The sequence below is a fragment of the Pongo abelii genome, chromosome 18, assembly GCF_028885655.2.
Source record: "Pongo abelii isolate AG06213 chromosome 18, NHGRI_mPonAbe1-v2.0_pri, whole genome shotgun sequence".
NCBI classification, from domain to species: domain Eukaryota; kingdom Metazoa; phylum Chordata; class Mammalia; order Primates; family Hominidae; genus Pongo; species Pongo abelii.
In genome coordinates this window covers 16,637,815-16,781,226 of record NC_072003.2, presented here as the reverse complement: position 1 = coordinate 16,781,226, position 143,412 = coordinate 16,637,815, and the positions used below count along the sequence as shown (strand labels likewise).

The window sequence follows — 143,412 nt, the reverse complement described above, 5'->3', positions numbered from 1 at the left end:
AGGCGGGCGGATCACAAGGTCGGGAGATCGAGACCATCCTGGCTAACACAGTGAAACCCCATCTCTACTAAAAATACAAAAAAAAAAAAAAAAAAAATTAGCCGAGTGTGGTGGTGGGCGCCTGTAGTCCCAGCTAATCGGGAGGCTGAGGCAGGAGAATGGTGTGAACCCGGGAGGTGGAGCTTTTCAGTGAGCCAAGATCGCGCCACTGCACTCCAGTCTGGGCAACAGAGCGAGACTCCACTAGGGGCTGGGCGTGGTGACTCATGCCTGTAACTCCAGCACTTTGGGAGGCTGAGGCAGGAGGATTGCTTGAGCCCAGGAGTTTGAGACCAGCTTAGACAACATAATGAGACACTGGAGGGGTAGGTGGTGATGTGAAATTTCAGTTCTGTGTGCTCATAGTTCTAAATCAACCAAACCCATTCATGCCTGCTCTAAAATGTGGAATATGCTTGGTGGATTTTAACTTGGAACTACATTCACTGAAGGGAAAGAAATTCCTGAGAGCTGACCTCTCATGAGCCCCTGTGAAGCAAGTATTTCATATATCATTAGTTCATTTAATCCTCATTACGACCCAACTAATTGCATAGTTTTGTATCATAAATATATTGTTTAGATAGCAAAGGAAATTTATTTGCTCATATAGTTGGAAAGTCCATGGTGAGGACTTCAGGCATGGCTGGATCCAGGAGCACAAATGCCATCATCAAGAATCTCTCTCTCGGCCAGGTGTGATGGCTCACGCTTGTAATCCCAGCACTTTGGGAGGCCAAGGCAGGAGGATTGCTTGAGCCCAGGAGTTCGAGACCAGCCTGGGCAACACAGCAAGACTCTGTCTCTCTTTAAAAAAAAAGAATCTACTAGGTGGTGGCCACAGTTGTGTCACCTGGATGGTTCCCTATTATAAAATGTCACTGCAATAGATATTGCTGGGCATATGGCTTTTCTTTTCTTTTCTTTTTTTTTTTTTTTAGGGTTATTTCCTTTGGGCAAATTCCCAGAAGTGTGATTACTGACAAGAAAAGTATAGACATTTCCAGGCCCCTGAAACACTGCGTCAAACTGCTTCCTGGAGAGGCTGGGACCCACCCATGCCTGTTCAAGGAACCGCCTGCTCAGTGTGATGAAGCCACTGCCACCTCGGTCATCTTTGGATGTGAAACATCTGTTCTCCTGTGTCGGGAAGTTGGAGCAATGCAGGAAAGAACGGAACTTCCTTGCCTACTCCAGGAATCGGCCAGGACCACCGCTGGACGTGGGACACTTGAATGGGTCCCTCACCCGTGTGCAGGCCCTCAGGGCTCCCAGGAACAGGAATGTGTCCTTTCCTCTCTCTCTCTCTCTCCACTGTGCAAACAGGGAGCCCAAGCTCCCAGCATCCCCCCAGCTAGCTCTCAGCATCCCCCCAGACAGCTCTCAGCATCCCCCCAGCCAGCTCTGAATGGAGGATGGGCTAAATTACGCACTGTGGACTTCACCAGTAGGGCTGTGACAGGTGGCTGTGTCCCCGTGGGGAATGTGGCCCCTAGTATTCAATAGGGGGACGCCACGCAGGTCTGGCTATGTCTTCAGAAGCCCCCACGAGGCCCAGGATTCCTCCCAGGCGGGATCCTATGCACCTCCTGGAGGACTGGGAAGAGGGAAAGGAATGCAGCTAGCACTGCCCTGGGCTCCCTTCATAGCGTGGGGGACCCCTTTCCAGCCCTGTGTCTCTCTTTACAGCCCAGAACCACACAGGAGGGAGACTCCTAGGCAGGGGCTGCAAGGAAGGAACAGAAGAAAAGGAGAAAGAAGGGAGGGAAACAGAGAAAGGAAAAGAAAAAGAACTGAGATGGGACAAGGAGAGAGAAGAGGGGAGGAAGTGAGAAAAAGAAAGCAGCAGCCAGCTAGGCATGGAGGCCAAGGCAGGAGGACTGCTGGAGGCCAGGAGTCCAAAGATGCAGTGAGCTATGATTGCACCACTGCACTCCAGCCTGGGCAACAGAGTGAGACCCTATCTCTAAGAGAAAGAGAAGCAAGAGAGTTATCGTGAGAGCCCCGAGAGCTTCCCACGCTACACATGTCACTCTCACAACCGCACCCGGAGGTAGGTTCCACTGTTCCCACAGAAACTCATCAATAGCTGCCTCTTTAGGATCAAGACCAACCCCTCCCATGGCCTGCACACAGCCTGGTCTTCTGGAAGCCCCGGCTCCGCAGTCCCCATTCTTCATTCAAAGTGTCGCACACACAGGATATGTGATTATTGATTTAGTTGAGGGATCCTTTTTCGTTAAACTTATTGTGGGCTATTGCTATCATACACAGAGTAGGCATGATAGTCTGGTGGTGCTGAACTCTACACCCTACTCACCATCTGGTCTATCTGATGCTATCTGTCCCACATGGTTCCCTCTGCCCCTGGATTTTTTTTAATTTTTATTTTTTAATTTTTTGAGATAAGGTCTGGCTGTATCGCCCAGGCTAGAGTGCAGTGGCATGATCTTGGCTCACTTCAACCTCCACCTCCCAGATTCAAGCCATCTGCCCACCTCAGCCTCCCGAGTAGCTGGGACTACAGGCACGCACCACCATGCCCAGCTAATTTTTGTATTTTTTGTAGAGACAAGGTTTTGCCATGTTGCCCAGGCTGGTCTTGAACTCCTGATCGCAAGTGATCCACCTGCCTCGGCCTCCCAAAGTGCTGGGATTACAGGTGTGAGCCACCTCGACTGGCCAGAAAAGTTCCTGAAGGAAACTAAAAGTACACACGTGAATGATAAGAAAGTGAAACAGGCTTACTGCTGATATTAATTTTATATGCACTGGAAAACCAAACAATTTCTGCAACTTGCTTTCTTGCAATTTTTGCTTTATTGTGGTGGTCTGGAACCAAAACCATAGTATCTCTGAGGTATACCTGCAGCCACAAAACTACAACATGCCCAGGCTGGAGAGCAGTGGGGCGATCTCGGCTCACTGCAACCTCCGCCTCCCGGGTTCAATCGAATCTCCTGCCTCAGCCTCCCGAGTAGCTGGGAATACAGGCACCCACCACCACGCCCAGCTAATTGTTTTGTGTATTTTTCGTAGAGATGGGGTTTTGCCGTGTTGACCAGACTGGTTTCAAACTCCTGACCTCAGGTGATCCACCTGCCTTAGCCTCCCAGAGTGCTGGGATTACAAGCGTGAGCCACTGCGCCCAGCCTACTTCACTGTATTCTTCCAACAACCTTATGAGCGAAGTACTATTCCTGTCCTATATTATGGATGAGGAAACTGAGTTCAGAGAGGTTTCAGGGATGGCCCAAGGTCACATCACCATTGGGGAGTAAATCCACATCCTCACCCCAGCCAGTTTGGCTCCAGAGCCCCGGCTTCCATTGCTATTCTGAACTGCCTGCAGTGTGGACCATGTTTTCTGTTCCGAAGTTGGGGAAGTAAAACCCCCACACTCAGGGCAGGTGCCTGATGTACAGCCGCCTTGCCAAGCTGGCCTCAGCCTTGCATCACAGGCCTGCATCAGAGGATGCAATGTGATACTCACTATCATGTTCCATGCAGAGCTGTGTTGAAAACAGTGCTGTCTCCTCCAGCACATTGCCTTGGCCCCTGTATAAGGGCCTGTAGGAGAAAAGCCCTTCACACCCAAGAAGGCTGGACTTCCCTTAAGCTCTTAATTTATTTTCAACTTTGGGTCAGTGAGAATCTTGAAATTAATTTGTTCTCTTTTTGCTCTGGCCACTAGGAAGCTCAGAGCCAAATGTATGTCCCACTTCTGAAAGTAGTGTGCTTTAATATGGGTATCATTTGGGAAAAAAAAAAGTTCTTTCCTTCTTATTGTTTTCTACCTCAACGTCCTCATTAAAAAAATCCTGTTGTTTTGTTGGTATCTCTGTAAGTTACCTCGAATCCATCTTGGAAAAAGTCAAGGGTTGTGAATGCAAAAAAAAATTTAATAAATACAGGCACACATGAAAAATGAATGAATAACCATAACGTCACTAGACCAGGGTTCATCAACCTCGGCACTATTAATATTTGGGGCCAGGTCATTCATTGTTATGGGAGCTTTCCTGTGCATCACGGAAGGTTTGGCAACATCCCTGACCTCTTTCTAGAAACCAGTAGCACTCCTCCCTGCATCATGACATCCAAAGATGTCTCCAGATGACATCTCCAGATTTGTCCCCTAGGACCAAATTCCCTCCCAGTTAAGAACCCCTGTCCCAGCTCCCTGAAGGCGGATCATTATGGTTTTACAAAAGTAAACCCCCTCAGGCATGAAGCTGGCACTTAGCAGAAACAGCTGGCTGAAGAAATAAATTAATGCCTGCCCCAATACATCATCCCTTTCCAGGCTTCCAGGACACAGAGCTCTTGCCACCTCCATCCTCCTAGCACCCCCATGGGATCAGAATTAGATCCTTGCATCACAGATAAACCCCACTGGGGTTCAGAGAGGCTGAGCAAGTGGCCCAAGATCACACAGCAAGCACAGCCCAGGATAAAGGATCAAGTGCAGAAAGACTTCCTGCCCCTCGTTATGGTGAGAAGAACGGGGAGCAGTGATGAAAGGGACGTAGCTGGATCATGGGGGACAAGTTGGATTCTACCGGGTGTGGGGAAAGGGGAGGGGAGTTCCCAGGTAGGGAAATCCCAGCATGAGCAAAAGCCCGTAGGCAGGAATTTAAGCAGCTTGCTTAAGAGTTGGGAACTCCCACAAGAATTCAAAACCTAAAAATCCATAGGAAACTGTACACAAATGGTGGAAACACCCCAAATGTCCGTCGACAGACAAGCGGATGAACAAAATCCAGTCTATCCATACGACCGAGCATTATTCAGCCATAGAAAAGAATAAAGCACTGATACAGGCTGCATCGTGGATGAACCTTGGAAACAGTACACCGAATGAGAGAAGTCAGATGCAAAATGCCACAAGGGGCCAGGCGCGGTGGCTCGCGCCTATAATCCCAGCACTTTGGGAGGCCGAGGCAGGTGGATCATCTGAGATCAGAAGTTCGAGACTAGCCTGGCCAACATGGTGAAACCCTGTCTCTACTAAAAATACAAAAATTAGCTGGGCATGGTGCCTCATGCCTCTAGTCTCAGCTACTCAGGAGGCTGAGGCACGAGAATCTCTTGAACTCAGGAGGCAGAGGTTGCAGTGAGCTGCGCTCCAGCCTGGGTGACAGAGTAAGACTCTGTCTCACAAAAAAAAAAAAAAAAACCCAAATAGTATACAGTTCCATTGATGTGAAATGTCGAGAACAGGCAAATTCACAGAGACAGAAAGCGGATTCATGGTTGCAGGGCTGGGGGAACAAGGAAATTAGACAGCAATGGCTAAAGGGGATGAGGTTTCTTTTGAAGCTGTAGAAAATGTTCTGAAACTGACAGTGGTGACAGTTGCACAATTCTATAAACTAAAAGCCTTTGAATAGTATACTTTTTTTTTTTTTAAGACAGAGTCTCACTCACTCTGTCGCCCAGGCTGGAGTGCAGTGGCGAGATCTCAGCTGACTGCAACCTCCACCTCCTGGGTTCAAGCGATTCTCCCGCCTCAGCCTCCTGAGTAGCTGGGGGTTACAGGCGCCTGCCACCACACTCAGCTAATTTTTTTGTATTTTTAGTAGAGATGAGGTTTCACCATGTTGGCCAGGCTGGTCTTGAACTCCTGACCTCAAGTGATCCACCCGCCTTGGCCTCCCAAAGCACTGGAATTACAGGCGTGAGCCACCGTGCCCGGCCTGAATGGTATGCTTTAAATGGGTGAATTGTCCGGTATGTGAATTACGTATCCAAAACATTCTTGGAAAAAAGAAAAAGGGATAAAGGGAGCAAAGGATTCAGGCTGCAGGACTGGCTGTGCCACTTTCCGGCTGCATGACCGTGAGCAAGTTACTTCACCTCCCAGAGCCTCAGAGGCCCCCATCTGCCACGGTTGAGAGATGCCTGCCGTTCAAGGGACCGTAAACATTTGTCCCTGGCATGCCTCCTTCCCTCCCACTTCTGCCTCACACTCCAGAAGCCTCCAGAATGTCTGCTGCAGGAATGGGGTAATTCCTTGAAATCCGAACGGAAAAGACCAGGCTTTCCTGGCCAGTGATGGAAACAAATTTTCACTGTCGTCCAAGCGCTGTATGCTGGAATAACACCCCACCTTCTCTCTCCAGGCCCAGAGGTCCCTGCCTGTCATTTACAGTTTCAAGGCACCAAATGACCCCAGTGATTTACAAAGGATTCCTTATGGCCACCAGTCTCTGCAGCCTTCAATCCTCCCCACCCTAGTCCCCACTGCTCCTGATGGCTATGGGGGGCCTCACGGAAGCACAGAGAAGCTGGGACTCACCCTGCAAAATAATCCAGCCCAGGAGGACTGGGTGGTGGGGGGACCCCATAAAGAAGCAAGTGTGTGAGCAGCTCCTCCGCACACAATGCCCCCTCAGAAACCTGTCCCAGGGGAAAACAGAGGATCTCTATTGGCAAGGCCTAAGAAAGAAATGTCTGTCTTTTTTCAGGACCTGCCCCCGCAGGCTCCAGGCCAAGAATGTCCGGCAAGGGGTCTATTAAGTTTCTAAAATTATGCCTAGGTTGGAGGGTTGGTGGGGGTGAGGATCAGGAATGACGTGGCGGGCGGGCAGGCAGGAAATCTTTATTCTGGTCCTTCAAGCCCTAGCCTGCACGCTGGGCAGTGGGAAGGGAGTGGAGTGTCCCTCCAGCAGATATCAGGTTGGCCCGAGAATCAAAAGCTCTGTGCACATGCCTTGGCAGCTCAATTGTCTTCAGACGTTGCTACAGTGCCTTCCCAGAGTGCTCAGGTTTTCCCCCAAGCAAGGGAACAATGGGATGGAGCCGAACTTGAGTAGTAAATAAGAGGAAAAAAAACCATCGTCCAGTGGTCATAATCTAGAAGGGGAAACAGGGTTGCTGTGTTGGTTTGTGCAGGTTGCGCACTGCATAAATGCAGGAGGCACTCTTCTCAAGTATGGAGTCATGCTGTGTACAACTCAGACAACCATTCAAGGCAACCTGTAATGTACCAGAAGGGGGACCATCTGGCTCATGGGAGCAAGCCTTCACTCTTGGGTGGGGCTGGGGAAATGTGAATCAGTGGCCAGTTCGTACATGGAAGATGGAACAAGACCTCACTACAGTGTCAGTCCTAATTGAAATACTTAGGACCCCTCTCCCCCAGCTACCAAAATCTAAGGGGTAGGAGGAGGGAGGAAAAGTCAAGGAGAAGGTGCCTAAAAATCTGTGGGTCGTCCTACCTCCCAGATACGGTTTCCAGAAAAAAATACAGTACATGGCTAGGCATGGTGGTTCATGTCTCAGCACTTTGGGAGGCTGAAGCAGGAGGATCACTTGAGGCCAGGAGTTCAAGACCAGCCTGGGCAACATAGTGAGACAAAAAAAAATTTTTTTTAATTAGCCAGGCGTGGTGGCACAAGCCTGTAGTCCCAGTAACTCGGGAGGCTGAGCTGGGAGGATGGATTGAGCCCAGGAGTTCGAGGCTGCAATGAGTCATGATCACCCCCCTACACTCCAGCCTGGGCAACAGAACGAGACCCTGTCTGCAAAACATATATATAGGACGCCCAGTTAAACTCAAATGTCAGAGAAACAGTGATACTTTTTTAGCATGTCCTAAATACAGCATGGGATATACTTATACTAAAAAATCATTTGTTGTTTCTCTGACATTTGAATTTAACCAGGCATCCTGCATTTTCATTTGCTAAATCTAGCAAGCTTTCCCCTAGAGGACAACCCTATGACAACACTTTTTACCACCCACTATTGCCTGGAAATGGCTACTAAATTGCAGCCAATTGGGAGCAAATTTCCTCCAAGAATTTTTCTTTCTTTTTTTTTTTTTCTTTCTTTTCTTTTTCTTTTTTCTTTTCTTTTTTTTTTAAGACAGAGTCTCCCTCTGTCACCCAGGCTGGAGTGCAGTGGTGCGCACGATCCCGCCTCATTGCAATCTCTGCCTCTTGGGTTCAAGTGATTCTCCTGCCTCAGCCTCCTGAGTAGCTGGGATTACAGGTGTGCGCCACCATGCCTGGATAGTTTTTTTGTATTTTTAGTAGAAACGGGGTTTCACCATGTTGTCCAGGCTGGTCTCAAACTCCTGACCTCAGGTGATTCACCCGCCTCGGCCTCCCAAAGTGCTGGGATGACAGGTGTGAGCCGCCGTGCCCGGCCCTCCCATTTCAACTGCTATGTGGTCCCACAGGGTATGGAGTGTGACAACAATCCCCATCCAACGCAGCTTAATGGCTTCCTTCTTCCTTCTTCCCCTCGGGGCTCTGAAATCACCACTCGCCTGGCAAAGAGGGTTATGTGGGTGCCCACACAGCCATGTCACGGAAAGGGTGGAAACAGGGTCTCAAAGTCCAAAGATCTCCTGGCACTGCCCACATCGCCAAAGCTCAGGAGAGCCAACCATGTGCCAGGCTTGCTCAGCCCAGATCTAAAACGGGGGTCTCTCCAGTGAGTCAGACCAGGTCGTTTCCCAGCCCAGGGACTCTGTGACTCCTGGGAGCCGCGGCAGCCTTTCGCTGCACTGTCCTCATCACTCCTGTGAAAAGGGGCCACCTGGGGGGCAGCCTGGAGGGTTGGTGAAGAGGTGTCTCCCTCCCTGGCTTGGCCTGGGCTCTCTGGAAGGCAGGTGAAGAATGAGGAAGGAAGGGCCTTATTGGGCAACTCCCAGTAGGTTTCTGTGGGAACGGCTGTTTGACCTCGTGTGGGTCACCTGCGGTTAGAGCAAACTGCACTGCATGCGGCCAGCGGGTGGTCAGGACCAGCCCAGCTCAGGACATCCACATGCACAGAGAACCTGGATGGAAAGTTTATCAAGGCCCGGGCAGGAGCCCTGGCAGAGGCAGCAGACCTTCCCACCCCACTCCCAGCCCAGAACTGGCCACCCACGCCCCCACCCCATTCTCCCCTGACAGCTCTGTTTGTCCATGTCCTTGAGAAGGGCGGAGGGACGGGGACAGACTGAAAAGAGATGTTTGGAGGATGAGTCCGCCCTCTTGGGGAATGATTTCATTGTGGAACCAAGCTTGGTTACACCAGAAGCTCTTGGGCACCATCTCAGGGCCTCCCATGGCTCCTGGAGACTGTGGGACCCTGTGACCCCTAGAATCTTGACCTCCCAACCCTGCAAAAGCTGTCCTCGTGGGGCACAGCCGATGGTCTGGGTGCCTCTTGATGGGCGAGGCTAGCCATTCAGGTGCTTCACTCTAGGTATTTCTTTGGAGTTTTTTTTGTTTGTTTTTTGGGGTTTGTTTTAGATGGAGTTGCGCTCTGTTGCCCAGGCTGGAGTGCAGTGGTACAATGTCGACTCACTGTAACCTCCACCTCCTGCTTCAAGCGATTCTCCTGCCTCAGCCTCCTGAGTAGCTGGGACTACAGGCACCTACCACCACACCCTGCTAGTTTTTGTATTTTTAGTAGAGATGGGGTTTCACCATGTTGACCAGGCTGGTCTCAAACGCCTGACCTCAAGATCACTCTAGTTTTTGTTTCCACTTCTGGATCTCCATGGGATGGAGACGGAGAGACGGGACACTCGCATTGACAGAGAGACCAGAGCTCCTGGGTCACCTGGGGGAATAAGCAATGCAGCCAGCTGCTAGGTCCCAAGGCTGCCTTCTCCTGACCATCTGGGTAATTCAGACACAACCGGGTCTGAGGTGCCAGAGTGTGTTGTTCCGCCTGTTTAGACCTGCCCCACCTCGAAGACATCGGTGATTCACAGTCTTCCCTAGAACGGACAACTCCCGGAGGGTGGGGCCCCTGCTGATTCAAGCTGGGCTCCTACGAGAGCTCCCAGAGGGTGAGGGCAGTCAGGGAAGGCTTCCAGGAGGAAGTGGCTCCTGTTGAAGGCTAAGCCAGAGTTAGGTGGGAGAGGAGCAGGAAGGGTGTCCTTGCAGGGGGCACAGCGAGACAGAGGGTGTGGCATGTGCCGGCTCAGCAGTTCACACTGGTGGAACCGAGGGCACAGAGGTGGCTGGGGAAAAGCCCAGACAGAAAGGACATCTCAGAAACGAGGATCTGTACTCCGAGAGCCGGCCTCACCCTGCCACATGTTGTCAGATGACCAGGCAGGCCACTTCTCTTGCTGAATGTTTATTTCCTTATCTCTAAAATGGAACCGACAGTTGAGATCAACGCCTGTGCTCTGTGGGGTCCCTCTGCTCCCTGGCAGGCCCTGAGATTTGGACATTTGCACATGACTCATCTCATTCATTCCCAGCAACACCAGTCAACAGTGGAGCCGTTATGCCCATTGTACAGACGGGGCAGCTGAGGCTTGTGCAGGCTCAGAAGGACGTCCCGGCCTCTCTCACTCTCTTTTCTCCCTCCTACGGATGCTGTGACAAATGTCCACAAACTAGGTGGCTTAAAACAACAGAAACTGATTGTCACAGTTCTGGAGCCTGGAAGTCTGAAATCAAGGTGTCAGCAGGCTGGTCCTTCTGGAGGCCTTCTCCTTCTCCTTCTTCTTTCTTCTTCTTTCTTGTTCTTTTTTTTTTTTTTGAGACAGCGTCTCACTCTGTCACCCAGGCCGGAGTGCAGTAGCACAATCTTGGCTCACTGCAACCTCCACCTCCCAGGTTCAAGCAATTTTCCTGCCTCAGACTCCCAAGTACTGGGATTACAGGCGCCCGCCACCATGCCCGGCTAATTTTTGTATTTTTAATAGAGACGGGGTTTCTCCATGTTGGCCAGGCTGGTCTTGAGCTCCTGACCTCAAGTGACCTGCCCACCTCGGCCTCCCAAAGTGCTGGGATTACACTGTGAGCCACTGTGCCCAGGCATTCTTTTTTTTTTTTTTTTTAAGACGGGGTCTTACTCTGTCGCCCAGGCTGGAATGCAATGGCACAACTTCAGCTCACTGCAACCTCCACCTCCAGGGCTCAAGAGATCCTCCCATCTTGGCCTCCCAGAGTGCTGGAATCACAAGTATGAATCAGTGTGCCCGGACTGTTTTCACCTTTCAGCTGTTACAAATATCTTCTTACTTCCTGTGATATGCCTACTAGAAAATTTAAACTTGCCTAGTGGCATGCATTACCCTGCAGCTGGACCAGCTCTGTTCTAGACGGCAGGCAGTTCTAACAGCAGGGAGTCAGTTCATTGATTGTCATGGCAGCAAATGCATGGCTTCCAGGACCCTGTGGCCCACTGTCAGATGGGGCTGGGCATGAACCCAACAGGCCGGGTCTGAGTGCCTCACTCACAGCTGCTTCTCCAGCACCCAGCTCAGCAGCTGGCACAGGGTGGATGCCCAGTCGGTACACACTGGGAGAATGAATGAATGAACAAAGGAAGGAGGGAGAGATCAAGCTGGGGCTCTGGGAGAAAACGAGGCAGGAAAGTCCCAGGGGACAGTGGCTGAGGAAAGAACGGAGATCCCAGGAAGAAAAGCGACACCCAGAGCCCCATCTACCCTGGGGTGTAAACAGCATAGGCAACGACTCAGTGAAAAAGTAAAGACCTTGGGTGCGGTGGCTCACGCCTGTAATCCCAGCACTTTGGGAGGCTGAGGCAGGTGGATCACCTGAGGTCAGGAGTTCAAGACCAGCCTGGCCAACATGGTGAAACCCCGTCTCTACTAAAAATACAAAAATTAGCTGGGCATGGTGGTGCATGCCTGTAATCCCACCTACTCAAGAGGCTGAGGCAGGAGAATCGCTTGAACCTGGGAGGTGGAGGTTGCGGCGAGCCGAGATCGCACCATTGCACTCCAGCCTGGGCAACAAGAGTGAAACTCCATCTCAATAAATAAATAAATAGCCAGGTGTAGTGGCGCATGCCTGTAATCCCAACTACTCAGGAGGTGGAGGTTGCAGTGAACAGAGATTGCACCACTGCACTCCAGCCTGGGAGACAGAGTGAGACTATGTCTTTAAAAATAAATAAATAAATAAAATAAAATAATAAAAAAAGAAAAGTGAAGACCTATGTGGTATAATAAAAAAATATCTATTTGATCTTTGTTCCCTGTCACTGGTTCCTGGCACAGAGCTGCTAAAGCCCTTGGACCCTCCTCAGAGATTAGAGTATCTTTCATATGCTAATGGAATGACTCAAGATGACTCAGTGTGGGGGTACCTAGATAGCTTTGGAATGCTTAGAGGGTTAGAAGATTCAGTTCACCCCCTCCTCACATCTGGGGAGGAAGAGGGACTAGGAGTTGGGTCCAATCACCAATGGCCATGATTTAATCAATTATGCCTATGTCACGAAACCTTGATAAGAACCACTAGATAGGTTTCTGGGAGCGTTCAGGTTGGCAAATACATCCACTACCTGGGAGGTGGGGCACCCCAACTCCACGGGGCCAGTGGCCCTACATTTGGGGCCCTTCCAGACCCCACCCTATGCTCCTGTGCATCTGGTTGTTTGTATCTTTTATAATAAACTGTAATAGTGCTGGACACCATGGCTCCCACCTGGAATCCCAGTGCTTTGGGAGGCTGAGGCAGGCAGATTCCTTGAGGCCAGGGATTTGAGACCAGCCTGGGCAACATGGCAGACCCCATCTCTAAAAAAAATTTTTTTTAAATTAGCCAGGCGTGGTAGCACTTGACTGTGGTCCCAGCTACTCGGAAGGCTGAGGCGGGAGGATTGCTTGAGGCTAGGAGGTTGAGGCTGCAGTGAGCTATGATTGTGCCACTGCACTCCAGCCATGGGTGACAGAGTGAGACCCTGTCTCAACAAAACAAAACAAGAAAAAAAAAAAAAGAAAGGGGCTTATTATGAATAACAAAACATGTACCTCTCATCTTTGCCACTCAGGAAATTATGAGGACCTTAGAAGCTCTGTCAGGTATATGAGGCAAAGACAAATACATATTTTCTACTGTATCACAATATCACAGGCTACCCTCTGGCCTTTGAACACAGATCCCTTACAGTCAGATGATCACAAACATCAAAAGATGCCCAGAGTGGGCAACGTAGGAAGACTCCATCTCTACAAAAATTCTTAAAAATTTACCGGGCATGGTGGTGCACATGTGTGGTCCCAACTACTCAGGAGGCTGAGGCAGGAGGATCACCTGGGCCCAAGAGGTTGAGGCTGCAGTGAGCTGTGACTGAGCCACTGCACTCCAACCTGGGCAACAGAGCAAGACTCTATCTCAAAAAAAAAAAAAAAAAAAAAAGATGCCAGCAGGGCGCAATGGCTCACGCCTGTAATCCCAACACTTTGGGAGGCCGAGGCAGGCAGATCACCTGAGGTCAGGAGTTCGAGACCAGCCTGGTCAACATGGTGAAACCCCACCTCTACTAAAAATACAAAAATTTGCCAGGCATGGTGGCGCAAGCCTGTGGTCCCAGCTACTTGAGAGGCTGAGGCAGGAGGATCGCTTGAACCCAGGAGGCAGTGGTTGCAGTGAGCCGAGCTCACACCAATACACTTCAACCTGGGCGACAGAGCGAGACTCCAACTGGAAAAAAAAAAAAAAAAGAAATAAAAAAGATGCCAGCACATTGCTAAAATCCATCAGTCCTTAATAATGATATAGTCCACCATCCCATGAAATGTATGAAAATGTCCCCCAGGGTAAGGCTGCCCAGGCTTGCAGGCTTCCATTCTGTCTTATCAAGTTCCAAAAGCAGGGCGGTCCCAGCAATATATGGCTTCACTCTTTTTTTTTTTTTTTTTTGAGACGGAGCCTTGCTCTGTCGCCCAGGCTGGAGTGCAGTGGCACGACTCACTGCAACCTCTGCTTCCCAGGTTCAAGGGATTCTCTTGCCTCAGCCTCCCAAGTAGCTGGGACTACAGGCTCATGCCACCACGCCCAGCTAATTTTTGTATTTTTAGTACAGACACGGTTTCACCATATTGGCCAGGCTGGTCTCGAACTCCTGACCTTGTCATCCGCCCCCCTCGGCCTCCCAAAATGCTGGGATTACAGGGGTGAGCCACCATGCCTGGCCTATATGGTTTCAATCTTTCAGGCATCTGGTATAACTGAGCCAAGGGATAACGCCATCTCTTGATCTAAGCCTCTTTGAAGGTGTTAATGTAATATTAAATTTCCTTCCTTCCCTAACCTATTTATTTATTCATTCATTCATTCATTCATTCATTCATTTTATTTATTTGAGACAGGGTCTTGCTCTGTCATGCAGGCTGGGGTGCAGCAGCTTGATTATAGCTCACTGCAGCCTCAACCCCCTGAGATCAAACGATCCTCCCACCTCAGCCTCCCAAGCAGCTGGGACTACAGGTGCATGCCACCACAACCAGCTTTAAAAAAAAAATTTTTTTTTTTTGCAGAGATGGGGTCTCACTATGTTGCCCAAGCTGGTCTCAAACTCCTGGGCTCAAGTGATCCTCCCTGCTCAGCTACTGGGATTACAGGCATGAGCCACTGCACCTGGCCATAACCCATTTATTTATTCACTCTTTTACCTCCAGCTATTTTTGTTTCTTCTCTCCATTTATGCCCAAACTTTTCCCCCTTTGGAAGGGACATTCCGTTCTGCCACTGTGCTGGTCTAGATGGCAGGCAGAAATACCAGTCTAGCAGGTGCCTCCCCTGGCAAGGCGGGAGGAGAGCCCTGAATTTGTAATCAGCCAGGCAGAAGTAGGGGTAGCCTGGGGACGCCATTTGCACTGGTGTCTGAAGAGGGGGCGGTCCTGTGGGACGGAGCCCTTTGACCGTGCAGTCTGCACTGACTGTGGGCAGCTTCTGTCGGAACTGAATTGAATTGCTGGCCGGGCAGCTGGTGTCAGAGAATCTGGAGAGTGTGCTTGATGGGCTCCCTGGGCTTTCGCTGTGTGCGATGGGCTAATAGCAAGATAGTTTCTCTTTCTCTGGCCATGGAGCCAGTGGCCATTGTCCCCGCATCCCAGTGGGTGGAGCATTTCTGGGGGTCGGGAGGGGGCGCTTCATAGAGCTGCAAATTAAAAAACCCCGCACTGGCCGGGCGCAGGGGCTCACACCTGTAATCCCAGCACTTTGGGAGACCGAGGCAGGCGGATCACGAGGTCAGGAGTTCCAGTTCAGCCTGGCTAACATGGTGAAACCCTGTCTCTACTAAAAATACGAAAGTTAGCCAGGCGTGGTGGTGGGTAATCCCAGCTACTCAGGAGGCTGAGGCAGGAGAATCGCGTGAACCTGGGAGGTGGAGGTTGCAGTGAGCCGAGATTACGCCACTGCACTCCAGCCTGGGCAACAGAGCTAGACTCGGTCTTAAAAACAAACAAACAAACAAAAAAACAAAACCCAGCACTGGCCGGGCACGGTGGCTTACGCCTGTAATCCCAGCACTTTGGGAGGCCAAGGCAGGCCGATGGCTTGAAGTTAGGAGTTCGAGACCAGCCTGGCCAACATGGCAAAACCCCCTCTCTACTAAAAATACAAAATTTAGCTTGGCGTGGTGGCACTTGCCTGTAATCCCAGCTACTTGGGATGCTGAGGCAGGAGAATCGTTTGAACCTGGGAGGCAGAGGTTGCAGTGAGCCGAGATCACACCACTGCACACCAGCCTGGGTGACAGAGCAAGACTTCGTCTCAAAAACAAAACACACACAAAAAAAACCCAGCACTGCTGGGCTCAGAGGACGCATCTCCACATGGCATGATGAGGCAAAGACCGGTGCCCCAAAGGCCCTAAATGTCACGTGACCCATGTGCGCTTCACCCTGCGGCAAGAAGCTGCCAACTCAGCCGTCTTCTGGGGTCAGGCAACAGACAGAAACAGAAGAAGCAAGATGAGTATAATTATTATAACCACAGGGCATTCTTGGCTTATATTCCACTTTCCTACTTTGTTTTTTGTTTTTTTTGGTTTTTTTTTTTGGAGACAGTCTCAGTCTGTTGCCCAGGCTGGAGTGCAGTGGCATGATCATAGCTCACTGCAGCGTTGACTTCCTGGGCTCAAACCACCATCCTGCCTCAGCTTCCTGAGTAGCTGGAACCACAGGTGCATGCTACCACATCTGGTTAATTTTTTAAAATTTTTCTTTTGTAGAGGCGGCGTCCTGCTATGTTGCCCAGGCTGGTCTTAAACTCCTGGCCTCAAGCGATCCTCCCACCTTGGCGTCTGATAAAGTTTGGATATTTGTCGCAGACCACATCTCATGTTGAAATGTAATCTGTGGACGGGTGCAGTGGCTCATGCCTGTAATCCCAGCACTTTGGGAGGCCGAGAGCAGTGGATCACCTGAGGTCAGGAGTTGGAGACCAGCCTGGCCAACATGGTGAAACCCTGTCTCTACTAAAAATACAAAAATTACCCAAGTGTGGTGGCAGGTGCCTGTAATCCCAGCTACTTGGGAGGCTGAGGCAGGGAGATTGCTGGAACCTGGGAGGCAGAGGCTGCAGTGAGCCGAGATCGCACCACTGCACTCCAGCCTAGAGGACACAGTGAGCATCCGTCTCAAAAAAAAAAAAAAGAAAAGAAAAGGAAATGTAATCCTCCACAATGTTGGAGGTGGGGCCTGGTGGGGAGGTGTTTGGATCGTGGAAGCAGATCCCCCATGATTGGCTTGGGCCATCCCCTTGGTGATGAGTGAGCTCTCGCTCTGAGTTCACAGGAGATCTGATTGTTTAAAAGACTGTGGCCCTCCTCCCAACACTATCTCTTGCTCCTGTTTTCGCCATGGGACATGCCTGCTCCCCCTTCACCTTCCACCATGACTGTAAGCTTCCTGAGGCCTCCCCAGAAGCTGAACAGATGCCAGCACCATACTTCCTGTACGGCCTGCAGAACCGTGAGCCCAGTAAACCTCATTTCTTTATAAATTACCCAGTCACAGGTATGTTTTTACAGCAATGCAAGAATGCCTAAAACAGCCGCCTAAAGCACTGGGATTACAGACGTGAGCCACTGTGGCCGGCCCACTTTCCCACTTTTGAAGGTGATATGGAAAAAATAGGTCATTTCTATTCTGTGAAAGAATCGGCAGCACAAGTATGATGATATTAGGAACTTATTCTCAGCCTCTGGTCAGGGAGACAGACAATAGGGAGTGGTGGGGACTGTGACAAACTAAAGGGCAAGGCCCCATGTAACAGGTGCAGCGGGCACTGTCATCGCCCTGCCCACATCTCCCTCAGCAGCTGCTGCTCCAGGACGTGTCAACACTGCACGCTGGGCTCGCCATTTGTGACTTTCTATTTTGAGATGGTCTCGCTCTGTTGCCCAGGCTGGAGTGCAGTGGTGCCATCATGGCTTACTGCAGCCTCAACTTCCTGGGCTCAGGTGATCCTGCCACCTCAGCCTCCTGAGTAGCTGGGACTACAGGTGCACTCCACCACACCCAGTTAATTTTTTTTTGAGATGGAGTTTCGCTCTTGTTGCCCAGACTGGAGTGCAATGGCACGATCTCGGCTCACCGCAAACTCTGCCTCCCGGGTTCAAGTGATTCTCCTGCCTTAGCCTCCAGAGTAGCTGGGATTATAGGCATGTGCCACCATGCCCAACTAATTTTGTATTTTTAGTAGGGACGGGATTTCTCCATGTTGGTCAGGCTAGTCTCGAACTCCCGACCTCGGGTGATATCTGCCCGCCTTGGCCTCCCAAAGTGCTGGGATTACAGGCATGAGCCACTGCACCCAGCCCCAGCCAATTTTTATGTTTTGCAGAGATGGGGTCTTGCTATGTAGCCCAGGCTGGTCTTTAACTCCTGGGCTCTAGCCATCCTCCTGCCTCAGCCTCCCAAAGTGCTGGGATTACAGGCATGAGCCACCGCTCCTGGCCCACCCATGACTTTCTACTTCAAGTTTTCTTCTTGGCCTACATGCAAAACAGACTGGTATTAACTCCCCCAAGAAGCAGCCCACCACCAAGGATAGACAGGAGTCGGAAGGGAACATCCCAGCCCCCTTGCCCCTCAGGAAGCACAACCCACGTTCTACACAGCCCCCCTGAATTCCCCAGCAGGATGCAGTCCCAGCTGCCCACAAGAGTGGCCGGCTCCCTGACACACTGTAGTGTGTGTTGATTCCTTCCCTGCCCCGACTCTCTTCCCAACTGCTTGTGAGTGCTTCCTGAGATCCCCTCCCTAGTAAACCACTGGCACCCAGATCCTAAGATCCTGCTCTCAGAGCTCCTGGGCAATGCAAACTAAGATAAGAAACCAGCTCCTACGTTGCTGCAGCCCATTTCTGCTGGGTGGGAAGGCAAGACCTTCCCATTTTTTTCAAAAGAAATCAAGATCCAAAGTTTCCCGTGAAACCTTCTGAGGGTTCATTGCCAGCTCAAATTAAACAATGCAAAACAAAATGAAACAAAACACGTCTGCAGGCCCGCTCCGGCCCTTGGCCTTGACAGTTCAGAGCTGTCGGTGGCCGATGAGGGTGGAGGCAGTGGGGATGTGGTCAGAGAGTGTGTTTGGGAGACCCGCCCTGGCAGCCTGGTGGGGACAGCTCAGAGGAGGTGCCACCATAAGCCAGGCAGCATGGCTTGCTCATGGGACCCCAGCTGGAAGCATCTGGACCGCCTGGCACGGCCGCCCTCGGGCTGTCAAGAGACCCAGAGTAAACAGCCTGAACACTTTCCCAAACACGCAGACCTCAAGCCGCCTGCGGCCTCCCCCTGCTCCCTGGGTGGGGAGATATCCCAAGACCCCTCTGCCTGCCTGACATCTGAGCTCAGGCCCAGGAAAAACAAACCCCGGACGGCTGGAGTGCCCCCGGGAAGAGGCAGAGGTCACAGGAGAGCCACTTCCAGACCGCACACTTGTGAACTTCGTTTTAATTCTGTGCAGATGGAGGAGGCTGTCTGTGCAGATTTCCACCTCCCTACACAACCCCCTTCTTTCCTCTCGCAGAGAAAACAAAAACGGTGTCTCTCGAGATTGCTTTTGCACCGTTTCACAGGGTTATTTAAAGCCATTGCTTTTCTGCTGTCTTTTCAGAATGTAAATTAAGAATACAAGGTGTCATGAAGGATACTGGAGGGGTAGGTGGTGATGTGAAATTTCAGTTCTGTGTGTTTATTGTTCTGAACCACCCAAACCCACCCATGCCTGCTCTAAACTGTGGAATATGCTTAGTAGATGTTAAGTTGGAGCTACACTCACTGAAGGGAAAGAAATTTCTGAGAACAGACCTTTCATGGGCCTCTGTGAAACAGGTATTTCGTATATCATTAGTTCATTTAATCGTCATCAGACCCAATTAGTTGTATAGTTTCGTAGAATGAATATATATATATATATATTTTTTTGAAACGGAGTCTCGCTCTGTCGCCCAGGCTGGTGCAGTGGCGCGATCTCGGCTCACTGCAAGCTCCGCCTCCTGGGTTCATGCCATTCTTTTGCCTCAGTCAACTGAGTAGCTGGGACTACAGGCGCCCGCCACCACACCCAGCTAATTTTTGTATTTTTAGTAGAGACAGGTTTCACTGTGTTAGCCAGGATGGTCTTGATCTCCTGACCTTGTGATCCACCCGCCTCGGCCTCCCAAAGTGCTGGGATTACAGGCATGAGCCACCGCGTCCGGCTGAATATATTTTTTAGATAGCAAAGGGAATTTATTTGCTCATATAGTTGGAAAGTCTGCGGTAAGGACTTCAGGCATGGCTGAATCCAGGAGCACAAATGCCATCATCAAGAATCTCTCAGGCTGGGCGTGGTGGCTCACACCTGTAATCCCAGCACTTTGGGAGGCCGAGGCGGGCGGATCATGAGGTCAGGAGTTTGAAACCAGCCCGGCCAGCATGGTGAAACCCCTTCTCTACTAAAAACACAAAAATTAGCCAGGCAAGGTGGCACACGCCTGTAGTCTCAGCTACTCAGGAGGCTGAGGCAGGAGAATCGCTTGAACCCAGGAGGCAGAGGTTGTGGTGAGCTAAGATTGCCCCCTTGCACTCTAGCCTGGGCGACAGAGCGAAACTTTGTCTCAAAAAAAAAGGATCTCTCTCTTGGCCGAGTATGGTGGCTCACCCCTGTAATCCCAGCACTTTGGGAGGTTGAGGTGGGCAGATTACCTGAGGTCAGGAGTTCGAGACCAGCCTGGCCAACATGGTGAAACCCTGTCTCTACTAAAAATACAAAAATTAGCTGGGCGTGGTGGCAGGCGCCTGTAATCCCAACTACTTGGGAGGCTGAGGCAGGAGAATCTCTTGAGCCTGGGAGGCAGAGGTTGCAATGAGCCAAGATCGTGCCATTGCACTCCAGTCTGGGTGACAAGAGCAAAACTCCATCTCAAAAAAAATTGTTTTAAATTTTTTTAAAAGAAGAATCACTCTCTTGGCCAGATGTGATGGCTCACACTTGTAATCCCAGTACTTTGGGAGGCCAAGGCAGGAGGATCACTTAAGCTCAGGAGATCAAGACCAGCCTGGGCAACATAGTAAGACCCCATCTCTACCAAAAATAAATAAATAAATAAATAATTTCTCTCTCTCCGTCTCTTGCCTCTGCTCTCCTCTGTGATTGTATCATTCATTATCAGGTAGGCCTTTCCCTCAGAGGGCCAAAGAGGGCCCCCAGCAGTTCCAGCCTTATTCCCAACCAACTAAACATTTTTGGTGGAAAGAGAATATTTTCCAATAGTTCCAGCCAAAATCCCACAGTTGAATCTCACCGGTCCGGTGTGGGTCACCCATCCTCTGGTCAATCTCTATGGTTACAGCAATAGAATTCATGATAGCAAGCCCCTCCCTGGAGTCTGAGACTGTCAGCCTCACTAGAATAGAAATGGAGATAGGTAGTTACTGTCCTCAGAAGGAGCCCTAGGTGCTGACATTCAAAAATAAGAGATGCCTACCACACTGAGGCATGTGAGAAGAATAGGTGAGTTCCATGACATCTTGCACAGCAAGGCTGCCGTGACAGTTGCACAGGTTGTGCACTGCACATCGCTAGAGGGGCTCCACTTATGTTCACTGTCACCCTATGTTTATAGATTTCTCATGATAAATTTCCAACAGACTGCAGTTAAACATCTTCAGGAAGGGAAGTGTGATCGACTGAAAATGAAAAACATGGTCACAGCATTTTGCAACTCTTCCTGTCAAGAGGTAGAGTCTATTTCCTCACCCCTCAAATCTGGGTGGCCTCGAGACTTGCTTTGACCAACAGAATATGGTGGAAGTGACTCTACAAATTTTGAGGCTAAGCCTTAAGAGGCTTGGTTTCCACTCTGACCCTCCTGGCGTGTTGCCTGAGACTGCCCCATAAGACTACCCCATAAGAAGGCAAACAGCCCCCAGGAGGGTGAGAGGTCACATGAAGGAGACCCAAGGTGCCCCAACCAACAAGCTCTGGACTGGAGGACCCAGAAAGGTGAGACAAACTGCTGGGTGAACTGTGCTGTGCCAACTCATTGAAGCTGAGAACTCAATTTCCCAGAATTTCCTCCCCATCTGGTTCTGGTTAGAGATGACCAAAAGAGGAACATGAGTGAAATCTGAAGGTCAGTGTGGTCTGGTGTGATGGTGGTGTCTCCTGAGATCACCTCCCAATAACCTTTTTTTTTTTTTTTTTTGAGACAGGGTCTCGCTCTGTCACCCAGGCTGGAATGCAGTAGTGCAATCTTGGCTCACTGCAGCCTCTGCCTCCTAGGCTCAAGCAATCCTCCCACATCAGCCTCCTGAGTAGCTGGGACTACAAGCACATACCACCATGCCCGGCTCATTTATGCATTTTTAGTGGAGACAGGGTTTCGCCTTGTTGCCTAGGCTGGTCTCCAACTCCTGGGCTCAAGCAATCTGCCCACCTCCGCCTCCCAAAGTGCTGAGATTACAGGTGTGAGCCACTGTGCCTGGCTCCAGATAAATTACTTGCACCCAAATTTCTGTCTCAGCATCAGCCTCTGGGGGAACCAAGTCTAAGACAGGCTTCTTAGGAAACCCTGAGTTCCCCTAGGTTGTGTGCTGAAGGAATGCAGTGACAGAAATCAGAGCAGAAAGAGATCAACCTTCCCTTTTAATCTTTCACTTATTCATTCATTTTACAGTCAATGAGTCCCTGCTGTGTGCCCGCGCTGGAGACAAAAAGAGCCCAGAACTTGGAGTCAGCTGGGCTACTTCTAACTCCAGCCCTGAGACACAGACAAGTCCCCTAAGTTCTTGGAGCCTCATCTGATCCTCACAATGGTCCTACGAGACAGAAAACCTCATGACCCCAATGCCCATGAGGAAATGGAAGCACAGAGAGGTTGGGTGACCTGCCTAAGGTCACACAGCTAAACAGTGGCAGAGCCAGGATTTGAACCTGGGAGTCAATTCCAGATCCCATGCACTTAGTAACTTTCTCAGGAGTTCCAGAGACTGGGCTGATTGATGAAAGTTCCAGAATTTAGGACTTGTTCCAATAAATGGTATGAATTAGTTCCCCTATGTTTGTGAGAAAGATCCCACTACTTTACTTTAAAAAAAACAAAACAAAACAAAAAAAAACTTCTTTTTATACAGTGAGTCAGAGTCTTGCTGGAGTGCAGTGGTACAATCTCAGCTCACTGCAACCTCTGCCTCCCAGGTTCAGGCAATTCTCCTGCCTCAGCCTCCCAAGTAGCTGGGACTACAGGCTCATACCACCACGCTCTGCTAATTTTTGTAATTTTTTTTTTTAAGACAGTCTCACTCTGTTGCCCAGGCTGGAGTGCAGTGCTGCAATCTCAGCTCACTGCAACCTCTGCCTCCCAGGTTCAAGGGATTCTTCTGCCTCAGCCTCCCGAGTAGCTGGGACTATAGGCACGCATCGCCATGCGTGGTTAATTTTTGTATTTGTAGAGACGGGTTTCACCATATTGGCCATGCTGATCTCCAACTCCCGACCTCGTGATCTGCTGGCCTTGGCCTCCCAAAGCGCTGGGATTACAGGCATGAGCCACCATGCCCAGCCTGTAATTTTTTTTTAATAGAGACGGGGTTTTACCATGTTGGCCAGGCTGGTCTCGAACTCCCAACCTCAGGTGATCCGCCCACCTCAGCCTCTCAAAGTGCTAGGATTACAGGCGTGAGCCACCTTTCCCGGCCTTTTAAAACATTTCAAGCTCTACTAGGTCCACTATATTTTTATTTAATGTGCTACTGGTGAAAATTTATTTCTTCTTTTTTTTTTGAGACGGAGTCTCGCTCTGTCGCTCAGGCTGGAGTGCAGGGGCGCGATCTCGGCTCACTGCAAGCTCCACTTACTAGGTTCACGCCATTCTCCCACCCAGCCTCCCAAGTAGCTGGGACTACAGGCACCCACCACCATGCCTGGCTAATTTTGTTTTTGTATTTTTAGTAGAGACGGGGTTTTAACGTGTTAGCCAGGATGATCTCGATCTCCTTGTGATCCACCAGCCTCGGCCTCCACAGTGCTGGGATTACAGGTGTGAGCCACTGAGCCCGGCCCTTTTTTTTTTTTTTTTTTTTTTTTGAGACAGAGTCTCACGCTCTGTCTCACTCTGTCCAGGTGGGCTGGAGTTGCTCACCTCAACCTTGACCCCCTGGGCTCCAGTGATCCCCCTGCCTCAGCATCCTGTGTAGATGGAACTACAGGCGCACACTACCACACCCGGCTAATTGTTCTGTATTTTTTGTAGAGATGGAGTTTTGCCATGTTGCCCAGGCTGGTCTTGAACTCCTGGGCTCAAGGGATCCATTGACCTTGGCCTCCCAAAGTGCTGGGATCTGCAGGCGTGAGCCACTGCACCTGGCCAAAACAATTTTTTTTTTTTTTTTGAGTTGCAGTTTTGCTCTTTTCACCCAGACTGGAGTTCAGTGGTGCGATCTCAGCTCACTGCAGCCTTCATCTTCTGGGTTCAAGTGATTCTCCTGTCTCAGTCTCCTGAGTAGCTGGGATTACAGGCACCTGCCACCACACCTGGCTTTTTTTTTTTTTGGCACTTTTAGTAGGGACGGGTTTTATCATGTTGACCAGGCTGGTCTCAAACTCCTGACCTCAAGTGATCTGCCCCCATCAGCCTCCCAAAGTGCTGGGATTACAGGCTTGAGCCACCACGCCCGGCTGACAATTTATTTTTAAAATCCAAAATGTTTCTGTTTCCTACTTTAATGCAGAAAAGTGTTACCCTGAACACTGACCTAATGCATCACTCACAACATGGTTCTAAGTCAACTACAAAGGGCCTCTCCACTTCGATTTTTTCATGCATCTTACATTTCAGTAGCTTTACTCTTCCATGGAAACTTCACTTCTTTAAGCCGGATGAAATTGGGATCTGAGCCCCCCTTGCTACAGGGGGAACGCCCTTGCCTCTCAGATGCCTATCTTCCCAGACAACCCCTGCCAAGCTTCTTTTAGTTTTTGAGACAGGGTTTGCTCTGTCACCTAAGCTGGAGTGCAGTGGCACAATCTTGGCTCACTGCAGCCTCTACCTCCCAGGCTCAGGTGATCCTCCCACCTCAGCCTCCCAAGTGGCTGAGACTACAGGCACGCACCACCACGCCTGGCTAAACAAGCTTCTTCCAGTCTGATCCCATCCCCCTAGGAACCCGGGTGTGGACGGCCTCTCTTACCTTTGCTGCAGATGCGTCCCTCCTTCCTATCCCCAGGGGCTGTGTCATGTACATGACCAAGGCTGGCCAGTGGCTACCCAGCATCTCCTGAGCCTCAGTGATTGCTCCAGTAACGGGCATGTGACCCAAGCCAAGCCAATGACAATCAACCCCAAGACCCTTGCTGGAGCTCCTTGAATAAGACGAATTCTTTACAAGGCTGGTGAGATGAAAACCCGGAGCTGCCCAGCACCATCTTTGCCAGCGGGAAGAGCAAGCCCACTGGAGAATGAAGCCAACACGGAGAACAGCTGGGCTTGGAGATGGAGACAGATCCCTGACAGCATGGTCTGAGCTTCTGGATCCAGCCAGGCCTGAAGCTCTTGCCCTCCGCACTTCCCAGTGACACAATACATTCTGCAATGGCATAAACCAATTCCAGTGGGATTCTGGTTTTTGCAGCATTCTGCTATTCATCCTGACTAATGTACTAGACTTAAAAAAAATACAAGGCCTGGGTGCGGTGGCTCACGCCTGTAATCCCAGCATTTTGGAAGGCCAAGGTGGGCAGATCACCTGAGGTCAGCAGTTCGAGACCAGCCTGGCCAGCATGGCAAAACCCCATCTCTACTAAAAATACAAAAATTAGCCAGGTGTGGTGGTGCATGCCTGTAGCCCCAGCTACTCTGGAGGCTGACGCAGGAGAACGGCTTGAACCCGGGAGGCAGAGGTTGCAGTGAGCCGAGATTGTGCCACTGTGATCCAGCCTGGGTAACAGAGCAAGACTCAATCTCAAAAAATAAATAAAAATACAAAAATTAGCTGGGCGTGGTAGCACACACCTGTAGTTCCAGCTACTCGGGAGGCTGAGGCAGGAAAATCATTTGAACCCAGGAGGCGGAGGTTACAGTGAGATTGTGTCACTGCACTCCAGCCTGAGCGACAGAGTGAGACTCTGTCAAAAAAAACAAACAAACAAACAAACAAAAAAACCAAGGCCTGTGATTCTCCATTGGCCCAAGACAAGCACAGTCCTGCAGAACACAAAGACACAGTTGCCCCTTGAAAGAGTCACAGGAAGGTAAAAATATTTCCCATTCTGTTGTAATGAATCAATACCCAAATAAGACCTGGTTCGTTTCTCAAGCAGGTAATCCTGCCCAACAGCCATGACTCATCCCAGCCCCAACCAGCCCTGAGGTTGGTGGGGCCCCAGATAACTCGCTAAACTTGGGGCCGCCCCAGATTTTCCATGTTTGCGTGTCTCCTCTCCTTTCTCTTCCAGCTAAGAGTCCTGGGAACTCTTTCTAGAGTTCCAAGTAAACGCTTTGCAGAACGCCCAACCCAGATCAACACCTAGTAGATGCTCTCAGCGCACAAGGAGACATCCGGAGATCTTGCTTTTACCGAAAGTATCCAATGAAAGGGAAAAGACAAAGTTGGTCTTGACCCTTTCTATTTTTTTATTTTTTTGTTTCTTTTAGTCAAGATCTTGCTCTGTTGCCCAGGCTGGAGTGCAGTGGCACGATCATAGCTCACTGCAGCCTCAAACTCCTATGGTCAAGGGATCTTCCCGCCTCAGCCTCCAAGTAGCTGGGATTACAGGTGTGTGCCACCACGGCTGGCTAATATTTTTTCTTTTCTTTTCTTTTCTTTTTTTTTTTTTTTGAGACTGAGTCTCGCTCTGTCATCCAGGCTGGAGTACAGTGGCGTGTTCTCAGCTCACTGCAACCTCCATCTCCCGGGTTCCAGTGATTCTCCTGCCTCAGCATCCCTAGTAGCTGGGATTTCAGGCACACACCACCATGCCCAGCTAATTTTTGTATTTTAGTAGAGACAGGGTTTCGCCATGTTGGCCAGGCTGGTCTCCAACTCCTGACCTCAAGTGATCTGCCCGCCTTGGCCTCCCAAAGTGCTGGGATTATAGGCGTGAGCCACCGCTCCCAGCCTATTTTAGTTTTTTTAGAGACTGGCATCTCACTATGTTGCCCAGGCTGGCCTTGAACTCCTGGCCTCAAGTAATCCTCCCGCCTCGCCCTTCCAAAGTGCTGGGATTACAGGCATGAGCCACAGCACTCAGGCTTGCCCCCTCTTACCAAGTGCTGGGCTGGCACCCAGAACCTCAGCAGCAAAGGGAGCTTAACAGGCATCAGATGAAGAAGGCTCAGAAGGCTGAGCACAGGGAAGGAGGCTCTGTCCACAGGACACTGAGGACTTTGGGGAAGGCACTCATCCGGGAAGTCAGACATGACCTCATCCTAGTTGAGGTTCCCTAGAAGCAGAGCCTGCGATGGAGATGTGGGTGCATGTGGTTTTCTGGAAGTGAGGGTTCTCGGAAGAGGGGAGTAAGGAGACAAGGTGCAGGAGGAAGAACAGCAGACAGGTCCCAGCGGGAGGCCTGATCCCAAGGCAGGCCTGAAGCATGAGTTTTCTGAGTCAGTCCCGCCAGGAGGCAAGGGGGCCCTGCTGAGGACCTGTCCTCGGCCAGTTGGTCCCTCTGGGGTCCCTCTGGGCTGCCAAGAAGGGTGGGTGAGGGGTGGGAAACACAGCTGTGAGCAGTCAGCGGCCACACTCGAAGCAGCCGGCTCCTTCCTTCCTCTTCTTGGCTGCACACCTGCTTTTGGGGAAGGAATTCATGGACTGGTTGCAGCTGCGGTGGGAAGAATTAAAGAGACACTGCTGAGCTCAGTGCTTGAGGGCCCAGGGCTTCGGAGGCAGAGGCAGCCGGTTTCGAATCTTGATTCTGGGTTGACTCAAGTCTCCCGCGTGGAGCTCCAGGGGTGCACAGCTCATGGAGTGCGGTACGGATTAACATGGCCATGTGGTAGGCGCTCTTCCCCCCACAGCCTGGCGCATGGCAAGTGCTCAACAAATCATGGCTTTGCAAACATCTCCAACTGTCACAGGCCTGGCCGCTATGGTGGGAGATTTAACATCAGTCACCAGGTGTTGGGGAGGGAAGAGAAGGAGTTCGGGTGCCTTCCTGGACTCATTCCAGCACCCACAGGCGCTCAGTGCACTTCTATCTGGGTCAGGTTTTGCTCCTTCTCATCAAGTGCGAGGCGGGCACACAGGACCCCGGAAGAACGGAGGTCATGAGAGTCCAGATAGGAACCAGACCCCTGGTGTTGGGGAGGCTCCAAACCTCTGTGTTTGGGAGTCCTGGCTTCCCCAACTTCCCCTCCTAGCCTCAGCCCCTATGGATGGAAAAGTACCTCCAACTGGCATGACTGATCGATTGGTTTGGGGCATAAAGCTGGGTCCTCTCTGAGGAGCAACTTGGCAGGAGGTACCCGCAGTCTGGGCTTGGCCTTGGCCACAGTGCTACTTTGAAACTGCTTTAAACTCGCCAATGATGTCCTAAAGCCCTGATGACAAATCCCAGCCTCCCGCAGGCCCTCCTCTGGCCAGGACACCTCTTGGGCCTCATTGCAAACCACACAACCCTCCTCCTGTGCCCCGCCTGCTCCAGGCACACGGGAGTCCCTGTTGTTCCACAGCTTCAGGTCTCTCTGGCGGCAGTGCCTTCCCCTACCTGCCCCCTGGCCAACTTGTTTTTTTTATTTTTTATTTTTTTTGGTGGTGAGACAGGGTCTCATTCTGTCACCTGGGCTGGAGTGCAGTGGTGAGATCAAAGCTCACTGCAGCCTCAAACTCCTGGGCTCAAACAGTCCTCCCACCTCAGCTTCCTAGATAGCTGGGACTGCAGGCACCCACCACCACGTCCAGATAATGTTTTTGTTTTTATTTTTTTTCTAGAGACAGGGGTCGGGGTGGTCTCACTATGTTGGCCAGGCTGGTCTTGAACTCCTGGCCTCAAGTGATCCTCCCGCCTCAACCTCCCAAAGTGCTAAGATCACAGGCATGGGCCACGGTGCCCAGCCTGCCATTACCTTTGATGCATGGACAAGAGGTAGCCTCCCGTGCATAGCAGTAGCCACGATAATAGCAATCATTTCTGTTTGCACCCAACTCATCTAAGCACTATCTGCTTATTTTTGATATTATTGTCCCTGTTTACATTTGCAGAAACCAAGGCTTAACAAGGTTAAAGTCGCCTGCCCATAGCATGTGGTGGACTTGGGATTTGGACTTAGGGCTGCAGAAAATAAATAACCAGGTTGCCATGGGGTAAGTGCACTGCAGGAGAAGCTGCTTACAAGTGAGCTATGGGTGTCCTGTGGCTGCAATTATCACATTACCACAAACTGAGGCGCTTAAAACAACAGTAATGTATTCTTTGTTCTAGAGTCTAAAAGCTTGAAATCCAAATGTCATCAGGACCACCTCCCCCTGGAGGATCTAGGGAGGGTCCTCTCTTGCTTCTTTCAGCTTCTGGTGGCTCCAGGCATCCTGGGGCTGGGGGCTGCATCACTCTGCACATGGCCTTTTGTTGTTGTTGTTGTTGAGACAGGGTCTCACTCTGTTGCCCAGGCTGGAGTGCAGTGGCTTGAACATAGCTCACTACAGCCACAACCTCCCAAGCTTAGGTGATCCTCAGCCTTCTAAGTAGCCAGGACTACAGGCACACGCCACATAGCTGGCTAATTTTTTCATATTTTTGATAGAGACGGGGTTTCACTACGTTGACCAGTCTGGTCGCAAATTCCTGGGCTCAAAGGATTCACCCTCCTCAATCTCCCAAAGTGCTGGGATTACAGGCGTGAGCCATGGTGCCCAGTCACCACATGGCCGCCTTCTGTCCCCTGTGTCTATAGCTTAAAGCTCCGTGTTTTTCTTACGCAGACACCTGTCATTGGGTTTAGAACCCACCCTAAATCCAGGATGATCTTATCTCGAGATTCTTAACTTGATGACATCTGCAAAGACCCTATTTTCTTTTCTTTTCTTTTTTTTTTTTTTTTTTGAGATGGAGTCTTGCTCTGTCTACAGGCTGGAGTGCAATGGCACAATCTCAGCTCACTGCAACCTCCTCCTTCCTGCTTCAAGCTATTCTCCTGCCTCAGCCTCCTGGGTAGCTGGGATTACAGGTGCACACCACAACACCTGGCTAATTTTTTTGTATTTTTAGTAGAGACGGGGTTTCACCGTGTTAACCAGGATGGTCTTGATCTCCTGACCTCGTGATCCACCTGCCTCGGTCTCCCAAAATGCTGGGATTACAGGCGTGAGCCACTGCGCCCGGCCTCGCAAAGACCCTATGTTCAAATCAGGTCACTTTCACAACTGCTGGGCGTTAGGACGTGGACGTGTCTTTCAGGGAGGGGTCATTATCAAGTCACTACAGCTGCGGTGGGGAACAGGATTAGGCAATCCGCTGGCCCCTCCCCACATGGACTGAGAAAGGTGAGGACGATTGGCTCAACCCTGGAGAGAAGGTGAAGGAGGCACTGAGGTGATAGAGACAGAGAGGGTTACTATGCTCCACTCTCTGCTGGAAACCCTGTTGACAAAGGAGGAAGCAGCCCAGGGAAGCTCCCACAGGTCCCTGCTCAGAACAAACAGCTACTCCTGACTCTGTGGGCCCAGAGCAGATCACTGCCAGCTGGCCCCTGCGGGTTCTCTGGCCTGGGCTCCCTGGCATGTGGGATCCCTTGGCCCCGTCTGGAGGAAGCCCCACTGAGCCAGAGCCAGGGGAAGAGCTGCTGGCTGGACCCCAGGCCCAAGGCAGACGCCACCCAGGTCCTTCTTTCGGTTCTGCAAACGGCACTGGCTCTGCTGGCTCTGAGACCAAAGAGTCCAACCCCCATACACATGACTATGCGGTGCCCTCAGCCCCCGCACGGGTCAGAGTTTTCCGTGTGCCGCCTCCTCGTCCTCCTTCTTCTGCCGAATGCCTGGAATTCCACAGGAATTTCCACAGAGGCCCACTCCACTCTGAGCCTCCTAGTGAAGGAAACAAAGGCCAGCTCTGAGGCCCAGGGCTGGGAGGGCTGGGCTGGCAGCCACTCCAGAGATTTGCTGTCTTAGATAGGAAAGGACGGCCTGGGATCCTGCACCCATGATACCCTCTTGGAGGCCCTACTTTGGGGCCTGGGAAAGGAGGTCTCTCTAGCCCCGTCACCCCTGCATACACGTAAGTGCATCCCCCAACACACGTGCACACAGGAACCAGAGATATGCCTGGCCGCACAGGCATACCTCACGCTGGAGGCAAGATGGGTAGACATGTTCCCAGGGGTGCACCCATCCACATGGACCTGGGGCAGCCCACAGCCACCTGAACAGGGAAGTGGCCCGGCCTGAGTATTGCCTTGGAGCAAGCCAGCCAGGGCTCCAATCTCAGCTCTGCAACCTCAGGCAAGTTACTCAACCTCTCTGTGCCTCCCTCACCTCATTTGTAAATAGTAGTGTCAGAGGGGTTTGAACCAGAGCAACTCCATCTTGAATAGGGGCTGGGTAAAATGAGGCTGAAACCTACTGGGCTGCATTTGCAGACTGTTAGGCATTCTAAGTCATGGGATGAGATAAAAGGTCAACACAAGATACAGATCTAAGTACTTTGCTGATGAAACAGGTTGCAGTAAAGAAGCCAGCCAAAACTCACCAAAGCCAAGATGGCGACGAGGGGAACCTCTGGTCTTCCTCACTGCTACACTCCTACCAGCACCATGACAGTTTACAAATGCCATGGCAACGTCAGGAAGTTTCCCTGTACGGTCCAAAAAGGGGAGGCATGAATAATCCACCCCTCGTTCAGCATATAGTCAAGAAATAACCTTAAAAATGGGCAACCAGCAGCCCTCGCATGGGGCTGCTCTGTCTGTGGAGTGGCCATTCTTTATTCCTTTTCTTTCCTAATAAACTTGCTTTCACTTTACGGACTTGCTCTGAATTCTTTCTTGCACGAGACCCAAGAACCCTCTTTTGGAGTCTGGATCAGGACCCCTTTCTGGTAACAGTAGTACCTACCTGAAAGGGTTGCTGTGAGGATTAACTGAGTTGATGCATGGGTAGCACCCAAACCCTGGAACACAGGAAGTGCCACATAGGTGTTTGCTGTGATTAGTGGCATCACACACGCAGACATGTGTAAGGCCACTTAGCAATACACAGACACATGCAGAGGGACATACAGAACCTCAACAACTCACATGCAAATGGACACACAGACATGAATACACATGTGCAGAAACACATACGGGCACTTATACACACATGCACACAGGTGACACCATCTTTGCAAAAATTATAACAGTGAGAAAATTGTGACAGTGAAGGAGATGTGATCTCACCGACCCCCATCTTGTCTTTCACCTCCAAACTGCTCTTCATCATTCCTGGGCTTGGGCCAAACTAACTCTGGGGAACATTTAGTTTATAGTTTAAGTGATACTTTTGTTTTTAGTGTATAGTTTAATGATAATGATTCCCTTCCCCAAAACTCAACCGCCTTTGTGAAGCTAACAAAAGGCCACCAGGTTACGAAGCTAAGGAAAGAGAGAAAGCTAAATTCTGCTAAGGTGTAGACATACATGATTACCAGCCATTATTCCAGGGGCCACAAGATTTGCAACTTCCCCTATTGCCCCTGCAGATAACATCACTATTGTAGAATCTAAGATCAGCCTTTTGAAACGTCTTCTCAGGTTTTTGCATTTCTGACCATCCACTGAGGACTCAGTGCACATGAGGACCATTTTCCATAACCCTGTGATTGCATCCCCAACCAGTCAGCAGCACCCATTCCCTGGCCAGACAAACTATCCTTGAAAAACCCAAGCCTCTGAATTTTCAGGGAGACTGACTTGAGTCATAAAACTCTGGTCTCTGCCAGGCATGGTGGCTCACGTCTGTAATCCCAGCACTTTGGGAGGCCAAGGCAGTGGATCACTTGAGGTCAGGAGTTCAGGACCAGCCTGGCCAACATGGTGAAACCCCGTCTCTACTAAAAATGCAAAAATTAGCTGGGCTTGATGGTGGGCACCTATAATCCCAGCTATTTGGAAGGCTGAGGCAGGAGAATCGCTTGAACCTGGGAAGCGGAGGTTGCAGAGAGCTGAGATCACGCCATTGCACTCCAGCCTGGGCATCACAGTGAGACTCCATCTCAAAAATAAAATAAAATAAAATAAAATAAAATAAAATAAAATAAAATAATAAAATAAAACTCCAGTCTCCTATTCAGCCAGCTCTGTGTGAATTAAACTCTTTCTCCCTTGCAAATTCCCCTGTCATGATAAATCGGCTCTATCTGGGCAGTGGGCAAAACAAATCTATTAGGTGGTTACACAGATACACAAATGCACATTCAGAGCATAAAGACAGACGCACCCACAGTGATTGCGCAAACGCTTGCATAGACACACATGCATGCACACATGCAGATACCAATCAACGTTGGGGCGATGTCTGCAACCAGCCCTCCAGCCAGAGCCAACTGGTTCATGATGGTTCCAGTGCTTCCTGTCCCTCTCCCCTCCCTTATGCCCTCCACTCTGGCTCACCTTTGTCCAGGACACACCTGGGAGTGGCCATGGGGACAAGAAGCCTTCCACGTCCTTCAACAGGCTCCTTTGTCACCTCTCGGGTTATAACACACCGGCTCACACACAGGCCAGTTTCTGTCCGCCTGACTGCAGATATCCCCAAAGTGCCCACTTCAAGGAGGAAATGAGACCCTGGGCCGCAGTAGCCTCTGACCCCATATCTGTCTCTCTGACCAAGGGGAAGAAAAACGCCCAAACTGCAACAGCTCCCACCTGTCTCCCCTCCTCTGGGCCAGCGTCCCCACAGGGACCCTTTTTGTCATCGGTGCCTCAGAGCAGACCATGTGGATTAAAAGCTTTCCTCTGCGGGACATACGGAGCATTTCTGAGCCACATTCCCAGTACCTTTTTGACTCCTCCAAGACCTGTGTCGCAGGCGGCAGGGTTCCACACCCACACGGGCACATGGGGCCAGACTCGGGCTCTGGGTAGCACAAAGACACGCGGCATTTACAGGAGAGGTGGCTGGAGGGTCTGGAAGAACAAAACACTAGGGCCATCACAGGCTGGATTATTTTTCCTCCCCAAGGCTGTCTGCTCATCTGTAAAAGGGGGTGAAAAGAACCGCCATCTGCACTGGGCATGACCATTGTGTGGGGCTACCCAGGCTCTGAGCTCCATCCCAAGCATGGAGGAATTTCCTTCCTTAGAAGGCTTGCAATTCTCCAGCCTCCTTGGAGCCAGGCTAGGGCAATCAGGTGTGCCTGCTCCAGATGGAATGGGTGCTAGTGAAGCAGCTTCGTTGTCTGGGGTAAATATCCGAGATTTGTTGTCTGACAGCCATGCAAAACTAGGATGTGGACACACCAGAGTGAAGTTAAGAGCAGAAGTTTAATAGGCGAAAGAAAGAGAAGAACTCTCTGCGAAGGCAGGGGTCCCAGAGAAAATGGGTTGCTGCTTCCGCAGTGGAATGCAGAAGGTTTTATAGATGAGCTTGAGAAGGCGGAGTCTGATTTACATAGGGCACAAAGATTGGTCGGACCAGGTGTGCTATTTGCATAGCACGTGAAGAACTGGTTAGGAGTAGGTGTACCGTTTGCATAGTGCGTGAAGAAGCTGGCTGCCCCACCCTAATCTTTTATTATGCAGATGAGCTCTCTACCTGGCCAACGCCAATGTTGCCTGTTCCTTTACCGTACACACGATGACAAAGAAAAGGGAAGACAGAGGCCGGGTGTTGAACATACCTGGCCTTCAGGTAGCCCTTTCCTATTGGCACAGCTGCCGGCATTCACCTGTGCAAGCTTCCAGCTTCCTCATCTATGTCTGCAGCTCGATTTTCCAGGCTGCTCTTTTTTAGAAAAGAAATGATTTGGAGGTTACTTTTTATTAAAAGGGAAATTCCACCAAGGACTTTGTTGCCCTTACTATCTGCCTAAATAATTTTTTTTTTTTTGAGATGGAGTCTAGCTCTGTTGCCCAGACTGGAGTGCACTGGCACAATCTCAGCTCACTGCAGCCTCTGCCTCCCGGGTTCCAGTGATTCTCCTGCCTCAGCCTCCTGGGTAGCTGGGATTACAGGCACGCACCACCAGTGTGCTCATCTGTAGAAGTGAGGACAGACAATTTTTGTGTTTTTAGTAGAGATGGGGTTTCACCATGTTGGCCAGGTTGGTCTCAAACTCCTGATCTCAGGTGATTCGCCCACCTCGGCCTCCCAAAGTGCTATGATTATAGGCGTGGGCCACCGCACCTGGTCTGCCTAAATAATTTCTTTCTATCTCCTGTATCACTAGCACCAGAGAAGTGGAGAAGGGGCCTCACAGTAGGTGGCAGGAACACCCATCTCTTTGGGCCAGTGTGGCTGCCGTGGGTCCAGGACTGCAGCCTGGGAATGGAGCCCCAGTACAGTGGTCCAGTTCCGGGCATTCATTGGTGGCTCACTCTCTATCCCATCTTCAGTGCTGGGGCAGAACTACTCAGTCCTCTTTCTGTAAATTCTTCTTCTGCTTACATCAGCCAGGTCTGTTTCTGCTGCTGGCAGCTGGGGACCTGGGCTCACCTATGGCCTGGTAAAACTGCCGTGAGGAGCAAATGAAACTATACACCAAGGACTCAGCACAGTGCCTGCCCATGAGAGGCACACAGCACGTGGACAAGCCTGCTATTCACAGCACAGGCCGCACGCAGCAGCTCACGCCTATAATCCCAGTGCTTTGCAAGGCTGAAGTGGGAGGATCACTTGAGCCCAGGAGTTCAAGACCAGCCTGGCCAACATAAGGAGCTCCTGTCTCTACAAAAAAATTTAAAAATTAGCCAGGCATGCTGGTGGTGCCTGTAGTCCCAGCTACTCCAGATGCTGAGGTGGGAGCATCACTTGACCCTAGGAGTTTGAGGCTTCAATGAGCCATGGCTGTGCCACTGCATTCTAGTCTGGGTGACAGAGTGAGACCCTTCCTCAAAAAAAAAAAAAAAAATGTATATATATATATATATATACACACATATATATATATATATACACACATATATATATATATATGATTAGCCCCACTCTGTCACCTGCCAGCCAGGAACCTGAGTACATCACATCACCTCTTGGCCTCAGTTTTCTCAACTGTAAGATGGGAACAGTAATAGTCCACTTCCCCATAGGTTTGGGGTCATGATTAAATGAGATAATGCACATAACAAGTGCTCAGTATTTCCTACTGATGATAGTGCTTGCCTTCACATGGTAACAGCATGATTTCTTTGAGTTTTACGAAATAAGAACTGAGTAGGTGTCCTCAAATTCAGAGGGAAAAAATACACTGGGGCTGGGCATGGTGGCTCACGCCTATAATCCCAGCACTTTGGGAGGCCAAGGCAGGCGGATCACGAGGTCAGGAGTTCAAGACCAGCCTGACCAACATGATGAAACCCATCATCTACTAAAAATACAAAAATTAGCTGGGCATGGTGGTGCGTGTCTGTAATTCCAGCTACTCAGGAGGCTGAGGTAGGAGAATCATTTGAATCCAGCAGGTGGCGGTTGCAGTGAGCTGAGATTACGCCACTGCACTCCAGCCTGGGCCGACAGAGCAAGACTCTGTCTCAAAAAAAAAAAAAAAAAAAAAAAAAAAACCTGTAAATTTAGCATCTAACTTTAATTCCTAATGGAGCAATTCTCATGTTAGCATTAGCAGGATTCCAACAGGATCACAGGTTTTTTAATACCACAATCCACAATCTCATTTTAGATATACATAGCTGGCTACCTTTGTAACCTGTGTACTTTTTTTTTTTTGCATTGAAAAAATATTCTGGATAGTAAAATTTAGTTATTTAAATGCATAACAAAGTGTTCAAGGAAATGGGTACTGACATCAACAACTTATTGTGAAATGCATCCAAAAAGTAAGATGTGTAGAGTGATGGATGGATGGGTGAATGGTTAGGTAGAGACAGGGATAGAGGGACAGATGGATGGATGGATGGATGGATGGATGAATAAACAAATGGGTAGAGGTTAGAGGGATGGTTAGAGGGAGACAGGAATGGATGCATGGATCGTCAGAGGTAGGGATGGATGGATGAATAAACGGATGGGTAGATGTATGGATGGGTAGACAGATGAATGGTTAGAGGGAGGGATGGATGGATAGATGATTAGAGGGAGGGATGGATGGATGGATAAATTGATGGATGGGTGGTTAGAGGGAGGGAGGGATAGATGGGGCGCGGATAGATGGGTAGATGGATGAATGATTAGAGGGAGGGACGGATAAATGGGTGAGTGGTGGATGCATGGGTGGATAGATGGATGGATGCATGGTTAGAAGGAGGGAGGGATGGATGGGTGGGTGGGATGCTTGCATGGATGGATGGATGGATGGATGGATGGATGGATGGATGGACAAATACGACAAAATGTTATCTGGGTGATGTATACATAGGTATTCACTGTATAGTTCTTTCAACTTTTCTTTATATTTGGACATTTTCACAATAAAACTTTGGAAGAAAGATTTTTTTAAAAAAATAAAAAAGAATTAAACAGAGAGAAAAGGACATTCAAAGTCTGGGCAAAGAAAAAAGATTCATCTTTAAAATAATCTTTATAGGCCAGGTGTGGTGGCTCATGCCTGTAATCCCAGCACTTTGGGAGGCCGAGGAGGGCAGGAGGTCAAGGTCAACACCAGCCTGGTCAACATGGTGAAACCCCGTCACTACTAAAAACACAAAAATTAACCAGGGTTTCTGCTTCCTGGGCTCAAGAGAGCCTACCCTCTCAGCCCCCCAAGTAGCTGGGAGTACAGGCGAGAGCCACCATGCCTGGCTAATTTTTTTATTTTTCGCAGAGATGTGGTTTCACCATGTTGCCCAGGCTGGTCTTGAACTCCTGGCTCAAGCGATCCACCTGCCTTAGCCTCCCAAAGTGCTGAGATTACAGGTGTGAGCCACTGCACCTGGCCAACAATGTGTCTATGTAGATAACCTTGTTTGTTGACTGTCCTCTCAGTAGAAAGGGAGGTCCACTCTGCCAGGGCTGGGTCCTTATTAGGCATTCATGGCTGGATCCGCAGGGCTGGGCACAGCATCCAGCACATAGTAGCTGCTCAACACATGTTTGTGGCGTGATTGAGTGTGTAAGTCAGTGAATGAACAAACGAATGAAGGGGTTCTCGCCCTGATACTTGTTCTGCAGCCTGGGAAACTGAAGTTCAGAGATGAAGTGACTTCACCGAGGTCACGTGGACAGTAGGCGGCAGAGCTGGAACTACCTACGCAACTGGGATTACGAAATATTTCACAAGTGCCAAGAAGTGCATGTGACGCAGGGCTCTAGAAGGCTTCCTCTTCAATTTGTCACAGTCCCTGCAGCAGAGAGGCAGCCCAAGGCTCTGCAAATCACTGCCCCTTCATCACGGCTGCAGCCACCCTTCTGCAGGCCCCGGCTCGAGGTGTTCTCACTGGATGCTGGTATGGGGGTGATGATCATCCATCTGGCAGGTCACAAGGACAACCCTCGGGATGGGAAATTTGATCCTAATTGCTGAGTCACAGCTAAACGGCAGATGACGTCATCTGTAACCTATGGCATGCATTCCAAACTCAGCCCCAGCTTGGCTTCTCCTCAAGTTTGAGTGAGACCCTGTCAGTCTACACCACCCCTCCTCATGTTCGGCTGTTTTCAAGCCCGCACACTGGCAAAGACGCTGCCAGGAAGGAAGGAAGCCAAGCCCAGGGACAGGAGAGAGCTGGTTTGCTGTGGGTGGCCAGGAACAAGGTCCCGTGTGTGGAGGAGACAGAACACAGTCATGATACCAGGCCTGGAGTAGTGGCTGACTCCCATAATCTCAGAATTTGGGGAGGCTGAGGTGGGAGGATCGCTTGAGCCCAGGAGTTCAAGACCAGCCTGGGAAACATAAGGAAACCCATCTCTATTTAAAAAAAAAAATCAGCCAAGCATGGCGGTGCATACCTGTAGTACCTGCCACACGGGAGGCTGGGGCAGGAGGGTCGCTTGAGCCCAGGAGGTTGAGGCTGCTGTGAGCCGTGATTATGCCATTACACTCCAGCCTGGGCGGCAGAGGGAGACCCTGTCTCAAAGAAAGAAAGAAAAAGAGAGGGGAGGGGAGGAGGAGAAGGGTAAAGGCCACATACTGGCATGTACAGCCTCCTGCCTGACCCCCATTCCCAGGAGCCCCTTTCAGAGAGTAAAGAGAGCTGGAACAAGGGAGCAATGCTGACGGAAGGACAGACGGACAGATGGACAGACTGCGTTGGGGGCAGAAGGGCCCGCAGGCTCCAGACGAGCACGATCAGCAGGAGAAAGCAGGCCATGCACAGGTGATGTAGGTGCCAGAAGCAAGCTAGCAGTTAGAGGAATTCCGATAACCACACAGCACTCAAGTAAGATAAAAACACCGTGACTTCTCAGCAAGCCAGCATGGCCCCCTAGAGGCCAAGGGCAGAATTTTATTTTTATCTATCTGTCTCTCTATCTATCTATCTGTCTATTTTCGAGACAGAATCTCGCTTTGTCACCCAGGATGGAGTGCAGTGATGTGATCTTGGCTGACTGCAACCTCCGCCTCCAGGCTGCAAGTGATTCCCCTGCCTCAGCCTCCCAGGTAGCTGGAATTATAGGTGCGAGCCATCACAGCCAGTTAATTTTTGTATTTTTAGTAGAGACGGGGTTTCACCATGTTGGCCAGGCTGGTCTCTAACTCCTGGACTCAAGTGATTCACCCGCCTTGGCCTCCCAAAGTGCTGGGATTACAGGCATGAGCCACCCTGCTGAGCCTGTTGAGGCAAAGCATAACCCCAGATCTTCCTAGCCAATGTACCCCTTGCTTCTGCAACAGTTCTGGTGGTCAAGTTCTGGGCATGTCCTGGACTTCTTGGTTTTGTGGGGAGGAATCACTAGTTCTGGGTGCTGATGGACATCAAAGCTTTTCCAGCTGTGCTTGTCCGGGATACCTGACTTGCTGTGTTGGCTCAGTTACATCTGCCAGGTAACTTGACCTTCTGTTATCAACAGAGTAGGTCCAGTTTGGGCTGGTCTTGCAGTTGTTTTCTCGAGGAACAGTTTGGGCTCACCCTGTCTTTCCAATCAGCTGAAACTGGAGCATCCCTCAGCCTCAGTTTCCCCAATATCCTGAACTCTGCTCCCTTCATCGTGCACAAAGGCCAGATTCCTTGTGAAACCGTGTGGTGCAGAGTTAGAAAGAGACAGCCCTGGCCGAGCACGGTGGCTCATACCTGTAATCCCAGCACTTTGGGAGGCTGAGGCAGGCAGATCACCGGAGGTCAGGAGTTCGAGACCAGCCTGGCCAACATAGCGAAAGCCCATCTCTACTAAAAATACCAAAAAAATTAGCCAGGCATGGTGGCCCATGCCTGTAATCCCAGGAGGCTGAGGCAGGAGAATCTCTTGAACCCAGGAGGTAGAGGCTGCAGTGAGCCAAGCACTGCACTCCAGCCTGGCCGACAGAGGGAGACTCTGTCTCAAAAAAAAAAAAAAGAGAAAAAAAGACAAAGAAAAAGAAAGAGACAGCCCTTCTGTGCCCCCTGCCTGGGCAAATGACACCTCCACCCACATAGGCTCAAAGCTGGGGAGTAAGATATCCTCCTTACCACTGCCCTCTCCCACCCCCCACCTTTCCCAAACGCTCACAGGGCACAGCACAGACTACTCTGCACCCCAATATCCACTCTCCCTTTCTTACAAAGCAGTAGGACTTCCAATACGTAGCTGGGCACAGCTACCCAGAAATAAGACCACATTTCACAGCCTCCCTTGTATATAGGTGTGGCCAAGGGGTTAAATTCTGGCCAATAGGATATGCGCAAAAGTGACCTGCACAACTCCCTGGATGTGTCATTAAGGGAAAGGGCAGGTCTACCTCCATCATTAGCTTCCCTTCTCCTTTCCCCTTCCTGGTAGTTGGAGTGCAGGAGAGGGTGACCATCTGATTTGGACAATAAGAGCAAAGACAATGGTTTAGGGATAATGGAGCAACAAGGTAGGAGGAGCCTGGGTCCCTGATGCCTTGGAATAGCCAAACCAGAGCTGGGACACTTACTTACACCAGGACTGACTCTATGTTAAAGGGAAACAGAGGCTGGGTATGGTGGCTCACACCTGTAATCTCAGCACTTCGGGAGGCCGAGGGAGGCAGATCACTTGAGGCCAGGAGTTCGAGATCAGCCTGGCCAACATGGCGAAACCCCGTCTCTCCAAAAAATACAAAAATTAGCCAGGCGTGGTGGTGGGCATCTGTAGTCTCAGCTACTTGGGAGGCTGAGGCAGGAGAATCATTTGAGCCCAGAAGACTGAGGCTGCAGTGAGCTGTGATAGCGCCACTGCACTCCAGCCTGGGCAACAGAGGAAGAACTATCTCAAAAAAAAAAAAAAAAAAAGGAAACAATCCTTTCTTGTTTAAAGCAGTTATTTTAAGTCTTCAAAATGGCAGCTGAACCAATATCCCAACTAATAAACTCACCAAGTTCTGTGCATTTTGCCTCGTGCTGTTCACCTCAATTCATCTACTTCTTTTCTTCTTTTTTTTTTTTTTTTTTTGAGATGGAGTTTCGCTCTTGTTGCCCAGGCTGGAGTGCAATGGCATGATCAGCTCACTGCAAACTCCGCCTCCCGGGTTCAAGCAATTCTCCTGCCTCAGGCTCCCGAGTAGCTGGGATTACAGGCATGTGCCACCACACCTCGCTAATTTTGTACTTTTAGTAGAGACGGGGTTTCTCCATGTTGGTCAGGCTGGTCTCGAACTCCTGACCTCAGGTGATCCACCTGCCTCGGCCTCCCAAAGTGCTGGGATTACGGGTGTGAGCCACCGCGCCTGGCCATCTACCTCTTTCATCTCCACTGACCCCAACCCAGTGAAGCAAAGACATGGTGCCCTCCATCCCTTCCCTCACTTTCTGAGCTGCAGCCTCACCAGCTTTCTATCAGTTACTCGAATGTATCAGGCTCACTCTGGCAGCAGAGCCTTAACACATGCTGCTGCCTGCTTCTTCCTCTCTTCATCTAATCACCTCCTATTTTTCCTTCAGATCTCAGCATGACCAGCAGCTCCTCTTCAAGAAAAGCCATCAGTGACTACTCTGATAGGGCAGAGCCCCTGTTATGAAATCACAGAGCACCACGAACCTCTCCTGCGTAATAGGTATCATAAGTTAGGATTTAAAATCCCCTGAGGGGAACCAGGAATCCATTCCCCAGATCACAGACACACAGGGTTTTTTATTGAGGCACTGCTAGTGATAGCAAAACACGAGAAACTCAAACATCCACCAAGAAGGAACTGGTTGAATAATCTACGGCACAGCCACACAGAAGAGTACTATACAGCAATATAAAGAAATGAGGCCGGGCACAGTGGCTCACGCCTGTAATCTCAGCACTTTTGGAGGCCGAGACGGGCGGATCATGAGGTCAGGAGATCCAGACCATCCTGGCTAACACAGTGAAACCCCTCTCTACTAAAAATACAAAAAAATTAGCCGGGCGTGGTGGCACACGCCTGTAGTCACAGCTACTCAGGAGGCTGAGGCAGGAGAATCCTTTGAACGCGGGAGGCAGAGGTTGCAGTGGGCCGAGATCATGCCATTGCACTCCTGCCTGGGTGACACAGCGAGACTCCTCTCACAAAAAAAAAAAAGAAAGAAAGAAAGAAAGAAGGAAGGAAGGAAGGAAGGAAGGAAGGAAGGAAGGAAGGAAAGAAGGAAGGAAGGAAGGAAGGAAGGAAGGAAAGAAAGAAAGAAAGAGAAAGAAAGAAAGAAAGAAAGAAAGAAAGAAAGAAAGAAAGAAAGAAAGAAAGAAAGAAAGAAAGAAAGAAAGAAAGAAAGAAAAGAAAAGAAAAGAAAAGAAAAGAAAAGAAAAGAAATGAGAAGGCCGGGCACAGTGGCTCACGCCTGTAATCCTAACACCTTGGGAGGCCGAGGCAAGCAGATCATCTGAGGTCAGAGTTCCAGACCAGCCTGGCCATCATGGCAAAACCCCATCTCTACTAAATATACAAAAATTAGCCAGGCGTGGATGCCTGTAATCCCAGTTGCTCAAGAGGCTGAGGCAGGAGAATTGCTTAAACCCAGGAGGCGGAGGTTGCAATGAGCGGAGATTGCGCCATTGCACTACAGGCTGGGCAACAGAGCAAGACTCCTTCTCAAAAAAAAAAAAAAAAAGTTTTCCTTATCCTACAATGCAGTGGTCTCTAGGATATATGGTTAAGCAAAAAATAAATAACTGGTCAGGTGTGGTGACTCAAGTTTGTAATCCCAGAACTTTGGGAGGCCGAGGCAGGTAGATCACCTGAGGTCAGGAGTTCAAGACCAGCCTGGCCAACATGACAAAACCTCATCTCTACTAAAAATACAAAAATTAGCTGGGCATGGTGGCGGGCACCTGTAATTCCAGCTACACAGGAGGCTGAGGCAGAAGAATTGCTTGAACCCTGGAGGCAGAGGTTGCAGTGAGCCGAGGTTGCACCACTGCACTCCAGCCTGGGTGACAGAGTGAGACTCTGTCTCAAAAAAAATTTTAAATAAATAAATAAATAACAGTATCCAAGGATCAGAACTACGAATGCAAAGCATGCCACCTACCTTCTCAATATACCTGTGGTCTGTATATGCTTGTTCATATTTTCAAGGAAAAACGATGAAATGATAAAGCCAACATGGGTATTTACGGGGTAAGAGGAGGGAGACTGGTGATGGAGGGGTGGAAGCTCAACTTCTCTGAGTGTGTCTTGTTTCAGAGTTTCTATTTGGTAAATGTAAATATTTTACAAAATTACAAAGTAAAATCAAAAACAAAAAGACCAATCCCTTAAAATAAAAAAATTAAAAGTAAAAAACCCTGAGTATATGCCAACTTGGCATAACCACACTAAAAAGGATTATTGGAAGTGATTTTTTTCCTTTTTTTTTTTTTTTTTCAGACAGAGTCTCACTCTGTCACCCAGGCTGGAGTGCAGTGGCACAATCCCAGCTCATTGAAATCTCTGCCTCCTGGGTTCAAGCAATTCTCGTGCCTCAGCCTCCTGACATAGCTGGGATCACTGGCATGCATTGCCATGCCTGGCACATTTTTTTGTAATTTTAGTAGGGATGGGGTTTCACCATGTCAGCCAGGCTGGTCTCAAACTCCTGACCTCAGGTGATCTGCCCGCCTTGGCCTCCCAAGGTGCTGGGATTGCAGGTGTGAGCCACTGCACCCAGCCTCTTCTCTTTTTTTTTAAACTTTCATTTGAAGTTCAGGGGTACAAGTGCAGGTTTGTTACATAGGTGAACCTGTGTCATGGGGGTTTGTTGTACAGATTATTTCATCACCTAAGCATTAAGCCTAGTACCCATTAGTTACTTTTCCTGATCCTCTCCCTCCTCCCACCCCCCACCCTCCAAAAGGCCCCAGTGTGTGTTCTTCCCCTCTATGTGTCCATGTGTTCTGCCATTGAGCTCCCAGGAAGTGACTTTAAAATAGCATTTTGAGGCCGGGTGCGGTGGCTCATGCCTGTAATCCCAGCACTCTGGGAAGCCGAAGCGGGCAGATCATCAGGTTAGGTGTTTGAGACCAGCCTGGCCAATATGGTGAAACCCTGTCTCTACTAAAAATACAAAAATTAGCAAAGTGTGGTGGCCCGTGCCTGTAATCCCAGCTACTTGGGAGGCTGAGGCAGAAGAATCGCTTGAACCCGGGAGATGGAGGTTGCAGTGAGCCGAGATCGCGCCACTGCACTCCAGCCTGGGCGACAGAGCGAGACTCTGTCTCAAAAAACAAAAATAGCATGTTGAGCCGGGCACAATGGCTCATGCCTGTAATCCCAGCACTTTGGGAGGCCAGGAGTTCGAGACCACCTGGCCAACTGTAATCCTAGCTACCCGGGAGGCTGATGCATGAGAATTACTTGAACCTAGGAGGCAGAGGTTGCAGTGAGCCAAGATCGTGCCACTGCACCCCAGCCTGGGCAACAGAGCGAGACTCTGTCTCAAAAAAAAAAAAAAAAAAAAAAAGCATTTTGAGCCGGGCATAGTGGCTCATACCTATAATCCCAGCACTTTGGGAGGCCACGAGTTCGAGAGCAGCCTGGCCAACGTGGTGAAACCCCGTCTCTATCTACTACTAATAAAAAATGAGACGGGAGTGGTGGCACACATATGTAATCCTAGCTACCCAGGAGGCTGACGCGGGAGAATTGCTTGAACCCAGGAGGCAGATGTTGCAGTGAGCCGAGATTGTGCCACTGTACTCCAGCCTGGATAACAGAGCAAAACTCTGTCTCAAAAAAAAAAAAAAAAAAAAATAGCACTTTGATTGTATTATATGAGATATTATATATCTCTAGTGGGTTTTACCCTAAGGACAAAAGAACCACCATGAAGCAGAACCACCATGCAATCCTCACCTGTACTCAGTTATCTTATAGGTAGTGATTATATTAGCATCGTGACAGTGAAGCTGGCAGGTTTTTGCCATCTCTTGCTTCCTCTCTCGCCACGTGATCTCTGCACATGCCTGCTCCCTCTTTGCTATCCACCATGAGTGGACACAGCCCAAGGCCCTCACCAAATCCAGCTGCCCGATCTTGAACTATATTTTTTTCTTTTGTAGAGATGGAGTCTTGCTCTGTCGCCCAGGCTGGAGTGCAGTGGCACGATCTTGGCTCGCTGCAACCTCTGCCTCCTGGGTTCAAGCAATTCTCCTGCCTCAGCCTCCCAGATAGCTGGGATTACAGGCGCCTGCCACCACACTCAGCTAATTTTTTGTATTTTTAGTAGAGATGGGGTTTCACCATGTTGGCCAGGCTGGTTTTGAACTCCTGACCTCAAATGATCCGTCTGCCTCGGCATCCCAGAGTGCTAGGATTACAGGCACGAGCCACCGTGCCTGGTCCCAATCTTGAACTTTTAAACCTCTTTTCTTTGTAAATTATTAAAAAGAAATGATTATCTTTGTAATATAGGATAAAGAAAATAAGAAATTGGCCGAGTACAGTGGCTCACACCTGTAATCTCAGAACTTTGGGAGGCCAAGGCGGGTGGATTGTTTGAGCTCACGAGTTTGAGATCTTGTCAAACTGGCGAAACCTTGTCTCTACAAAAAAATACAAAAACTAGCCAGGCTTGGTGGTGCATGCCTGTAGTCCCAGCTACTTAGGAGGCTGAGGTGGAAGGATGGCTTGAGCCCAGGAGGTAGAGGTTGCAGTGAGCCAAGATTATGCCACTGCACTCCAGCATGGGTGATACAACCAGACCTTGACTCAAAAAGAAAGAAAGAGAGAGAAAGAAAGAAAGAAAGAAAGAGAGATAGAGAGAGGAGGGGAGGGGAGGGGAAGGGAGGAAGGAAGCAAGGAAGGAAGGAAGGAAGGAAGGAAGGAAGGAAGGAAGGAAAAGAAATTGTGTTAATGCTGTTAGAAACCCAGATTTTCTGTTAGAAAAAAGGAGATACATGCCGGGCATGGTGGCTCACACCTGTAATCCCAGCACTTTGGGAGGCCAAGGTAGGTGGGTCACCTGAGTTTAGGAGTCTGAGACCAGCCTTGACAATTTGGTGAAAACTCATCTCTATTAAAAAGTACAAAAATTAGCTGAGCGTGGTGGTGTGCACCTGTAGTCCCAGCTACTCGGGAGGCTGAGACAAGAGAATCGCTTGAACATGGGAGACAGAGGTTGCAGTGAGTTGAAATCACGCCACTGCACTCCAGCCTGGGCGACAGAGCAAGACTCTGTCTCAAAAAAAAAAAAAAAAGGCCGGGCACAGTGGCTCACGCCTGTAATCCCAGCACTTTGGGAGGCCAAGGCAGACGGATCACAAGGTCAGGAGTTCAAGACCAGCCTGACCAACATGGTGAAACCCCGTCTCTACTGAAAATACCAAAATTAGCCAGGCATGGTGGTGCACGCCTGTAATCCCAGATACTCGGGAGGCTGAGGCAGGACAATCACTTGAACCCAAGAGGCGGAAAGCCGAGATCTTGCCACTGCACTCCAGCCTGGTCAACCGAGCGAGACTCAGTCTCAAAAAAAAAAAAAAAAAAAAAGAAAAGAAAAGAAAAAATAAAATAAAATAAAATAAAACAAATAAACTCTCAGAGACTAATGAGGTCCCATCAAAGGTGAAGGACATCATGCAAAGACGTTCCTGTACTGACTATGATTCTGAGTGCTTTACAAGTTTTTTTTTTTTTTTTAAGATGGAGTCTCACTCTGTTTCCTAGGCTGGAGTGCAGTGGCATGATCTTGGCTCACTGCAACCTCTGCCCCCCAGGTTCAAGTAATTCTCCTACCTCAACCTCTGAGCAGCTGGGATTACAGATGCGCCACCACACCCAGCTAATTTTTGTATTTTTAGTAGAGATAGAGTTTCATCATGTTGCCCAGGCTGGTCTTGAACTCCTGGCCTCAAGTGATCCATCCACCTCAGCCTCCCAAAGTCCTGGGATTACAGGCATGAGTCATTGCACCCGGCCCTTTACAAGTATTAACTCACCCCTAGGAACATTATGCTTAACCTCATTTAATCCTCATAACATGCCTATTAGGAGGGCGCATGATTATGCTTCTTTTATACATGATTATGCTTCTTTTAAACTGAGTCACAGGGAGATGACTAAGAAAACTGCCCAGGATCATGAAGCTGGTGGGTGGCTGAGCCAATATTTGCATTTGGGAAGTCTGACCCTAGAGTCCAAGGCCTTAACCATCTTCTGAGCTTCCTCTTCACTAACGTAGGTGATTTCACATAGAAGTAGAAAAGGAAAACAAAGGAGGCCAACTGTCGTAGCTCATGCCGGCCATCCTAGTGTTTTGGGAGGCCGAGGTGGGAGGATTACTTGAGGACAGGAGCTTGTAACCAGCCTGGGCAACATAGCAAGATCCTGTCTCTATGAAAAAAAAAATTTAATTTAGCCAGGTGTAGTGGTGCACACCTGTAGTCCCAGCTATTTGGGAGGCTGATGCGGGGAGGATTGCTTGAGCCCACAAAGCTGAGGCTGCAGTGACCTGTGATCTCACTACTGCACTCTAGCCTGGGCAACAGAATAAGACCCTGTCTCAAAAAGAAATTTACAAATAAAAATTTAAAAGAAAAGGAAAATAAGCCGGGCATGGTGGCTCATGCCTATAATCCCGGCACTTTGGGAGGCTAAGTTGGGCGGATTGCATGAGCTCAGGAGTTCGAGACCAGCCTGGGCAACATGGCGAAACCCCATCTCTACTAAAAATACAAAAATTAGCCAGGTGTGGTGTGTGGTGGTGCATGCTTGTAGTCCTAGCAACTCGAGGGGCTGAGGTACTAGAATTGCTTGAACCTGGGAAGCGGAGGCTTTAGTGAGCCAAGATGGCCCCACTTTACTCCAGCTTGGGCAACAGAGCGAGACTCTGTCTCCAAAAAAAAAAAAAAAAAAGAAAAAGAAAAAGAAAGAAAGAAAGAAAAAGAAAAAGAAAAGAAAGGAAAGGAAAGGTCCAGAGGCTTGACAGAAACTGGGGAATGGTGGAGATAAAGGGGTGGGGTTCAGAACCATGGACAGCACACACACAACCCCCCCCCCACCACACACACACACACCCCCCACCCACCACCAATCTTACCCCCTTGTTAGTACACAGTGGCTATAATCAGGGCTTTCAGAGGCTGACACCAGTGGGATCAGAGGCCAGCTGGGATGTGCTTGGCCCCATATCTTTTTTTTTTTTTTTTCTGAGACGGAATCTTTCTCTGTCGCCCAGGCTGGAAGGCAGTGGCGCGATCTCAGCTCACTGCAACCTCCACCGGGTTCAAAGGATTCTCCTGCCTCAGCCTCCCAAGTAGTTGGGATTACAGGCACCCGCCACCATGCCTGGCTAGTTTTTGTATTTTTAGTAGAGACTGGGTTTCACCATGCTGGCCAGGCTGGTCTGGAACTCCTGACCTCAGGTGATCCGCCCACCTCGGTCTCCCAAAGTGCTGAGATTACAGGCTTGAGCCACTGTGTCCGGCCTCAGCCCCGTATCTGGGTTAGTTGCTGACCAAGCTTCCATGACATCCAGCCTCTCTGCCAGCCACATCTCACCTCCTCCTGACCTGCCTGGGGCCACCTAGGCTCTCTTCATCAAGGCCACCCCTTAATAATAGGGATCACCATTTAATTCCTGAAAATGCTCAGCCAGGTGGGAATGAGCATTCCCACTTTCCAGATGGGGAAACGGAGGCTCAGAGCTGTATCTGACTGCCAAGTTCATGCATCTGCAAAGCGGCTGCTTCTGGTACGGTGCCCTTGTGGCTCCCCATTGCCTCCCTCTTGTTGGCTCATGCTCCCCAGGAGGGTGAGCATGGGGTGCTGGTGGCCCTTGCTGAGAAGTGAGTCACCCTCATTTTGTGTGTGTGTCATCCCCACAGCTGCAGCTGGGAGCTGGGAGGATGCATTTGAGCCGATGAACTAGGGGTAAGAACGCTGCTTCTCCCAGCGAGAAAGGACCCAGCTCTCAAAGCACCTGACAATTCTACCTCCAGAAGATTCCTGGAACCTGTCCCCATTCCTTCCTCCCCAATGCCCCAGCCCCAGCCCAGGCCATCATCAGCTCTTGCCCGTACTGTAGGAGCCTCCTCCCTGGTCTTCCTGCCTCCTCCCTCACCTCCCCGAATCTGCTCCCTGCAAGAGAGATGCAGACAGATGCCAGATACATTTTGAAAGTGGAATTGACAGGGCTTGTGACAAAATGGACAAATGAGTATATTTAGCTGCCACCAACAACAGTGTGACTCCCTTCTCTACCCAGGCCTAATTTTGTTTTTTTCAAAATAATTACCCAATAAGGCGGGATCCTCAGGCTCACCACAAAGCCCAGGCTGGAGACCTTTCTGCTGGAGGCCATGTCAGGGACAGCAAATCAATGATTATGAGTGAGGATTCTGCACTTTCTCTAACAATTAACGGGCCAGGAAATACAAAGGAGGGAACCGTTATAGACCAAAAGGGCTCTAAGAGATGTAGCAACCAAATGTGACATTTGGACTTTGTCTCTTGACTTGACCCAATGAACCATAAAAATATATTTAGGAAACAATGGAGGAGAGATGGCATTTTTAGATGATATTAATGAATCATATCAAATGATACAATGCCAGAGACCTGAAATAGAATGATTCAGCAGGGGGCGGGTGAGGAAGTGGGTGAGGTAGAGCTGAAAAAAGGTTGTCCGGAGAAGGTTACACATATCTCAAAAGACATGCTTCGGCCAGGCGCGGTGGCTCACACCTGTAATCCCAGCACTTTGGGAGGCTGAGGTGGGTGGATCACAAGGTCAGGAGTTCAAGATCAGCCTGGCCAAGATGGTGAAACCCCATCTCTACTAAAAATACAAAAAATTAGCCAGGCAAGGTGGTGGGCACCTGTAATCCCAGCTACTCGGGAAGCTGAGACAGAGAATTGCTTGACCCCGGGAGGCAGGGGTTGCAGTGAGCCGAGATCGCGCCACTGCACTCCAGCCTGGGCGACAGAGTGAGACTCCGTCTCAAAAAAAAAAAAAAAAAGACACACTTCAGGCCAGGCCAGGCTCAGGCTCAGTGGCTCACGCCTGTAATCCCAGCACTATGGGACTATGGGAGACCAATGTGGGAGGATCACATATACTTCATTACAGTGGTTCATGCCTGTAATCCCAGCCCTTTGGGAGGCTGAGGCAGGAGGATCTCTTGAGGCCAGGAGTTCAAGAACAGCCTGGGCAATTTAGTGAGACCCTGTCTCTACAAAAAATAAAAATTAAAAAAATAAATTAACAAAAAAAAAGATCGCTCTCAAACTGGGTGTGGCAGTGTACACCTGTCGTCCCATCTACTTGGGAGGCTGAGGCAGGAGGATCACTTGAGCCCAGGAGTTCGAGGCTGCAGTGAGCCGTGATCTCACCACTGCACTCCAGCCTGGGCAACAGAGTAAGACTCTGTCACTAAAAGAAAAGAAAGAAAAATAAAATAAGATACACTTCCCATGATCACAGTAAATAGAATATGTCTGGAAACTGGGCCAGCCAGCAGCTCACGGGTGCGAGAATATGGTGGTGGTCCACCCCAGGGTGGTATTACTTGTTGATTATTGTTTTTTGGTTTTTTATTTTGAGGCATAGTCTCGCTCTGTCGCCCAGGCTGGAGTGCAGCAGTACGTGATCTTGGCTCACTGCAACCTTCACTTCCCGCGTTCAAGCGATCCTCCTGCCTCAGCCTCCCAAGTAGCCAGGATTACAGGTGCCTGCCACCACGCCCAGCTAATTTTTGTATTTTTAGTAGAAACAGGGTTTCACCATGTTGGCCAGGCTAGTCTGGAACTCCTGACCTCAGGTGATCTGCCTGCCTCAGCCTCCCAAAGTGCTGGGATTACAGGCGTGAGCCACCGTGCCCAGCCAGGAGTGAAGGTTTTAGAGCCAACCTGCCTGGTTCAAACTCTGCAGTGTGACCTTTGGCAACTCATGTTCCCACGGTGTGCCTCAGTTTCCCCATCTGTTAAATGGAAGAATAACAGTCTCTGCCTGACATGGTTTTGGTGAGAGTTACAGGACTTGAAACATAGAACAGGACCCAGCATGTCAAAAGCACTAAATAAATGTTAGTTCCGATTCTTGCTATTAGGAAATATTAGCGTGTTTTTATGATTTTTTTTTTAAACTTTGTGTTTATCTGAACAGATTCAGACCCCCTCCCTGGGGGAAGATACAGGGAACCTGGGGGGTTTGCTTATTTTTAACTGATTTATTTAGTTATAATTCACATAGAATTCACCCATGTAAACCGTACACAGCAGTGGTTTTTAGTGTATCTGCAGACTTGTGTAACCATCACTGCGATTTTATTTTATTTTATTTTTGAGACAAGGTTTCCCTCTGTCACCCAGGCTGGAGTGCAGTGGCATGATGATAGCTCACTGCAGCCTCGATCTCCTGGGCTCAAGTGAGCCTCTGGCCTCAGCCTCCCAAATAGCTGGGACTACAGGCATATGCCACCACACCCGGCTAATTTTTGTGGGTTTTTTGTTTTGTTTTGTTTTGTTTTTTGTATTTTTTGTAGAGACAAAGTCTCACTCTGTTGCTCAGGCTGGTCTCGAACTCCCAAGCTCAAGCAATCCTCCCGCCTTGGCCTCCCAGAGTGCTAGGATTATAGGCATGAGCCACCATGCCTGGCCCATTACTGCAATTTTAGAACATTACCCCAAAGTAGGATATGGCTTCAATGTGGGTAGGTGGGTGGTGATTCTGACCTCTCTCTCTCTCTCTTTTTTTTGCCTCGACCTCTGGGGCTAAAGCAATCCTCCAGTCTCAGCCTCTCCAAGAGCTGGGACTAAAGGTACCACCACGGCTGGATAATGTTCTTATTATTTTTTTGGTAGAGACAGGGTCTGGTTATGTTGCCCAGGCTGGTCCCAAACTCCTGACCTCAAGAGATCCTCCTGCCTTAGCCTCCCAAACGGCTGGGATTACAGGGGTGAGCCACTGCACCCAGCCCCCTCAGCCTTCTTTTGATTTCTCTTATGGCCAAAGGTGTGGGCCATGGAGGCACCATCTGCCCACTGCTCCCCTGGGGTGGGACCAACAGGCAGTTCCCACAATATTCTTTAAGGCACCTGTGAGCTGCCAGCTGGCCCAGCTTCCAGGAGCATTTAGTTACTGCAACCATGTGAAGTATGTCTTTAGAGAAAGGTGCCCAAAGACCTCAGTGTGGCTTTCTCTAGATCAGTGATAACCTGCCACAGTTTAATTTCCTTCTTTTCTGTCCCGAGGGAGGGAAAAATGATTTCAGCCTACGTGGCCCGTGTTAAAGTTGCTGCAGGGCCCATCGAGGGCCATTGAGTGACTGGCAGGCCGTTGACTGCCCTGGAATAGAGAGCAGCGGAAGACAGGAATCAAGAATGGCTCTGGCATCAGCCGGGCACTGTGGCTCACGCCTGTAATCCCAGCACTTTGGGAGGCCAAGTCGGGTGGATCAGTTGAGGTCAGGAGTTCGAGACCAGCCTGGCCAACGTGGTGAAACCCCGTCTCTACTAATAATAACAAAAATAGCCGGGCATAGTGGCCACGCCTGTAGTCCCAGCTACGCAGGAGGCAGGAGGCTGAAGTGGGAGGTTCTCTGGAACCCAGGAGATGGAGGTTTCAGTGAGCTGAGAGCTCACCACTGCACTACAGCCTGGGCAACAAAGTGAGACTCTGTCTCAAAAAAAAAAAAGCTGGGCACGGTGGCTCATGCCTGTAATCCCAGCACTTTGGGAGGCCAAGGCAGGTGGATCACGAGGTCAAGAGATCAAGACCTTCCTGGCCAACATGGTGAAACCCCGTCTCTACTAAAAATACAAAAATTAGCTGGGCGTGGTGGCTCACGCCTATAGTCCCAGCTACTCGGGAGGCTCGGGCAGGAGAATCGCTTGAGCCTGGGAGGCGGAGGTTGCAGTGAGCTGAGATGGCGCCACTATACTTCAGCCTGGTGACAGAGCAAGATTCTGTCTCAAAAAAAACCAAAAAAACAAAACAAAACTGAGAATGGCTCTTGGGTGTCCAGCTCAGCGACCAAGGAGCTGACAGTGCCATTTACCGAGGGGGGCAGGTAGGAAAGGGGCAAGCGAATCCACAGCCCCAATTTTCACAGAGTTGTTGTGAGTCTCAAATGAGATCTCACAGGCCTTTGGGGTCAGATGGAGCTGGGTTCAAATCCTGCCTCCTGCCTTCCGAGCCATGTGGTCCTGAGTGAGTGACTCTGAGTCTGGGTCTCCCGGTCTGTGAAATGGACCGTGAATCCTGCCTCCAACAGGTGGGCTGTGAGGGGCAGAGGGGCCCAGGCTTGCGGTGCCCCCAGCACAAGACCTGGCGCGTGGTAGGTGGTCCATGCCTGGCACAGAGTAGGAGGTCTGTGGCCTTAAGGGAGATGAGTATTCGTATCCCCCACTGGCCGCAGATCCTGCTCCCACCCCCCTGGGGGAAATTCCAACTCAAAGAGTACCTGTCTTGGGGCTGGGACAGGAAGAGACCATGGAAAGACCCCCAGAGACAGGGAACTGCCTGTGAGGAGTTTTCCAGGCTGCAGAGAGAAGAGTCTGACAGGCAAGGGGAGGTGAACACACCACCCCTGCTTGAAACCCTCCATGCCTCCCCAGGGTCACACTCCCCAATGTCACTCACCTTCCAGGCCTGGCCCACACCCTCCAACCCCATCTCCTCACCCTCCCAGCCACCCTAGCCCTCCATGTTCCACCTCAAGCCTTTGCACTGGCTCCTGCCTCCTCCAGGAATGTTCTTTCCCTATTTTTTTCTTTTCTTTATTTATTTATTTTGAGATGGAGTCTTGCTCTGTCACCCAGGCTGAAGTACAGTGGCGCAACCTCGGCTCACGACAACCTCCACTTTACAGGTTCAAGCGATTCTCTTGACTCAGCCGCCGGAGTAGCTGGGATTACAGGTGCAAGCCACCACACCCAGCTAATTTTTGTATTTTTAGTAGAGACGTGGTTTCTCTATATTGACCAGGATGGTCTCTAACACCTGCCTCAGCCTCCCAAAGTGCTGGGAATACAAGCGTGGGCTGCCACACCTGGCCTTTTTTTTTTCTTTTAATGAGATGGGATTTCACTCTGTTGCCCAGGATGGAGTGCAGTGGTACAGCTATAGCTCACTGTAGCCTTGACTTCCTGGGCTCAAAAGATCCTCCCACCTCAGCCTCCCAAGGACTGGTAGTGCCGGGACTGTGTGCTGGGACGACAGGCACACACTATCATGCTTGGCTAGTTTTTTCTTTTTTTCTTTTTTTTTTTTTGTACGGATAGGGTGTGGGGGGTCTCCCTATATTGCCCAGGCTGGTCTCAAACTCCTGGCCTCAAGCAATACTCCTGCCTCAGTCTCCTAAAGTGCTGGGATTACAGGTGTGAGCCTCTTGCTCTGGGCTCCAGGAATGCTCTTTCGATGAGTGGCTTCTTGGTGTACTTTAGGCCTCAGCTCTACGTCCTCAGGGGATCCCACCCTGGCCCCTTCTCTATTGAAGTCCCAGCCCCACCCACCAGTTGTCCCTCTCTGAAACTACATTACACAAAGTATTAATTAACTTACATGTTCCTATGCTGACGGCCTCCCCCGCTAGAAGGTCAGCGCCATGGGGGCTGGAATCTTTCTTGAGACGGAGTCTCACTCTGTCGCCCAGGCTGGAGTGCAGGCACCATCTCGGCTCATTGCAACCTCCACCTCCCAGGTTCAAGCAATTCTCCTGCCTCAGCCTCCCGAGTAGCTCGGATTACAAGCCCCTGCCACCACACCTGTCTAATTTTTGTATTTTTAGTAGAGATGGGTGTTTCACCATGTTGGCCAGGCTGATCTCGAACTCCTGAACTCAAGTGATCTGCCTGCCTTGGCCTCCCAAAGTGCTGGGATTATAGGTGTGAGCCACTGCGGTGGGGGAGGGGGTCTGGAATCTTGTCTTGTGCATGGCTCCATCTGTAGCATCTTTTCTTGTGCTTCCCCAGTGGCTGAGCCTGGGCTGGGGCTGCCTGGGAGGAATCCTCCAGGAGCCCCAGGTCCCCAAGGAGGCCTTGGGAGGGCACCCATGCTCTGAGCCCCCAGAGAGGGTCACTCCGCAGCTCCAGGGCAAGGCGGGGCTCAAACCTCTCCTCTCAAAGACTTCCCTGGGCCTGTTTCCTGCCTGTTTCCAGGAGGGAGAATGGTCTTCGTTCCTGGAATATGTTTTCGTGTCTTCACCTCCAGTGTCCCCAAGTCCGTGGCTCTGCCTATGGCTTCACAGACGGCTGGTCACTGGATAGGACTTGGAGGCTCTTCAGAACCTTTTCCTGGGATCGTCTGCAGCTAACCTCACCCTGATCCCCCGCTTCTCTCTGCACAGTGACTCCATCACCGGTTCTGGTGGCTCTTTGCTACAAATCCTCCTGTATCTACCAGCACCTCTTCATCTCTGCCTCAGTCCAAGGCATCAACCTTTCTCACTCAGGGACTCCAGGGGCCTCCACCCTGCTCTCCTGGCCTTGCTTACTATTTTCTATACAGCAATCTCAGCCAGCTCTTTCAGATTTAATGTGGGACTGGCCACAGTGGCTCATGCCCGTAATCCCAGCACTTTGGGAGGCCGAGACAGGGGGATCGCTTGAGCCCAAGAGTTTGAGACTAGCCTGGACAACATAGCAATACCCCTTCTCAATTAAAAATAAAAAAGGGGCCAGGCACAGTGGCTCACACCTCCCAGCATTTTGGGAGGCCCAGGTGAGCAGATCACTTGAAGTCAGGAGTTCCAGACCAGCCTGGCCAACACGGTAAAACCCTGTCTCTACTAAAAACACAAAAATTAGCCAGGCTTGGTGGCCCACACCTGTAATTCCAGCTACTTGGGAGGCTGAGGCAAGAGAATCGCTTGAACCCAGAAGGCAGATGCTGCAGTGAGCCAAGATCTCATCACTGCACTCCAGCCTGGGTGACAGAACGAGACTCCGTCTCAAAATAAAATAAAAGAGAGAGAGAGGATGGGTAGGTCACATCACTGGAGAGGGACCAACTCCCCCCACCTACTAAACATGAACCTGCATTTATTGAGCGCCAATTACAGGCATCACCCTGTGTTAGAGAGAGACATGGTCCTTGCCTTCAGAGACAAAGTTTGGGGCTGGGGGACACCTTCCTTATTTGCTTCCTGTCTGCCTGCCTGCATCCATTAATTCATTTCCTTTCAATAAGCATTTACCAAACAGGCACGATGGCTCACGCCTGTAACCCCATCACTCTGGGAGGCTGAGACGGGCGGATCACTTGAGGTCAGGAGTTCGAGACCAGCCTGGCCAACACAGTGAAACTCCGTCTCTACTAAAACTACAAAACTTAGCTGGATGTGGTGGCATGCATGTGTAATCCCAGCTACTCAGGAGGCTGAGGCAGGAGAATCACTTGAACCCAGGAGATGGAGGTTACAGTGAGCCATGATCACACCACTGCACTCCAGCTTGGGTGACAGGGTTAGACCTCGTCTCAAAAAAAAAAAAAAAAAAGCCTTTACTGAGAATCCACAGTCCCTGGGTTACAGAGCTGGCACAGACTAGCAGACTGGTTCCCGGCCCTCAGGGGTCTCACAGCCTGTTGGGGTCCACAGGTGAGATCTGGGCTGGGCCGTGGGAACACAGAGCAGGGTTGCGGGGTGGGCTTTTCCAGGCAGACTCTTGACTGGTGAGAAGGGGTCTGCAAGGAGGCGGCAGGGAATCCCAGGCCTTGGGAGCAGCTTGTGCAAAGGCTGGCAGCCCGAAGGAGACACAAGGAGTGGGGGACCGTGTGGCTGGTATGGAGTGAGGAGGCAGGAGGAAGAAGACAGGGCACGAGGGCAGTTGCAAATGCTGTGGGGGCCTCAGTGGCCCCATGGATCTCAGTGGGAACCAGGGACCTGGAGCAGCTTTCCTGGTCCTACCCAGCCTCCCAGCCAGGACAGGCCAGGGCCTGCCTGAGACAGCTCACCAGGCTCCAACCCTTCCCTCAGGGGCCGGAGCAGAGGGGACAGGGCTTGGCAGGGGCCCCGAGCAGGGTGGTCAATTTTTCCTGAGTCAGGAATCGCCCTCCCGGGGAGGCCTTGGCTCTGCTTGGAAGGGGTTCTCATTTCCTCCCACGGTCCTCCCCTCCAGAGTTCTAAGCAGGTGCTCAGTCTCCCCATGCACCAAGCCCATGCTACAGATGGAGAAACTCAGGCTCAGCGGAGTCGAGCTCAGAGCCAGGTGCGGCAGAGCCAGGCTTGAACCCAGAGCCTGTGTGGCTCAGAGCCCAGAAAACTGTTCCCTGGAGAGCTCGTCCCGGGCGGGGCAGTCTGGTTCTAGAGCAAAGGTCCCTCCCTGAGCCTTGCAGGGCCTGGCAGGCTGGTCAGGGCTCAGGAAGATCACAAAAGCATCAGCATCAGCTCCCTTGCTTTTTCCTTTTGTTGTTGTTGTTGTTGTTGAGACAGGGTCTTGCTCTGCCACCCAGCTGGAGAGCAGTGGCACAGTCTCAGCTCATTGCAGCCCAACCTCCCAGGCTCAAGCAATCCTCCCATCTTAGCCTCCTGAATAGCTGGGACTACAGGCACTCCACCACGCCCAGCTAATTTTTTGATTTTTTTTTTTTTTGTAGAGATGGGGGTCTCGCTATGTTGCCCAGGCTAGTCTCAAACTCCTGGCCTCAAGGAATCCTCCTGCCTCAGCCTCCCAAAGTCCTGGGATTATAGGCGTGAGCCACACACCTGACCTATGTCAGCATTTTAGTATAAAATACTAATTATTTAGTATTAACCGTCAACAAGAGCTCACCTACGATTTGGAAGTGCCAAATTCCAGGGCTTGACATTTCCTTCAAGCTAATAGTTTTGATTTTTTAATTTTTTGAGACAGGGTCTCTTACTCTGTCACCCTGGCTGGAGTCCAGTGGCACCAATGATGGCTCACTGCATCCTCACCTTCCCAGGCTTAAGTGATCCTCCTACTTCAGCCTCCCAAGCAGCTGGGACCATGCCCTCCTAATTTTTAAATTTTTTTGTAGAGACGGGGTCTCACCATGTTGCCCGGGCTGGTCTCAAACTCTTGGCCTCAAGCGTTCCTCCCACCGTAGCCTCCCAAAGTGCTGAGATTACAGGCATGAGCCACCACACCTGGCCCTCAAGCTAGCCATTTTTATTATCCACCTGTTTACAAACGTTGTGTGTGAACCTGAACTGTTCTTTGGAAATGGCCCCTACATCACAGGGTTGTGGTGAGGATCAGATGTTGGTGTAAACTCTGGCTTCTGTTATTCTAGCTCAGCAGTACCGTGTCTTTATATGTTTCCAATTATTTGTTAAAATCTGAAATCTATGTGTGCCGATGGGGAGTAAGTTTCAAGATATATTTTCAAGTGAGAAACGGAAGGAATAGAACAGCATGTATGGAGCATGGCCAACTGTGTTTTTAAAATGGGAATGTGTATATATATATGTATGTATATATATATACACACACATACATATATATATATGCCTGTGTTCTCGCAGGAGATCTCTGGAAGGATGCACAGAGGAAATGGATCATGCACTCCCCTACCCCCACCCCTTCCTCTACTTTGCTCTTCTCCCTGGAATGTATGCAGCATACGATGAATTTCCTTTTTTTTTTTTGTTTCTTTGACACGGGGTCTCTGCTCGGTCGCCCAGGCTGGAGTGTAGTGGTGCCATCTTGGCTCACTGCAAGCTCTGCCTCCCAGGTTCACGCCATTCTCCTGCCTCAGCCTCCTGAGTAGCTGGGACTACAGGTGCCCACCATCACACCCGGCTAATTTTTTGTATTTTTAGTAGAGATGGGGTTTCACCGTGTTAGCCAGGATGGTTTTGATCTCCTGACCTCGTGATCCGCGCCTCCGCCTCCCAAAGTGCTGGGATTACAGGTATGAGCCACCACGCCCGGCCTACATTTTCCTCTTTCTTTATTGTCTATCTCCTCCAGGAGAATGGACGCTCCATCAGGGCAGGGGTTTTTTGGGGTGTGTTTGCTGCTGACTCCAGCACCTAAACTTGTGCAGCCCGACCCAGCAACCCCAGCCGCAGGTGGTGACCAAGCACTGGAAACGTGGCTGGTCTGAATTGAGAAGGACATAAGAGCAAAATACATATGAGTTTGTTTTGGGTTTTTGTTTTGTTTTGTTTTTTGAGATGGAGTCTCACTCTGTCACCCAGGCTGGAGTGCAATGGCGCGCTCTCAGCTCACTGCAACCTCCGCCTCCCAGGTTCAAGCGATTCTCCTGCCTCAGCCTCCCAAGTAGCTGGCATTACAGGCATGTGCCACCATACCCGGCTAATTTTTGTAGTTTTAGTAGAGATGGGGCTTTGCCATGTTGGCTAGGCTGATCTTGAACTCTTGACCTTGTGATCCGCCTGCCTCAGCCTTCCAAAGTGCTGGGATTATAGGCGTGAGCCACCATGCCCAGCCTGTACCTGTATCTATGTATTTACACATGAATATATAATGTATGTATAAACATATATATATATATATATATATATAGAGAGAGAGAGAGAGAGAGAGAGAGAGAAGTCTAAATACCATATCTGTAAATGTAACCTTATTGGAAATTAGGGGGCCAGGCATGGTGGCTCATGTCTATAATCCCAGCACTTTGGGAGGCTGAAGTGGGAGGATCACCTGAGTCCAGGAGGAGTTAAGACAAGCCTGGGCAACACAGGGAGATCCATCTCTACAAAAATAAAATAAAATTAGCCGTGCATGGTGGCATGCACCTGTACTCCTAGCTACTTGGGAGGCTGAGGTGGGAGGATCACTTGAGCCCAGGAGTTGGAGGCTACAATGAGCTATGATGGTGCCATGGCGAGAGAGAGAGAGAGAAAAGAAGTTACATAAAAAAATAAAAAGATTCCAGCCAGGCACAGTGGCTCATGCCTGTAATCCCAGCATTTTGGGAGGCCGAGGCAGGTGGATCACCTGAGGTCAGGAGTTCCAGACCAGCCTGCCCAACATGGTGAAACCCTGTCTCTACTAAAATACAAAAATTAGCCGGGCGTGGTGAAGCATAGTTGTAATCCCAGCTACTCGGGAGGCTGAGGCAAGAGAATCACTTGAGCCCGGGAGGCGGAGGTTGCAGTGAGCCGAGATCGCACCTCAGCACTCCAGCCTGGGTGACACAGTGAGACTCCGTGTCCAAAAAAAAAAGTTCCCTGCCCAGGGCCAGCTCATTGTCTATCCACCTCCACATCTGTGAGCTTCTCTGGTGCCAGGACTAGGTTGTATCCATCTGGTGCCTGGCACCTTCTCAGAGAGGCCCTCCCTACTTCTGTCCTGCAAGGGCACCCCTCACCTTTTACCTTACTATTTCCCTTTCTCCATAACATGTACACCTGTTTCTGCATTTATCATCTGTCTTCCCTCAGGAGAATGTAAACCCCACAAGGGCTGGGTTTTGCCTGCCTGGCTCACAGCTGTCTCCCCAGCACCTAGCTTGGAACATAGCAGTTGCTCAGTTAAAACTGACAGAAAAGGCTGGGTGTGGTGGCTCATGCCTGTAATTCCCACACTTTGGGAGGCCGAGGTGGGAGGACTGCTTGAGCCTAGGAGTCGAGACCAGTATGGGCAACATAGCAAAACGTGTCCCTACAAAAAAAATACAAAAGTTACCTGGGCGTGGTGGCACACACCTGTGGTCCTAGTCACTTAGGATGCTGAGGCAGGAAGATCGCTTGAGTCAGGAGGTGGAGGTTGCAGTGAGCCAAGATAGCGCCACTGCACTCCAGTCTGGGAGACAGAGTGAGACCCTGTCTCAAAAAAAAAAAAAAAAAAAAAAAAAGATTGGCAGAAAGGATGAATAACTGAGTGAGTGAATGAATGAATGATCCAGTGGGTAGACGATGAGCAGACACCACTGTTCAGTAAGTTTGGGGGAGGGTACACCACAAGGAAACACAGGGCAGGCTGGGGGCAGGGAGCACCCTGGGCAGGGCATGCTGTTCCCCCTCCCTCGGTCCTCTCCTTATCACATGAACCCCAAAGACCCCAGAGATGAAGGCCAGAACCAGCCCAGGCCCCGCTCAGACATGACAATCCAGATGGACTTTTCCAGAGGACGCAGGGACCTGTAGGATGGCCCCATCTCCTGACTGAGGCTCTGCTGTGCCCACCAGGAAGCAGACCCTGACTTATTTATTCTTTTCCCAAACACACTGATTTAAAAAGCATTGGGGTCAGGGTGCAGTGGGTCACACCTGTAGTCTCAGCACTTTGGGAGGCCGAGGCAGGCAGATCACCTGGGGTCAGGAGTTCGAGACCAGCCTGGCCAACATGGCGAAACCCCGTCTCTACTAAAATTACAAAAATTATCTGGACGTGGTGGCGGGGACTTCTATTCTCTGCTACATAAAAGGCTGAGGCAGGAGAATCAATTGAACCCAGGAGGCAGAGGTTGCAGTGAGCTGAGATTGTGCCACTGCACTCCAGCTTGGGCAACAAAGTGAGACTGTCTCAAAAAAAAAAAAAAAAAAAAAAAAAAAGCAATGGGGGCTGGGCACCGTAGCTCATGCCTGTAATTCCAGCACTTTGGGAGGCTGAGGCAGGCAGATCGCTGAGCCCAGGAGTTTGAAACTAGCCTGGGCAACAGAGAGAGATTCCATCTCTGCAGAAAAAAATAATAGCCCAGGCGCGGTGGCTCATGCCTGTAATCCCAGCACTTTGGGAGGCCGAAGAAGGTGGATCACTGAGGTCAGGAGTTCGAGACCAGGAAGGCCAACATGGTGAAACCCTGTCTCTACTAAAAATACCAAAAAAACTTAGCCAGGCATGGTGGCAGGCATCTGAAATCCCACCTACTTGGGAGGCTGAGGCAGGAGAATTGCTTGAACCCAGGAGGCAGAGGTTGCAGTGAGGCGAGATCGTGCCATTGCACTCTAGCCTGGGCAACAAGAGCAAGACTCTATGAAAGGAAAGAAAGAAAGAAAAGAGAAAGAAAGAGAGATAGAGAGGAAGGAAGGAAGGAAGGAAGGAAGGAAGGAAGGAAGGAAGGAAGGAGAAAATAATAATAATAAAATTAGCTCATTGTGGTGGCACATCTGTAATCCCAGCTACTCGGGAGGCTGAGACGGTAGGATTGCTTGAGCCTGGATGGCAGAGGTTGCAGTGAGCCAAGATCATGCCACTGCATTCCAGCCTGCGTGACAGAGTGAGATCCTATCTCAAACAAAAACAAAACAAAACAAAAAGCTGAGCGGGGTCACACAAACCTGTGGTCCTAGCTACTCAGGAGGCTGAGGTGGGAGGATCCGGGGAGGTCAAGGCTGCAGTAAGCAGTGATTGTGCCACTGGACTCCAGCCTGAGTGAAAAAATCAAGACCCTGCCTCAAAAACAAAGAAAATAAGAAATACAAAGCAATGGGTATGTCATTACCATACACAGAAACACAATACCCACATCAAACACAGAAGGTAACTGAAACACACACACACAGAAACCCACACATCGTTCAAGTCTAGCTGCAGAGTGTCAACTGCCCGGGATTCTGAGCCTGAGGTCTGTGCTCTCTCCTGGACATAAGGGGGCTGAGACAGCCTTACAGAGATGCTCAGGCCACACTAGCAGCAAAGGAGGCCTTGCCCCTAGAATGCGAGCTGCTATGGGTTTCAGAGCTGAGTGATACCCTCTCTGCCTTCCACCTAACCTCACCCTGCAGACCTCACCAGTGGTTCACATCTCACCCTTCAGGAAAAATCCCCTCTGGCCACGCAGTTTTCATTTTGTTCTCAGGCCTGGATCCCTTATAGAGATGCCCCAGGAGCAGAGCCCGCCAACTCGAGCAGGGAGTCCCAGCTGTAGAGTCTCCCTTGAGGCTGAGGCCTCTCCACCCCGCTGAGCAACCCCCTTCCTTGTCCCAGCCCTTATAGCGGCTGGGGGAGCGGGCAGAGGGCCAGGCTGGTACAGGGCACACCAGCTGGACCCCAGCAAGCCCCAGGGAGCTGGGGCGAGCTCATCTCAAGCCCTTAATTATCTTCCTGGCTAATGAGCATCTGAGAACCTCCATCCCATTCTATAAGGACGAACCCCCGGGACGTGAGGCCAGATGTCACCACGGAGGGAGGTAGAGGAAATGGGCTTGGGGGAGGGGCGCGATACTTCCTGCCTCCTCTTTGTTGGGGAGAGAAAGGTGGGGCTGCAGCAAGCAGTTAGGGTCGCAGTTAAGTGCGGGATCCTGTAGCCTATCTCATGGGCTCCAGTGCAGGCTTGGAGCCTACTACCTTGTGACTTTCAGCAAGTGACTTCACCCTTGCTGCTCAAAGCGTGTCCCTGAATCATCAGCACCACTCGGGAACTTTTGAAAAATGCAGGATTTCGGGCTCAGACCTACTGGGTCAGAAGCTGTATATTTTATTTTATTTAATTTATTTTGATACAGGGCTCACTGTCACCCGCGCTGGAGTGCAACGGTGTGATCACAGCTCACTGCAGTCTCAACCTCCCAGGCTCAAGCAATCCTCCTACTTCAGCCTCCCCAGTACCTGGGACTATAGGCGCACAACGCCACAGCCAGCTAACTTTTCTTTTTTAGAGATGGGAGTCTCACTACATTTCCAGGGCTGTTCTCAGACTCCTGAGCTCAAGCCATCCCCCTACCTTGGCATTCCCCAAAGTGCTGAGATTACAGGTGTGAGCCACCGCACCCGGCCTTATCTCCATTTTTCAGATGAAAAAACTGAGGCACAGAAACATTCAGCTGTTTTTCCAAAACCACCCAGCAGGAAAGGCTGGAATCTGGCAATCTGACTCCCAGCTTCTATGCCACGCTGAATCTCCCTCACCATTTTCCCCCCAGAATCTTTCCCCTCTAAGTGTCCCTGCCTCCCCTGTCATCGTGTTGCCAGTCCTGGCTCTGGGATTCTTAGCCTGCCCCTCCCAGGTCCTCACCATTAATGAAGTCTTTGCCAACTTGAGGCGGGGACCACAAAGGCTGCTGGAACTGGCTTTGTGGGAAGAACCTATTTCCTGCCATTCTGGGCTCCCAGGTGTGGCTGATGGGGCAGGAGCTGGGCAGACGTGGGGGCGGAGCTGTTCTGAGATGCACCCCTTTGGCCTGTGGGGCAGCTGGCTGAAGCTGGGCTCTCCTCTGCCTTTCTGTCCTCCCTTCCTGCGCAACTCCCAGCTCACCTCCTCGGCCTGGCTTCCTGGCTAGGCTGCCGCTGAACCAGCCCTGGAGTTCTACAGTCTGATCATTCATTCATTCAACATCCAGGTATTCAGCACCCACTGTGTGTCAGGCACTGTTCTGTAGACACAGCAGTGAGTGCAATAAACCTAGTCCTGGGAGAGAAGACCAAAAGTTCATCACACACTGTCAAAAATGTACAATTTCACAATGGGTAGTCTGGGCACGGTGGCTCATGCCTATAATCCCAGCACTTTGGGAGGCCAGGGCAGGAGCATCACCCAGGAGTTTGAGACCAGCTCAGGCAACAAAGAGAGACCCTATCTCTACAAAAAATTAAAAAACTAGCCGGGCATGGTGGCATGCGCCCATAGTGTCAGCTACCTGGGAGGCTGAGGTAGGAGGATCGCTTGAGCCCAGGAGTTCAAGGTTACAGTGAGCTATGATTGCACCACTGTACTCCAGCCTGGGCGACAGAGCAAGACACCTTGTCTCTAAAAAAGAAAAAAAAATTGCTTTGTCAAATCTGCCCACATTCATAGATATAGGCTGAGTGGGACGATGGCTTGAGCCCAGGAAGGAGTTGGATGGAGGCTGTAGTGAGCTGTGATTGCACCACTGTACTCCAGCCTGAGTGACAGACCAAGACCCCGTCTCAAAAACAGAACAAAAAACCCCAAGGGAGCTACTCTTCGCTGGGCGATCAGGGAGGGCCCTCCTGAGGAAGGGGCATTTAAGCTGAGATCGGGAAGATGAAGTAGAAGAGTTCCAGCCGCAGGGAGCCACACAGGCAAAGGCCTGGCGGTGGAAAAGGCTTGGTGCACAGGGCGCAGGGAAGAAAGCCCAGCGAGGCTGAGCGGAGGGAGTGAGGGCCTGGCCACCTCGGCCTCGTGAGCCCAACCCTCCATGCTCTTCCAGAGGCTTCCGCTTGAGAATGGGAAAGAAGTTTCCAGCAAATAAGGCCCCCGTTCCCAGGAGGAGGTCCCAGCTGGCCCTGCCCCCTCCTGTCTTCTCAAGTCCCCTGGGCCACAGAGGCCTTGAAGGACCCACCTTCACCCCTTCTGTGGGCCCCAGGGCTGGGGTGTCCTCTCGCCGATGGCCTTCTTGGGGTGGATGAGTGGAGATTACTCCAGTAACTGGAGCCTCTGTCTTCCCAGGCAGACAGGCCTGGCCTCAAACCCCCTCTCCATCAGGAGCAGGCTGCGGGACTTCAGCTCTTTGGAGCCTCAGGTTCCTCATCTGTGAAATGGGAAGACTCTTTCTTCCGAAGTCATCTTAATAAAATGTGTTGGGCTGTTTATACAGGGCAGGCATTTGGTGGGGGCCAAACCACCGGGTAATTATGCTAAAAATAACCATGATTATAGGTGGCAGAGGGGTGCAAATGTCTCACAGCCCCAACCCGCAGAGGAATGAGAGCTTCGTCAGGGCCGGGACCTTGTCTGGCTCGTGGCTGCTCCCACGACGACTGGCGTGGCAGGCACGTGGTCAGTGTTCCGCCATCGACTGACTGGGCGGATGAATGATACATAAATGAATTCGCGAACGAATGAATGCCCAGCTTCCTCCCGAAGCAAGGTCATTCACCTCAGCGGTCGCGCCTCTCCCCTGCCCCTGCCCCAGATTCCCCGCCACTCTCAGCTCTCGGGGAGTATGCAGCACTCTTCCGTGCAGCGTGCCTCAGTTTCCTCCGCTGTAAGCAGGCGGGACCAGGGCAGCCTGCCGGGGTCAGGATGAGGCTGACAGAGGAAGGGCGCCTGTAGTGGGGCCCCGTACCCACAGGCGCCCAATCCGCGCGCGCCAGGGCCGAGCCCGCCCGCCGCGCGCAGCCCCCGCCCCACCGCCTGCCGGTCCCGAGCACACGTGACTCCGCCCCGGCCCGCCCCGCCCCGCCGTCCCAGCGCGAGCTCCCATTGGCCGCTCTGGGAGGCCCCGTCCCCAGCCGGGTAGGAGCCGGGCCCCTCCCGCCGCAGCGCGGGGCTCCTGCGTCCCGAGTGCGCGGCGGCCGGACCGGGCGGGCGGAGCCGGGCCCGCGGGGCTGCTGCGGGGCGATCGGGCCGGGCCGCGGCCGCGCCATGGTGAGCCGGGCGGGGCAGGCCGCGCACTCGGGCCGGGCGCGGGCGCCGGGGCCCGGGGGCGGGAAGGGGGCGGCCAGGACGAGGAGGGGCGCGCGCGGCGGCGGGGCCGGGCCGGGGTCTGCGGGCGGGGGAGGGGCGGCCCGGCGGGCGCGGCTCGGGGGAGGGTCCGTTCCAGGGGCCGCGCCCGCGGGCTGGGGTTCTTTGTCAGCGGCGCTGCGGCGAGATCGGGACAAAGGAGGCGGCGGGGGGCGGAGGCCGCTTTGTGGGGATCGCGGGGCACTCGCCCCCGCCCGTGCAGCCCCCGCCCGTCCTCAGCTACGCGCCCGCCTTCCCCCGGCATTTCGGGGTTCTTCAAAATTCTGGGAGCTCCGGGGGGGGCTCCGGGGATAGGGGTCCAGGTGACGTCCGGCGCCCGTCTCGCGGGTAGGGAAACTGAGGCCGGGCCGCAGCGTTCGGCGCCCAGTTCCGTGGGCAGTGGCTGCGCGGCGTGGGCATGCCTGGGTCCCGTGGTCCCCGTCCTACACCCCGCCCCCGTCGGGCCGATTCGAGCTACCTCCCCAGCTGCCGTCCTCTCTCCAGCTGTCGCCCCCTGGGCCAAGCCCCCTCCTCCCTGGAGCCTCGCTTTGGTCCTCCGTAGAGTGGGGGAGAAGCCGGCGCCGCCGGGCAGGGTGGAACGGGAGGGTGCGTGGAGCGCGCCTGGCACCGCGCCTGCCACGCCGCCCGCGCTCAGCACTCGGGAGCCGCCGGGGCGCTATCACCCCTAAGTCCCCAGCACCTAGTCCAGGTCGCCCAGCCCGCCCCAGCGAGGGCCACACTGGGGTTCACCTGTCCCCGGCCCCTCAGGCACACGGGAAAGGAGGTAGGGAGAATGTGGCATTTTAGAGTCAGGGTCGAAATGCGGGATTTTGGATGCAGGTTGCCTGGGTTTGAATCCCTGCGCGTCTGCTTTTGAGCTGTGTGACCTTGGGCAATGGACTTAACTTCTCTGAGCCACCGATTTCTGTATCTGCCAAGAGGGAACAGTAATAGCTCAACTGCCCGATTGTCTTGAGGCAGAAAGGAGACATCTGCGTGAGCTGTTTATCTCAGTGTCTGGCACATATAATTGCCACCAACTTTCTCCGGCATCTACCAGCAAAGTTGTTTGGCCAAACAGGCCAACCCTGGGGCAGCCTGTGAAAATTACCAGCTGGTGATTCACAGGGTGGGGGCATAAGCCTCTGGCCTGGGCTGAGGAAGACCCCGACTGACCTTGGGGCAGTCCCGGATCAGAGCTCTGCGGACTCCCGCTTCCTCTTTTGCCACTGGGGAACCTAGGGGGTTCTGGAGCGAGTTTCCTCTTCTGAGGATGGGGGTGTCATGGGTCGGGGTGGAGGATGAGATGACACTGGCCAGAGAGCTGGGCACAGCCCCATCAGTGTCAGTCCCACTGGCATCCGGCCGTTCTTGGTCCTGGCTTCTGGAGGGCTGGGGCCTTGTGTGATGCGTCCTTGTGTCCCACTGGCTGCCGGAGGCCCAGGGCAGAGCGGACGTCCCGCCTCGTCCTGGCTGTGTCCAGCAGTGCCCTCTTCTCCCTACAACCCTGTTTTCCCAGTCAGAACCTGGGGCAGGAAATGTTTCTGGTTTGTGAACTGGAGTTCGCTGAAGAGTTTGTTGGCACCCTCGGCAGGTGGCTTTATGGGCGCAGTGTTGAAAGCCCCGTAGGGATGGCTGGCCCCCTGTAAGCAGGGCAGCCCTCCTGGCGTCTGTCAAGGAGCCTCAGGAGGTGGCGGCTGCCAGGCGGGGGTGTTTTGCTGGTGGTGAGCCCGGCAATGCTCATGATGTGCCCGGCTGAGTTAGGAGGAGGCAGCATGTCCCTGGGGAAGGGGTGTTTGTGGCACTGGGCCTGGGCCAGGGTCTGTGCCCTTCTGGCCCTGGGGGTGGGCTTGGGGATCTCTCAGGCTCAGTGTTCTCCCTTTGTCCCTCCTGTAGCACACAGGAAGGTGTGGCTGGTGACATGCAAACCTGGTGACCTCATGTCCCTTTTGTTTTCACCTTTCTTACCACTTCTTATCCTCCCCACGACCTGGTAGATGAGGTCAGGGAGTCATATCCACTTTGCACATTGAGAAACTGAGGCCAAGAGGAGCAGCTTGCTTGGCTGGGCGGAAGCAGGCCACAAAAGTGAGTGCTGGGCTGGGAGGATGGAGGGGACTCCAGCCTGCTCCGCTGCGGGCTGTGGGCCCCCCGGGCCTAGAGCACGTGGAGTGGCCTCTGGAGTGAGATCAGGCTCAAACAAGCTGGGGTCCTCGGAGGGGAAGCAGGACAGGAGGATACCCCTCCCCTCTCTGGTGGCTGGGGCAGGGACTGTCCATTTGAATGGTTCTGACGGGGTGGGGTTCACCCCCGGCTCTGCCCCCCTGCTCCTTGGGCCCCAGTTACTGATCTCTGTGGGCCTTGGCAAACCAGGCAGGACAGCGTCAGTAACACCTGCAAGCTTGGGCGGCTGGGGGGAGTGGCCAAGGGCAGTGCAGGCTCCCGCTCACCTGACATGGCTCAGGCTTGTCTTGCTGTTGTTATTCCATGGGACCCGTGTGGGCTCTGCCGGGACACAGAGTGTGTCCTGTGCTGCAGTTGACCTCGTTTGGGGTTGTTTGAGGGTGCTGGGGCAGGGGGTTCTGGAGAGTCTGGGCCTTGGAGCTTGCTTTTATTGTGGGTGGGTGGGATCTGAGAGTCAGGACCCCCTTGGCAGAGGATGGCAGGACTGAAGGTACATGGAGCAGGAGGGTGTGTGTTTGGGGGATCCAGATGGCCTTGGGCTTCAAATGCCAGGCAGAGGGGACACTCCAGCCTGCCCAGAGATCGAAGGCCCAGGCTGTGCTCTGGCCCCTGGCCCCTCTGCACTTGGAAGACCCCTTGGCTCTGCTGGGCTCCCCTCTGGGCTCCCATCCTGCCTTCTGGCTTTTTGCTTCACCTCCCTGCGTGCGCCTCAGTTTCCTCACCTGCCAGATGGAGATGCTAGGGTGAGCAGAGGCGGCCGCAGCCATGCTGGATCAGATGCTGGTGGGAATGAATGTGAGCTGCTGTCATGATGGTTGTTGGGTGGGCCAGGATTCCCATGTGCCAGCCTGGGCATCTCCCCAACCCAAGCTGTGGCCCATCCCTGTCCCCTGCATCCTGTGGGCTTTACTGGATCACGGCGAGGGGTTACCCAGCTTGCAAGACACAGCTTTGCTCAGAGGGGCTAGAAAGGAAGAGCAGACAGGTGGGATCCAGCCAGGCACAGAGGCTTGTGGGGACCTGCTGCCCTCCGCGCTTTGAGTTTCCCGGGGCTCTGCTTCTTGGCCACCCCCTTCCCTCCCTGCCTGCCAGCAAGCATGGAGCCAGCTGCCCTTCCATGGGCTCAGGCCTTCCCGAATCCACTGGCACTCGCCACTCTGTCCCCACACTAGGCCTGCGGCCTTCTCCCGTGCAGTCTACCGGCTTTTTTGAGTCTGTTGGGACAGAACATGGGGACCTGTGCTCAGGGTCCTGGGAGTGCCCTGGGTGTCAGGGACCCCCCCCATCTATGATCCCCGTGAGAACAGGGTCTCCTCTAACTCATCACTGTATCTGCAGGGTGGGAACACTCAACAGACATTTACTGAGCACCTACTGTGTACCCGTGCAGGGCAGGGGTACAGCTGTGGGCGGGACAGATGGTGCCCTCCTTGGATTGCCTTGGAGTCCAGTGCGGGGAGTGAGACAGCAGCCAGGGGACAGCCCCTGAGGCTAGAGAAGGGTAGGTAGCAAGGAGAGCAAATGAAGTAGGGCAAGGCTGTAGTGGTGGGGTGTGGGAGGAGGAGCGCCTGGGTTCAGGGTGGTCTGGGAGGGCAGCCTGCAAGAGGTGCCTTCTGAGAAAGTCCCGAATAGGAAGGTGCCAGCCGTGGGGCAGTCAGGGCAGAGGTGGGAGCATGGGCTCGCAGCGGAGGGTGTGGGGATGCCTGGGGAGGCAGGGAGCTTGGATTCTCTTCTGGTGCTGGGGAGGGTTCTGAGTGGGGAGAACGCCATCACATTTTTGCAAAGATCGTTTCTCAGGAAACATTTGCTGAGTGAATGAAGGAACGGATACGCACTCGGGAGGGCCGGACCACAGGCCAAGCGTGACAGTGGCTCAGTCACCGGGCTCTGTGCTCACGGTGGGGCAGAGCCCCACATCTGCCTCTGCCCATGCCTCCTGGCCTGGGTTCAGGGCAGCAGACGGGGTTTTGAGGTCACCACTCCTCTTAGAGAATCCCTTTGAGCTGGGGCCGCCTGTTTTCCTCATTAGTCCTGGGGCCACTGGTTGAACTGGGGCCCTTGAACTCAGGTGCCTCCTGGCCTGCCCACCTGGCTTTGCCCCGCCTATCCCAGGTCATGGTGCCATTGTTTGATTTTCTACTTCCTGTCCCTGAACCACCCCCACCCCCAAACACACACACTTCCCCTTCCGAATTGATACTGACTTGCCTTCCTGTCCAGAAGCCCCAGGGGAGGGCAGGCGCCCCAGCAGGCCCTGTGGACCAGAGGTGCAGGGGAGAGGGAGGTGGAAGGTGGGAGGCAGAGGGCAGGTTGGTGTTCTCCCTGCAGAGAGAGAACACAGAGGTTGGGACGAATGTAGACAGGCTCACCCAGCCATGGTGGGCAGGCTGTCTGTGGGGTCAGAGGGGTCCCCTGTCCAGTCTGGAGGCGTGAGAGAACAGTAAGTGGGGTTGTGGGACCAGACAGTGGCAGGGGAGAGGCCGGGGTGGTCTGTACATGCAGGGGACAGAGCAGGGTCACCGTGGAGCTCATGGCCTGCTGGAGGGGGAGGTGGGTGCTAATCGGGTGGCCATGCTCCAGAAGCCAGGGCTGCATGCGAAGGCCGCTGCTCCGGAGGGAAGGAGCCCGACCTGGACTTCCAGGTTGGGAAGGCTTCCCTGCCAGAGCTGATATTAACCGGGTCAGGGTTTCTTTCTCCAGCCGGGCCATCTGTGTGGTGGGGGCTGCCCTGTGCACGATAGGTGCCGGCAGCATCCATGGTCTCCCTACTAGATGCCAGGAGTGCCACCTGCCCCCAGTTGTGACAACCAGAAGTGGCTCCAGACATGGCCAGATGTCCCCGGGGGGGGGAGCACAGTGGCCCCCAGTTGAGAACCACTGAACAAGGGTAAGCCGCCAGAACGTTCTGGGCAGGGGCAACTGCCTGGGCCAGGGCCTGGTGGGAGGGTTCGTGGGGGGTCAGCGTGGCTGGCAAGCAGGGCATATTGGGGATGTGTACTGTTCGGTCCTGCAGGTCATTGTGAGGACTTGGAAGGCGTCCTGGCTGCAGTGGCCCCTGAGGGTGGGCAGGAGATCCTTAGCGCCTGCAGCAGCCTGTCTCCTGGAGTCAGGGGAAGGCAGTGGAATGGAGGGAGGGCACCTCCTCTGCCCAGGGCCCTCTGCAGAAGCTACCAGTTTCCCCGGGCCTGGTCCCTGGACAGACGCTGGGGGCGTTGACTTAGCTGCCTTTGTCCTTCAGGCAAACCTGGCTTCTGGGGAAACTCCTGGTTGGGTAAGAATCATTTCTCCTTAAGGCTGCTGTTCCTCAAGGACGCAGCAGGTTCGATCCTATATGGAAGGAAAACCTCCTTCCAGTGCTGTCTGCCTGTGCTGATGTCAGTCTTATCCAAAGGGAACAAAAAGAAGCCAGACATGTCGTTCTGAGTGCCGACCGCACGCCCAGTCCTGTGTAGAACGTGTCTCGGGCCTGTCCTCATCCTCACTGACCCCGGGTGCAGCGAGCATTTGCTCTGTTTGTGGCGAGCGAGGCAGGAGAGGGAAGAAAGTGCAGGGTCTTGGGACGCCAGAGAACCTGCCAGCCTCAGCACTGCAGGGCAGCAGAGGCAAAGCCCTGGCCTCAGCATGCTCTCACTGGCTGTGCCTTGGGTGTCACCTAGAGGGTTGACAGGGCGCCTGGAGCTGGGGACTCTTAGATCTTATGTGCATTCCACAGCTGCACTGTCCTCTGCCACTCGGCAGGCCCACCCACGGGTGAACTCCGTGGCTCGGCCAGGTGGAGGTGGTGGTCCCAGCCCTCCAACTTCTGGCGTCATTCTTTCAACATGCGGAGCACAGGTTTGGCCTGGCCTGGGAGGGGCCTCATCCCCGCCCCCACCCAAATCAGCTGGTGCCCCGACTCCTGGCACTTGCCTGGGGGACCCTCTCTGCCTTCAGAGCCTTAGCCCTCACTGTGCCCCCTGCCAGGAACACTCTTCCCCATCAGCACCGCCTCCCTGCCTCTCACCTGCGCACCCAGGTTAGCATCTTGGCACCTGGTCGCTGTGTTCCTGACAATGGCACCCTGTATTGTGAGTGACCGGCATTTGGGGTACTAACCAGTTAGTCTGGCTCCTGCATTAGATGCTAAGCACCATCAGGGAGGGAGCCTCTGTCCCACCCTCCCTGCCTCCCCGAAGCTCTCCCAAGTGCCTGTCTCCATCTCCCGGGACACTACCCTGTTGCTTCCTTGTTGGCCTCCGTCCAAACCACACAAGGGACTCTACCGCCAAGCTTCCTTCTCAGATGGTGTGCCACGTTCCAGGGGTCTTCCCAGGCCAGATGCAGTGCCTGGTGACAAAGGCTGCTACACCCTCTCACAGGTGTCCCCAAAGGACCTGCCTGTTCTGTATATGATGCCTGTTTGGGAGAGGGACTGACGTCATTGTCATTTCTTCTTTTTTTTTTTTTGGAGAGACTCCTGCTCCTGTCACCCAGGCTGGAGGGCTAGAGTGCAGTGGCATGATCTTGGCTCACTGCAACCTCTGCCTCCCAGCTTCAAGCAATTCTCGTGCCTCACCCTCCTAAGTAACTGGGATTACAGGCATGCGCCACCATGCCCAGCTAATTTTTGTATTTTAGTAGATACGAGGTTTCACGTCTGGCCCTCTGGCATCCTTTGCTGCAGCTGTCGCTGTCGCAGTGTTCCCGGCTCTGCAGCCAGCGAGGGTGACTCACCTGCCTGGTACAGCAGCACTCGGGGTTTCAAAGGTCATGAGCAGGAGCTGGGTGAGCATGGGCGCACAGACGCCTTCGAACGCCAGCCAGCATGCTTTTTGGCAGGGTGAGGGTGGGATGGGCAGGTCTGAGAACGATTAAAAATAGACCCCGCGCAAGTGCTAACCGCAGCTCGTCAACCTGCTTTGTCTTTCAGGACTCCCGTGTCCAGCCTGAGTTCCAGCCTCACTGAGTGGCCACCCCCAAAGTGCTGCCAGCCGAGGAAGCCCCCAGCACTGACCATGTCTATTATGGACCACAGCCCCACCACGGGCGTGGTCACAGTCATCGTCATCCTCATTGCCATCGCGGCCCTGGGGGCCTTGATCCTGGGCTGCTGGTGCTACCTGCGGCTGCAGCGCATCAGCCAGTCAGAGGATGAGGAGAGCATCGTGGGGGATGGGGAGACCAAGGAACCCTTCCTGCTGGTGCAGTATTCGGCCAAGGGACCGTGCGTGGAGAGAAAGGCCAAGCTGATGACTCCCAACGGCCCGGAAGTCCACGGCTGAGCCAGGATGCAAGGCTCCTGGTCCTGTTTGCAGCCGGCCAAGAGGCGCTGGGAGGGGCAAAACCACACGGATGCGCTGCTGTCTGAGAGGAAGGGCTGACACTTGCTGGCATGGCCTCTGCGGGCTTCGTCATCGCATGCACTGATGCCTGGGGACCTGGCTGTCCTGGGCTTCCCCTCGGCCTCCAGGTGAGGCTGCCCATTGCAGGCACTGGGCAGGCCTGACCTTGCTGGGGCTCATAGCCCTGTAGCGCTTTGGTTACTTGAATGTCTAGCTGAGCCTGTTTTTGACGGAGCTACTACTGTAATGCGTGAACTAACAAACCTGTGAACTGTAAATAGGCCCCTGGAAGCACGTGCTTAAGCCCTTTTGCTGATTTTTAAAAATATCATCTAGCGCACACGGGACTGGTATTCTGGCTGTACTAATGACAAGCTGAGTCAAGACCCTGGAGGGTCATAGGCTTGTAAAGGCCCACGCCACACTCGGCAGGGGTCTCTCATGTGTGTCCGTCTGTGTGTATGTCAAGGAAGTGAGATGCCAGTTTGGGGCCTTGAGGCTGACCAGTTGGGGTGCTTGGGTGATCTCTGCTTCGTTAGTCATGGGTGGAAGAAGAACCACACCCCCCACACCCCTCTGTTCTTTCTGCAGATAGACTCACTTGTTAAATAGCAGTTCTGTTGAGAGTGGAGTTACTGCAGGGAAGCTACCGGACCTGCCTGGGAGCCAGTGAAGGGCGAGTCAGGGCACGCGTCCTGGAGGCTGCCAGCGTCCTTGTAGCAGAGCAGTTTCTTGCCGCTTTGGTCTTAAGCATGCCAACCCCCCCCAACCCCACCACCCTCCACCCCGAGTGCAGGCTTCGCTGAAATTGCTCTGGTCCTCGCAGAGCCTGTGGTGGCTACTTTTGGTCTGAAACCCAGTTGGCCCAGGAAAGAGAAAAGGTTGTATGTTTTGTGTTGGTGTTTCCTATTTTCTGCACTGGAGGGGAGGGGACTGTTGAGGTTCTGTCTTTTTTCTTCTTTTCCTCTTCCCTCTTCACACCACTTGGCTTCCTTTCCTCTCTGATGACCGCCTGCCTATGGGGTCCTGACTTCACTTTCCTCAGCGGGTCTCCAGTCCCCTGACCCAGCTCTAAAGGCACTTAGGACCCAGGGAACATTTCTCACATGCGCATTCCCATTAAGAGCCACCAGACTGCTTCCTGCCAGCCTGTGCTTGCGGCAGGGAGCCGGGGCAGGGAATAGGTGAACTTTAAGTTCAGGACTTGACTCTCCCACAGGTAGTGAGTTGGCGGCTCTCTGGTGAGCTAGTGTCTCCACAGCCTGTCTCCAAGGCCTCCCCTGTGTACACTTGAGTGAGCTCACTTTGATTTTTAATCCCACCACAAGCACATACTAATTTTATTTATGATTCGAATGTGACTCGTGCCTGCCCATCCCTGTAATAGATGGAAGGTCAGCCCCGGCTTAACCACAGAGCACTGGCCCTTAATGCCTGAGCTCAGAGCTCTGGCCTCCTGCTCAGACTAAAGGCACCTCCTCTGGCCTCACCCAAGCCTCTTCTAAAAACCATGTTGAATGAATCCACGTTCTGGAACCCCGAGGCGGAAGCAGGGACCTGTTCGTTTAAGCAGCATACACCTAAACTGGGGGTTTAAACATTAAGTAGGAGCTTGGGGTGGGAAGAGGGACAGCTGGCTGGGCCACCTGAGCAGAAGGTAGTAATGCAACACCTCAGTTGGGCTCTTGAGAGCCCTTAGGAAGCAGGAGAGGCAACACCTCTGGCTACTGATGGTGTGGCAAGTTCAGAAGAGGCGGCGGTGGTGGGGTAGGCATGATGTCAGCAGAAGCTCTGCAGGCTGGGTGGGCATGACACGTGGTGCGGGCCACTGAAACCAGGCCTAGGAGGGAGAACAGAAGTTCCGAAGGTGCCGACTGGAAGATGGGGGAAAAGGTTTCTTTGGTGAGTGAGAAAAGGCTGGGGCGTGTGATCCATCCCCTCACGTTTCAGAACTTCCAGGCTTTCTACCTCGACTCTCACCGCAGCCAGCACATACACCTAGGCTGTTTTTCCTTCCTCCACACCTGAGGGACGCAGGAGCAGCTAGGATCTGCATTTTCAGGTTCCGAGACTGACCGCTGGAACTGACCAGTGCTCGATTGTCAGACTTAGCCTGTGGTTTTGACCTTGCCAGTGAAGTTTCGGTTTTGAAGTGATTAAATGTCACTTTCTCATCAGTTTCACTTCTGGAGGTTTTCTTATCCCACTCCCTAGTGCCAGGGATGTACCTGGGAGTTTGAATCAGGCCCATTTGAGCGTGGCAGCCGTGTAGGCTGAAGGTCAGAGGCTCAGTGAGGCACTGGGGGGATCTTCGGGAGGAAAATGAAAATGACGCTAGAACGAGTGAACCACATCATAGCTCTCACTGTTCTGATTTTTCAATAGCTACTTTTTTTAGCATAGACACCAGAGCCACACTCAAATGGCTTAGTAGGTTATGACCTCTCTGAATTATTTTTGAATGCCCAACTGTTGCATTCAAGTTTTCTGACTAATAAGAAATTAAGCATTCATCCTTCGTATCACTGCAGAAGCAACAGTGGGGGGACAGGGAGGGAACTCTTGACACTGAGCCACTAAAATATGGACTAATTTTTTGGACAAATCTTCAAACGGACTGTGCTACTGTATTTGTCTCAAAGCTACCAAGTTTGTGCAATAAGTGGAAGGGATGTCATCCCTCTTCAATAAATGCTGAATGACATTCAAGCTGATTTTCTAGACCACTGAGAAAATCTTTATTTACAATAAATTTCAATAAAATTTGCATAAATATATTCCCAATGTACAATTTTCACCTCTGATTTCTTCACATCATTTAAAAAGTTAGTCTGTCCTGTTCTCGTTATTCCTTTCAGACACCAGTGTGGCACTGACATTGGCAGGTGGAGGGGAACTGCCAGGGAGCTGGGGGGTGCCTGAGGGCTCAGGCTGCTTGGGGCGGACCTCTCTCTGGGCCGCCAGGCTTTCAGCTCCATCCCTGCCCTCCAGTTTCCTCTCCATGGTCGCCACCAGGATCTTGAGCCATGTGTTCTCGGTAAGGAGGTTTTCTGAGGCATCGGCCAGCTCCTGCAGCCTGCGGGCCAGCTCCTGCAGCTCACGTGTCTTCTGCTCATAGAGGGCCTGCAGCTGCTCACTGTGCGCACGGAGCAGGCTGTGCTGCTCCTCCAGGGCCCGCTGCTGCTGCCGCAGCCGGTGCTCATCTCTGCGGGCGCTGGAGAGCTGGGACTCCACCTGCACTTGTGCTCGCTGGAGGCTGCTTATTTCTGCTCTCAGTTTCTGGATCTCTCTCTCCAAGTGGGAGATGTGCCCCCGCTGTAAGACTGCCTCACTCTGAAGACACTCCTTGGTAGGAGAGTTAGCCACGTTCTGGGGGCTGGAAGCAGGGTCTGAGTGATGCAAAATGAACCTCAACAGGTTTGGAAGGGTGATGGGGAGGTCTTCGGGGTATTTCACACTTAGGTCCTTTCTGGAGAGAAAGGGAAAGGAAGCAAAGACGGGAGTCACACCAACACAATTAGTCCAAAAGCAGACTGTACCTGAGGCCAGGCCACCTACTTCTCACCAAGAAAAGACATTGTGTGGATTTTACCTACTGAAAGTAAGGAAAATGTCGCCCGGGCAAGAAATTCTCTACAAAGCTGAGGCTGTCCCATATGCTCGTTCTGTAATTAAGATGGCTTATCTGTTCCTGAAGCCAGAGCTCAGCTTCACCCACACCTTCCAAGAAAGACAAGAGCTCCTAGGCCCAGGCCTAAAGCCAGTGATGCAGGGCCCCAGGAGTGTGTAGGCATGGGGCCTCTGTGTGCTCGGAGATGCCCAGCGGCTGTGTCAGGAAGAGCGTCCAGGGGAGGCAGGAGTGTCCCAACTATGTCCCTCTTGTGCCCACTGACAGTGCCCGAAGAAATAGGAAGAACTTGAAAGACACTCAGTCTGTTTCCTCAGCAAGCATTTATTACACATTCTCTAAGGCAGGGGTTCTTAACTGGGGGTGACTGTACCCCCTTTTCCCTAGGTACATCTGGCTCAAACCTGGCAACCTGATACCTGGCAAACAGCCCAACCAAGGGACTATGAATTCAGGCTGCCCAGCCCTGAGAGCACAGAATAAGGAAGGAAGGTGACACAGGAAGGGGTTTTCCCTACAGCTTTGTTCCAGGTCCTGATCTAGAGATCTAGAAAATTCCTCTTCAGAACGTGTCATTTAATCATCTGATGATGTTTCTCTCACACATCTATCTACCTGTGCCTGTACAGTCTGGCTGCAACTGATCAAAACTACCAGCTTTATGCACTTAGATATGAGGTGGTCCGGCAGCCGAGTTTGTCTCCCTCAGGTGTTAACAGAATGGAAGTCAACAGCAGGGACTCCAGAGCCTGGCTGCCCAGGGCCACTGGACCTGGCCGTAAATTGTTTTATAATTTTCGGGTAAGCATTCAACCGTCCCCTCCTTTAAAGCTTAGTTTTCTTAACATATAAGCTTTCTTCAAGTGGGGCCCAGCCATTCAAATGATAAAGCTGGGTGTGGTGCTGTGTGCCTGTAATCCCAGTGCTTTGGGAGGCTGAGGCGGGAGGATCGCTTGAGACCAGGAGTTTGAGACCAGCCTGGACAAGATAGTAAGGCCTTGTCTGTATAAAAAGTAAAATAAAAAAATTAGCCGGGCAAGGTGGCGCACGCCTGTAGATCCAGCTACTTGGGAGCCTGAGGTGGGAGGATCACTTGAGCCCAGGAGTTCAAGGCTGCAATGAGCCCTAATTCCACCACTGCAAGAGTCAGACCTTGTCTCAAAAACAGAAAACAAAAAAATCCCACAACAACTGAAAACACATCGTGGCCCTGTCAAGTGGGGCCCATGGAAGAATACCAGACGCTGGACCTGCCCCCACGTTCTGCGGCACAAGCCTGGTCTTATAAGGCAGAGTAAAGGTGATTTACTTCCCAGAAAAAGCTGCCAAGATCCCTCAGGATGTCTACCTTCCGACATTTACAGGACAGTGACATCTGTGAGCATGCTATCTGCTAACTAAGAGGTCTTGGTGCACTCTCCATCAATGTCCCTAATGGGCACACTAAAATACTGCCACACTTTGTGAAAGTAGCAGGGACAGAGAATGTCAACAGTCTACTTCCAGGAAAGCAGTCATGTGAAACTATGGTGGGAAGAGGTCCCCATGTCTATGCAACTCTCCTCTAACCCTGAGCGGGTGGCAGGGCACACCTCTAAAAAACTGTGATTCTTCCCCTGGGACACATCAGAGTCTCTTGGTGGACAGGAGCACCCATCTCCCCCTCCTCACCCTGGCCCAGGGCCAGGCCAGAGCACCTATATTTTGAAATATCACACAGAGTCTGATGCAAGTGCTGGCTGGAGAAGCACCTGCTCGGTGGAGCAAGTGGCTCCAAGACGCCTCTGCACAGGAAGGCTATGTCTCCCTCAAGGCCCCATCCCTTCCTCCTCCTCCCGAGGACAGGCTCTTGCATTTTTTTCCTTCATGATTTTTATAAATCAAGATATGCTCTTTGTAGACAATTTGCAAGGGATGTAAAAACATACAAGCAGCACCTTCACATCACTTGCAATCTCACTCCTCTGAAGTCATCAATGTTAACACCTCAACATTTTCCCCTCTGTGAACATCTCCACCCAGCACATGCACAAGTTTATATTTTATCACAGTAAATACACAATTTCATATTCCTTTTACTAAAAATAGCATAAGCAGGTGGACAATGAAAAAGGTCTTATTACATGTTATCCAACAGCCTTTTTCATTTCCTCTTTTGCAAGCTGTCAGCTCACGCTGTTTGCCCATTTACCTTCTGGCTAAACCAAACACTCGCTTGGGACCAGCTCATGATGAGCATACTTTACTTCTACCATTTATTTTTAGGAAATGAGAAAAATTCCATTCCAAAGCCATAAAGCTTTGGTTTACCAGCCTCCTTACATTAAAAGAGAAGTGGACAGTCTAATGTTCAATATTTAGAAACGACAAGGGTAAGGACCTGCAGCAAGTGCCCAGTATGGGGCCGGAGAAATGCGCACATCTTCACGTTTACCACACCAGGCAGCCTAAGAATGAAGGTCACTCAGCCCAGACGCAACTCTCCAGATGACGCCCCACCCTGCCACCTGTTCCGCCTGTGTCTCTCTACACAGATGCATTTCTGCCAGCTGCTGAGAACTTCTTCATTAAAAGGCATGTGCTGGGTGCTAAGATTTTAATATTTTTTCAAACTATGCTTGGAATTCAAAAATTATATGTCATTAAACTACATGCCCAACTCCTGTCCCACACAGATGAAAGTGTTAGTGTTACTGTCCGTGATTCCTGGACTACGTGGTAATTTAAACACTTCTTAGAAAGAAAAAGCCTCATCACAACTCAGTCAGCAGCAGAAAAGGGTGAGTCACATTCTGTTTTTAGTGCATGATGTGACAAGACCCTACTACCACAGAAGTACTCCCGCAAAAATTCTTTGAGATACAAAGCAAAAACCAAGGGAATGATTCAATAGATATGAAGGAAACACTCTCTTAGAGAAACATGACAAGCTGAATCCAAAAGGGAGGCAGGAAATTAAAACAGCAAACGTCATACATGTGAGCCAGGGAACTCCCTAAATGATGCTGCAGACACTTTCCCCTGGAGAGAAGATATTGTCAAAGCCATGTGAGTGGGTCCCCAAAAGGACTCAACTTTCTAAAAACCAAAGGGAATCTATAAAAAGGGAGCAAACATCCAGTGTATTAGGCTCTAAAGGACCAAGAGTTAATTTCTTTTTCCACAAAACATCTGTATCTACGTTCACTAACTGGAAGTCCGCTCCCCCTTGTTAATGTCCTGCTTGCCGGGGCTTTCGGGGTAGTTGCCATTAAGAACTGCGCCTGGAATACTGATTAGGCAAGCGTGAAAAAATCAAGCGACCATCCCATGGCGGACGTCCACAGCAGTCTGCATGCATGGGAGAAAACCCCTTTGCAGGGCTCCTGGAATCCGAGAAAAGCTTGTGCCATGGGTAAGAAAGCCACCCTGTCCTCTGTACAAGAGGGATGAGGAGCTGCTGGGAGGCCAACTGAGAGACAAGCAAGTGGAAGGCTTGGGGCAGGCAGGGCTCCACAGATTCTCTGCTGTTTTGCCCCACACAAACATTGCACCACTGCACTCCAGCCTGGGCAACAGAATCCTGTCAGTCTCTGCGTCCTCCATAAGTTCATATAGGCACGAAAGCTAAGAATTCTCACGGCCACATTCAAGCTCGGGTAAGAGATAGACTGGGAAGAACAACCTTTAAAAGATCCATACCACACCTAACATCCTGACACTACAACCCTTTTATGTCCCTAAGGACACCTTTTTTTTTTTTTTTTTTTTTTTTTGAGGCAGAGCATCACTCTGTCGCCCAGGCTGGAGTGCAGTGCAGTGGTGTGATCTTGGCTCACTGCAACCTCCGCATCCCAGGTTCAAGAGATTCTTGTGCCTCAGCCTCAGAGTAGCTGGGATTACAAGCATATGTCACCATGCCTGGCTAATTTTTGTATTTTTTGTAGTAATGGGGTTTCACCATGTTGGCCAGGCTGGTCTCAACCTCTTGAGCCCAAGCAATCTGCCCGCCTCAGCCTCCCAAAGTGCTGGGATTACAGGCATGAGCCACCACGCCTGGTTTCTAAGGGAACATTTTTTGAACATAATGAATGATTTACATCTTAAACCCATTTCATTTTCAGACCTCCACAAAAGAATCCCAACTGCCCACCAGTGACAAAAATTCGGCATTACCTGTTGCAGGGAAAAAACAAGACAGTAGGAAGACGATCGACCATAAATTCCCAAGGAAGGTCATTCTGAGACACGTCGATCCTGGCAAAGGGAAAGAACAGAAATGGCAGAAGATCAGCCCAAGAAATGCCAACTTGAAAGAAACTTCTCAGATAACTTCAAGAACCTGGTGCATTTTTTACACCCCACATTGGGCTAGTCCCTTCTCGATGAATGTACTACCAGGTGTGAGCTGGGCGCTGATACTTCCAAGACATACAACATTCTACTACGTGGATGCTTTCCACTGAGTGGCAATGCGATGTCCTCAAAGTAAAAATGAACTTGCAGAAAATGCCGCACTGACACCTGAGGAGTCATTCACTCCTCACCTGACAGGATCTAGCCAAGTATTTTAATCCCTGAATAGGTCTGGGAAAAGAAAGGAAATCACTGAGCAAAATACATCAAGCCCCTCTGAAGACGGAAAATTATACCCTCTTTATGTTGTAAATCTGGATAGACGCCAAAAGCAGCCTATTTTCTTAGCAGATTTGACATTAATTTTCTAATACAGAAAATGACATCTGTACTAACTCACCCAGCCTGTGCTCAATCACTGTGGGAGCTAACGGCAACTGCTCTAGAGGCCTGCCCCGGGCAGCTGGCACAGAGCTGGGCACACAGCTGGGCGCCCACACTCGGGCTGAGCAGACATGGAGCCACAACAGCATCCTTGATGGAAGGGGCTGCATCCTCTTTGCGGAGGGGCTATTCAGCTACTATTCATAAGCAGCGCACACAAAAGATGAACATGTTTTCAATCATTACCCTTGACAGTTTTTAGAAAGCATAAATGGGGGGAGTAAGGGTGCGGTGTCATGTATTTGTCCAAAAGGATGAAATTTGCTTTTCAAAAAATGGCACAACCAGGCTGAGCACAGTGGCTCACGCCTGTAAACCCAATACTTTGGGAGGCCAAGGTGGGTGGACTGTTTGAGCCCAGGAGTTCGAGACCAGCCTGGGCAACATGGGGAAACCCTGTCTCTACAAAAAATTGGCCGGGTATTCTGGCACGTGCCTGTAGTCCCAGCTACTTGGGAAGGTGGGAGAATCACCTGAACCTGGGAGGTTGGGGCTGCAGTGAGCTGTGATTGCACTACTGCACTCCAGCCTGGGCAACAGAGTGAGACCCTGTCTCAAAAAAACAACAACGCCGGGCGCGGTGGCTCACGTCTGTAATCCCAGCACTTTAGGAGGCCGAGGCGGGCGGATCACGAGGTCAGGACATCGAGACCATCCTGGCTAACGCGGTGAAACGTCACCCATCTCTACTAAAAATACAAAAAATTAGCCGGGCATAGTGGCAGGCACCTGTAGTCCCAGCTACTCGGGAGGCTGAGGCAGAAGAATGGCGTGAACCCAGGAGGCGGAGCTCACAGTGAGCTGAGATTGCGCCTCTTGCACTCCAGCCTGGGCAAGAGAGCAAGACTCCGTCTCACAAAAAAAAAAAAAAAAAAAAAAAAAAAACAGCAACAAAAGGCATAACCAAATGAAAACCATTTACCAAAAATTTACTAACAAAACAGCACTCCCGCCTCACCTGTGCCAGCCTACCTAAAACATTAGTGTTCCTTTCTAAACAAGTGGGATTGAACACTATATTCCATAATTAAATGCTTTTTCTCACCTGATTCTTACTTCAAAGAAAGCAAACTATAAAATTAAAACATTGTAAAAATCCACTCAGAATTCCATTGGGCTAAATAAGGCCCCCCTTTCTTATACAGGCTTGGTCTATATGCTTACTTTTTTTTTTTTTTTTCCTGAGACACAGTCTTGCTCTGTCGCCCAGGCTGGAATGCAGTGGTGCGATCTCAGCTCACTGTAACCTCCAGCTGCTGGATTCAAGTGATTCTCCTGCCTCAGCCTCCTGAGTAGTTGGGACTACAGGCACGTGCCGCCACACTTGGCTAATTTTTGTATTTTTAGTAGAGACGGGGTTTCACTATGTTGGCCAGGCTGGTCTCGAACTCCTGGCCTCAGGTGATTCGCCCGCCTCGGCCTCCCAACGTGCTGGGATTACAGGCATGAGCCACTGCACCCGGCCTATATCCTTACATATTTTTAAGAAGAGTTGTCATATATTTCATACTCTGTTCTTTTCCATTAATTGTATGAAAAGCACTGTTAAAGGATAAAAACTCCATTAAATGCACAGCCATAATTTACTTAAACATTCATCTCCTGGTGGATATAAACAATGCTATAATGATGAGCTCATGCTTCTTCAGAATTCCTATTCCATTACTTCTCCAAAGTAAATTAACTGGGTCAAAAATGTGTTAACTGTTTTTGTTGATTTCTTGCAAATGTTGCCAAAATGCTTTCCAAAAGAGTTATGGCAATGTACTCATTCCATTAGACACATCTGACTGCAGTTTCCATTTTATTTTATCAACACAAGATTCTGTCACTTAAAACCACTGATTACTTTAATATGTTAAATGACACTTTGTTATTGTTTTAATTTACATTTATTAGGTTATAATTTCCCCACTTGTTTATTTACTCTCTCCTCTTGAAAGAAAAACCTGCTCACGTCCTTTGTTCACAGTGGAATCTGTCTCAGCCATTTTCTAAACCATTTTAATTTCGGGGAAGGCTGGAGTGTGAATGCCTGATTTAATCCTGGCCCCTCATTTGCAGCTTGAAACTCTGGGCAACTTATCTTTCTATGTCTCAGTTTCCTCCTCAATACAAACAGCACTTTCTTTTTTTAACTAGAGTGCCTTCACTAAGCGTCGCGAGGACTCAATCAGGTAATATGTATATCAAAAACTCTCCCAACATAGTAACTCCTCAGATTTGGCTCTAATTATTACTTACAGTGCATATAACAGGTGACATAGAGACACTGGAAAATATATTAATGGTCCCCCTTTTTGTCTGCTTTCCCTGTTTTCACTGCACGTATTTCTAGTGGAATCTGTCCATTTTTCTTTCTTTATTTTTCCAACTGCTTCCACTTTGGAAAGTTTCCATCTCCCAGAGGAATCAGCAAATCCTATTTTTTGTTTTGATTTTTTTATATTTAACTCTTATCTATCTGTAGGGTTTTGGGGGAGGTGGGGGGTTAAATGTGAACAGTTTTCCCCACCCAAAACTGCTTACTACCCCATCTAAAAACTCTATTTGAGCCTTCTTTTTCCAAAAAATATTTTTAAAAATTTTGTTTACTCAAAAGCGCACATACAGTACCCATGGAATCACAATACCAGAATGTGGATATCTACTGATCTTTCCTTTTAACTTCACAAATGAGGTAAACCAGGACTGGTGGAGAGATCTGCTTGGGATCCCAGGACCCACTGGCATTGCCTGGGGCAACTGTCCCATGGTATTCCAAGGGGCCATCCTGGCAACCAGGTCAGTGCTCTCCCCACAGAACTGCATTCAGCCACCTACGAATCTAGTCAGGGCTAAACATCAACATCATGGAAGGAACACTTAGAATTCATGAGGAAAAGTTCAGTTTCAAAGAGGCTTTGCTCATGGCTTCAACCTGACAAATTCAGCCAAGTCCTACCAAAGGTTAATGGAAAATGGGCAGACCCTCACACACCATATGGCTAAGCTGCAAGTAAGAGTGAAAATGGGCATACAGCCCAAAGCGCTGCAGAAGAGGCCTGCTTACCTTGCCACAGTGAATGTGTCCATGGGCAGGTTCCGAGCTAGCTGGATGAAGACGTGATTGAGGGATGGACAGAAGCCACACCACGGAGCGTAATAGAGCAGGAGAACGTCCTGTGGGAAGGGGAAGACAGATGTTACTTGCACTGGGAAATGGGCTCTTCTTCATTTCTTTCCTCATTGCTTAGAATCCAGCAAGCACCCTAATGCTACCTATGCGAATATTATAGTGAAAATTTTCATCTTTAGGTCTTTCCAATTCTGTGCTTTCTGGAGCACTTTTCTGAAATTTAAAAACCACATGTAATTCATTCACGGTCCATAATTGGGCCGTCACGTGGTTACTCTTCTATACATCAAAAACAGCTGCTCACCCCAACAACTGCAGTTTGGAAATTATTTTAAGAGGGACAGATGACTTAACTTTTGCCTCTCATGACTCCATACCTGTTTTTGAAGGACTACTTCCCAAAAGGTATCAGTTGTCACTTCAGTGATTAAATGCTGAGACGGGAACTGGGCAGAGTCACTTCCAATGAGATGCCTTTTCAAGGGACTATAGAGAACGCTGAAGTTTTGAATAAAAGATTCTAAAAATAAAGAGAAAATGAGATCAACTCTTCTCTAGGTACAAGGAGAATAGCTGGCCTACTTTTAAACTCCACATTTTAAAAACTCGAATGACTTCATAGGCTCACATTTTTAACATTTCACCTATCAGCAAAACCCCAAACAAAGCTGCCCAGGTGGCATCAGGTTTAGCTCTGGTAGTATTAACTCAGCAGACAGTAATGTAGATATCAAAACACTATGCAGTGTTAGATGCTCTAATATTCATAGACTATTCTTTTTTTTAAAGGACTGGTCCACAAATAGACACCAAGTGAGACTGTATAAATCATCAACAAGCCACAATCTTTTCAAGAAATTTCACCCTATAATACTAAGACCTTTAAGCTTAACTACAAATGTAGCAATTGCACAAGCTACAGTAATGTGGAATGTGTTTAAATGCTCATTAATTTGAGGACAAGGAGCTACAGTTTTGTGTTTCCTTTATTAAGGTTCTTTAAGTTTCTTTTTTTAAAGGTTAAGAAAAAATTATATGTAGTGGAAAAATACATAAAACCCATAATCAAAAACCTGACTTGAACCAACAGTTTTACCACAAATTCTGCCATCTTCAGAGTCCTTTGCTTCATCTGAAACAATACTAATTTGAATTTCATGTCTTTTTTTGTTTTGTTTTTTTTTTAGAGACAGGGTCTCACTCTGTTGCCCAGGCTGGAGTACAGTGCTGCAATCATAGCTCACTGTAGCCTTAAACTCCTGGTCTCAAGCGATCCTCCTACCTCGGCGTCCAGAGTAGCTGGGACTACAGGCGTACACCACTGCACTCAGCTAAAGTTTCAGTTCTTTTTCTTTCTTCTAACTCCCTCCATTTTGAGGTGCAATGGGCAATGCAGTGTGCAGAATGCAAGAGGAAGTGAAGAATGTCATGTGAATACTAAAGAGAATTCATGATCAACAACTGAGTAACACTTAGTTGGCTACGTTTTTGAAACACGAAACCAATAATTATTTCCTAATCTGAATAAAGCCTAAATTCTGAAACTGGCCTAGAGACAGCTGATTTATGAGTTAAGTCTCTAAACCAACAATGACACACAGTAGGTGTTTTTTACAAGCTCCCTAAAAATTCTGTCACTAACTACAGGACAAAGAACAGCTAGGCTAAACATTTCAGAGAAGATACAGAAGATGGAAAGAAATCTAAAGAAGGTTTCTTTCAATTACCCTTAAATTCAAAGTGAACACATTATGAGGTCATTAAACACTTGAGCATTACTGAATGTAATTCAGGAAAATCTAATACAGACTACCTCAAAAATACATGCTTGTGGGAGCACTGACCCCATTTCTCTGGAGTCTGTTTCCCATTTAAAAAAAAAATGCTTGTTTCATTTTAAGAAAGCTCAACACATCAAAATGACTTTAGAAAACATGAATTGGGAGTAATCTATAATATCAACAGATTATGCCCTTCAAAAAGTGACTGGTCACAGGGTTCTTTTACACAGTGAGGAACTCTTGGATTTATAATATGTAACTTGATATAGAAAAATCAGTATTTACATAAAGCCTTTTCACAAATGTGTCTAATGTAAGAAACAAGCTTCACCTGGATTTGAAAGAGGATGGCTAAAAGGACTCATATGTAGAAGCTCTGAGTCTACTGTTGATTTCATACTTTGTAAAACTTGAAATGAAAGGTTTCCTTCCCTACCAAATTCCTCCGTTCTCCATTCGGCATACACTGACCTTCCCTCCCGTTTCCAATGAGGCTGAACTAACGTGGCTTTTGAATTCTCACTTCATTGTGTGTAGTCAAGGGCATCAGCAAATTCCTGGGAACAGGCCAGTGTGGGTCAGCCCAATGTTGCTGGCAAGCCCCAGGGGCAAGCCCTGGATGCTTTCTCATCATGGAGCCTTACTCCTCAAAAAGTGGGTTTTGCTGGTTTGCAACTGACACTTATTTATTTGCATTTTACACTTGTTACAATGTAGGTACGCCAGGTCCCAGCAATATTACTCAGTACATTATGAAACAGCAGCAGAACAAATTAGGTCTGGTGGCCTTGATCCTTAGACATTTAAGCCTATGAGACAAAAACGGAGGCAAGGCGGCTCTACTTCCTTCTTCACTGCTTTCTCTCTTTTTTTTTTTTTTGGAGATAGAGTCTCGCTCTGTTGCCCAGGCTGGAGTGCCGTGGCGCGATCTCTGCTCATTGCAAGCTCCGCCTCCCGGGTTCACGCCATTCTCCTGCCTCAGCCTCCCGAGTAGCTGGGACTACAGGCGCCCGCCACTGCCCCCGGTTAATTTTTTTTTTTGTATTTTTAGTAGAGACGGGGTTTCACCACGTTAGCCAGGATAGTCTCGATCTCCTGACCTCGTGATCCACCCGCCTCGGCCTCCCAAAGTGCTGGGATTACAGGCGTGAGCCACCACGCCCGGCCACTGCTTTCTCTTTAAGCTCCTTTAGAACAAAGCTGCTGTCAAGGCTCACTTTCATCAGCCCCTAGGACATCCCACTGGAATAGCTCTCCACCTCCCTGCCTGTTCTAGTCCCCAAGTCCCCACTGCCTGCAGCTGGTTCTACCTTAGACATGTGACAGAAATCGCCAATTTAGAAAATGGGACTCTTACCCCCACCATGGGCTAAATGACAAACTTATCCAAAATTTAGAGTGAGGAAGTTTCTGTTCCATTTAATAGACAAAATTTGCTTCTTTGAAAATTATGACCGATGGTGATGAGCTACGAAGCTGACATCACCCCACAACTAAATGTAATGAGAGCCATCAATAAAATTTACCCATATGAAGTCAAGCAAAACGTACAATGCTTGGGGAAATAAACTGCCTACAGTACCTAGGGTGAGCTTCATCAGTGATTGCTTTGGATCCAAGATGTAGTGAGACTCTTCTTTCACGTCAACAATTGCCGCAAATTCTTTCACCTGAGTGGAGCTCGGAGCACCCAGTCTCTCTGCATATAACCAAAACAAATTTGAATCCAAAAGGTAGATGTTGAGAGTCTTGTTGGTTCTGCAGCTCAGGCCTGTGAAGTCTGTGCCAGTCATGTCCACTTCTGGAAAGAGATACCTGTTCTCCTCAATGTGAGGAACGGAGCTTGGGGCATCAACCTCACATTTCTTCTCAAGGGAAGAAAATGCAACGGTAGGGGCTTCAAAGACACCTTGTTCAGAGTTGATGAAGCCTGCCACACCCCTGCTTATGGTCCTGCAACATGCAGTGTAGTAGCTGAAGGGGCTATAGGAAGTTAAAAAATTGCTGCATTCTATACTGTCTGATGCCACATGATAAAAGGTCTGCTCCTTGAGGTAGAAAGAATCCAGAGCTGCTGCCATTTCAAAAAAGCTGCACTGTGGCATGCTGACCGAGCTTGGCTTCATGCCCCCGGCGGTCTGGTTGACACAGAGTTCACAGACGTTGTGGGTCCTGGAGAAGGAGTGCCACTGGGGCAGCACCACAGTGTTGCAGCAGGGGGACGCTGTGATCAGCGGTGGGTCTGGCAGCTGTGCCGGCGCTTCCAGGGCCAGGGACTCCAGCACTGGAGCATCCACCCGCCGCAGGTGCTGAAGAAGACGCTCCACCACCTGGTCCCCATGACAGTTGTTGTACTCCAAGGCCACTTCGGTGATCTGAAATACAGGGCAGAGTTGGTGAGGGGCTTCGGGATGACTGAGGGACTAGCACCCCATTGGCCACGTTTCACTTTCTGCAATTTCAGTTATCCATGGTCAACTCTGGTTCAAAAATACTACATGGAAAATTCCAGAAATAAACAAGTCGTAAGTTTTAAACTACACGTCGCTCTGAGTAGTGTGATGAAATTTTTGCCATTACAAAAACTGCGAGCCATCCCTTTGTCCAGCGTGTCCATGCTGCGGATGCTACCAGCCTGTTACTTAGTAGCCAACTCAGTTATCAGATCAACTGCCTCAGTATCACAGTGCTTGTCTTCAAGTAACCCTTTATTTATTACAAGGGCAAAGTTACCCCAAAGTGTAAGGGTAGTGACGCTGGCAATTCAGATATGCCAAAGAGAAGCCAAAAATGCTTCCTTTAAGTGAAACGGCAAAAGTCTCAATAAGGGGAAAAAAAAGGTAAGGTTGTTAAGATCTTCGGTAAGAACGAATCTTCTACCCATGAAATTGTGAAGAAAAGTGAAATTCGTGTATAGTATATACAGGGTTCAGTACCATCTGTGGTTTCAGGCATTCATTGGGGGTCTTGGAACATATCACCAAGAATACGAGGCGGGATAGATGAGAGTGCGGGGGAGATGGTTACTATATTTTTAAAAATACAACCCCAGGCATGGCACTCCTGGGCCAAATGGTACAACGCCCATGAGATAAAGCCTCCACACAATCTGGCCCGTTTGCTTTCCAGTCTCACCCTACCCTCTTCAGAACAGACCAGGCCCTCCTGCAATGCCACGCCTTTACGGAGGCCTGGCTGGGGACACCGCCTCCTCCATCTGTTCCCAAGGCCCAGCACCAGGGCAGCTGCTTCAGGGAAGCTAGCCGTACTCCCACTCCAGGAAGAGCTAGTTTCTGCACCTCCAGTGTCCCTGAGACCTCATCTACAGTCTCACAAGCTTCTGCTGAGACAGCCCTCTTCCCCACAAACTTATGGATCCTCACAGGCAGAAGCCACATTGGATTTATCCTGCCATCCCCGGGGCCTAGCACAGGGCCAGGCACGTAACAAATGCTCAGTAAACCCCTGATGAATGAGTGGCAGCTCAGGGTAATGCACACAATCCTCTTTCTTGGTATTTGCCACTTTACTGTCAAGCCAGTATTGGCAATTTGGATTTACATTTTATTCTAAGATTCTTCCATTTCCAAAAAGAATATTTCATTACCCACCTCCCATTCTGGTTTCCTGAGAAAGACATGTAAGTTATAATCCAAAGGCATTTACTCTCTAAAACAGAAGAGTGTGTCAACTTGAATCAAATCTCACCACAGTTAGTTACAGGGTGCTGTCACTCAGGATTTTGTTTCGCTGTGTGTGTGTGTTTGTGTGTCTGTATGTGTAAAACAATTTAATGAGTGTAATTTCCAATTTAAAAAAACAAGTTTTATAAAAATAAATAAAAATAAAGTTTTATAACATAATATTTATAGTTAATTCAAAACATACATATTTGTACACAAAAATAAATTGTTTCAATAGTTCTCGGCATAAAAAAAAGTCACTTTATAACCCACCAGAAAACTACTGGGTCAAGAAAAGAAGTCACTTTAGATGACAGACCAGTGCTTGAAATTTTATTTCCCCTGCACAAAAACACCTCAGTGGTTTCTGGATGAGGCTCTGACAGCATGCAGTACTAACAAGGTCAAGCCTTTATAATCCGTGAAGAGCCCAGGTGCCCTCTGGCCCCATCCTGGTACTGTTTTACATTCAAAGACGCAGTAATAGACAACTACTCCCACCCACTCCCGTAAAAACCTCCATAAGACTTCAAGATTTACTGTAATCTTTTACAGAAGTCCAAGTAGGAGATCATTAATTATATAATAGAGAAGAAAATTCCTTGAAAAATCTTTCTTCATCTCTTTTAGCTTCAGTATCTCATAAACAAAGCAGCCACGTAAAGAATATTTTTAATTGAAGAAAGTATTCTGTCTACAGCAATGCTTCTTTTTTTTTTTTTTTTTTTTGAGACAGAGTTTCACTCTTGTCGCCCAGGCCAGAGTACAATGGCGTGATCTCAGCTCACTGCAACCTCCGCCTTCCAGGTTCTAGCAATTCTCCTGCCTTAGCCTCCCAAGTAGCTGGGATTACAGGCATGCATCACCACGCACAGCTCATTTTTTCTATTTTTATTTCGCCTGGTTAATTTTTTGTATTTTTAGGAGAGACGGGATTTCACCATGTTGGCCAGGCTCGTCTCGAACTCCTGACCTCAGGTGATCTACCTGCCTCGGCCTCCCAGGGCTGTAATCCTACTGGGATTATAAGCATGAGCCACCACACCCGACCAGCAATGCTTTTTTTTGAGATGGAGTTTTGCTCCAGTTGCACAGGCTAGAGGGCAGTGGCACCATCTTGACTCACTGCAACCTCTGCCTCCCAGGTTCAAGCGATTCTCCTGCCTCAGCCTCCCAAGTAGCTGAGACTACAGGCGCACACCACCATGCCTGGCTAATTTTTGTATTTTTAGTAGAGACGAGGTTTCACTATGTTGGCCAGGCTGGTCTTGAATTCCTGATCTCAGGTGACGTGATCCACCCTCCTCAGCCTCCCAAAGTGAGGGGATTACAGGCGTGAGCCGCTGCACCCAGCCAGCAATGCTCTTAAAGAATTAGGCATTATCATTTTTCTCCTATGAAGGGGAATTTATGTTTCTATTCCTTTTACATAACAGGCAGTTTTGAAAACACAACTCAAATCATGTCACATTCTGTGTATCACTTGATGTCATTTAATTTCATGTGAATAATTAAGGAAATCTTGGCAAATAACTTTAACTGTTCGCAGAGTAGATGTTTCCTCCTATTTTCTTTAATCATGGAAATCTGTGAGTCTGAACATGATAACCATGCCTTTGCTTACCAGATTCAGATGATGTGAATGCCTCAAATAAACGCTTTTAAAATAGAAAACAAGTCACGAAGACTCTTTGCTGGCTGAGGTAAGCATTTCCTTTGATTAACGAGTTGTGTAATACACACTGCGATGTCTTATAACCTCTCTAGAACTCTCTAGAGACACCAGGGTGTCAGTGGCCTCACGCCGGCGTCAGGATCTGTGCTTTTGCATGTGTGTGTGGGTACACATGCAGGTATGCATGTGTGTAGAAGCAGCTACCCAGTATGGGCTTGGTGCGGCCACCATATGGTCACTCCTGACTGGCATCCTACATGCACCACAGCACAACTGTCCAGAATGTCAGTGCTTGGTATGCCCCCAACTCTATTCCACTCACTCTAAGATGATCTCTCTCTTCCCAACAATGCAAGCATCCTCAAAGTTCTGCCCAATATTAGGCCTAAGGTGATAATGTAAAAGTAAAGCCACCTAACTCTTTAATGGTCAACAAGCTAATGAATTTACAGCTCATCTTCCGTTAAGTACAGCGTTCATCCTTCCCGCCTTACCCAAATGCCCAAAGGCTTCTTCATCTCTAGTCACTGTGTCACAATTTCCCCGATCATAGACCCTACTTTCCATCCTCCACCTCTACCACCCAAGTTCAGGTTCTTACTACTTCGCAGTTTTCTGGAACCCTCCTGCCAGAAAAACATTCGTAATGATAACGCACAGCCCTGGCTGCATCTCTTCACTGTCAGTAAGACTTGTATGGGCCAGGTGCAGTGGCTCATGCCTGTAATCCCAACACTTTAGGAGGCCAAGGAAGACTGATCTCTTGAGCCCGGGGCTTTTGAAACCTGCCTGGGTAACATGGCGAAACCCCATCTCCACAAAAAAATACAAAAATTAGCCAGGCGTAGAGGCGTGCACCTGTAGTCCCAGCTACTTGGGAGGCTGAGGTGGGAGGATCACTCGAGCTCAGGAGGCAGTGAGCTGAGATCGTGCCGCTGTACTCCAACCTGGGCAACAAAGGAAGACCCTAACTCAAAAAAAAGAAAAAGAGAAGACAAAGACTTGGATGACTATGGTTAATCTTGAAATTCTCAGAGAAGTCTGCAAGGCCCTCTCCTCCAAAGGCTTTTTCAAGATCTCTCCCCAATTAGCCCTTCCTGCAGACCACAAAACCCGGCCTCCTTCCTAACACCTAAGCCTGCAGCAACTCACGTCCCTCATGTCTCTGCTCAGGGTCCTCCTTCCCGTAAGTTTTTCTCAACCCATCAAGATCCTGGCTGCCCCTACAAGTCCGTCTCGAATACTTCACCCATCCAAAGCCTCTGCTAACTCCTCCCCTGCCCAGGACCCCGCTTTCTGAGATGGCACCCTTCCTCCTCTGGTTCCTCCTGACCCTGGGCCTGATCATCCTCTACTTTGAATTACAGGCAGGCTTTCACTCCCTGTACTGGACAAGCCTCTAAGACCACAGGACAAGATGGTGTTGCATCTATCCTTTCTCACCTGGAGCTTCCCAGCACAGTGCTCAGTAAACATTTGCCAAACTGACCTGAAACAAAAAGGGAAATGTGCTGGACAGGCACTTTGCTTGTCTGAGTAATTCATAATACGGTGAGATGCCGCCTCGTGTTCAGTCATCTCACCCACACGCTGAGGTTAAGGGAATGCACTCACCTCACAGAGACAATGGGAGCCCCAAAGAAAGAAGTCACATGCAAAACCACGATAAAAAGGAGGCCTGTTGGTAGGTGGAGGATTTGCGGACTGCTGGAGGGGACTCTCATTCAGAAACAACAGGCGAGAAAGAAAGAGTCTTCCCACCAGGTGCCTAAATCCAACCACAACCCTCTGGGCAGAGGCTCTGGGCTCCTGCCACAAAATACAACCCCTCCAGGACCCTGACACACCCAAACCAGATAGGAGAGAACTCTCCAAATCCACAACCACAGCCACACCACCTTGACTGAAAACCTTCCTTTCGTACAATGAGCTTTAAGGCTCTTAATATTAGATACAGTAAAGGCCTAGTCATTTGAAATGGTGTCTCAGTTCACAAAAGATCCATGTAGTGAAAATTTTCTAAAGAAATAGTTTTATTACTTTGAGTCCTCCCTAATTAGACGGGAAGAAACAAAGCTATTTAATTTCTCTCCTCTTTCTTCCTCTAAGCCAAGGAGCAGCATTCATTCAGAACATTCCCCAGAGGGAATCATAACTTGAGCAAAAAGACTCCAGCACAGTAAAGGGAGGGATCCAGCTGGGCGAGAAGTCCTGCCTCCCTGTCCCTCCAGGCAGGGGGTCAGGCCAGTGCTGAGGGGCTCAGGGACAGGCAGCGTCTGCTTAGCTGGCCAGTGGTACGCTGGCTCTCTGAAATTGGTTTTGGCCAATTAAGGGATCCTTGAGGGAGTGAAAAAATAAAATCCTCAGTAAATGCAATTTTGCCACCCCAGGATCACTCTGCATACTGTGCCTGCTGTCTCTAAGTGCCTCCAAATGCTCCGTGTAGAAAAGAAACTCACGCCCAGAGCAGGCGCACCAGATGAAGCTGAAGACAGGCAGGAACAGCAGGCTCCGATGGCGCTGCCTCTGAAAACCACTCTGGCTTCTGCACGACAGGGAAGGTTCAGAGAAACAAGGTGTCCCAACATCGCTGCTGCTGCTTGCTCTCCTCTGCTGTCCTGAGGATGGCCAGGGCTGGCAGTCTGGCCAAACCCCCAAGACAATGGCATCTCCTAGGCCACACTAAACTCGGCCTGTATTCCTGCCACTCCCTGTTTCACCCCACTCCGAACAGGAAGCTCAACAGCAGTCACATCAGAAGAGGGCATTTGGTCCTTCTCTAGAGGGGCACGGTGTGGCTTCCCTGCCTCTTCCCACTCACTCCAGACGCCAACAGCTGTCAATAAATATGGCCAGAGAGGCTGCGGCAGTCCCTGTCCTAGACACGGGTTCTCTCCTGCCCATATGGAAGGGCAAAGAGCAATGCTCAGAGCCACAGCTGCCAGAGTAAATGACTGAGTGTGGGATGAGAGAGGCCAGGTAGATGGGGCTTTCCTACTCCTCATGAGGTGCTTTTCACATCACAGCTCTTACCTCGTCTATTAAAGGATGACTTTTGGCCAGGGGATTAAAAGGTATGAATAGAAACAGCGCTGGTCCTTTCTTCAGCTCGTTATTCAGCAGGAGACTCTTGCCTCCGTGTGGCCGCAGCCACCGAAAGAGCGTCTCCTGGTTTTCCAAGGCCCACTTACAGATGTTCTCAGCTGTGTAGTTCAGGGCCTCCCTGGGGAAGACCTGTGAAGGACAAAGGCACAGAGGATAAAGGAGAGCTCATGAGGTGGGGCTAGCTCAAGGCACATCAGTGCTGTCCCAACCCCACCACTGAAGGTGAGAAAACCCAGGCTCGGAGCGGGGCCTGGCCCCACTGTGCAGCTAACACCCGCTTCTCCAGAGACAGCATTTCCTCACGAGTGGTAGAAAAAACAAAAGTGGTTGCAGGAGGTGACTTCCATATCATGTGATTCATCTTTCTGCCTTGAGACAGATCCACCTATCAACAAATAATTCTCCCTGCCAGCTGGTGGCGACGACAACCTCTATCACCCTGTCCAAGGACAGGTATTAAACGTCACTGGGTATTTATAAAAGGACCAAGACATATCTAAGGGAACAGAAATTACAGAGTCAAGGATCATTTAGATTTTGACCTTGGTCCTTCAAATGCTGCCCCCCAAGGGCAGAACGGAGCCTCTGTGCGGCACAGGCTGTCTGTTCTGTTCACCTGTATCCTCCGGGACTAGACGAACACCAGGCACAGAGCAGGAACTCAACACGTCTTCATCAATCAAAAATGACCTAAACTTGCACAAGGCCACGGATCATATTTTACGTGTACAAATAAATGAAAGAGACACCTAGATTTTTTGCTTTGTTTTGCTATGATGTGAACATAAAATTATTTTTGAAATTCTAACAATTTAAATCACTGGCTTCAAACAGAACTACCAAAGGGGTGCTTCAGAGGGTTTTGAAAAATGAGATATTTAAAACTCCTCAAAACGAAGATTTAAATTGCCTCATAACAGAGACTAACCACTGCTTGTGTTTTTAAAAATAATGGTATCCCAGTATTATTACATTTGATAAAAGGAATTCTACTGCTACACAAACCAACCAACCTTAATCACTACCAAATCGAAGCAGTAAACCTGATATATTTTTCCATCTCATAGTCCTACCTTTTTTTCCCCATCTACTTTTAATTTCTTTCTCAGTACCCTTTACTATAAATAAATATATGTAGGCTGTGTAACATGCTAAAAATGAAGGATGTAGGAAAATGACAGATAGCAAAAGCAGATGATGTCAAAGCAGCTTAGGCAGAGGCACAAGGAGCGTAGGTGGGCAGCACAGAAACAACCACAGCAGTGATTGTCAAGGTGGGACGATGGGTTTGAAAAACCATACTCAAACTACACTCAAACATTTCTATTTGGAAAACACAAAAATACATTTGACTTTTGGAATATAAACTGCAAGAAGTAAAGCACGGCATCTGGGCTACGAGAGATATGCAGAAGCCAGGGCGACTGGCAACCAAGGGGGCACCCCTGGAGTGGGCCCAACAGCCCCTCCGAAGGCACAAGACTTAGACATTGTGCCAAGGGGGGCACAGGTTTTAAAGGCTGGGCACACTGGATGCAGGGAAATTGATCTGTATATGACCTGTAAGTTACTGACAACGATGCAAGAGAGACACAATACTTCAGGGAAGTCAACTCAGTGATGTGACTGAGGAAGCAGCAACAGAGCAGATGCACAGGACTGAGCAGGACACAGGTCAAGGCTCAGAAGCAGCTGAGTTCAGGCTGCTCCACAGAAAGCAAATGAAATCAGGGAACAAAGCTGACAATGGAAAACTGAGGCTCTCTGGGATGAGAAGCCATCAACTTCTCACTGTGACTTGACAAGAACTTCAAAAATCCATTACATCAGCTAAGGAGAAAAGCATGTCACATTACTACTCATCATAAAAGAAACAGATAAACAGAGAATATCACTCAGTGGAAGCCTAGCTTCTGGAAACACGGGCTCAGAGTAACAATTCTCCAAGAGAGTAACTCTGCAATTTTATCCAAGAAGAAAAACTTTAAAGTCTGTACCAAAATCTAAGAATACAAATAAAGAATTTCTATACATTAATTTCAAGATCCCTCTAATGCATGGGTTCTTAACCTGGAGCCTGGGCTCTAGGGTGAGGCTGTAAGAACTCTCCATCCATACATAAAATCATATGCGCTTTTCTAGAGAGTGTCCATAGATTTTATTAAATTCTCAAAGGAGTCTGTGACCTAAACAAGGTTAAGAACCACTGCACTAATATAAACGTGATTTCAAAATACTTACAAGTGATGTGTTGAAATGTCTATGTAAATACACACTTCCAGAGTGTACTAAGGATACCAGTTTCGCAAGATGTTTATTTGTGATAACCCCAAATCGTACTGTTCCTAGGTAATCTGAAACAGAAAATTTTCCTTTATTAAAGAAAAGGCCTGTGCCTTAAAACAACCACAAAACCCAATGATCAAGTCTTGAAGCACAAACCCCTGCAGCTAGGCTCCTTCTGGTAACCTAGCCTAGAGAGGGAAGGAAGAGGCGTTGAGGAACCTCTCCTCCTGAAACCGACCTCGGCCCCTCAGATGTCAAGCCTGCTCCTGACAGGATGTCTCTAAGTAACGTCTCTGACAATCACTTGTGCTGAGGAGTCCCCTGTGTCCACCTATGATGGTCTGACCTGTCCCCCTTGATCACAGGCTGAGGCACACGCTGTTCTCTTTGTCTGGACACTTCTTGTGGCTGGCTCCTTGTCATTACTCATCTCAGCTCATACTTTCTCTGAGAAGCCTTCCTTGACCGCCCCACCTAACAGCTAATACTCAGGGGAGAGAGTTTACAAAGGGAAACTGGGCTCCTGACCCATTCAGGTACTCTCTTTACCAATTACCCTATTTTTTATAGCACTTATTAACATCTGCATAATCTCATTCATTTATTTAGATTTCCTTTGGTCCAATGTCCTTTTTTTTTTTTTTTTTTTTTTTTTTTGAGATGGAGTCTCGCTCTATGGCCCAGGTTGGAGTGCAGTGGTGCAATCCCGGCTCACTACAACCTCTGTCTCGTGGGCTCAAGCAATTCTCCTGCCTCAGCCTCCCAAGTAGCTGCAATTACAGGAGTGCGCCACCACACCCAGCTAATTTTTGTATTTTTAGTAGAGACGGGGTTTCACCATGTTGGCCAGGCCAGTCTCGAACTCCTGACCTCAAGTGATCTGCCTGCCTCTGCCTCCCAAAGTGCCAGAATTACAGGTGTGAGCCACCACACTCGGCCCAATTTCCTCTTCTGACTGTAATTTCTGTGAAATTAGAGACTTTGTTTCATGCTAGTATCCCAGCACCTACAGAAGTGCCGGGGTATATAGTTAAGAGGTCAAAAAATATTTATTAAATGAACAAATCTAGCATATATAAAGACTTACACAAATCAACAAGAAAAGGAAAATTGTTAAAATGGACAAACCACAGAAAAGGAAATGTGTATACATGGCTAATAATTACTGGAAATAAACTCAACCTCACTATCCCGAAAGGAAGCAAATTAAAACAAAAGACTACTTTTGACCCTCAAATTGCCCAGAATTTAAGACAAAGGAAACATCAAGTATTGATGAAAGTAGAGAAATGAGTATTTGATGTGATGCTGGTGGAAAAAGGCAAAACGGCACAGCCACTCAGGAAAGCAGCTGCTGTACCAACTACAAGAATGGACACAGCTGGGATTTCTACTGCTAAGCATCCACATGTGTGTTAGGAGTCACATGCAAGGATATTCACCAAGAAACATTCTGCAAATGTTAAAAACAATGAGGCAGGACTATACACCACAAACAGAAGCTGAAAGAGTAGACTTTTGATGTTAACAAAAAAAAAAAAAAAGAACTCACACTTATAAAAGTTGCATGTGTGTATGTGTATATATATATATATGTTTTTTCCCCTACAGGCACATATGTTTAGAAATGTATAAAGAATCTAAAAGGATAATAAAAGTGGTTTGATGTTGGAGAACGAACATTAGCAGGGACCTTATCCTTATGTGTGAAGCTTTCATTTTTTTTCATGGAGTATAATATTTAGTGTTAAAGGAGGGTGAGTAAGATACTGCAGAAAAAGGTATATTCTTTCCTATCCCCTTTTTGCTTTATTAGCACATGCTAAATAAAACATCAGTTAAACTTTAGGCCAGGCGCAGTGGCTCATGCTCTTAATTCTAGCACTTTGGGAGGCCGAGGTGGGTGGATTGCCAGAGCTCAGAAGTTCAAGACCAGCCTGGCCAACATGGTGAAACCCTGTCTCTACTAAAAATATAAAAATTAGCCGGGTGTGTTGTGGTGGGCACCTGTAATCCCAGCTACTTGGGAGGCTGAGGCATGACAATCACTTGAATCCAGGAGGCAGAGGTTGCCGTAAGCTGAGATCCCAAGATCGTGCCACTGCACTCCAGCCTGGGCAACAGAGTGAGACTCTGTCTCCAAAGTAAATAAATTAAAAAAAAAAAAAAAACAGTTAAACATCAAATATTACCAAATTATACACAAGTAGCTAAGATATAAAAACACTGAGGTGTTAAACACATAAAGTTTCTAGTTTTATCCCATGACCCCCACCTTTCAGTGGTGTGGTCCTCTCTCCCTCAGGTAAGGAGTGGCCGACAAGGATGAGGTGGGAGTGAATATGTCCCTACTGCCAGAGTCAATAATTTTTCATACAAATCTGATGAGTTTAAAATAGCACAAAACAAAAGAAATACAGGACAAATAAGCCAGGCTGGGGAAAGGGGACTGGGAACGGGAAGGCAGGGCTGAGCAGGCCTGGCACCAAGTAGGCCTTTTTGTATCTGACTCCTAGGGCCACAGTGATGTATCACACACCTTTCACACACTCCAAAATTAAACAATTAGTTAAAACCAAGCGAGATGTGGCAAACCCAACGTGGAATATAGCACGTGCAAATAACCCTAACTATTGCAAACGGGTAACACCATGGTGAATGGGATAGGAAGAAAGAACTAACCTAAGTAACTGGAAAACAGTATCTTGACTGGATGCTGTAAAACTAAAGGCAAAAAGAATTGTACATAAATGCTGTAAATCTAGGTAGTAAATGTGTTTCTTAAAGAGGTATAAGTTAGCAATTCTGAAACTATGAATTATTTACTTCTTTGTGGTAAATACATTATAGATAATTACAGCCAGGACTCTCACTGTTGCAGTAAGAAGTTATATATTAATAAGAGAAGGCTAAAATAAACCCTGTGATGTTAAATTGAAATCAGAGAGAACGAGTATAAACTTAAGGCTTTTGATACACACACACACACACACAGAGGGAGAGGGGATGGATAGAGAAATACAGATATATGCACATGTGTGGGTATAATACACTTCCTAGTTCTATCTACTGAGAAGACCTAGAAGTAATGACATCCTAATACCAAAGAGCAAACCTAGCATGTAGATCTTGGTTTCTAAATGCCATTCTCCAGTAAAAGAAACCAGGGCCCTTGGAGAAGAGGTTGATTCCAGAGCTGGGGTGAAGAAAGTACAAGATAAGCCTGAAATATCTTGTATCAGAAGTAAAGAAGTGGGCCGGGCATGGTGGCTCACGCCTGTAATCCCAGCACGTTGGGAGGCCAAGGCGGGTGGATCACCTGAGGTCACGAGTTTGAGACCAGCCTGGCCAACATAGTGAAACCCCATCTCTACTAAAAATACAAAAATTAGCCAGGTGTGGTGACACGCACTTGTAATTCCAGCTATCTGGGAGGCTGAGGAAGCAGAATTGCTTGAACCCGGGAGGTGCAGGTTGCAGTGAGCCGAGATTTCGCCATTGCACTCCAGCCTGGGTGACAAGAGTGAAACTCCATCCCAAAAAAAATAAATGAAGTAAAGAAGTGCTCATAAAAGGATGGGGGTTTGTCCAAAGGACCCAGGAGCCAAGCTGAAACCCTCCTAGTAGCCAAAGTTGGAACAATTTGAGCAACAAAATAAACAATGACAGTATACAGAATAAGATAAATACCCATGACTCCATAATAATATTAATGAGAACAGTCAGCTCTTCTTTATGGGAGAATTCCACTAATAATGAAAAAAGAATGAAAGAAACAGAAAATAACCATTTGAACACCAGAGTAATTGTTGCAGGCAAGATCCACTGATGGAGGCTAAAATTCGTGAGCAAAAGTTTGAGGATATATTTACATAGTGTCAAGTGATCTTCCCCCAAGGTATTTATTTATTAATTACAAAGGAAGAGATAGTAACTTTTCAGTGGAGAAACACAGCAGACACTACTTTAACCACGTGATCAAAGTTAATGTCACCAGTAGGAGACACACTGACATCATATGAACCCCCTGATAAGAAGTGCTGAGAAGGACCTATTTCTATGGTATTGCTGTCAAAAGACATGACCTATTCCAATCACAAGAAAACAGACAAAAGTGAGCAATTTTCTACAAAATACCTGAGAAGTATTCTTCAGAAGTGTCAAAGTTACAAAGGACAAGGAAAGACAGAGGATTTGTCATAGGTTGAAGGAAACAGAAAAAACCAACTCGTTGCGATATGGGATCCCAGACTGGATCCTGAAACAAAAACAGACACTAGTGGAAACATTGAGACAATTCAAATGAGGTCTGCAATTTAGTGAATAGGACTGAAACAATGTTAATTTCTTTTTTCTTCTTCTTTTTTTTTTTTTTGAGACAGATTCTTGTTCTGTCGCCCAGGCTGGAGTAAGTGGCACATCTCGGCTCACTGTAACCTTAAGTGATTCTCCTGCCTCAGCCTCCCGAGTAGCTGGGATTACAGGCATGCACCCCCACGTCCGGCTAATTTTTCTGTATTTTTAGTAGAGACAAGGTTTCACCATGTTGGCCAGGATGGTCTTGAACTCCTGACCTCAAGTGATCCACCTGGCCTCAGCCTCCCAAAGTGCTGGGATTACAGGTGTGAGCCACCATGCCCAACTCTAATATGGATTTCTTAGTTTGTACAAGACCACCTAACAATTGGTTATGTAAGATGTTAACAACGGCGGAAACTGGCTAAAGGCAGGTAATTATGGAACTCCCTGTTCTATTTTTGCAACTTTTCTCTAAGTATAGAATTAGTTGAAGATTTTTAAAAACTTTGTTTAAAGGGCACGGCATATAAGTCCAGATCCCAAAGCTGTCAGAAGAAACAGACCAAAGAGAAGACGTGATTTAGTAGGACCAAAACACCACTCTCCAGAAGCGGCTGATCTTGGAGGACAGTCACAGTTAAAAGAAGAGAAGGTAAAGCAGCCAGTAAGGAAATTCATTTGATAGCCTGCCAAAGTCACCATCGCGATTTATTAGAGCAGAGGAATAAGAAGTGACAGCCTGACCCAAAAGTTAAAAGGGGCCATTCAAAAACCTGTTTAACTGCATTAATAAGAATGGACAGTCTGCCCACACAGAACACATTCTAACATGCTCAAACATATTACAATTTCAAAACTTTATTTTTCACACATAACCGAAATTTACAGAAATCACACTTCTATTTAAGTTCTAGCATATGGTGGAAATCTTGCTAGAAGCAGCAGCTTAAATTTGCAGTCTCATGTGAACAAAGAATACTTGGATTAGCAGAGGAAGTTTACAGCATAAAGACGACACAAAAAACCAGCATGTCACATCTCCTTATCCAGAGTGTTTTCTGATAAGCAGAGCTCCAGGGCTTTCTACGATAGGAGTCTTAGTCATTTATAAAATGAATTATTTTGTCCTAAAAGTAATGAAGTTTCAATATTTTAATTAAGAACTTCGAATTTGTTGGACAATTAAAAATAAACTAAGACTCATACTCTCCCCTCCTCTACTCATAAAGGTCTAAAAACTGCAGTATTCCATTCGATTAAAAAAAAAAAATTCTCCATTAGCCTGGTAATTGGCCAGTTCAAGATCTCTGTTAACCATACAGTGACAATTGGTGTCAATGATCACTGCAAGATGTAATGAGATCTTGAAGGAACATCTGGGTAAAGAATTAGTTACTAAGCAGTTTCCACAGCTGCTCATGCAGGTGGCTAAGAAGGTCAAGGTGACCACAGCCAGCATGTCTCTTGGCGCCACTCACTCCTCAGGGAGGGAGGGTGCTCCTTGGCTGCTTGCTACAGAGGGTGCTGAGCCCTGGGCCCTGTGATCGTCAGCAACAAGGCTGTGCACACAGGCACCATCTAGACCCATCACAGCACATCTCCCATGGGCATGGGCTGGGGAACCAGCACTATTATGCTGATGCTAATACTGTTTGCTGTGCTTTGAGTAGAAATGGTCTTGTGCTTTGACTCATCAAATCTTGCCTACTTTTGTAATTCTGACAGGCAGGCAGGTTTACTCCTGGTCATCTCTTGTGAGTGTGGGATTCTTCTCTGCCCGTAACAGAATGCTCCCCTCTTGCTTCCCACACCCTCCCCAGGTATAGCTTTGGCTGCCCTTCTTGTGCCTCCTGTGCAGCACTGTCACCATTCACCTCATGACAGCTACCAAGGGTTCCTGAAAGACCTGAAACTCCATCTGGTTTCCACTCACATTCATCTGGCTCACTCTCCTCTAGTTTGGATAAAAGCTTTTTGGTTTTGGACAACGTTTTAATATACGACTACAGCTGACCCTTGAACAACATGGGTTTGAACTGCGTGGGTCCACTTACATGCAGATTTTTCTTAACGAAACACAGATCCAAAATACAGTATTTGCAGAATTTAAAACCCACCTATATGGAGAGCCAATTTTCATACAGGCAGGTTCTGAAGGGCCAACTGTGGGACTTGAGTATGCAAATTCTGGTATATTTGGGGATCCTAGAAGTAATCCCCAATCTATACCAAGGGAAAACTGTATTTTAGTTTAGTATCATATGACTTAAATTTAATTTTAAATATTAAAATGTCAGTTTAGGGCTGGATGCGGTGGCTCACACCTGTAACTCCAGCACTTTGGGAGGCCAAGGTGGGTGGATCACCTGAGGTCAGGAGTTCGAGACCAGCCTAGCCAAACTGGTGAAACCCCATCTCTACTAAAAATTAGCCAGGCTTAGTGGCAGGCACCTGTAGTCCCAGCTATTCGGGAGGCTGAGGCAGGAGAATCACTTTAATGTGGGAGGTGGAAAAAAAAAAACTCCATCATTTTTATACCGATTATATGTTGAAATAATTTGGATACACTGGGTTAAATATTAATTTCACCTGTTTCTTTTATTTTCCCCCTAATTTTTTTTTTTTAAAAGACAGAGTCTCACTTTGTCACCCAGGCTGCAGTAAAGTGGCCCAATCTTGGCTCACTGCAACCGCCACCTCCCAGGTTCAAGCGATTCTCCTGCCTCAGCCTCCTGAGTAGCTGGGATTGCAGGCGTGTACCACCATGCCCGGCTAATTTTTGTATTTTTAGTAGAGACGGAGTTTCACCATGTTGGCCAGGCTGGTCTCGAACTCCTGACCTCAAGTGATCTGCCTGCCTCAGCCTCCCAAAGTGTTGGGATTACAGACCTGAGCCACCGCACCCAGCCTCCCCTGTTTCTTTTTAATTTTTAGTGTAGCTACTAGAAAGTTTAAATTAGGCTGGGTATGGTACCTCACATGTATAATCTCAACAGTTTTGAGAGGTTGAGGCAGAAGGATCACTTGAGGCCACGAGTTCAAAACCAGCCTGGGCAAGAGAGTGAGACCCTAGCTCTAAAAAAATTTTTAAAAATTCGCTGAGCGTGATGATGTACGCCTATAGTCCTAGCTACTTGGGAGGCTGATGCAGGAGGAATGCTTGAGCCCAGGAGGTCGAGGCCGCAGTGAGCTATAATTGCACCACTGCACTCCAGCCTGGACAACAATATGAGATCCTGTCTCAAAAAACAAACTTAAAAAAAGAAAATTTTAAATTAGCTATGTGGTTCATATTGTATTGCCATTAGATTATGCCAGAGTGGTAATGATGAAAAAGCAAGATTCATTTATCTCAGGAAGAAAATTAGCCTGAGATGATAAATCCAGCAGCCAGCAAGTCTCAATAATTGGCACTTATCTGGTAAGATCACATGAGACAAATGTTTCTTGAATTTTTTTCATGAAAATCCCTCCAACAGCAAAGAATAATTATCTTTAAGAACATGTCCCCTCTTCTTCAAAAAGGAAAAAGTGGGGCTCTAGACCTATGACTCTAGCCTGAGCTTCTGAAATTAATTCTCTCTCAGAGGCCTATAGTAAATAACACTAGGTGTACTACAAAGTACCCAAGCATACACTGAAAGAACAGACAGAAACTCCAGGTCTGAACAATGTGGAATTCCTTACATTAGGGAAGGTCATCTGCTATCATGGAGACTTCTGTGTGAGCTCATCTCTAAGGCATCATGGAACAAAATGGAATATCGGGTCAAGAAAAATGCTCATAAAGGTAACGGCTAACAAACCAACATATACTTCAAAACAAAATACCACTGGATTAAGTCACATGGCATTTAATCATTATGGCTAAGAAGTCATTTACTCCATGGGGAAATTCTTCTCATTTCTTTAAACTGGAAAATAGTGATATCCCAAAAGGCAAACCTGTATCATAGTACCTTCCATCTGTTGGGAAACAATTCTCATTTTAGTCTGTTAATTTTAACTTCTACTTTCCCACTCTTCTTTCCAAAGTCAGAAAAAGGAGAAAAATAGGATTATAAAAAAAAAGGGATTAAAACAACCCCGCTAATTTTAATATTTACATAGTGATTCACTTTTCAAGTTCTTCATAACCATTTCCTAGTGATGTCATATATTTCCAATAAAATGTCCATTAAAATGGAAAAACCTTCGAAGAAATGTAACATTATAGAAATCTTTGTTTTCAATGTATAAACTATCATTACTTGCATTTTCCCCCTAGAAATGAGACAGTGAAATGTGTATAGTTTCAAACTTCTTAATATAAAGCACAAAGCAATTATCTAGAAAAAAAATCTGGCATTTGGACATCACAGATACATTGTGGTGTTTGCCAAGATATTACTAAACTAACATGTAACTTATAAGCTGTGATTCTTTTTTTTTTTGAGACGGAGTCTCGCACTGTCGCCTAGGCTAGAGTACAATGGCGTGATCTCAGCTCATTGCAACCTCTGCCTCCCAGGTTCAAGTAATTCTCCTGCCTCAGCCTCCCGAGTAGCTGAGATTACACCACCACCACGCCCAGCTAATTTTTTGTATTTTTAGTAGAGACGGGGTTTCACTATATTGGTCAGGCTGGTCTCGAACTCCTGACCTCGTGATCTGCCCACTTCAGCCTCCCAAAGTGCTGGGATTACAGGAGTGAGCCACCGCGCCTGGCAGCTGTGATTCTTTGTGTGTGTGAGCTAGGTAGGAAGGAAAGAGAAATGTAGTTCCAAATACATGATTTTAGGAGAAAATAAACTATAGTACTAAATACACATTGTTACATATACTTAACCTGAAAGTAAAATAAACACCCTCACACCAGCTGTTCTTATTTAGTATTTCTAAAGCGCCATATTAAAATGATCAATTCAGGCCAGGCACAGTGGCTCACACCACTAAAAGTACAAACATTAGACAGACGTGGTGGCGCATGCCTGTAATCCCAGCTACTCGGGAGGCTGAGGCAGGAGAACCGCTTGAACCCGGGAGGCAGAGATTGCAGCGAGCCAAGATCACACCACTGCACTCTAGACTCAGTGACAGAGCGAGACTCCATCTCAAAAGAAAAAATAAAATGATCAATCGAAAAACTTCCCTTGTATGCACTTCAATTAAATTTTTTTTTTTGGTAGCCCTCAGGGGAAGGAAGGACTCTGCAAACTAAATATATCCACTGAGAAACCTCCCCCACCCCATTTCAGGCTGTTCTTAAGGTCTAACACAGGAGTCAGCTAGATGAGGTCTCTGTCACATGTTCTCTTTTTCCCTTCCAAACAATGCTTTAAAAATGTAAAAAACATCCTTAGCTCCCAGGCCTACAAAAATAGGCCAAGAGCCATTGCATTTTCAAGATGAAGTGTCCCTTACAGATAACTAGGGCAAAGCTCCCTTATTTAACAGATGGGGAACCTGAAACCTGAAGGCCAGTGAGAAAAGGCCGCTGGGCCATGATTATACCAGGATACTTGCTATTAAAATGACTACAGAGCCAGGCGCAGTGGCTCATGCCTGTAATCCCAGCACTTTGGGAGGCCAAGGTGGGTGGACTGCTTGAGCCCAGGAATTCAAGAGCAGCCTAGGCAACATGGCAAAACCTCACCTCTACAAAAATTAGCTGGGTGTGACGGCGTGAGCCTGCAGGAAGATCACCTGAGCCTCGGGAGTTTGAAGCTGCAATGAGCCGTGACTGTGCCACTGCACTCTAGCTTGGGCAACAGAGTGAGACCCTGTCAAATAAATAAATAAACATTAAATAAAATAAAATGACTTCAGGACTCATTGGCCCCTGTCTATCTAAGCTTATTGTCAGGAAGATACCACTAAAGCCTACGGAAAACTAGAAACCAAGACGGGCTGCTAAGCGGAAGACATAGCCTATTGTCTATTAGTGCAGCAGCAGCTCCAAGAAAGAAGCTGGGGTGATGAAAATCACAGGACGTCCAGTGTGCCGGACGTCATGCTAGATAGTCAAGACTTAATAATCCATAGAACTTCCCCTAGGCCTTGAAAAATTAGGAAGGCAGACATTAGCCAGGGAAAAACATTACATTTAAAGCAGTATCATAGGCAAAGCCAAGAGGGAATCACCACATCATACCACCTGCTGCACCTCAGTACGGCAGAGGAGCTGCAGAGAACAGAGTAAGGGTGGAGTGAGTGAGCTCTGCACCAGAGTTCTCATCTCAGCTCCTGTATTTACTGGCATGTGATAGTACTGGCTTCCTGTTGTTGCTGTAACAAATAATGGCAGACACAGATGTATTTTAAAGTTCTGGATGTCAAAAGTCCAAAATGAGTCTCACTGGGCTAAAATCAACCCTGGCCTGTTAGCAAGTCATGTTCCTTTGGGAGGCTCTAGGGGGGAATCCTTGACTTTTCCAGCTCCAGAGGTTACCCACATCCCTTGGTTTGTGGCCCTTTCCTCCTCCAAAACCAGTGACAACTAGACTGTCCGTCTCACATTACACTCTGCTATTTTGCCTCCAATTTTGATTCTTAAGAATCCTTCTGATTACACTGAGCCCACCCCAGTAACACAGGATAACCTCAGTGTCAGCTGATTAGCAATCTAGTTCTATTTGCTACCTTAATTCCCCCTTGCCACGTATATAACCTATTCGCAGGTTCTAGTGAGTAAGAAGCGGAGCTTTTTAAGGAGCCCTTATGAACCCTGCCTACTACACTAACCCTGAGCCAGTTAACAAACTCCTCAGAGCTTTAGTTTCTCCATCTGTGAAACTGGAATAAACACTTCCTACTTCAAAGGGTGACAGTGAAGACTGTGTCATTCAGGTAAAGTGCCTGGCTCATGGAAGTGCTCAGTCAAGTATCAGCTTATCTGGTTCAACTGTATATAAAAATAGGTGGCCAAGGACAGACCAGAACTGGGCTTGTCTGCACGGAGCTGTTTGACTGTAAGTTTGTGACTTTATTATGTGATCCCTAAGATTATTTTCTAAGATTGTAATGCTTCTAGTTCTTTATCTAGGAGTCTTATCAACTTTCAAACAAGAAAAAAACAAACTTGGAGAAATAGGATCAACACCCACACCCATACTCTAAAAGAGTCAACTTTAAAAGGGTAGAAAATATCACTAAATAATTAGAAAGTGGAGGTGTAATTTTTCAAATACCTGGGATCGAGGGATCAAAATCTCTCTAAATGAACACTAAATCTGGCTCTGAGCTTCCTGAAGCCAAGGCACAAGTGGACACACCTGTTGCTTTCCCCACCCCCATCAACCTTCCACTCTGCATGCGGTTTCTTCCATACTTAGCTGCAGGCTGAGCCTCCCACCCCCAGCACCCATCTCCACTGAGCCATCTTCCCGTCTCCACCTAAGGAAGGCTGTCACAGACCCATCACTAAATTCTCATTGTGAGCAACCCTACTTCTTGGCCACACTGGCTGGTGGCTCCTGCTGATGGCAGGAAATGAGGTACACTCATCATTATAGCTATATCACATACCAGATCCTCAAATGGTTGTTGAATTATTTAATAAGAAATCGTACTTCTGATTCTAACCTCAAGTGCTGGGAGGATCTTTTTTGGCCTTAGTTCTTATTTATAAGACTTAAGAAATAAGTCATTGTGGGGCACGGTGGCTCATCCCTTTAACCACAGCACTTTTGGAGGCTGAGGTGGCTGGACTGCTTGAACCCAGGAGTTCAAGATCAGCCAGAGTAACATGGTGAAACTACATCTCTACAAAAAAATAGAAAAATTTGGCCACGAGTGGTGGACGCCTGTAATCCCAGCACTTTGGGAGGCTGAGGTGGTTGGATCACCTGAGGTCGGGAGCTCAAGACCAGCCTGACCAACATGGAGAAACCCCATTTCTACTTAAAACACACACACACACACACACACACACACACACACACACACACAGAAATCAGCTGGGCGTGGTGGTGCATGCCTGTAAATCCCAGCTACTTGGGAGGCAGGAGAATCGCTTGAATCCAGGAGGCAGAGGTTGCGGTGAGCCAAGATCGTGCCATTGCACTCCAGCCTGGGCAACAAGAGTGAAACTCTGTCTTGGGGAAAAAAAAAAAAAAAATTTGCCAAGCGTGGTGGTGCATGCCTGTAGTCCCAGCTCCTTGGGGGGCTGAGGTGGGAGGATCACCTGAGCCTGGGGAGGTTGAGGCTGCAGTGAGCCATGATTGTGCACTCCAGCCTGGGCACAGAGCGAGACTCTGTCTCAAAAAAAAGAAAAGAAATCATAATGGAAATAAAAGCATCTCCCACAAAATATACAAGGATTCCTTTGCTAAAATAATGTCAACTGAGTTAAAAAGTCAGTTTTAGGTGTGGCGACATAAAAGTATGGAATTTTTTTCCATTTTTTTGAGACAGAGTTTTGCTCTTGTTGCCTAGGCTGGAGTGCAATGCCATGATTTTGGCTCACTGCAACCTCCACCTCCCAGGTTCAAGCGATTCTCCTGTCTCAGCCTCCCAAGCAGCTAGGATTACAGGCATGCGCCACCATGCCTGGCTATTTTTGTATTTTTAGTAAACACTGGGTTTCTCCGTGTTGGTCAGACTGGTCTCAAACCCCTTACCTCAGGTGATCCGTCCGCCTTGGCCTCCCAAAGTGCTGGGATTACAGGTATGAGCCACAGCACCCGGCCCAAAGTATGGAATTTTTAATATGTTTATTCTAATTTATATTAGTCAGTACCCAGAAGGGTCTCAATGCAGGCAGATAGTTAGAAAAAGGTCTCCCCCATGAGTGAGTATAGTGACAACAAATGAAATTACCCAAGAAAAAAAAACGATCCTAGAACCCATTCCATTTGCCCAGAACTGTTAAACTCAATGTCTGGTCCAAAGACCCAAGAGTTAGGCCCAAAAACCTGAGAAAATAAAGCAATCTCCAAGCCAGCCTTGCTTGTCAGTCCCTTGTTTTTTCAACGCCTTTTAAAATGTCACATACTGAGCAAGAAAACCCTATCCTTCAGATCTTTTTTTTTTTTTTTTTTTGAGACAAGGTCTCACTTTTGTCACCCAGGCCAGAAAGCAGTGGCATGATCTCAGCTCACTGCAGCCCTGACTTCCTAGGTTCAAACGATCCTCCCACCTCAGCCCCTAAGTAGCTGCAACTACAGGCTAATTTTTGTATTTTTTGTAGAGACGGGGTTTCGCCACATTGCGAAAGGTTGGTCTCAAACTCCTGAGCTCAAGGGATCCACCTGCCTCAGTCTCGCAAAGTGCTAGGATTACAGGCGTGAGCCACCGTGCCCCGCCAAGATCTTTAGATGCTGTCTAAAATCTCACAATCTGGCCGGGCGCGGTGGCTCACGCCTGTAACCCCAGCACTTTGGGAGGCCGAGGTGGGCGGATCATGAGGTCAGGGATCACGATGATGCTGGCGAAAACGGTGAAACCCTGTCTCTACTAAAAAATACAAAACATTAGCCGGGCGTGGTAGCGGGCGCCTGTAGTCCCAGCTACTTGGGAAGCTGAGGCAGGAAAATGGCGTGAACCTGGGAGGCGGAGGTTGCAGTGAGCCGAGATCGCGCGGCTGCACTCCAGCCTGGGCGACAGAGCAAGACTCCGTCTCAAAAAAAAAAAATCTCCAATCTGACAGAACAATACTCCAGAAAAGCTCTCTTCGCTTGGAGGACGGCCCTTTTTATGCGTACCGACTCAGTTCTACAAGCAAATCTCGGCAGCATCAGACGCCACCTGGTGGAGTACAGGGACACTACGCTGGAATCAAAGTTCTTCCTCCATTTAATACCTTTCCTCCAAAACACTGTTTCCCAAAGGGAGTTCCTTAGAAAACTAATGCTCAAGGTTTCTTCATCAACTGAGTTTAGGAATTCCCAAAGGTGGTAGAAGGGAGTGGAAACAATATTTTAGTTAATAGTTTAGTGTGGCTGGGCGCGGTGGCTCACGCCTGTAATCCCAGCACTTTGTCAGGCCAAAGCGGGAGGATTGCCTGAGCTCAGGAGTTCCAAGACCAGCCTGGGCAACACAGTGAAACCCCGTCTCTACTAAAATACACAAAAATCAGCCAGGCCTAGTGGCGTGTGGCTGTAGTCCCAGCTACTTGAGAAGCTGAGGCAGGAGAACTGCTTGAACCCGGGAGGCGGAGGTTGCAGTGAGCAGAGAATGGGTGTCTCAAAAACAAAACAAAACAAAACAAAAAAATAGTTCAGTGTATTTCCAAGATGATATTTAGGTACCATGTGAATTTCAATTTGATCTCTACAAAAAAAAATTGTTGTAACTTGCTGGTGTGTTAGTGCACACCTGTAGTTCTAGCTACTCAAAAGGCTGAGGCAGAATCTGATTGCTTGAGCCCATGAGTTCAAGGTTACCACTACGTTCCAGCCTGGGCAACAAAGTGAGACCCTGTCTCGGCAAAAAAAAAAAAAAAAATAGAATGAACCAGGCAGGGAAATTCCTACACTATGGTCTATTGAGCCTGAAGGGCCAGGCACAAGAAGTGGAGAAGGTGGTGAGAGGGGATCCAAAGTGACATTTTAAAATCCCGCAGCTAAAATCTTTCTCACGCGTCCTTTACCAGTCATTCATTCACCAAGCACAGCATGGAGTTGTAGGAGCAACAAAACAAAACCCTGCCGTCGAGGTCCTCAGTAAATATTATCTGAACAAATTAGCTCCTATTCTGGTGGGAGAGAGATTCAGTCCATTGGACAGGGAGAAAACCATGCGTTACAAACAGAAGCATGTAGGAGGTGCATGGGAAAGGGGAAGAGAAAGACTGGGCCTGCTGGTCAGTCAATGACATCATTTCTTGTGTGGATGTTTTCACTAGAATAGGTAAAATACTTATCTGAGGTGCTTTCAACCAGATAGCTTAGTTTCTAATTAAGGTATAAAGACTATTATTTTACTTACACGCAAAGTATTTCTTTACTCGCTTTATTACTTTACTCACACACAAAGTATTTCACGATTTGACCTTATAAAATAAGGATTTATATACCTACCTCTACCCTTCCCAAATTTACAGATAAACAAACGCAAACACAGAAAGTTTAAATATTTTGTTCCAAGTTTACAGACCTCACCAGGAGCAGACAAAGGGTAAGGACCAGGCATTGCTGCCTTCCAGCCCACTGCTTTTCTCCCTAGACTGCACTGCAAGTCCTTTTGTAGATCAGATGAAAAATGGGGTCAAAATTTGCTGCAAATCTTCTCTTTTAAAAAAGCCACTGAATTATAGCAGAATATGACAAAATGTTACCAGAACACATTTTTACAGCAAATAATGAAATAATCATCAGATTTTTAAAAATCAAGCAAGCAACTTCAGAATATGACCCCTGTACCAAATTTTCTTTTGGTAATAAAGTAGCCTCTCTGCCAAGATCAAATGTAAAAATGTTACAAGAGGAACAGGCTTTGCAGTCCTGGAGGAGTAAAGAAGTACAAGAGAGCTGATTTCCTCCAGGCTTTTGAAACATACACAAAGATTGCCAGCCCACAATTAATCATCTAGCACTGTGAAATGATTAAACATTAATGAGAGATAGGTAAGACCTACTACAAAAAATTATAAGGAAGTTTTGAATAAATGAATAATCATGCTGTGAACCTAGAAAGGAAAGCTAAATGTTATGAACATATCAATTATCTTCAAGTCAATTTATATATTTAACATAATTTCAACAAAATTCCAGCCAAAGGCATGGATGGACATAAAAGAATATTCCACAAAACACAAGAACTACAAGTCCAGACTCGACCAAGTAATAACAATTTACAAAGTAAGAACTTAGATTATGTTTACTCAGAAAAAAATAGGTATCTAGACCAAAAGAAATCACAGAAATAGACCCAAATGCATGGAAAAATATGTTCTGTAGTAAAGCAGGCATCATCAAGATTAGAACGAAAGGAAACATCATTTTATAAATGAGAGAGGGAAAAAAATCAACTGTGCTCTACATTTTAAGCCAAAGTAAAGCCAGGGAGCATAAAGTGCTAAATAATTTTTAAATTTAAAAAATAACGAAATAAACTAATATAGTCATCAGATTTTCAGAAAAAAAAAAAAAAAAGCAAGAAAAACTAACCAGAAGGCCAGGCGCAGTGGCTCATGCCTGTAATCCCAGCACTTTAGGAGGCCGAGGCAGGTGGATCACTTGAGGTCAGGAGTTTGAGACCAGCCTGGCCAACATGGCGAAAAGCTGTCTCTACTAACAATACAAAAATTAGGCGGGCGTGGTAGTGGGCGCGGTGGTGGGTGCCTGTAGTCCTAGCTACTTAGGAGGCTGAAGCATGAGAATCCCTTGAACCTGGGCAGAGGTTGCAGTGAGGTGAGATCATGCCACTGCACTCCAGCCTGGGCAAAAGAGTGAGACTCCAACTCAAAAAAAAAAAAAAAAGAACCAGAGATTTAACTTTTTTTTAAAGAAAATATGAAAGCACTACATAAATAATAATAACAGAAGTAAAAAAGGCTAACACAGGCTGGGCGCAGTGGCTCACGCCTGTAATCCCAGCACTTTGGGAGGCCGAGGCGGGCGGATCATGAGGTCAGGAGTTCAAGAACAGCCTGGCCAACATGGTGAAACCCTGTCTCTACTAAAAATACAAAAAATTAGCCAGGCGCGGTGGCAGGCGCCTGTAATCCCAGCTACTCGGGAGGCTGAGGCAGAAGAATCGCCCGAACCTCGGACACAGAGGTTGCAGTGAGCGGAGATTTCGCCACTGCACTCCAGCCTGAACGACAGAGAGAGACTCCATCTCAAAAAAAAAAAAAGAGAGAAAGGCTAACACAACAATGGACAGAAATATGCACAAGAGTTCCTGTCCACAACACCTTAACAGGTAGACCAAGGTAAACTGACAGATCAGCACTGAGGCCGAGCCCTGGAGAAAAAAGCAAACAGTTAAAACAAGAGAAGGCAATTACTATTACAGTGCTGAGGTGGTAAGTGAATTTCCTTTCATTTAATGTGTAAAAATAGCAAATGTTTGACAAGTTGCGTTAAGTAGGGGGTAAAGGACCACAGAACCCGATCTTATAACCCAAGCCTCGCATGCTGGGGGCCAGGAATAAGCTCTCCTCACAGCACACCCTACAGCCCTGTGATGCTTCAGACATGGTACACTCGCAAATTATTTATGCACTGATGACCAGCTAGCTTCAAAAAACAAATGTAGATCTTGGAAGTGGCCTGGCTATTTCTAAGACAATTAAAAAAAAATCATTAAGGCAGGGGAAAGGCATGTGTATTGTATAAATGCTGGTGGCCTGCTGAACCAAGGCATCTACTTTCTACTACAACAGTCTAAACACTTCTTCAGTTCAGCTCTCTATAACTAAATGTTATATGTGTCAAATGTTTCTCCAGCCTTGATTTGTATATACAATCTAAACATGACATTGACCTAGAATTTAATTTGAAACTGTATCTTTTTTTTTTTAAATGTGCATGTGTTTCTCCTACCTCTTACTGCACATCTGCTGTTAATAATAAGGAAAACACCATTTGACTTCAGGGTAGAAGAAAGGGAGAAAAACCCCAGATGCCCAAGGCAAGATTTACTTTAGGGAATCCTTCATAGTGCACATATTACAGAAAATCATCATTTCCAAATGTGTGAATTTAGCCACAAAAAAATGGGGTGAAAAGATTAATTAGAATTAATCTCAGCTCCTGCAAACTTGTATATGCATTAGAATTTTACAAGATCCAACTAGAATCACAGGATAGGGAAGAGATGAAGAGAAAGTAAATCAGACCACATTTATTATGAAAACAACTTGCACATAAACTTGTCAAAATTAGTGATTTGACCAAGGAGGTTCATTTTGTACCTTTGAGTAATTTTTAACCATTTATCCCTTTCAACCTTATTTTATATCTATTTTATTTACCACTATTTACCCTTCTTTTGCTGAAAGAAAGGAGAAAAAGGCTACTGTCTCGTATTAGAAGGGTATTCCTAAAAGGAACACCATTTTAGAAACCTCTGAATGAAAAAATAATTTAAGATGAGTAATGTATTTCTAATATGGCATAGCGGCACACAATATAAGCCAATCAAATAACAAAACATGCTTCTACGACCTTGAAATGGCCTCTTCAGCTCACAAACTTGAATGCTACCATCACTTTAGTGAATGACTCTAGGTTACCCTTTTATATAATCTTCATTAAGGTCTGTCTTCTGTGAAGGGCTTTATTTAATTTTCCATGAAGAGCTTTGAATGGATGCTTCTTAAGCTTACTTAAGTTGGCAGTATTTTGTTTCCAAAGTTCAAACTTCCATTTGCTAAGTCTGCTTAGTCACTTGAAACTGTGCAGCTCAAAGTCTTTCAATTAACACAGACATACTTATATGACAGTTTGATTTTCTCCCCGTCTCCCAGACAAACAATGTGAATATAGTAGATTCTCTGTCCATAAAACCTTCAAGGTATATATTAATATTGCCAGTTATAAAATTGTTTCATATATGCTGTTTTAATATTCCAAAAATAAAAATAATAAAAGAATAGTTACATATTTTTGGTTGATCTCCTGGAGGAAGGTAATAGGGTCATTAATGTGATCACTTGCTTGGCAAAGACTGACTGAGACCATGCTTTGTGCCAGGCTATACAGAAACAACACTAACATGAGGAACATGGTCCCTACCCTCAGCAATCTTACAGTCTAGGGGAAAAGACATTAAATAAATCATCTTGAAATCACATATATAAATGCAAACTGTGTTAAGTGCTACAAAAGAAACAACAGGCTACCCAAGTGAGACCGGGGTAGAGGTTTCAGTGATTTAATTGTGGAAGCAATATTTGGGCTGGGCCCCGACAGGTGGAGAACTGAGCCCTAGGGGTGGAAGCATATTCCAGGAAGAAGGACTAGCATGTGCAAAGGCCACAGTCTGAGGAAGGAGAAGCGGGTGGATACCAGTTATGTGTCCACTGGTCTGGTCCAGGTGTGGGTGAACGGGCGCAGACTGGAGTGGTAACAAAGGGGATGGAGACAAGCGAGCAGATGAGAATGGATCTGACACAACTCACAGGCTGTGGAGTCAGGACTGAGAGAGCGCACAGAACAACATAAAACAATTGGGAGAATATGACCTTTCACTTAAAAACCAGGACACCAAACAATATACAATTCAACTAAGTCAAAGAAAAATACAGATGTGAGAAGCTGACAGTAGCCTATGCTGTAATGTGCATGCGTGTTATACCTATAAAAATACTTCTCAAAAGAAATGTATTGCTAAATTACAACCTATCTGACAGATAAAATAACCACTAAAAATGCTGACCAAAACTTTTAACTATAAACACAAAAAAGATTATGATGTAATAATTTTCTTTTTTTTGAGACAGACTCTCGCTCTGTCACCCAGGCTGGAGTGCAATGGCGTGATCTTGGCTCACTGCAACCTCCGCCTCCCGGGTTCAAGCGATTCTCCTGCCTCAGCCTCCCAAGTAGCTGGGACTACAAGCATGTGCCACCATGTCTGGCTAATTTTTGTATTTTTAGTAGAGACGGGGTTTCATCATGTTGGCCAGACTGTTCTCGAACTCCTGACCTCAGGTGATCCACCCACCTTGACCTTCCAAAGTGTTGGGATTACAGGCGTAAGCCACTGTGGCTGACATTCATTTATTTATTTATATAAATAATAAATATATATACTAATAAATATAAATATAATATATAACATATACAATAAATATAATATAATATATATTATATAATATATAATATATAATACAATATAATATATGCTATATATTATAATATATAATATATGCTATATATTATAATATATAATATATGCTATATATTATAATATATAATATATGCTATATATTATAATATATAATATATGCTATATATTATAATATATAATATATGCTATATATTATAATATATAATATATGCTATATATTATAATATATAATATATGCTATATATTATAATATATAATATATGCTATATATTATAATATATAATATATGCTATATATTATAATATATAATATATGCTATATATTATAATATATAATATATGCTATATATTATAATATATAATATATGCTATATATTATAATATATAATATATATAAATAAATATAAATATAAATATATATATATATGGTTTTTTTTTTTTGAGACAGGATCTCACTCTGTCCCCCAGGCTGGAGTGCAGTGGCATGATCTCAGTTTACTGCAACCTCTGCCTCCTGCATTGAAGCGATTCTCCCACCTCAGCCTCCCAACTAGCTGGGATTACAGGTGTGTACCACCACACCTGTCTAATTTTTGTATTCCCTGTAGAGACGGGGTTTTGCCATGTTGGCCAGGCTGGTCTCAAACTCCTGGACTCAAGCAATCCACCCGCCTCAGCCTCCCAAAGTGCTGAGACTACAGGCATGAGCCACTGCGCGCAGCCTCAAGCTATATTTTTAAGAAGCAAAACATTTGAGAGACTATACATGAAACAGAACAGTATTTCCTGTTTGCTAATGATGGAACATTAAACAATGTAATTATTAAAAATACACTGACAGCTGGGCGCAGTGGCTCATGCCTGTAATCCTAGCACTTTGGGAACCGAGGCAGGTGGATCACCTGAGGTTAGGAGTTCGAGACCAGCCTGGCCAACGTGGCAAAACCCCATATCTACTAAAAATACAAAAATTAGCCAGGCACGGCGGCAGGCGCCTACGTAGTTCCAGCTACTCAGGAGGCTGAGGCAGGAGAATCGCTTGAACCCGGGAGGCAGATTCCAGTGAACCAAGATCACGCCCACTGCACTCCAGCCTGGGTGGCAGGGCGAGACTCCATCAAAAATAAAATAAAATAAACAAAAACACGTTGAGAAAAGGAATCAAGCAAATTAGAATATATATTCATAGTAACACATGGAAAAGATGTAAATAACAATTCTACTCAAGTAACAATGTCTTAATATGAATCATTTTTTACCTTTCTTTAATGAATGTAATGCTGAGGTGAAGAAGGTCAAATAACCAGGAGGCTGGGGTGAGCCACTGAACTCAAAGTACCCAAGTACTCCAGGCTGCAGGAAAAAGAGCAGAATTAGGTAACTGAGGCACTGTCAGCCACAGTGTCATGGAGGATATTTTAAAGCAAGACATATTATAATTTGACAATTAATGCATCTTGTTGCCTTTCATTTTTTCAAAAAGCCTAACTAAGCACAGGAGAAAAATTTCAGGTTGGAGTTGAACATCCCCTACATTTAAACAACAAACAGGGTAACGGATGGAGTTGCAGTAGCTTTGACAGGATTGCACAGTGGTCATTCAGGGACATTCAAAGCTGAAATTTCCTTCTGTCCCCATGAGTAGGTCTTTCCACACCCTGTTTGTTGACAGTACAATTCTCCCAGGCTCAAAACTTCATCAGTAAGTTGTGCCCTCAATCGCTTTTAACAACTCCAGACAAGAAGTGGCAATAATTTTCTTTTAACCTTTCTTAAGTTTCTTCTTGAATCTCTTTCTCTCATTGCCTCCAAACATACGTTCACACTTTGCCGCAAATCAGGGTTAATCTTCACCTGTAATCAAGCCCCTTCAATAGGAAACAAACCATAGAACCCCCCACAAAACCCAGCATTCCACAGTGGCAACTCTCCTTTCCCTCAGGTCTGCAGAGGACCCGCCTCCGGCCCTCTGGCTCCTCCACCCTACACACTCATTTCCATCCTCATTTCCACCTGCTCATTCCACTTCTCTAAGCTGGGTGCAGAACGCCCCTTCATTCTGCCAAACCAATTAACTGTCCCCTACCAGATATGTTCTGCCTTCCTGTTTACAATCACTTCTTCCTTCTTGGAAGGCCCTGTGGCACTCATTCAGTCAGGTTTTGTTCTGTAATAATCGTATCTGTCTTAAAAGTCAAATTGTGAGATCCGTGAGGAAAAAGTGCTGGACTTGGAGTCAGAAGACCTAAGCTCAAGTCTGAGATCTAGTGGCTGAATGAACAGCCTCAGGAGAACCCTTCAATATGAAACCTCAGTTGCCTGATGTGGAAATAGGAACAATTCTTCACAGGGTTAGGCAAAGAGCAAGCCTGATGAACCGTAAAGCACTAGGCAAATGAAAAGAATCCTTTTAAGCCCAAAAGCACTTGGCACTACACTCCATATTAGTAAGTCATTGTGGAAACGAACTTGATCATTGAAACAAAATTGCATCCAAAATTTGGTTGAAATTTAATCTGTTGCTAAAGTTTAAAATCAGTATGTTATATAAAAGAGAAAACTTTTGATCTGTAGTGGAATATACTATCTTTCCAATCTAAACCACTTGCTTGTTCTAAGATTCAACTGTAAATGAATCAATTGATTTTCATTCTGATAGAAACTCAACATCTAGGCTGGGTGCAGTGGCTCACACTTGTAATCCCAACACTTTGGGAGACCTAGGCGGGAGGATCATTTGAGGTCAGGAGTTCAAGACCAGCCTGGTCAACATGGTGAAACTCTGTCTCTATTAAAAAATACAAAAATTAGCCAGGTGTGGTGGTACATGCCTGTAGTCCCAAATACTCGGGAAGCTGAGGCAAGAGAATCCCTTGAACCCAGGAGGCGGAGGCTGCAGTGAGCTGAGATCATGCCCCTGCACTCCAGCAGGTGGGGGACAGAGCAAGACTCCATCTCAAAAAAAAAAAAAAAAGAAACAGAGTCTCACTCTGTTGCCCAGGCTCACACCTGTAATCCCAGCACTTAGGGAGGCTGAGGCGGGTGGATCACTTGAGGTCGGGAGTTCAAGACCAGCCTGGCCAACATGGTGGAACCCTGTCTCTACTGAAAATAAAAATTTAGCCAAGCATGGTGGTGCACGCCTGTAATTCCAGCTACTCAGGAGGCTGAGGCACAAGAATTGCTTGAATCAGGGAGGTGGAGGTTGCAGTGAGCCAAGATCGTGCCACTGCATTCTAGCCTGGGCAACAGGCTGGAATCTCAAAAATCTCAAAACAAAAACAAAAAACCACAAAACTATGAACTAACAGAAACAGTACCTATGCGCACAACATTCAGAGTAGAATTTTACAAACAATATGACAATGTTGGGTACCAGCATTCTACAGTTCTGTCAAAATGCTCATGTTTTCTGTCATCTGGCAATTTGACTTAACTCTCTTCTTCCCCCTAAAAGATTCCCGAGCCTTTCCCCAACCCATTTAAATGTAAAACAATTTTGTTACCAAGCTGTTAGGAATAAATGAATGAATGTATGCTAAATAAGTGTTCTTAAATGGATACAGAAATTCACGAAAAGATTCTTAAAATATTTTGCCTGCAGATAGAAGATAAGAGTTTGAAATAATAATACTGTTAGCATTTGGTGAGTAAATTATAAGGTACAAGTCAAATGAATCTGTCAAGTGCTTTAAAAAATAAAAAAGAGGCCAGCAGCGCTGGCTCACGCCTGTAATCCCCTCAGATCACTTGAGGCCAGGAGTTCAAGACCACCCTTGGCCAGCCTGGTGAAATCCCATCTCTACTAAAAACACAAAAATTAGCCAGGCGTGATGGTGGGCACCTGTAGTCGCAGCTACTTGGGAGGCTGAGGCAGGAGAATTGCTTGAATCTGGGAGGTGGAGGTTACAGTGAGCAGAGACCGCACCACTGCACTCCAGCCTAGGCAAGAGAGTGAGACTCTGTCTCAAAAAAACAAACAATCAAACAAACAAATAAATAAGAAAGCAAGCACTATTGATGTAGAAGCTACCAATACCTAACACAAATGATGTCCAAACAATACTGAAATTAGAGGAGCCAGAAAATTAGTCACTGAAAATTAAATGACTATTACTCAGTCCTATTCTCTTTCCAATCAACTTAATGTCCACTGAAATAAAAATGACACTGGCCAGGTGTGGTGGCTTATGTCTATAATCCCAGGACTTTTGGGGGCTGAGATGGGAGGATCACCTGACCTCAGGAGTTTCAGACCAGCCTGGGCAACATGGCAAGACCTCATCTCTATAAATTAAAAATAAAAATGACACTGGTTCTGTTAGTATACGTTGTCCACAGTAATCGACTTCATTTTCCTCTCTGTATTTAAAGTGGCAGGAAGAACATTCAAGGAAGAGGGATTCCACAATTGGAGTAACTGAAGTAAGTAGAATTTCTTTTTCTCTTTTTTAGAGACAGAGTCTTTCTCTGTCGCCAAGGCTGGAGTGCAGTAGCGTGATCTCGACTCACTGCAACCTCTGACTCCCAGGTTAAAGCAATTCTCCTGCCTCAACCTCCCCAGTAGCTGGGATTACAGGCGCCCGCCACCACATCCGGCTAATTTTTTGTATTTTTAGTAGAGACGAGGTTTCACCATGTTGGCCAGGCTGGTCTTGAACTCCTGACCTCATGATCTGGCCGCCTCGGCCTCTCAAAGTGCTGGGATTACAGGCGTGCCACAGGGCCCGGTCAAATTTCTTAACATGGTTTGCAAGGAAATTATATAGAGCTCTTAATCTCCCTTTATGGGATCTCCTGGCAAGTTCATTTCAGTTTTTAGCTACATTCATTATTTACAAGGTAAGTATCATTGTAGTGCTTACCTGGGTAGAAAATTATAGACCCTACCCTGCCTGAATATTGTGACTATCATACACAAAATAATCCCAGTTCTGTAGAATAAATGTGAATGACCCAATTAATAACAGGAAATGGCAAAACTCTGCTGCTTAAGAGCCATGGCATCATCCTTCATCCATATTTATTCTTTTAAGTATTCATTTAGAAAAAAAAAAGCTACAGCCAAATTAAGGAGCCAACATCTTCAAAATATTCTACCATAAAAGAAAAAAGTTTCAAAAAATGACATTAAATAAATATTTGAAGTTGTAACCCCTAGGTAGATACTGAAGTTTCAATTCAGGAACCTTAAATATTTCTTTGAGGAAGGAACATGATAGACAAGAATTTGGGGAGCCACAAGGCTGGGCTGTCATCCAGTCTCCATGTAGGTAAATCACAGCCTCCCTGTACCTTAGCTTCTGAATCTGTTGGAAGCATCCACAATTTCCATCTACCTCACCTGGCTGTTTGGAACATTTAGAAATAAGCACTTGAAAACTGAAGAGCACTTCACAATGCATAGTTTATGCATTACTTCTTTGCTAATAACGACTGAAGTATTTCAGGGTTTACAAAGTTAAGAATTTTTAGTACTCACCCTTTAATGGCTTTTTGTGATGTTTAAGTAACTTAAAGGTAAAACTGTTGTCCTAGAAATTGTTTCTGGGCTCAGAGTCTTGTCTTTGTTTTGTTTTGAGATGGAGTCTCACTCTGTTGCCCAGGCTGGAGTGCAGTGGTGCCATCACAGCTCACTGTAACCCCAAACTCCTGGACTCAAGCAATCCTCCAGCCTCAGCCTCCCAAGCAGCTGGGACCACAGGCATGTGCCACCAGGTTTGGCTAATTTTTAACATTTTATTATAGAGACAGGGTCTCATTTTGTTGCCCAGGCTGGTCTTGAGTTCCCGGCTTCTAGCAATCCTCCCACCTTGGCCTCCCAAGTGCTGGGATTGCAGGCGTGAAGCACCTCGCCGGGCCTCTTAGTCATAGTTTACAAACATAAAACCATGGTTAATGATTAGCAATGTGATATTGGTAGGTCTCAGATATCTAAGCCAAATAAAATATTTTCCATTGGTTAAAAACTTCCACTCTTCAGCCATGTGCGGTGCCTCACACCTGCAATCCCAACACTTTGGGAGGCCGAGGCAGGCGGATCACAAGGTCAAGAGATCGAGATCATCCTAGCTAACAAGGTGAAACTCCGTCTCTATTATAAATACAAAAATTAGCCGGGCATGGTGGTGCATGTCTGAGTCCCAGCTACTCAGGAGGCTGAGGCAGGAGAATCACTTGAACCTGGCAGGTGGAGGTTGCAGTGGGCCAAGATCACGCCACTGCACTCCAGCCTGGACATCAGAGCGAGACTCCACCTCAAAAAAAAAAAAAAAAAAAAAAATTCCACTCTAAGCAATTCAGTATCAAATCATCTGAATAGGCCTTTGAAAGGATTCAACTATAGGACTTCTAAAAATTAATACCGAGATACAATTAGTACATTCCTTTTTTTAACAACAGAATAAGCATATATGAATAGAGTTCCACATACATATAATAAAATTTTACGTCAGCTGGGCACAGTGGCTCACACCTGTAATCCTAGCATTCTGGGAGGCTAAGATGGGCTGATCACTTGAGGCTAGGAATTCAAGAACAGCCTGGCCAAATGGTGAAACCCCGTCTCTACTAAAAATACAAAAACAGCTGGGCGTGGAGGCACATGCCTGTAATCCCAGCTACTCAGGAGGCTGAGACACGAGAATCGCTTGAACCCAGGAGGTGGAGGTTGCAGTGAGCCGAGATTGCGCCACCACACTCCAGTCTGGGAGACAGAGCAAGACTCTGTCTCAAAAACAAGTTTATGTCAATAGAGAATATTATGTATTTCAGGACATCATCACTTCCCAAGTAATGAATGCTAACTATATAATTTTATAATGGTCCAAAATGCTCACAAATATCTGGATTAGAGACAAATTTATAATTAATCAATTTTTTTCCTTTTTTTTCCTTCCTTAAAATCCAGATCCTACACAAGAAATTTTTTTTTAAAACAAGGAGGAAATTATCACACACACTCCTACAAGATGTTACAAACATATCTAACAGACATTAAGTCAAGCAAAAATAACCAATCCTTCATTAGGTCAAACTTCAGAAGTGCCATGAAAACATTAATTATTTTGACCCAATTTTGATATACTTAAATTTAAACACACTTGATACTGAAATCCATATTGATAAAAAATATAAACTGAGATAAGGCTCTTGACCAAAACAAGTATCTTTCATAGTAATATGTCTTTAAATTAGCAAGTTCCTTCACATATTTAAACTGTATAGGGTTTTTGTTTGTTTTTTGGAAAAAATAAGGAGTTTGAGTAAAAAGTTGAGTATCAGAGACAGCTCTAGTGATGACACTCTAACTCACCCCTAGCTATAATTTCCACCCACCCCCCCGATAACCTTCCAACGTTCTCTAGTCAAGGCACTGTTTAATTTTCATCTTCTCTCTACTGCCACCATTATAAGCAGATAAACTTTTAACTATTAAATTAATGCCTTCTGAGAGCCCCATGATAAAAGATGTGTTTTCTTCCTCTTAAGGCCTTAATTGGGAAAACTCAGTTCTTCAGAGCAGTAGTTCTTAACTGGGGGAATTTTGTCCCGAGGGGTTTTTGGCAAGGTCTGCAGATATTTTTGGTTGTCACAACTGAGGGGAGAAAACGGTGCTACCAACATCTAGTGGGTGGAGGCCAGGGATATTGCTAAATATCCTGCAAAGCACAGGACAGCCCCCCAAAACACAGAATTATCTGACCTCCAATGTCAACTGTGCCAAGGTTTAGAAACACTAACTTAGCAGAATATTCAAAAGCTTACTGTGCTCTACTCCAGGGACTCCAAAAATTCCTTAACTTTCCTAATCATTCAACCGTCAAAACCATGACAGTAGTTTCATTTCTGGATCTAGAATTCTGTCTCTATGTTATGGGCAGTGTGTGTGAAACTGACACGTTTTCTAGGCTGTGCTATTTGGTGTATTTTGCAAGACAAATGGTTTCAAAGTGTCACACTGGGCTTGACTAGTGAGTTGTTTCACAATAAAGTACTATCTATCTCTTGCCAATGAGACAATCTCATCTCAGTGACAAGCCCAGCAAAAGATGATACTAACCCGATAAAAGCCACAGCTTTTGGGAGGAAGTCATTTTAAAGGCTGACAGAAGTGATCTAGGGACCCCATCTTGGTAGCACTCTTGTGGTTCCCATTTTAAAGGCAGTCCAGTTTAACCACTGTTGTACATCACTCTAAGTGGGCTGCCAAAAAACTTAATGTAATGTTTTAAATGTCATCAGCAGTAATGTCATCAGTAGATTAGTGAGTCTAACATGAATTCCACATCAATACTTGAAGCACAGTCTTTTAAAGTACTGCTGGGCTGGGCACGGTGGCTCACACCTGTAATCCCAGCACTTTGGGAGGCTGAGGCAGAAGGATCGCTTGAGCCGAGATCATGCCACCGCATTCCAGCCTGGGTGACAGAGTGAAACCCTATCTCAAAAAAATAAAATAATCCAGCCTGGCCAACATGGTTAACCCCATCTCTACTGAAAATACAAAAAATTAGCCAGGTATGATGGCGCATGCCTGTAATCCCAGCTACTTAGGAGGCTGAGGCAGAAGAATCACTTGAACCCGAGAGATGGAGGTTGCAGTGAGCCAAGATCACGACACTGCACTCCAGCCTGGGTAACAGAGTGAGACCATCTCTAAATCAATCAATCAATCAATCAATCAATCAATCAATCCATGGAGTACTGCTAAAAGCAGGTCTGTCTGACTCCTGATTCTTCACCATTTTGCTGTGCCATACCGAGTGGCTCTGGCTGTAACCCACTGAAGAACCACATCAAAACCCACTTACCACAACTTTACTGTTAGAAGGAATCTCAAGGATACCCTGGCCCAGGCTCCTGATGCCCAGGAAGTGAGGAACCCGCCCCAAATCACAGACCCAGTGAGTGTGCCAAAGGGATCAGACCCCAGTACCCTGCCTCTTAATATAGCCCTCACCCACCAGCCTGCCCAGGGAAAATGAGGGGCAGGCCTCTGAGGCGCACAGACATCCATCTGCTATCTATGTAATTAAGGAATAGTTACTCTGATGCATAGCTAAGAACTATAAGCAGAATAACTAGATATTCATACTGCTGCCTGGGGAATCTCTGCTAATAGTTAACACATACGTAGAGTTTCCAACATGATTCAAAAAAGCTATACTGATGTTCTGGTGAAAAAATGTGTATCCAATCTATACAGAATATAAATAGTGCAAACAGTAAAATTCGACTAGCCACAATTCTAAACTGTCAGGAAGGTCTGGATATACATGGTTTTTTAATCTCTGTCAGGTATTTATGGTCTTGATTTTGTTGTACGTAAGTATCATTTTACTTTTACTCAAGTATGATTTTATACTTGTTCCAGTGAATTTTTTGCAGAACTACTTTTATAATTTTTTGAGGCTACATATTTCAATAATCCCAATACTGGCCTAAAAATAAGCCAGTCTTAACATGCATTAAAGATCCTACAGGGCTGGGCGTGGTGTCTCACACCTGTAATCCCAGCACTGTGAGGGGAGGCCAACATGGGAGGATCACTTGAGGCCCAGAGTTCAAGACCAGCCTGGTCAACATGGCGAAACCCTCTTTAGTGAAAATACAAAAATTAGCTGGGTGTGGTGGCACTGCCTGTTATCCCAACTACTTGGGTGGCTGAGGCACAAGAAGCACTTGAACCCAGGAAGTGGAGTTTGCAGTGAGCTGAGATTGCACTCCAGCCTGGGTGTCAGAGCAAGACTCTGTCTCAAAAAAGAAAATACTATAAAAATGATTTACATTATAAAATAATAATAATAATAATTTAACAGGGGTTGAAGTTGGCAATGGGGAAGCAGGAAAGAAGCTACATTAGGAAAGTTAGAAAACTTTCTGTAATTAAGACCTTGAAATAGTTATATACGTCATAATATGGAAGGGAACATATTTCCAGTTTTCAAAAAAATCAAACTACAACTGACAAGAGAAACCAGGTATCTCATAGTACAATGCTATGAGAAGTGTCAAATAATATTCTTAGAAATTTGCAGTTGCACATAAATTGTAAGTTAATTCTCATCTACTCTAAGTTAACTGTGAGGCAAGATGAAAATGTGTTGAAAATTCCCTAACGAAAAACAAAGACTTTGCTAGTGCTCTATTCTCTTAAAACTCTCTTGGATCAGTATCTCAAAAAGCATTTAACTGGGGCTGATCTATCACATGACCTTTTACTTGCTGCAATTCAGGAGGTATTTTTTTAAACCCCTTTAATACAAACAATCCAATACAACCCAGTGAAAGGCCTTGAGTATGGAGGAGGAGATATGAAAGACAAGTACCTCGTAGTTTGAGAGAAAATCTAGTAATTCTGATTGAGATGGGATGTAGAGAAGTGGTTTCATCACCCGGCGGACAAACGTCTCAATGTAAACAGCACTCATGGGGCCTTTGTATTCGATTGGTCCAAAACTAGTACCAAAAAATAAAAATAAAAATAAAAATAATAAAAATAATACACCATGCATTAAGCCTGTAATGTATAACTAAAATTATCACCACCACAAAATGAAAGTGTCTTGCTTTGGGATCCAACCAAGTCACTGATCAGTAGCCTGCTTTGCTCAGGAGGTGACCAGAGAATTAAGAATAAGCATTTTAGGTGAGGAGAGGTGCAAGCAGCCCCTACCCTTCTATGATCTTGAATTCAACTGCAAACTGAATTGCCAAAGAACATTTAGTCTTATCTCTGAAAAAAAAATTTATTCCCACAATAGTTCTTTTAAAAACAAAACAGAAAGACAACCCTAGAAATTGACCACATGCTAAGGGATTCCAGGATTTAACTATACAATTCAATGTAGGCGGGCAGACTTTCCTTCTACTAGTCACTGTGAGGTAAGGGACAGGTTGAACAGTCGGCCCTTGGCCTACTAAAAAGAAATAGGCGGACAAAGGATCACTGAATGAACCTTAAACCTATTTGAAGCTTTATTACAACAACAACAAATTATGTGAAGGTCTGAAGTCAGTGACCTGTATAAATGATCTTTCTTCCTTTCCCCTCCAGTTGTGCCTGGGGACACACAGAATTTGATTCAGTGCCGCTAAGTAATACCACCACTATTCAGTTATCCTCCTAAGCTAATCAGAATTATCACGTGCGTCTCTTCAGTCTCGCACAATACAGACACTGCCCAAATATAATTGGATGGTAGGTGGCAAGGGCTGGGGGGTTACGGTGAAATTCAACAACTGCATAATCGTTCTTTTCTCTAAACAGAAATTGACATTAAGCTTACTGTTAACAGCAACAATAGAGCCCAGTGAAGAATTTTATAAAGGCTGTGATTATAATACCATAATACATGGTGACAGAAATTCACACACACACACACACACACACACACACACGTGATGAGATAAACACAATTCTTCCATGTGCACTGCAGAATGATGTCAAAGGAATATTAGCATGAAAAAAAGTGACAAACAGCATTCTCTACATTACAGCTGGGAGACAGTTAATAATTCTACCAAATCAAGACTTACTGCAAATTAGTTCAGTTTAAAAATTACCACCACCACCAACCCCACCAACCACCAATAATTTTTAATTTGAAGGAAGAAATCAAAAAAGCATCTAACTTATTTTGTTCCGGAAAAAGGAGCTACCAGTCTGGAAACCTCAACCACTCAGGCCAAGAGGCTTTGATGAGTTTTCCTGTTGTGACATTACAAGGGTCCTAGTAACTTGTAAAAGCTAACAACGCAAAGACAGGGGTTTGGAGGCGGGCATTTCAAGGTGCGTACCACCTCAAATTCCTCATCTATAAAATAAGAAGGTTGGACATATTTCTAAAGTTCCTTTGAGGTCCCTTCAATCTTTCTGCAAAAGCTAAGCAAGCAAATAGTATATATATGACAATACTGTATACCTGCATATCCCAAAATGACATTTGTACTTGATTCCATGGAACTCTTCTGATTTTAATGTCACATCACGTTAAGTCCACCTCTGAGCAGCTTGAAAGGACTATTACTCCCCCACTAGGCTTCCATGCCTTTTTTCAAAGCCAAAAAGAAATGCAAGGACCTCAGCAGGGAAAGCTCATCATCCCGTTACAGAGCACAGAGTTAAGTACACCACCTTACACTTACCTTTAAAACAAAAACAGTAACTCTGAGAAAGTATTCCTGTATCCGAAAAAACCTGTACTTGAACCTTCCATGTAAAGGCAGAACCTCCAAGTTACTGGCCAAAAAGTGGGGAAGAAATCTGAAAATGGTCTTAGTGGTCCCTAAGCAAAAACTGGCTTCTTACTACAAATACTAAAATACAAACATCTAATATCCAGAGGAAAATGTGGAGGTAGAGATGGGGTAGAAAAGTGTGTTTTTGCCCAAATACTATCTAATAGTTCCTGGGAGTCAATACTATGTGCCAGACAACAGTTTATGTTATATACACGGAAATGGGATGGAATGTGACAGAGAACCCACAAATCATTGTTTGTGCATGTTTGCTATAAATCCCCATTGATTATGGCCCAAGAAGTTTAGAAGGAAAAAGGAAAGCTCTCTACTGATCAAATCTCCTTTACCCATTTTACTTTCAACAAACTTCAAGCCAATCACTCTGAAGGAAGTCCGAAGTCCTATCTCCTATCTCCAAAACTCTTCAAGTCAGATTTTTAGACATTACTTATCATTCACAGCAGGGTCTGGGCTGTACTCTACTACAGCCTAGGTCGAGATCAGTCTGGCAACATGGTAAAACCCCGTCTCTACTAAAAATACAAAAATTAGCCGGGTGTGGTGGCAGCCACCTGTAATCCCAGCTACTCGGGAGGCTGAGGCAGCAGAACTGCTTAAACCCTGAGGCGGAGGCTGCAGTGAGCCGAGATTGCACCACTGCATTCCAGCCTGGGCAACAAAAGCTAAACTCCGTCTCAAAAAAAATTAAATAAAATAAGATAAAATAAAACTCTTTCCGTTTTTCAGCCCTCTTTGGGACTTTAGAATTGTGGACACGGGTGGTGAAACCCCATCTCTACTAAAAATACAAAAAAATGTAGCTGGGCGGGGTGGTGGGCGCCTGTAGTCCCAACTACTCAGGAGGCTGAGGCAGGAGAACGGCATGAACCTGGGAGGCCAAGCTTGCAGTGAGCAGAGATCGCGCCACTGCACTCCAGCCTGGGCAACAGAGTGAGACTCCGTCTCAAAAAAAAAAAAAAAAAAAGAATTGTGGACATGGGACTGTGCCCTGTAGTAATTTTCTTCCCAATAGAATAGATGGTAAGATACACTCTGGACTCTGCTATGCCTCCAGGTGAAAGGATAAGAAATTTGGTGTATTTTTACAAAACACTCTTACGATATCTGAAATACATTGGAGTAATTGGTACTTTTAAAAACAATGCTGTAAAATGTGTAATGACATGAAAAGATGCTCAAAACAGTGAGAAAATCAGTTTAGGAAATAGTATTACTACTGCCTGATCCCATGTTTAGCTTTAAAAAGGGGGGTGGATTATCCAGATCTTTTTATTTAATTTGTGCTTATCTGTATTATCTGAATTTTCTATAGTGAATATCTAATACTTTAATACAGAAAAAATGCAAAATTCATTTATAAACTGGCAAATTAAACTGGAATGAGAAACGCTATTCAAAAAGTTCTTACCTCCGATGATACAGATATATTACAGGAAAATAAAAGAAGTGTTTCTGTTTTCTGCATTTCCCCTGGTTCCACCAACAGTTAATTGCCACAAACAACACCTGCAGAGCCAAAAAAGGTTTTCAAATGACTATGAATAACAACTGAAAAGTTACCAAGATTTAAAAGATGAAATTTAAAAATGGAACAATTCCTCTCTCGCTGAAACAGAAACTATGAAAAAAACTTTCCAGTTTTCAAAGGTCATCATTTACCACTAATACAAAAAAGAAAGACATACTCTTATCTATGATGTCCAGTGAGGACTTGGACCGTGTTTACCAATCTTACCATGCAATACAGTTCAAAAGATTTCTGTGTGTTTCCAAAAATAAACCCACTATTTTCCCTACTCAGTCCATGGAATAGTAAACTCTCAATTTGGAAGGAGCTGAAAATTTTTTTTAAAAAAAAGCAGCAGCAGTCGCTGGATTGCACTATAACCCCTACCACCTGTCACTACATAATCGTAAACAAACTGCTTCACCCCTTACGCCTGCGGTCCTGCTTCAGAAAAACAGGGCTGACAGCATCGGCTTGCAAAGAGATTGAGAATTAGCATGGGGCCTGACACACCAGAATATCATTATTATAATACTAATGCCATCACTCAGAAGGACATACTGCTTAGGCTGACAGTAAGGTAGCTAATTCACACTTATTAATAAAACACAATAGATTTCCCTCTTGTGCCCAACATGGGCAACATGAACTTTGTTCTCTAAATTTGGAAGGCTCCACAGTTTCTAAGAAAAACCAACTGACAGTTCCAAATCAACTTCTGGAACTCGGCTGCCTACACACGTTACTTCAGATCAGTGGTTCTGAGCAGGACAGTCTTAGAAATCTGTGGGATGTTTTTTGCTTGCTGCAATGACTGGGGGAAGCTACAGTGCATATGTAGGGCAGGGGTGTTGGTAGATGTCCTGCTACACTCAAACCTGCCTTGCACACAGAAAAGTCATCCATAGCATTCCAGCGAAGTTCAAAATGCCTGCCAAACACTGATGCTGGGGAAAAACTGTTATTATCCAAGCCCAGAACCTAGCTCCATTTTACATGTGAATCTAAAAAATGCTTTTTGTGTTCACTGAATTTTTCAGGAATGCAACTTCTATGTAAACTGAGAGCAGAAAGGGCTTTCCGTAGTTCAGGATTTTACCAAGATTGTTCACCATTTAGGATGATCAATTACTGAGAGCAATGTCCATGTGGCAGGTAAGTCACCAACATATCACCTTTATCAGTCTACGTTCGTAACTATCCCATTCACAGTGGTTCTACGTAAAGGTATATGGACCTGTTTTGACCGTGCACTTACATACTAAAATATATATCATTTAGTTACAAATTACTTTCTCCCCCCCCACCTCTATGTTACAATCAGTGCATTAGATTATTTTGAAATTACATGTATAGGAAAACTTTATCATCTATGAATTCCTTTCAGGAAGTAAAGGGAACATCATAAAATACTTATTTTCTAAAGTGCAACTGGGGTCCACTGGGCTGAAAACCACTGCCATAACAGGTGACTTATTTGCCTATATATCTTTCTTACCTAGCCCAAAGGTGGCATTCCTTATCTGCTGAATATAGTTCTGGTCCATATATTTAAAAGGTCGGCCTTGTTACAATGCAGTCGTATCATACATACATTTTCTTACCTAAAATACCTAACTAGCAAGTATCAAATGGATATGCAAGAACTAGGGTTTTCAGTCCCTCGACCTTTTTCAATGCTGAAACCAAACAGTATGGCACCCCAGGATAAGCATTGGCCTGTGTTATGAGATTCAGAATCTGCTACCACACTTGCCTCGGACTACAATCACCACAATTGGAAATCCTTCCTGTTGCTTTATAGAAAGCTCTGTAACTTAGAAAGGACTCCTGGAGTTCACCCTGGCAAAGTCTGCCCGTTGGGCAAGGTGTCTCTGTGGGGACATCCTGCCCTACATATAGGACTGACAGTCATTTGATTCTTAAGCTGAATGTGAGCATTACCTGATCTGAAAGCCGACTCGCTGCTTGCTCAATTTCTGCCCTGGCAGCGATGGACTGTCCACACCAAGGGGCATAGAAGAACAGCAGTACCACCTCTGAATCCCGTCGAACATACTCTGCATAGTCCAGCTGCCCCTGGAAGAGGTCAAGGACTGGAGACCTCGGGGAGAAAAAGCTGACAGGTGGCTTTGCTGGTATTATCACATCTTTTGCTCGACTAAAAAAGAGCAAACACAGAAAAGATTGCTTAGTTTATCTTCTTCTAAAAATAGCTCTGTGGAAGTAGAATGAAGCTTAAAAGAAAAATCCTCTTTTGAATAAGAAAATGGAGTCCCAAAATCACTGCCCTAGAAAGGCAACATCTGGCTGAGCAAATGCAAGACATGAATAATATGTTGGAAACAATTCTCTGAGATTCTGTCCCCTAGGTGTAGGCTGGAAGGGCAGCGGAGAGCAGAGAAGGATGTCTCTGAATAATCCATATTCCTGCTCCCCACACCCCAAAGACTTCATCCTCCTTTTTCTGCAGCCTGGCTCTCCACAGAAGCCACTTATCTCCAGGGCTTTAGAGCCACCAGCATGCGAGCTCAGAATTACGGTGAGGGAGCATGTAAACTACCACTAACAAGACTTCCATGGGAGATGCTTACAATCAACTCAACTCTGAGAAAACATTAAGCTTATTAGCTGGAGTTGGCTTGTACTTATCCAGGGCATTCAGGTAACACTAACAATTCAACAATAATATACATTCCTCCAGATATATATCATAATCCTAAGTCTAATGAAGATAAGTAACAAAGCAACAGCCTATTTACCTGGAAAATGGGCTTTTTGAACACTTGAGCTTCCCACAAGAAACAGATCAGGAGGAAAAAGAAAAGAACGCTGAACAAACAAGTGGTCAGAAGTAACTTTCCCCATCAAGACCTAAAGGTCTAGGCCCAGGCTGCATCCCACCAAGTAGAAGGGCCCTAGTAAACACCCTGAGCTGTCCATGCATCTGCACTCACATCACATACCACAAAACCATTAGAGCAGCTTTGCTAAGAAACAAATGAGACCCAATTATGCACTATCTAAACGAGATAAATAGAGAACATAAACATGGAAACCTAAAACACGATGAGATTAACCCCAAAGAAAGTAAAGGAGACCAGGCGAGGTGACTCACGCCTGTAATTCCAGCACTTTGGGAGGCCGAGGCAGGCAGATCTCCTGAGGTCAGGAGTTCAAGACCAGCCTGGCCAACATGGTGAAACCCCGTCTCTACTCAAAATAAAAAAGTAGCTGGGCGTGGTGATGGGTGCCTGTAATCCCAGCTACTCGGGAAGCTGAGACATGAGAATCGCTTGAACCCGGGAGGCGGAGGTTGCAGTGAGCCGAGATTGCACCATTGCACTCCAGCCTAGGTGACTAGAACAAAACTCCATCTTAAAAAAAAAAAAAAAAAAAAAAAAAAAAGAAAGTTAAGTAAGTAAAGGAACAAGAAAAGAACAAAAGCAAGACGGTACAAATGGAAAACAAGGAGCACAAAGGTAGACTTAAACCCAACTACCTCAACAACTACGTTAAATATAAAAGGAGGGGCCAGGCGCAGTAGCTCACGCCTGTAATCCCAGCACTTCGGGAAGCCGAGACGGGCAGATCACGAGCTCAGGAGACTGAGACCATCTTAGCTAACACGGTGAAACCCCGTCTCTACTGAAAAAATACAAAAAATTAGCCGGGTGTGGTGGCACATGCCTATAGTCCCAGCTACTCGGGAGGCTGAGGCAGGAGAATCGCGTAGATTGCAGTGAGCCAAGATCATGCCATTGCACTCAGCCTGGGCAACAGAGAGAGACTACATCTCTCAAAAAAAAAAAAAAAAAAGGAAGCAACCTAATTAAGAGGAGCAGACTGCCAGACAGGATAAAGCAAGACCCAATTATGCACTATCTAAACGAGATATATCTTAAATATAAAGACACAGGATAAAGGCATAAGGATGGGAAAAGAAAAACTATGTAAATAGTAAGCATAAGAAAGCTGGCATGACTCATGAGGTAAAATGATAAACTGGGGTATATTCTTACCCCAGTTTACTTAAATGTTACTCCACAATAAAAATGGAAAACAAAACCTACTCATATATACTATAACTTGGATGAGTCTCAAAATGATTATGCTGAGTGAAAAAAGTGCTAAAGACTACATGCACTATGACTGCATTTATATGAAATTCCAGAACAGGCAGAAGTATTCAACAGAGCAAGTCACCTATTTATTCACTCAAACTAATATTTTAACCATCAATCAGAGAGCTTTCAGTCTATGCAGAATGCCTTCATAACCTGAAAAACTCAATCACTTACACAATTATTCAAAAATTCTTTACTGAGCAGCTGTGACTGTGCTTTGGGCACAAGCACTGAGGCTGCGGCAGTTAGCACTGTGTGTTGTCGAGGAGATCATTTTGTAGGGGAGGAAGACAGGAAAAACATCAAATGTGTAAACGATAAAAATATACAAAACGCTCGCTATGTGAAAAATTTAACAAGGTAATGTACAGAAGGATATGGTAGCTCCTCTGATGGAGTGGTGGCTTGGGAGGTGCTATAATTTAAGCTCTGAGACCAGAACGATAAGAAGATAGCCACGTAAGAGGTCGGGAGGGCACTACAAGGAAAAAAAAAAAAAAAACACGTTTTCAAGAGATCCAAAATTCTGCTCTTTGGAGAAATTACTTTTCTACCATTCGAACTGCATATGGCCAAGCGTCGTGGCTCACGCCTGTAATCCCAGCACTTCGGGAGACCGAGGCGGGGGGATCACATGAGGTCAGGAGTTTAAGACCAGCCTGACCAACACCGTGAAACCCCATTTCTACTAAAAATACAAAATTAGCTGGGCATGGTGGTGCACACCTGTAATCCCAGCCACTTGGGAGGCTGAGGCAGGAGAATCGCTTGAACACAGGAGGCGGAGGTTGCAGTGAGCCAAGATCATGCCATTGCACTCCACGCCATTGCCTGGGAAAAAAGAGCAAAACTCCATCTCAAAAGAAAGAAAAATACAATGTAGGCATCAAATAATGCAATCTGAGGAAAAATGTAGGTCTGACAGCCAACGAAAGGATAAAAGGCAACTCAGTAATTTTGCTCTGCATATTCAGAAGCATTCCTAAATGAGCCAGATAAAGTACAAGGCCAATCAAAAATTAAATATTGGCCAGGGAGAAGAAACACTCGCCTCTACTCCATCAGAAACATTGGTGAGTTTCTATTTAACTCATCAATCTGCTTCACATTTTAGAGAAACTGTACACAGAGCAAAGATTTCCTGCAGCTATGAGGGGTATGTCTCGGGTACAAAAAACTCAAGAGTTGGTTGCAGATAAGAAGGCCTGTTGTTGCTGAGCCAGTAGCATGTGCCTATAGTCCCAGCTACTATACTCAGGAGGCTGAGGCAGGAGAATTACCTAAGTCCCGCAGTTTGAGGCTGTAGCATGCCATAATTGCACCTGTGAATAGCCACTGCACTCCAGCCTGGGCAACATAAAAAAAAGGCCTGTTGAAACCCCAATTTTCCTATGAAATTCACACCCTACATCACTTCCTTGCAAAGACCATTCGAGGCAGCTTTGAAATTACAAAATGGAATAAAGCAAAATAAATACATGTATACATACATATGTATCTACACACAGACAATTTTTTTCCCTCTAAATCAAGGTAAAAGAAAGGCGAGCAGGATAAAGAGACGCAGGTAAGTAAAGATTAGATGCCCAGAAATGCACAATTATTCACTGTGGCCCAACCTCAAATCAACCTTTTCCATATTAGATGGTTTGAACTCAGCCAAGCCACAGACTTTGAAGAGAGCAGTCATTTATTTCAAGCCTGGAGCTGTTCATAAAAATTAAATTAAAAACAAAAATCCTAGGCTGGGCGCGGTGGCTCACACCTGTAATCCCAGCACTTTGGGAGGCCGAGGTAGGAGGACTACCTGAGGTCAGGAGTTCGAGACCAGCCTGGTCAACATGGTGAAACCCTATCTCTACTAAAAATACAAAAATTAGCTGGGCATGGTGGCGCGCACCTGTAATCCCAGCTACTCAGGGGGCTGAGGAAGGAGAATCACTTGATCCCAGGAGTCGGAGGTTACGGTGAGCCGAGATCAAAAAAAAAAAAAAAAAATCCTATTCTCCCTTAAGCCTATCTCCTTATTAAAGCAAAGATTTTAAAAGTGAACGAGGAAAAGGGGGGTAGAAATGTTAGCCAGTTGCACAGCAATAAACAGTATCATGACACCATTCAATCAAAGATGACCCTAAAAAATTAATGTGAGTCTATTAAAAGACTGTCAAATTTGCCAGTGACACAGAAAGAAGATGAAGCAGCAGCCATTTACTGGTTCCCTCTCCTTGCCTGAAGCAAGAAAGGATCTCATTCTGCCTACTCTAGTAACTGGATTTACTCTCTTCCTTCCTTCTGAATCTCAAAGGAAGGACTTCCATATCAATTAAGCCATGCTGTCTCAGAACAAACATTAACCATTATTTCTATACTTTAACAAACCGATGTAAATGAACTCCACACCCCTGGAGGGGGAAACCTCTCTTCCTAATTTGAACCTAAATGTCACCTCGCAACACTCTACCTTGTAAAATCCTTTGTACATTGTCCTTGTGGGAGACAAGAATAAAGTACAAGGTTAAGAATCTAGTAGGTCCTGACAATAAAGGATTCAAATTCCAGCTCAGCCACTTAACACGTAGGTGTGCTTTGGGGCAGGTTCTGAAACATCACCAAGGCTGGACTCCTTCATCTGTGCACTGGGAAAGATAACAGTATATTCAAACTTTAATGGGGATTGTAAGATTTAAATGACACCCATACTAGGCTCTCAATTATGTACTAAATGAATAAACGCATTCATGGAAACAGTGGTTCCCAAGCAGGCAATTTTGCTCCCAGGGGACATCTAACAATGTCTGAAGCCATTGTAGGTTGTTACATCTTGTGGGGTGTGCTACTGGTTATCTAGTGGGTAGAGGCCAGGGATGCTGCTCAACATCCTACAGTGGTCAGGGCAGCCCCCATAACACAGAATTATCTGACCCAAAATATCAACGGTGCCAAGACTGAGAAACCCTGCTGACAGTACCTGGCCTATGGAAAATGCTCACCGAGAGTTATAATTTATCTTTCCACTAAAATCCCCAAACTTTTGACACCTCTTTGACAACTGGCCACATATCGTGCTAAATAAACTCAAAAATGTTCCGAGGTGAAATCACAGATATCATAGTAGCAATATAGATCTTATAAATTGGAATCCCAAAAGACCCACTGTGGATTTGGGAGACCAGAAGTACACCTGAAATATAGAGCAAATTTTGTATGTGTGTACATTCCTGAAAAGACACACACGAGCTTTCATGTTCCTACTCCCTACACCCCAGCCTACTGCCAGGCCTTTTTATGAATTCCAGGGAAACAAGCTTGTCCAGCCTCAGAACCTCTGCATTTGCTGTTCGCTCTACCTTGGACACGCTCCCCCGAGATCTTCCCAGCGCTGGTCCCTTCTCCTTTTTGTATAAGCTTCAAATGTCACTTCCTTAGGAAGTCTTTCCTCACCGCCATCCTTTCTATGCCCTGCATAGCACTGAAGCTTTAAAAAATTATATTATATTTACTTGTTCACTGTCCCATCCACTCAAGGGAGCAAAAAGTTCATCCGGACGAGCGTCCGGCACATAGTAGGTGCAGATAAATAATCGTTAGATCAGGCCGGGTGAGGGGGCTCTCGCCTGTAATCCCAGCACTTTGGGAGGCCGAGACTGGTGGATCACGTGAGGTCACGAGTTCGAGACCAGCCTGGTCAACGTGGTGAAACCCCGTCTCTACTAAAAGTACAAAAATTAGCCAGGCGTGGTGGCGCGCGCCTGTAATCCGAGCTACTCGGGAGGCTGAGGCAGAAGAACCCCTTGAACCCGGGAGGCGGAGGTTGCAGTGAGCCGAGATCGCGCCACTGCACTCGTGCCTGGGACACAAAGCGTGACTCCGTCTCAAAATAAAAATAATCGTTAGATCAATGAGTGCGGGAATTCTAAAAGGGGTCTGGAACTCTCGGACGGTTGTGGATCACTACACCGGAAGCTTAAGGGGAATGAAATCGGTGAGAAATGAGGGTCCTACAGCCCGGGCCGAAGTGACAGGTCCACCCTAGTGACTCCAACAGGTGAGGAGCGCCCCCGACCCGCCTCCCTCGGCACTAAAGCGGGACGATAGGGCGCAGGGCTCCACCCGGAAGCCTCCCCATAATGTCCGCGGGCGGGCCGGGGCGAGGGGAAGGTGGGAAGCCGCGGCCGCAGGTTCCTGGAGAGGTCAGCCGTCCTGGGCAAGGTCAGGCCCGACTTCCCCGGCTGAGGCCGCTGCGACGCGGCCCTGCAGGCTCCAAGCGGCAAAGCAGGGGGAGCGCCGTACCGGGGCCCCAGGGTCCGGGCCGCCTCACCTGCAGGTGAACTTGAGGGCGAGGAGCAGCGCGCAGCCTAGCGCCACCGCCCCGCAGAGCAGCTCCGGCCGCTGGCGCGCCATAAGGGAGGCGCCACGCAGCCCGCGACGGAGCCGGCCCGCCGAGGACGCTGTGGCCGGGGCCGGGCTCGGGCTGAAACAGTCGGAGCCCGCGGGGCCGCCGCCGCCGCCGCCCCCTCCCTCGTCCTCGGCGTCCTCGCTGCTGCTGCTGCCGCCGCCGCGGCCTCCGCATTCCGACATTACATGCTCCCAGTCGCCGGCTTTATACCGCCGCCGCCGCCTCGGGCCCGAAGGCCCGGCCCGGCCCGTTGCTCCCCAATCCCGCAGCTCGCCGCACCCACTAACCCGGACGCTCCACGTCAGCCGCGCCGCCGCCGCGGGGTCCGCCCCACCTCACACCCCAGAGCACGCAGCTCCGCCCACCGCTCACGGAGTCCGGGCGGGCGCCGACACCGCCCAAACCCCCGCCCCCAACGGGCCACGCCCTGCACACTACGTAAATGCGCGGAAGCCTGCCCCGCCCGCAGCCCAGCCTTGGTACCACTGGCCACGACCCCGCTCACGGAGTCTGCGCAGGCGCCGTCGCGGGGCGTGGCGAAGCTGCTCCCTTGGGATAAGGCTCGCGGGGGACACTTGGAAACTTGACACCGCTGTAGTCTCCTCTCGCCGCGCTGGGTTTTAGGAGCCGTAACGACAACAACAATCGTGTCCACCATTCTCACTACAGGCCCCGAAGCACGTAGGTGCCGTTTTTTATCCCCACTTAACTGAAGGAAAAAAAAAAACACGGCCGGGCGCGATGGCTCAAGCCTGTAATACCAGCACTTTGGGAGGCCAAGGCGGGAAGATTACATGAGACCAGGAGTTCAAGACCAGCCTGGCCAACATGGTGAAACCTCGTCTCTACTAAAAATACAAATATATTAGCCGGGCGTGGTGGCGGGCGCCTGTAACCCCAGCTGCTTGGGAGGCTGAGGCAGAGAATTGCTTGAACCCGGGAGGCGGAGGTTGCAGTGAGTGGAGGTGACGCCACTGCACTCCCGCCTGGGCGAGAGAGACTCTGTCTCAAAAAAAAGAAAGAAAAAAGGACTTGTCTTCCAATGTCAATAACTACAAACTAGACGAATAAAACTTCGAGGGCATTAAGGCAAACTAGACGAATAAAACTTCGAGGGCATTAAGGCAATATGGTGTTATGCCACAAACAAAAGGCACAGCTAACGGCCAGTAGTTGAGACGCCACCTCTGCCACAGGTCAGCTATGTTACCCCGGTGCAAATCTCATCACTTCCTGTCTGGTTCTGCTTCTGTGGATGTAGAATGGGGCAATCAATGGCTGTCTTGCTCAGTTGGCCAGACATTTAATGTGTCAACCACCCAGGCCCAACATGTTGTGAGTTCATGTACACCGACCATTTTACTACTTGTTTTCTATATGTCACCTTTTTTTTGGTTGTTTTTTGATACAGGGTCTTGTGTCACCCAGGCTGGAGTGCAGTGGCGCAGTCATAGCACACTGCAGCCTTGACAACCCCAGCTCAAGCGATGCACCCCCCTCAGCTTCCCAAGTAGTAGGCAACACAGATGTGTGCGACTACGCCCAGCCAATTTTTTTTTTTTTTTTTGTAGAGACAAGTTCTCTCCATGTTGCCTAGGCTGGTCTTGAACTCCTGGGCTCAAGCGATCCTCCCACCTTGGCCTCCCAAAGCGTTAGGATTATGTAAAAGCATGAGCCACTGTGCCCACCTGTCACATCTTTTTGTTTCTTCTTTACTGCCTTCTTTTGTAGAAAGTAGCTATTTTCTAGTATAACATTAATTCCTTTATTTTTAACTTGTCCCTCATCCCTGTTTTGTGTTATTATTACCCTTATTATCTATGTTACAAACCCAACCATACAGTGTTAATCTTGTTTTAAAAAGCTAAGAGAAAAAATATATAGTTAGAGTTTTTTTAACTTTCTAATTTGCCATTTATACTTCTGTTGATTCGTTTGTGTGGATTACAGTTACACAATTTATTGCTAAAGAAAATAAATATGGTCAAAAGTCACCAGTGTCCTCATCCACTGTAGCTTGCTGGAACAGAATTTACCCTACACTTCCGTAAGACATCTGACATTTGCACAGGGCTTCATAAGGTCCAAAGTACTTTTGTTGTCTGTGGTTTAATCTCACGAAACCCACAGTCCTTTGTGAGCAAATGCAAGGCAGGGTCTTACTGACCAGAAAACCACCCTGGATTAATAAAAGAATGCCTCCTTTCCTCTTCACTTTCTGAGCAACTGGGGCCCTGCTCTGGCAGCAGAACGTTCTCTTTTTTATTTTTTGTAGAGATGGGATCTCACTGTATTGCCCAGGCTGGTCTTGAACTCCTGGCCTCAAGTGATCCTCCTGCTCTGGACTGCCAGAGTCCTGGGATCACAAGTCTGAGCCACTGCAGTTGGCCCAGAACGTTCTTCTGAAACAGTTATAAATTTGTTTCAAAATACACTAGGCCTCTGGGGTCAGGCTGTACTACTTTTCAAAGGTTAGATCAGCCCTAACTTGTCCACACCAACTTGTATCTGAGCTTTCCGTAGCCACGTTTTTTTTTTGTTTTTTTTTTTTGAGATGGAGTCTCACTCTATCACCCGGGCTGGAGTGCAGTGGCACCGTGTCGGCTCACCGCAACCTCCGTCTCCTGGATTCAAGCAATTCTCCTGCCTCAGCCTCCCAAGTAGCTGGGATTACAGGTGCCCACCACCACACCTGGCTAATTTTTATATTTTTAGCAGAGATAGGGTTTCACCATGTTGGCCAGGCTGGTCTCAAACTCCTGACCTCAGGTGATCCACCCACCTCGGCCTCTCAAAGTGCTGGGATTACAGGCGAGAGCCACCACGCCCAGCCTCGTGGCCACTTTTTATACCAACATCAAGTTGCTCAGGGTTTGAGGAGGGAATGGGGCAGAGGAATATATATGTGTCATGTGCTGTGACAGTGGTCCCAGAAAATTATGATACTGTTTTTATTGTACCTTTTCTTTTCTTTTCTTTGACAGAGTCTCGCCCTGTCACCCAGGCTGGAGTGCAGTGGCACCATCTCGGCTCACTACAACCTCCACCTCCTGGGTTCAAACAATTCTCATGCCTCTGCCTCCCAAGTAGTTGGGATTACAGGCGTGTGCCACCATGTCTGGCTAATTTTTGTATTTTTTGTAGTGATGGGGTTTTCCCATGGTGGCCAGGCTAGTCTCGAACTCCTGACCTCAACTGATCTGCCTGCCTTGGCCTCCCAAAGTGTTGGGATTAAAGGCGTAAGCCACCAGGCCCGGACCACTATACTTTTTGTATGTTTGGGTAAATTTAGATACACAAATACCACTGTGTTACAGTTGCCTAACATATTTAGTATAGTAACATGCTGTACTGGTTTGTAGCCTAGGAGCAATAGGCTATACCATATACTCTATAGCAATCGCCTAGGCGTGTAGTAGGCTATACTGTGTAGGTTTGTATGAGTGTA

The 143,412-nt window shown here is 47.9% G+C and overlaps 2 protein-coding genes across 10 annotated transcripts; one reads left to right on the top strand and one right to left on the bottom strand.

Annotated features, from left to right (window-relative positions):
* The first annotated feature begins 65,871 nt into the window (after positions 1-65,871).
* Positions 65,872-76,378, top strand: SNN (stannin). Of its 6 annotated transcripts, none has more exons than XM_063717597.1 (3): positions 65,949-66,014; positions 71,046-71,160; positions 73,183-76,378. In XM_063717597.1, exons 2-3 carry the CDS (start codon positions 71,099-71,101, stop codon positions 73,532-73,534), a joined length of 414 nt encoding a protein of 137 aa, XP_063573667.1. In that variant the 5' UTR covers positions 65,949-66,014; positions 71,046-71,098; the 3' UTR covers positions 73,535-76,378. The 6 variants fall into 6 exon arrangements, 5 of the variants coding, with proteins under 5 accessions (XP_002826180.1, XP_063573667.1, XP_054390722.1 ...); XR_010137821.1 differs by lacking the exons at positions 65,949-66,014; positions 73,183-76,378 and adding exons at positions 71,287-71,544; positions 72,891-73,037 and having other exon boundaries at positions 71,073-71,160; XM_002826134.5 differs by lacking the exon at positions 71,046-71,160 and having other exon boundaries at positions 65,872-66,014.
* TXNDC11 (thioredoxin domain containing 11) lies at positions 76,309-140,296 on the bottom strand. Of its 4 annotated transcripts, XM_054534743.2 has the most exons (13): positions 139,887-140,294; positions 133,386-133,602; positions 131,343-131,440; positions 127,999-128,128; positions 118,927-119,020; positions 100,765-100,845; positions 97,605-97,717; positions 95,292-95,492; positions 88,483-89,275; positions 85,497-85,639; positions 85,054-85,163; positions 81,378-81,458; positions 76,309-77,063 (listed from the first exon to the last, which is right to left on the bottom strand). In XM_054534743.2, exons 1-13 carry the CDS (start codon positions 140,144-140,146, stop codon positions 76,421-76,423), a joined length of 2,964 nt encoding a protein of 987 aa, XP_054390718.1. In that variant the 5' UTR covers positions 140,147-140,294; the 3' UTR covers positions 76,309-76,420. The 4 variants fall into 4 exon arrangements, with proteins under 4 accessions (XP_054390718.1, XP_024097155.1, XP_063573666.1 ...); XM_024241387.3 differs by lacking the exon at positions 100,765-100,845 and having other exon boundaries at positions 139,887-140,296; XM_063717596.1 differs by lacking the exon at positions 100,765-100,845 and having other exon boundaries at positions 140,252-140,269.
* Between the last annotated feature and the right edge of the window lie 3,116 nt (positions 140,297-143,412).

Bases quoted from the DNA above. Each gene is read 5' to 3' on its own strand.
- SNN (XM_063717597.1), top strand. From the start codon at position 71,099: ATGGCCAGATGTCCCCGGGGGGGGGAGCACAGTGGCCCCCAGTTGAGA. The intron at 71,161-73,182 runs GTAAGCCGCCAG...TTTGTCTTTCAG, and splicing joins TTGAGAACCACTGAACAAGG to GACTCCCGTGTCCAGCCTGA.
- TXNDC11 (XM_054534743.2), bottom strand. From the start codon at position 140,146: ATGTCGGAATGCGGAGGCCGCGGCGGCGGCAGCAGCAGCAGCGAGGAC. The intron at 133,603-139,886 runs GTGAGGCGGCCC...GCTCTTTTTTAG, and splicing joins GCCCTCAAGTTCACCTGCAG to TCGAGCAAAAGATGTGATAA. The intron at 97,718-100,764 runs GTTTGCTCTTTG...TTTCTGTTTCAG, and splicing joins AACCAAGATCTACATGCTAG to ATTACCTAGGAACAGTACGA.